Source organism: Lytechinus pictus, unplaced genomic scaffold, assembly GCF_037042905.1.
Source record: "Lytechinus pictus isolate F3 Inbred unplaced genomic scaffold, Lp3.0 scaffold_20, whole genome shotgun sequence".
Taxonomy (NCBI): Eukaryota; Metazoa; Echinodermata; class Echinoidea; order Temnopleuroida; family Toxopneustidae; genus Lytechinus; species Lytechinus pictus.
In genome coordinates this window covers 3900543-4044721 of record NW_026974141.1, presented here as the reverse complement: position 1 = coordinate 4044721, position 144179 = coordinate 3900543, and the positions used below count along the sequence as shown (strand labels likewise).

Here is a 144179-nt window from a genome sequence, read left to right as displayed (position 1 = left end):
CTTTGACCTTACATGACCTTTGACCTTGATCATGTGACCTGAAACTCGCACAGGATGTTCAGTGATACTTTATTACTATTATGTCCAAGTTTTATGAACTAGACCAACACACTTTCAAATTTATGGCTGTAATTCAACAAATACCCCAATTTGGCCAAAGTTCATTGACCCTAAATGACCTTTGACCTTGATCATGTGACCTTAAACTTGCACAGGATGTTCAGTAATACTTGATTACTATTATGTCCAAGTTTCATGAATCAGATCCATAAACTTTCAAAGTTATGATGGTAATTCAACAGATACCCCCAATTCGGCCAAAGTTCATTGACCCTAAATGACCTTTGACCTTGGTCATGTGATGTGAAACTCATGCAGGATGTTCAGTGATACTTGATTAACCTTATGTATAAGTTTCATGAACTAGGTCCATATACTTTCTAAGTTATGCTGTCATTTCAAAAACTTAACCTCAGGTTAAGATTTGGTGTTGACGCCGCCGCCGCCGTCGCCGCCGCCGTCGCCGTCGCCGCCGCCGTCGGAAAAGCGGCGCCTATAGTCTCACTCTGCTATGCAGGTGAGACAAAAATTACATTGCAAATTTATCATGAAAATAAGAAGGTCATCAGTCCAAAATGGAAGCTGTTTCGCTACCAATAAAACTTATCTAGCCAGCGCTGCCCCTCCCACCACATCAGTATACTACTGACAGAGTGGGAGGGGGAGCGCTGGCTGTGGCTAGTCAAGTGTCAGTACTACTAGTCTACTACTAGTACAGAAATGAACTTCGGACTTCTCCTGGAGATTTTCCGGTCTTTACTTCTGGTAATCATGGTAATAATTAATTGATGATTATCTAGACAGTTTAACCCCTCCCCCCCACCCCCCCCCCCCTGTATCCACGTATTAGTAATACTATAACTGTTAGGTACCTGTGTCAAGTTTTAAGCATCAATTAAATACCACACACACAGCTCACACTCTCAACCGGCAACCCCGATACTCACCAGCAGCTGCTTGCACTCGTACTCCAGCTCCGGCTGCGTTGCCGGCGTCTGGCCGGACTCGATACCGTCGGCGTATGGTGCCCGGAGCCGAGGCGGAGAAGCTGATTGAGATAGTGAGACAAAAACACCACCCTAATTTAAACCTTGGCTTAATTTGGGGGCTTAGGCTAGTTCTACGAAGTTGGGTCCTGAACCGGCATGCCCCTGGGATGAAAGAACATTCATAAGCATTCCGTATATACATGAAGAATCATTTACTTCATCAGCTAATTGGATCAGAACATGTGCTTCAAGAATCACGACGGGCGCGCGTTGATCGATCGATGATAATGCAAAAATGCGCGATAATTAGGCCGGCTGCGCCGCGCTCGCAGCCTAGCCGGCCACGTGGTATTTGCGCGGTAAACCGGCGCCAACGCAACCGGTACCGCGCGCGGGCGGCATGGCTACGTACCGGCTCATTACAGTGATAAAGATGTTTAATTTCCCGGGCCCAAGATTCCAATCTCTCTCACTCCCTCTTCATCTCTCACTTTCTTTTTACATTCATATCGAGTACAACCCCTTAACCTTATGCCCCGCCTCATAGGCGGCGGGGGGGGGGGGGGGGGCGGAGGGGTCCTGTCCCCCCTAAATTTGAGGTGGGGGCCGGGACGGACCCTCCCCCCTTAAATTTCGGTTGATAACATTTTTTTTTTATACTTGTCCAATTTTTTTACCCCTGTCCATCCCTGAATTTCATGGACCCCCCTAAATTTTTTGGCTTCCGCCGCCAATATGCCCCGCCGTACGCCCTCCCTCTCTCCAAAGTACACCTCCCGATATGATACTAATGATATGATGACGATGATGATGATGATGGTGATGATGAGGGATGATTATATGATCGTGCTGCATGATGATATATAGTGATGATGATGATGATAGTGATGATGATGATGACGATGATAGTGATGATGATGATGGTGATGATGACGATGATAGTGATGATGATAGTGATGATGATGATAGCGATGATGATGATAGTGATAATGATAATGATGATGATGATGGTGATGATAATGATGATGGTGATGAGGAAGATGATAATTTTGTTGATGATGGTGATGATATTGATGATGATGGTGATCGATATTACAATAATTATGATGATGATGACAGCTAGTGAAAATGTTGATGATAATAATGACAATGATTGTGTTGATGATGATAGTGATGAAGATTATGATAATAATTATGAAGATGATGATTATCATGTTGACTTCATATAAATTCAACACACAGCACAACACTTTAAAAAATCTGTTATCATAATTCTTATACTATGTAAGTTTATTTCTCAAATCTTTATGAGCATTGAATGTAAAAATCAAGACAGATAACCACATCGGCATGAACAAACACAACCAAAATCACATTATACAACAGGAAATCAAGAAAAAAAGAAGTAGGCTTACTCCGAAGTTCCGTGATTTTAGCGAGCTGTGTTATCACATAACCAAACGTTGTGTGGAAATACACCTACACCCCTTTAAATCTACAAATATTCTCGTCCATACAGATGATAATTTATGGGGAAAAAATCATCAGCAGGCAATTATCCCGGGCAATTATATGATAGTAGAGCGGATGAGCTCCAAAAATCACAACAATTGTGCAAATTTTGACTAAAGCATGAAACTTTCACAAGTATTAGTATATGCTATAAGATTTATTTTAAAGATGGGAGGTAAATTTATAAATCCCATTTTCGGCCGTTGCCATGGCAACGGATTAATTTCTCCAAAACAACATACATTCCCATATAAATGGTAAATAAACATGATATAGATGACCAAAATGATAATTTTCAGGCTCCCGATTGAAAACATATGAAATTTAGAAATATTCAAGATCATTAAGATAGTTCCAAATGGTCCGTTGCCATGGCAACGGCTTGTTTTTCCCCTGAAAAATAAAATTTTGATTAAAAAAAGTTGTAGAATATGATATATCTTTAATTTCCCCTAATTTTACAGTGCTTAACAAAGATATTTTGGTTGCAAAATGTGTAAATTACATCTCAAGCCATTGCCATGGCAACCAAATAACATCTAATTTACAAAAATAACATGGTTGTCAAGACAATGGATAGGTGGAAAATACAATTGGAATTGACTTAATCTGTATGCTTAAGTTTTGACCCCCTCATTTGAACAAAAAATACAAAATTGTTCTGCAGGAGTTCTTTATAAAGATAAAATATTATGTTGCTTTGGAAATGCTTGAATTAAATTTAAAAAGGAACAATTTTACAAAGGGCCCGTTGCCATGGCAACAGCTTATTTTCCTCTAGAAAGGTAAAAATATTGATAAACATGTAGAATACATGTACAGTATGATCATCATTCCATTTTCCCTAATTTAAAGGTACTAATCGATATATTTTTGTGATTAAATATATAAATATAACATCTTAAGCCATTGCCATGGCAACCAAATAACATCTAATTTTTTTTTAAAGTGGATGATAAGGTTAAAAACAGGTGAAAGATACAATGAATATTAACTTAATGTGCATTCGTAAGGTCTGACCTACTCAACTAATTTAGGGGAAACTAATACAGTCAGTGTTCTGCATGAACTAATTAAAATGATAAACATTGATGTTGCCTTGGTAATACTTGAATTCAACGATAAATATCAATGTTCCAAATGGCCTGTTGCCATAGCAACGGATCATTTACCCAAGAACAATAGCAGTTTTGATTTTAACAAAGGACTGTATAATCTAATTTTTCTTTCATTTCCCTTAACTTTAGGGTAAGAATAGATATATGTTTGCTGTTAACATGCAAATAACATATAAATCCATTGTCATGGCAACCAAATAACATCTAATTTGAAAAAAAATATAACATGGTTGACATGATAATGGACAGGTGGAAAATGCAATTTATAACAATTAACTCAAGGTTTGACCCAGTCTTTTAATTTTGAACAAAGATTACAGTGTTTCGCATTAGTTCATTAGAATGATGAAATTTGAGGTTACCTTGGTAATGCTTGAAGTTAATGATAAATATCAATGTTGCAAATGGGCCGTTGCCATGGCAACGACTCTTTTTTTCCAAGAAAAGCACCAAATTTGATCGAAAAACAGTTTAAAATCTGCATTTTGTCATAAATTTCCCCTAATTTTAGGGTGCAAAGCATAGATATGTTTGCTGTTAATTGATGTACAAATAACTTAAGCCATTGCCATGACAACCAAATAACATCTAATTTCAGTGGCTTAATTTGGTTTCTATGGGATGGTTTTAAGGGTGAAGTAGTACATTGGGACTAGTTACAAGGACAGCCAGTGGTCTGACGTGTCCAAAACCCTAAGACGGCTTCCAAAAATGGAGTTTGAAATGGCTGTTGATATATAAATGAACATATAGGTAATTTCCTATCAATCTGAGATATATGATTTTGGTGTCTAGACCATGGTTTCAATGGTCAAATAATACACTATGACAAGTTGAATGGACAGTCAGTTGTCCATTATATAAAAAAATCCAAGATGGCTTCCAAAAATGGAGTCTAAAATTGCTGTTGCTGCATTAAAAAAGTAGTTTGTTTGATATCCTGGAATATGTTTATGTCATGGTTAAATGGGTCAAATAATACATTAGGACAAGTAACAAGGACAGTCAGTGGTCAAGTTTGTCCAAAAATTCAATGTGGCTTCCAAAAATGGAATAGCTCCCTGTTACTAACAAATGGACATGTTTCGTGTAATATATGCCAAGGGCATATTATTTTGATATCTAATTCTAAACCATGGTTTTAAAAGTCAGTAAATACATCATGTACATTGGAACAAGTTACAAGGACAGTCAGTAATCCAGTGTGTCTAAACATCCAAGATGGCTTCCGACAATTGGAGTCTAATCGAATCTTTTACTTAAAAATTGACATAGTTCATTTAAAATCCACCAAGATAAAATTATTTTGGTGTTCACACTTTGGTTTCAAGGTTTAAAAATATGTTTAGACTGGTTACAATGATATCCAGTTGTCCATTTTATCCTAAAAATCCAAGAGGATTTTCAAAATGGCATCTAAAATGACTTATATCACTCAGAAATTATCTGAGTTCATACAACATCAATATGTGAGAAACATTTTTGGTGTCTACACTGTGGTATGAAGGGTCCACTGTTACATTAGGACAAGTAACAAGGATGGTTAGTTATCAATTTTGTCCAAAATCCAAGGTAGATTCTAAAATTACATCAATGGGTGCTGTTGCCATCTCTTACCTGCTTGCATTTTGAATGTAGGCACCAAAATTATTTCTCACAAGTGGATATTACATCCACTTCAAAGTAACAGTCGTCATTTTAGAACCCATTTATGGAAGCCATCTTGGATTTTCAGGCAAAATGGACAATTGTAACCAGTCCCAAAGTATAATTTGATCCTTGAAACCCTAGTGTAGACACCAAAATAATATCCCCAGGTGTATTTTTGATGTACTATGTCCATTTTTTAGTAACATTATAACCCCCATTTTTCAAGCCATCTTTGAATTTTTTGACACAATAATGACTCCTGACTGTCCTTTCAACTTGACCAAATGTACAGTATTACTTGACCCTTTAAATACTAGTGTAGACACCAAAATCATATCCCCAATGTATATTATTAATGAACTATATTATGTCCATATTGAAGTACCAACAGTCAATTTAGACCCCATTTTGGAGGCCATCTTGGATTTTTTTAACATACCAGTCCACTGACTGTCCTCGTAACTTGTTCTAATGCATTAAACCATGGTTTTATGATTATGGTTTAGACATCAAAATCATATTCCCCAGACAGATATTGAACAAACTATGTCCTAATTTATTATTTGACTCTTGAAAATATGGTTTAGACACCAGAATCACATCTCACAGGCGGATATAGAATGAGCTCTGCCAATTTTTAAGTAACAACAGTCAATTTTAGACCCCATTTTGTAAGCCATCTTGCGTTTTTTAACATACCAAACCACCGACTGTCCTTGTAACTTGTCCTAATGCATTACTTGACCCTTTAAAATATGGTTTAGACACCAAAATCATATTCCCCAGACAGATATTGAACGAACTATGTTTATTTGTAAGCAACATTAGACATTGTTTTATATCTTTTTTGGAAGCCATCTTGGAATTTTGGACATACAAGACCACCGACTGCCCGTGTAGCTTGTCCTAATGTATTATTCGCCTTTGAAATCATAGTTTAGACACCAAATTCATATCTCACAGGTGAATATAAAATGAGCTATTCCACTTTTAAGTATCAGCAGCCATTTTATAATTTTTTCGGAAGCCATATTGGATTTTCGGACATACTTGACTGTCGTTGTAACTTGTCCTAATATTATTAGACTCTTGAAACCAAGGATTTAAAGTCAAAATCACTTCCCCTAGGCCAATATGAAATGAGCTACGTCCGCTTAAGTTAGGTATCAGCAACCATTTTAGATTCAATTTTTTGAAGCCATCTTATGTTTTTGGACATTCCAGACCACTGGCTGTCCCTGTAACTTGGCCCTATGTACTATTGATCCTTAATAACCAGTGAATAAAAAACAAATTAAAGCCATTTTATCAAGTAATGGATGAGTTGTGGATTTTTAGCCTACGGCAGCCAGTGAGGGCACCATCTTGGATTTTGCTGTTACCCTGGAGTACTTATTTTATCTTTTCAACCTTTCAACCAGTAAGGGTATTTTTAAAGTCTATATATTTATCATGTAAAAATAGCAGTGAATAGATTATACTTCATGTTGATTAGATTCATAATTATGTTAATTTAAAAATTATCACAGTATTTCAAAATCTTCTTCGTCAAAATCTGTAGTGTAATTTTGAGGGGTCCAGATATGATGTATTGAGTAAAATTTATTTTCAAAAGTTGTCAGCTAGCCCAGCGAAAGAGTAAAACTTTCGAAATTTTTCCTTTTTTTTTACAAAAATAAAATTTTGTAAAAGATTTTGGGTATAGTATTCGTAAAACAATCATATTTTATCCATCTCTATTTCACTTTCTCTTTATTTTTTTCTTGGTAATGATTTTTTTTGGGGGGAGTAGGGTTGCAGAATTTCCGGGAATTTTCTTGATGGAATCTTTTCATGGGAATAAACGGGCATTTGGTGGGAATTTTTTGAATTTTCGGCAATTTTCAAGAAATGATGGGAATTTTCAAAAAGTAAAAATTTTCTGATATATGCAGAAATTAAAATGCGTACTAGCAGATGATACTTGATAATTCTTTGCCATCAAATTTCGAGCCAAGTATTATGCTAAAACAGTCAGACAAAGCAAAATTATAATGATTTCCATGTAAAAGTTGATTTACTGTATTTACATTGATTAGGAGCTCAAGACCATGTCAACTCCTCAGATAGACTTTTGATTTTGATTTATCAACGCCTATTATCCCCTTATATATTGATATGATGAACGGCCTTAAAGCACAAATCACACCAAGACGCTTTCTTCAAAATGGCAGCCTGCGAATACTTTGAATGAAATTGACCAGCCTCGAAATGAGAGTTTCGGGAATTTATTTGAGTCCAAAAAAGTCTGATATGATTTTTGTAGGTCTTATGTCGATGCCATGTATAATGAAATAAGATGGTGCTTATCATTTAGCATATTTATGTTCAGCACCCTCAAATAAGGGACTAGGAAATAAAATAAACATATTATTTTTATCAAAATTTGTACTTTTAAGGGACCATTGGCAACATTGATATTTATCATTATGTTCAAGCATTACCAAATCAACATATCGTAAGAAATCATGCATAACACTTAATGTGATTTTAAAATTAAAAGAGTAGGTCAAACCTTACGCATATTAAGTTAATTTTATTGTATTTTCCACCTGTCCATTATCTTGTCAGCCATATTATTTTAACAACAGAGATGTACGTGTATGTATAGGTATTTTTTTATCAAAGATGGTATTTTAGGGGGAATAAAATGACCCGTTGCCATGGGAACAGAACACACATTTGTAAACATTGATATCAATAAATTCAAGCATATTAAGTTAATTTTATTGTATTTTCCACCTGTCCATTATCTTGTCAGCCATGTTATTTTTGGGGTAAATTATATGTTATTTTATTGCCATGGTAATGCCTTAAGATGTTATTTATACATTAATCAACAGAGATGTACGTGTATGTTTGGCACCCTAAACTTAGTAGAATTGAATGAAAAATAAGATTCTACAAGGTATTTTTTTTATCAAAGATGGTATTTTAGGGGGAATAAAATGACCCGTTGCCATGGGAACAGAACACACATTTGTAAACATTGATATCAATAAATTCAAGCATTACCAAGGCAACATCAGTTTTTATCATGCTAATGAACTCATGCGGAACACTTACTGTATTTTTTGTTCAAAACTTAATGACTGGTCAAAGTCAAACCTTATGTAGATTAAGTAAATCTTTACTTTACATTCCACCTGTCCATTATCATTACAACTGTGTTAGTTTGTTTTAAAAATTATATCTTAATTGGTTGCCATGGCAAAGGCTGAAGATGTTATTTATTTAGTAACAGCAAGCATATATATGCTTAGCTCCCTAAAATTGGGGCAAATGAAATAAAAATAAGATTTTACAATTTTTTTGTTTATCAAACATGATACTTTTCTGGGGGGAATGAGCTGTTGCCATGGCAACGGGACATTTGAAACACTAATATTTATCATTAAATTCAAGTATTACCAAGGCAACATAATTTTATTATTCTGATGAACTCATACAGAACTCTTACTGAAATTTTTGTTCGAAATTAAATGACCGGCCAAACCTTTCGCATATTGAGTTATTTGTATTTTCCACCTGTCCAAAATCTTGTCATCCAAATCATTTTTTAGTATTAGATATTATCTGGTTGCCATGGCAATAGCTTCATATGTTATTTATACATTTTGCATCAAACATATCGATGTTTAGCACACAAAGATTAGGGTAAATGCAAGAAAAATCAGATTCTACAGTCCCTTTTTTAATCAAAACTGATACTAAATGAGCTGTTGCTATGGCAACAGGCCATTTTGAATATTAATATTTATTGTTGAATTCAAGTATTACCAAGGCAACATCAATGTTTATCATTCTAATTTAGTTCATGCAGAACACTGACTGTATTATTTTCCCCTAAATTAATTGAGTTGGTCAGACCTTACGAATGCACATTAAGTTAATATTCATTGTATCTTTCACCTGTTTTTAACCTTATCATCCACTTTAAAAAAAAATTAGATGTTATTTGGTTGCCATGGCAATGGCTTAAGATGTTATATTTATAAAATTTAGTCACAAACATATCTCAATTAGTACCTTGAAATTAGAGAAACTGGAATGATGATCTTACTGTACATGTATTTTACATTTTTATCAATATTTTCACTTTTCTAGAGGGAAATAAGATGTTGCCATGGCAACGGGTCCTTTGCAAAATTGTTTATTTTTAAATTCAATTCAAGCTTTACCAAGGCAACATTAATTCTTATCTTTATAAAGAACTCCTGCAGAACACTTTCTGTATTTTTTGTTCAAATGAGGGGGTCAAATCTTAAGCATACAGATAAAGTTAATTCCACTTGTATTTTCCACCTGTCCATTGTCTTGTCAAACATGTTATTTTTGTAAATTAGATGTTATTTGGTTGCCATGGCAATGGCTTGAGATGTAATTTACACATTTAGCAACCAAAATATCTTCGATAAGCACTGTAAAGTTAGGGGAAATTAAAGATAAATCATATTCTACAACGTTTTTTTAATCAAAATTTTTACTTTTCTGGGGAAAAACAAGCCGTTGCCATGGCAACGGACCAATTGGACCTTTCTTAAAGATCTTGAATATTTCTAAATTTCATATGTATTCAATTGGGAGCCTGAACATTATCATTTTGGTCATCTATATCATGTTTATTTACCATTTACATGGGAATGCATGTTATTTTGGAGAAATTAATCTGTTGCCATGGCAACGGCCGAAAATGGCATTTATAAATTTACCTCCCATCTTTAAAATAAATCTTACGGCATATACTAATACTTGTGAAAGTTTCATGCTTTAGTCATAATTTGCACAATTGTTCGGCTAATCCGCTCTACTATGAAGGGTCTGGCCATATAATCGCACAAACCAACCTTCAAATGACATTGCCATAGATATTTCAGCTATTGCTAAACCAATTTCCTCATACAACAGCGTTGTTATTGTTATAATGTTGTTATTTTCATTCCAGGGGCCCGTAACACAAAGCTTAGCAATGATCGTAGAACATTTTTCTACAATTGATTCCATTTACTACAATGTACAATCAATAGTGAAAATCAAGCGTACGATTAATCGCTAACCTTTGTTACGGGACCAAGATGACAAATAAACTGAACACCCAAAGGTCCGACTCCCTCACTAATGAACATTCTTTTTTACACAAACAACATAATTATACATTTATAGTACTTTTCTCTAAAGTAGAAATTTAGCCTGGTCCACCAAAGATGTAAACATCATATTAATAATACATTGGGAGATGCAATACGTGTAAGCTTCATCGCATAATTTACAACAGACAATACAATTAAATACTAAACAATATAAGGAATATCCATCACCAAGTCATTGAATAAATCAATTACGGTTGAAGCAGGATCTAGTTTGTAATATATTGGTATTCATGGTCGAAGCAAGGTATCATATATTTTGCACCCATAGAGGTTTTCACCTTACCTGCTGAAAGTAATAATTTAAATATTTTCTGCTTAACCTTATAACATATACTTACAATATACACTTCATTTGTTATCATCCTCATTTGGAGACTGCTTGCTATAAAATACGGCAAGTTTTAAAAATGCTATTCTTTTTATATTAATCAAATAATGCATTTCTCAATTCTAGAAATACAATATGCAAGACAAAAGATATCTTTCAGGTCTGCATGTAAATATAAAACTTTGCTAAACATATTTAAATCAGGACTGATACACAATACTCTGAGCTTTTAAAGCATATATCATGAAATGATACAACATGAAATAAATAAATCTTTGTCATGTAATGACAAACAAATACCTCTCTCCATTGGAATGTTTAATGGGAAATATATTTATGACAATAAACAATAGGAAACCAATTTCTTTATCACTAATCCTTTTTCAGGCATCGTTGAAATTCCATGCTGATAATTTCTAGATTTTATCAGTAAAAATTGGAGAAAAAAAATATTTTTGCTTTTGTACAAACCTGCAGGATGAAATAATACAAAACTGAGAGATAAAATGATACACCATTTTATTTGCATTTTATAGTTCTTTCTACATTGATTGACAATTATATGTTCATTTCATGGAAAGTAAACTGTATAAAAACTAATTTCAAATCCTAAATCATATAATACAATTTTCATCAGTACTGTACATATAATGAGCAATTGCACATAGCCCCTTCATTTAATGAATAATACTAATTTGAATTTCAGAACGTTACACAAGTAATACTATCCTTACATATCTACTTGATATAGGACCTAAAATTTCATTGTCCAGAAAAAAAAAGTATTTGAATTCTAAACTCTAATAGAAACAATCACAAAAAAAATATTTAATACTATTTCATTTATCATTCTTATTTATCATATTCATGATTCCAGAGTTTTTATACATTTTTTTATCAATCCCAGCTTTATTTTAGTAAATCAAGGGCAAGTCGTCCCAAAAGATGTCTTTACTGAAAATAAATAAATAATATAGGATTTGTATAGCGCATGTATCCACCTTGCCATGTGCTCAAGGCGCTCCTATATTACCCCAGCTAAGCTAGTCTACCGATTCCGGTGCGCACAGCATTTTGAGGAATTAATAATAATAATAATAATAATAATAATAGCCAATTTTTATAAAGCGCTTTTCCCAGAATGGCCCAAAGCGCGTTACAGCATATTATTACCCCGGTCATTGGATTCATTTCAATCCTGCACGAAAAGTGCACAATGTCCACTCCCTGGGGAGCATTCCTTGCATTCATCGCAGCCTCATTATGGCGCTGGCAAATTCAAACATACAATATCTTTCGCATCCTACCGGGTACCCATTTAGCACCTGGGTCGAGAGTGGCAAAGTGTGGATTAACGCCTTCCTCCCGGTACCCATTTACTTCCTCCCGGTACCCATTTACCTCACCTGGGTTGAGTGCAGCACAATGTGGATAAATTTCTTGCTGAAGGAAAACACGCCATGGCTTGGAATCGAACCCACGTCCTTCAAATTGAAAGAATCTGAATCACTAGACCACAACGCCCCCGTACAGGCAATTCTCTCTAGGACAACTATTCTTAACACTGCCAGGTAAGCCGTCCTCTTGGAAAGTTGTCCAAGGAAGTCTTTCACAAAGCTCTAAGTGTACTGGACAAATCACAACTAAGACACAACAAATCATTTGACTCTAAGTCACACGAACAGTTTGTGAAACCATCCCTGGAAGACTAGAACCTAGCATTCAAACTTATTTCAGAACAGTGTACTGTAAAATTAACTACAAACCAATCCATGAAATTTCTTAATAATTCACAACCCAAATTACAATCCACTTGATTATTTGTACAAAATATGAAAATTCCCATAATAAATATTGTTCTTTACAAAAGAAACAAAGATTAAATGCCAGAAGAAATGTTATACAGATATCCCTAGAACCAATTGTTGAATTGATATTTGCACCCAAATTAATCATATAAAAAGAAAAAATATCAGTAAAATGTGACCCGAGATTGATAGCAAGTCATTCACATAATCCTGAAATGATCAGAATTTACTTACAAACTTGTAATATAATACTAATTCATATCTTAATCAATATCAATTTCAATAAATCAGATTTATCATTACAAAATAAGTAGAAACTTCATGAAACAGATTCCTAGGGAATGTGTTTGAGATGACATTTGTGATGTATATGTGGGGATAGCATTTTGACACCATAAGACTTTTTGTGAGACAATGTCATGCCAAAAATAACTCATCTCTGTACTTATGTAAAAAGTGAAAGGAAGTTCAAATTATCATTTAATGATTGTTTTTATTATTTTTCATTTCAATTTGTTTGCTTTACTGATTTTGGGTTAATCCTAGTTGGTGAATGGTATGTAATAATGTTCATTAAGAAAGAAAACAAAATTCAAGAATTTTTTTACTCCATGAAGATGTTAACTGATCAGGAAAGTCTGGAAGAAATTCTGTACATGTTCAAATTTTTGCCAATCTAACAAAAAAAATGTCTGCTTTTATCTTTCCTTTTGCTGCAACGCTCCCAACTTTAACCAATCTCTCTTCTACATGTACTTGTGAATAAAAAAATCTTTTTTTTTTCCCCGAGCACATGTGCACATGGTCCTTCCAGCTACATCATGAATATTCATTTAATTCACACACAATACTGTCTCCTTCTTCGGTTTGTGCCAACAGATGATGGAATAGCCATCACACAAAGGATGTTGACACCGCTGACATGTGCAGCATGAAACCTTTCTTCATTCATGACAAGGACATATTAAAGATAAATGCCAGTTGTGGTAACGATCTCAAAACGACTTTTTACAGAATCCAATATAATGACCACCAAAGTGTCTGTTTGTATGAATAAAAAATACATGTATGTGCCAAAGGATTCTGGAAGAAATTGTTTAATTGCTGAGATATAAGCAAAATAAGCTCGGATTCGGGCACTTCCATCAGGTTTTTATTCCAGCAATAATGATATACACTGTCCCACGTGTGCCTATCTGTGTTGGCGATCTTCAGTGTGATCGTTTTTCAGCTTGGATTTTATGATTTCACAAAGTTCAGTTTATGTAACTGTACCAGATCTAGATCCAGAATGATATAGTAATACTTAACCTTGGTTTTACAGACTTTCTCACGAAATCAGTGTTTTACTGCAACTACTTTCATTTAGCTTTAAGATTAGACCATGAGGAACGAGACCTACAGAAATAAGATGAAGCCGGTTCAGACCATCTGGCAATGTACAGTCACTTGACCCTATTTTCTTAAGGATCAAGTGGTGGTGGGTCCTTGCTTGGAGGTAGAAGTTCATCAATAAGCCCCGGACAAAAAATATCTTTAATGAAAAATAAATAAATGTTATGCATCCAGCTCTTCACAAATCTGACAAATCAAACAGATCAGGGTTGTGAAAGTTGTAAAGACAGTGCAGCAAAGGCTTATGGGCTATTCCACGGTTACTCACGTTACATTTGGAGACACCTTGACTCATACTTGGAGCTGTAACTCCATTATTATTGATAGGAACTAAACATCTCTTTATCACAACATAGTACGCAGTCTGACTATCCTTTGTATAAAAACAAAAAACTTGGGAAATTTCATTATGCTCCTGGCAAATCTTTGAAATGTGTCGGTTACTCGTGTTACATGATTTGGACATGCATAAAATGAAAAGTGGACATAAGTGAAAAGTGTCCTCATGCAAGGCTTTTATGAAAGTTGATTATATCCATTTCAAAGAAGTATATTAGGGAGACAAATTTGTATATAATTAAAAAAATAAAGAACACATGGTTTTTACAAGGGGTGCAGATAAAGTGGTTACTCACGTTACGGTTCAGATGGGCTATATGTACAAAGACACATTGAGCTCATGTCCACCAACCTATGGAATTGCCCTTATGCATTATATATATCTGTTACCAAAAATACATAAATTTAAATGGTAAAATTGATGGAAGAGCAAATTACAACAACAAAAAATACTCTATCGATGCTGCTGCATATTACACTATTCCTGAGTGTGACTAAGTTAATGAAAAATAATAATCACTAAATTCCCTAAATTTGCAATACAGGGTGAAAATGAAAATCGTAATTACTTACTTTGAAAACTAATCAAATGACCAATTTCTTATTGATGGTAAATGATATTTGATGATTTCGATCTTACTTTGTAATTCAGAAGATCTTCTTATTCTCATGTTTTAAGTTGTGAAAATTGAAGTTGAGGGTAATTATTGGTTATCTCATAGCATAGATTGAATCTGACTGTAGTCCAAACTTGCATGGAGTGCCTATTTCCAACTCCATGTATGTAAGGGGCCGAAAATATTTACCCCCTACAATATCAATGCAGGAGGAGCTGACTCTTGCAGACCTTTGAAAAAAAAGACTAGTATGGGAAAGTACATATTATTTCTAAAATATTTCTGCAACCATTGAAAGAATGTTGCAACATACCTGAGGAACCCCCATTTCTTGTTGACCTTTAAAAAAATGTCATGGGATGACAAACATTTGTTAGCAGAGGCTTTCTGCAACACAGCAATGCTGAAACAACAGAAATATTGCCAATTTAAGGAACAATAGATTCTTGTAGATAGTTGTAAACAACAAAATGACAGCTAAGGGATAGAACATGTACATAAATTAACACAGAAAATCTCTGCATCCATTGTAGCAATGTCACAACAACAAAAAAGCTGCCAATTTTAGGATTGGTTGATTTTTAAAGACCTTTATACACAAAAAAAAAATGATAGCTATGGATTTGTACATAAATCATCGCAGAAGATTTCTGCATCTATTAAATGCAGCGATGTTGCAACAACAAAAAAAGCTGAAAATTTTTGGAATGGCGGGTTCTTGTAGACCTTATAAAAAAATGAATGCGCAGGAGAAACACATATTTTGTTGCAGAGGATCACATCTTTGTGACCAGGGTGTGAATAAATAGTTGATTTTTATAGACTTTATATAAAAAAAAGATTAATGCTCTGGAAAAGCACATATTTAGTCACATATGATCACATCTTTGCAGTCAGTGCGTTATTCAGCATGAATAAATAAAAACAGAAAATACTTTGACGAACGATCACAAGACTCTATCTACTCCTTGACGTGGGGTCATGTGTCAAACACGCTCTCGTCTTCCGACTCGCTGTTGTTGCCGCCCAGGAGGTGGAAGTTGATGGGTTCCATGCGTTTCTTGGAGTTATGTAAACGGCGACGCCCACCGACGCCACAAGTGAGTATTACACAAGCAATAAAAGGAAGAAGGGCTGCAAAAGCCAAGGTACTTGCTGCTAACATCCAACCTGTAATATCAGGATAAGAGAGAAAGCTTTAGTTCCATATCATATACAGTGAGTATCAATAAAAAGTATACACTTTGAATAAGTCCTTGGGAATTGAAAAATATACAACATGGGGATATTTTTTTCACATATATTCTTGGGATTGGATCTCATCTATCAAATAAAAGTAAAATTTCCCATATCATATACCGCATTATCCGCATACATTCGTAATTCCAAAGCTTTGTCATTCTGAAGGTTCGTTATTCCGAAGGATCGTATTTCCGAAGGTTCGTAATTCCGAAGGTTCGTTAGTCCAAAAACGAAATGAGGTTCGTAATTCTGAAGGTTCGTTAGTCCGAAAACGAAGTGAGGTTCGTAATTCCGAAGGTTCGTTAATACGAAAACAAAATGAGGTTCGTAATTCCGAAGGTTCGTTAGTCCGAAAACTAATGATTAACGAACCTTATTTCGTTTTCGGACTAACGAACCTTCGGAACAACGAACCATATTTCGTTTTCGGATTGTATACTTCGGAACATCAAACCTTATTTCGTTTTCGGATTATCAAACCTCCGGAATAATGAACCTTCAGAATAACGCCACAAATGTTCGGATTAACGAACCCTTTTACGTTTTCGGATGAACGAAAATCGAGGTATAGGCAATTTACGTGTTTCAGAATTACGAACCTTCGGAATAAAGAACCTTCGAAATTACGAACCTTCGGAATTACGAAGTGTAACCATCATATACAGTGCGTATCAATAAAAAGTCTACACTTTGAAGAAGTCCTGGGTATTGAAAAATATACAACATGGGGATATTTTTTTTCACATATATTCTTGGGTTTGGATCTCATCTATCAAATGAAAGTAAAAATTTTGACAGAATGTTACACTTGAGTGAGCACTGTCCATTTTGGTAAAGCTCGCAGAAATCGGCTATGGCGCTTGATTGAAGTGTTTTTGGCAAGGAAACAAGTTAAAAGGGTAAAAGATACCTACATATCAATCTCCATAGCTAAAGTCCATGAGCTCTTCATGATCAACGTCTACTTTTGTCCATATAACTATTTCCAAGTTCTGAGCACACAATTTCTCACGAACTTTTCAAAAGTAAGTGGTGCTCACTCAAGTGGTAAGATTTTTCATCACTTATATCGTTATTCGCTGAGATATGTGGAAAAAGCTTCATGATAATTACAAATATACCATTTTACAGCATTATCTTTGAGTGTAAACTTTTTTTGATACGCACTGTAGATTTTTGTAGTCCAGCCTACAACAGGATCTGAGATCAGACCAAGTTAAGTATTCTTATGAAATGGAAAAATGATGGACTGAAATCCACAATAAACCATTCTTATTTTACCTCACAACAAAACTAACTTTTCAGCAGTAAAAAGTTCAAACCTAGTGCAACTTAACCCTAATTCTCCCGGGGGGGGGCCCCTCGACAATTTTCGCGATATATCTGCTTCGCGAATTTTTTTTACCTCGCCGCTCACTGACTTTTTACTTTCAAGTCTCGCGCAAATTTTGAGACCAAATTTGTGACGCCCGGGTACGCGGTTACGACATTACGCAACATTATATAAGTGCATGTCAGACCCAAAATTGCTCATAAACGTGATTTCATGTACAAATCCAATGCAAATAGTGTATTTAGCCAAAATTCATAAATGTATCATTATTTCTACTTTTACTGATTAAACTTAATTAATTTTGCCTTGTTTATGATCAGAATTAAGTCTGGAACGATTTCCATTGAAAAAACAATAAAAAACCAAAAGTAAAAAAACAAAGAAATACATAAGAAATTCATAAAACAATAAAATACATAAGAAATTGATTTCCAAACCGAAGTTTTTTTTTATTGCGATTGTTAAGAAAGCTACAAAGAATATTTTTACCAAAAATTAGCATTCTAGGAGCTTTATTTAGTGAATTAGAGCAAAAAGTATGATTTATGCATAAATTAGCATAATTAATTCATATAAAATAAAATCTCAATATTTTGGAAAATTTTACCATACAGCCTTGTAGATTACATCACACACTACCAGCGTGCAAATTTTTGCGTCGCTCGCGCGATCGGCGGCCGAGATCTTAAGGGGGGGCCATAATGGCCCCCCCCCGGGAATGACAAGAATCAAAATACCCCGGGAGCTTCAGGGTTAAACCAGAACAGCTCATTCTTCGACTGAAGATGCAATTGTGTAATAAAGCCCATCTTCTCAATTTCAGTCACCATCCGTAAGACAAAAATTTGAATTATGAAGCAAGGTATAAAGGTCTTTCATGAATTTGGGATATTCAAACATAATTTAAACAGGGCTTATTCAAAAGGGACAATCATTTGACACTTGTAAAGGCCACTGCACACCTTACAACTCGACTGGTCTGCGACTGAGTGAATGGAGATGAATCACAAGGTAGTCATAAGCCTCGACACCGCACACCTTGCGATCCGACTACCATTCTGTCTGCGACTCTCGCATGCGCTTTTTGCTTTTTGCCATAGCAACTGAGAAAATGGCGCTTACCACTGCGTATGCGCGTTGTATATCATATACGCTTCGTGCAGCTCTGCTGTCTGATAGGCTGGAAGTTGGATTGACCTTGCGATCCAGACATAAGGATCCGACATGCCAAATCCTTACGATTTTCCTTGCAACTCGTCTCTGACCGGTCTGCGACTCTCAAGAGCTGTGACGTCACATCTCCCCTCACTCAGTCCAAACCAGTCGTAGACCAGTCGAGTCATATGGTGTGCGGAGGCCTCAATGCATACTTGTTAGTGAGCTTACTTACAATGAGCTAATATTTTTATCCACATCATCAGTCTAAAACTGAAAACTGAACATCTAATCCCCATTTTAAGAGGTTTTCATTTTTCAAAAAGTTTGCAGAAAAGAAACTTAAACCAAAAAAATTCTACTTGCTAAAATCAGCTGAGCTAACTCACCTATATTCCATTCAACGTGAAGAGGCAACGAAGGCGGTTTTCTCCTGCACATCGCATCGATATCATCGACCAGGAAAGGCGATGCAATGTGGAAAAAGTTTTCAACAGGGCATACCTCGTTGCAATCGAGGAACTTGAGGATGTACGGAGGCTTTGAAGTGTCATTCCTAAATAATAACTGCACCGTATGTGAACTGGAGAGAGTAAGAGAGAAAAGATGAGAGATGGAGAGAAAAGTATAGAGATGGAGAGAGAGAGAGAGAGAAGATGACAAAAATATGAAGATATAAAATGTATTGTCATAAATTCACTACCAAAAGTCACACCTATAGGCCCGTATTCTGAAGTCAGGTTTAACTTAGACCATGGTCTAACTCTGTGCTAGAATTATGGGAAGCCAAACATTTCAAAATTTTGTTTACAGTGAATGCATGTCATGTTAATTGTGCTCTTCACTAATCAATGGTGAAGGCAATTGTCATACCTTTCCTTCCCAGGCAGTTAATAATATTTTGGGAGTCAAATGAGCTGATACATTGATCCTCTACTGTTAGAGATTTATGTAACAACTGGCTTTCCATACATGTAGATAAACCACAACTTCAAACCAGAGTTTAAATCAAACCCGACTTCAAAATACGGGCTATAGATCATACAGGTTAAAAAAAATAGTGTGCTAACCGGTACCTAGGAGCTAGAGAAAAGAAAATACAAGGGGGGTGCGGAATGAATTCAGCCGTGAAATGCCCAATACAGCCTTAGAAAACTAAAAACGATCCTTAGAAATTCCCACAGTGCAATTTGTTCACTTCAACTGATCAGCAAACTATTTTGACCCTTTTTTTTTCAGGGTAAAATTTCGAATCTGAAAAAACCATACATTCTTTGCTATCAATAGAACGGGTGTGAAAGCAACTTCAGAGTATGATACAAGAAATGGAAGCATACAACTCACCCATCGTCTTCTCTGTATAATTCCACCATTATACAGGATGCCGTCGGAGGTATTACATTATTGAAAACACCGAACATTCCTAAAAATGGTGCAACGGTTGTATCGTGCTAAGGGAAAAGAAAGAAACGGAAAATGCAACCAAGTCAATATCACAATGTTTTATAGACCAGGGCCCCGTCTTACTAAGAATTACTATTGATCCAATCCATCTCAACTATCTCGAAATCCACCAATGATATAATTTTTTTCTTCTAAAAATTTGCAAAATGTCATTTGTAAACAAAGATAAGCACAGTGAATTTTCAAGAAAATTATGTATTTATGAATGGACGTCACATCTAGAAAATATGTTGAACAAACATGGTTTTTAGATGATGATGTTGCTGGCGTTCCATATATGAGGCTGATCTGATCAATCGTAACATTTTGTAAAACGTTATTACATGTCTGCTTGGGTGTATTTGAGAAATTTATTAAACCCAATGGTCTTTACATACTGGATTATTCTTGGAATTATCGTTCTCAAGATTGTAGATGGGAAAAAAAACATAGTGTCCTAATGAACCATTTCTATACAATTACAATGTACAATAACAATACGGTCAATATGGTCACTGAAGATGAACTGCTGGAAACAAAGCTATCACAAATATAATGAAGTGCATATTTTACAAAACTTTAAGCCTTCATAAAATGGTAGAATTGTAATTAATAAATTTCATGAGAAAAGAGGGTGAGGTTTTGACATCAATCATAAGCTCATTGATTTGCACATGTCCTGCATACATATCAATGTGTCATGAAACTTGCAACATTATACAGTACATGGCAAATTGATATTATCACCAGTATTCAAAATTATTTTCATTTTCATAAAAGAGGAGTCAAACCTTGGTCATAAAAATGTTGTATGATAGAGGAGAAAAAATAAGTAAAACAGAATGGTGACATTAAAAAAAAAAATCGGACAAGCAATAAGAAAGTTATGGCTGTTTTGATATCAAGATCCCTACAACTATGTATATTTCAAATTAGCAACTTGACAAGTGGCAGGGACGACTTTCCCATAGGCCATGTAATTAGTTATCAGGGATTTGTGTTTTTCTCCTAAGTACCCATTCCCCTGGGCAGTAATGAAAATATAACACAGGTAGCATATTTTTAATGTCCTCTTGAAAGGAAAATATAGTTTGAAATAAAATTTTGGAGAAAAAAGAGGAAATTTTAGCCACTTTATATATTGGGGTTGAGTAGTCCTTGCCTTACAACACTATGAAATCACTGATGCGGCCAATTTGAAGTCTCTGTAGGTCTAGTGATCTGGTGCTGCGCTAGACCCCCACTTGCATCTCATTAATGACCCTTCCAGTTTGAATTTGCAACAGACTTCTCCGGGCGATTGAAAACGTGGCCTATGAAGGTCCAAATCTTGTGTCTCTTATTGCGTCGCTTTGATGGCATTTCATGTGCTATGCAATTTGACAACTTTCAAAAATTCATAACTTTAAATTGCTTGTCTGATATTGTTCAAACTTTCATCTATCTACTTTCCTCTAAAAACAACTATTGATTTGGGTTGGATTTCCCTTCACTTTTCACAGTGGGCTTTATGTGGACTTGGCCTTAAAGGTAAATTCTAGTTTTGGTAACGATAACAAAATGAGTTCGTACAGAATCCAATGAAATGACCACCAAAGTGTCTGTTTGTATAAATAAAACGCATGTGCCAAAGGATTCTGGAAGAAATTGTGTAATTGCTGAGAAATCAGCAAATAAGCACAGGATTCGGGTAGAGCGTCGGGCCCGACGCTCAAAGCAATAATTATACACTGTCCCACGTGCGCTTATCTGTGTTGGGGAAGTTCAGTCTGAACATTTTTCAGCCTAGATTTCAAGATTTCACAAAGTTCAGTTTATGTAACTGTACCAGATCTAGATCCTCGATGATATACTGACAATTAAGCCTGGTTTTACAGACTTTCTCATGAAATCAGTGTTTACTGCAACTACTGGAATTTCTCTTTAAAGACAATAAAAAGAAGAATTCAAACTTACCGCTGAGTACATAAATATCCTACTATCAACGTTTGTTTGGTTTAAATGAGCCTTCATATTCCCAACCATCTCTGTTAATAAAACACCTAAAAGAAAAACCAAGAAAAAATGAAATAAATAAGATATTTTCCTCTAAAAATTCATAAGAGATCACTTGAACAGAAGTGTTAAATGACATAAAATCTGTGGCTATTTGATTACGGAGATGTCAACCGTTGCGGAATATTAATCAGATAAGGAATTACAATGTGAGTAACCAAACGGCTGAACCACATTTTTTCTTACGAGACAAATAATGTTAACAAACGTTTTTCACTCAGTCATTCAATTGGGAAGAAAACACTGAATTTACACCAGAACACAACCATTAATATTCCGTAAGGGTTGGCAACTCTGTGATTCACTTACGTAAATGCAATACTAATAATGATTTTGTACAACACTCCATTATTAGAACGGCATCTCTAGAGCCCTTTATAAACACATCATGACCCTGCACAATTTCCACTCCCTGGGGAGTATTTCATCCCTTAATTAACACTTCAAAACATACCTACCCGAATTAATTCTTTTTTCATCTGTTGTCATGTTGGAGTACTCTACTTCAAAGGCAAAATCCAACGTAGCTTTTAATCTGTTGAACGTCTCATCGTCTACCCAGTCTGGTAGTTTTCTTCCGTCTCTTTTCTACAAAGAATAAACAAGAGACAAAGGATGTTGCATATCATGATACAATTCAGATATGTCATGAATCCATAGAAAAGGGATGTCCCTGCTTATCACATGAAACCACAAGCTGTATAAACCTTTGACCTGTAGTCTCAGAACTCAAACTTGACCTGTTTGCAAGATTTTTCTGCTCATATCCCACAAGTGATGAATTAGATCCATTATTATTCAAATTGATCATATGAAATATAATTCACACAGATGGTTAACTGTGACCTCACAACCCCATCACCCCCCCGCCCCTCCCCACCTGCCCATATTCATGCTCCCAAACCAGAAAACCTTGGTACTGCCATTAAAGGGGAAGTTCACCCTGACAAAAAAGTTTATTGTAAAAATAGCAGAAAAAAATAATAACAAAAATATTGCCGAACAGTCAGTCGGCAAGCCCTGAAAAAGTAGCTTCTTTTATCAAAGTGATATTCATGACTAGAGGGTTTTGCACTGTTAATGAGCTTGGTGCGGACCAAAACACCTCTTTTTATTCAGCCATTGCTGCTCTAAATATTGACAAAATTTCATGTATTTGATATCTTTGTAAAGAAGAAGAATCATCTTTCAGGTCATGTGTTTGGATTTTTAAAAGGATTTGTAATATAGAGGAAACTTTTGATCTAAAACATGAAACAAAATAATTATTTTCATGCAACAAAAGTTGTTGTTTTCAAACTTGATTTCTGTTTGAGCACAAATGATTTTTAGATTATGATAAAGCTGAAGATCTAAGCTTTAATATGATATAATTTTTATAAGATGTATTTTAGATGGGTCAGCAGTCAGCTTTTTATAGGCCAAGTACATTTAGCAGCTCAAAAATAAGAATACTGCGCTCTGATTGGTCATAGAGACCACACACCCACGCAAATTCCAATGTTCCCCACACTGGGCCTCTGCAAGGTCACACTCACCATGTGGTAATCTCTTCAAATTACCCGTGCCTGTTTGTTTTGAGAACAGTATTCAGCCAATCAGAACTCTGGACTTTATGCTACTCAGAAATTTCAGAAATCTCGTCTTGCATTTTGGTGGAAAATGCTTGCTGCTGACCCATCTAAAAGATGCCACATATCAAGAGTGACATTGTAAGAAAGCATAGAGTTTGAGCTCTCTCATGATATAAATAATGTTTGTGCCTAAAACACATAATGTTGCACAATTTGCAAGTGAAAACAGAGGAAGAAAATTCTGTTTGAGGCATCTTTTCAGGTAAAAAAATTCACTTATTTATCAAAATATTTTATTCAAAAGAAATAACCAATATAAAAGAGTAACATTTAATCTATCCCATGGTACAAAAATAATCAATATTACTCAAGGAGAAAGTGGTTAAATTCTTTGAGAAGAAGTCTCACAATTCACGAGATTTTGCTTGGACATGAATCAGCCATGAGAGGACTTGGATAAATCTTGCTCATTTGCTCATTAACACAGGGGCTTGCAGACTGACTGCCGAGGGTTTGACAAAAATCCATAGAAGAATAACAAAAAGTAATCAGAATTTTAATTATTTGATTTGTAACGTCATATGTGAGCAGCTTTCCTACATATCGTATGGTAAAAAATGAAGGAAATGGTTTTAACTGCACGACGCTACCACCACCATTGTCGCCACTGCCTACATAGGCAGGCGAGACAATAAAACGCCCAGAACCGTCTCAAAACCTGAAAGATTAGGGATGATAAATTGTCATACTGTGGTATAGAAGTTGAGAATCCAAATCTCAAAGATGCAGCCCTTAAAATACCCTCAACCCCCCCCCCCCCACCCATGTATCAACTGGCAGTTTATTTCCAATTGGTCTAATGCCAATTTGTCGAATTACCAACTCGTCTACTATAATTTTGTTCTATCATCAATTCGCCTACCATCCACATGGTTTAATTACAAGGTCGTCCACTCACCATTCCGTCTAATAACCAGTTGGTCCAAATAGCCATTTAGCCCATAAACTATTTGGTCTAATTGGAAAGTGTTAAATTGGACAAAATGAATGAAAAGAAAATGGGTATTACACCAACTAGTTATTAGACGAAATGGTCATAGACGAACCGTTGATTAGACGAAGGGATTATTGGACCAAACGGTTATTGGACCAAATGGTTGTTAGACGAGATGTTGATGGACGGAATGGCATTAGACTAAATGAAGGTAGATCATGTGATGAGTCGACCAATCGGCAGTTTTACCATATCAACTCACCTCTCTTAGTAATGTATCTGCGAGAGTAGAGAAGTTTCTAAACACTACATCATCAGAAAACCCAGCATTCTTTTGAATTCTATCAAAGAAAGTCTGAAAAAAAATAATAAAATAGAATTTTATTAATGCAAGCACTGGAACACAAAATGCTACAAAATCAAGCTGCTTTTCAAAACATTCATACTTCTTTGTTTTCTTCCTTCTCCCTCCCTGTATTCTTCTTTTTCTTTGTTTTCATCTTGCTAGTCCCTCTTGTCCTCACCTTCTTTCCCTTCCTCCTCCTCCTTCTCCTTCTTCCTCTCCTCCTCCTTTATCTTCTTCTTCTCCTCCTCTTCTTATTCTTCCTCTTCTTATTCCTCCTCTCCTCCTTCTTCATCTTCTTCTTCGTCGTCTTCTTCTTCTCCTTTTCATCCTCCTTCTTGTTCTTCTTCTTCCCTCCTTTTCTTTCTCATCCTTTTCATTCCACTTCTCCTTACTTTTTCTTCTCATCATCATAAATCTGCTTATCATTGATCTTCTTCCATGTCTTCTTTGTACAGAGTTAATAATTTCATTTATTTTTATTCCCTCTATCTCCCCTCTATTCAATTCATGATGGTTTCTTTGCACTTTCCCTTGATCTAGATACGCGAACGTATCTATCACTCAAAGAGCTGAAAGATTTACAAATTTACATATAAAAGTTGTTGAATTTTCAGGTGGATATAATTATTTCGTCAATACAAGTAACTATAGTTCAATAATCCTATACTCACCTGATTATCTTTTATATATTTTTGCTTGGCTGGACAGTTCTCTACGTACTGAAAGAAATCACTCGCCGTATCACATCCTTCTAGTTTGGTTGGATGAAGCAGCTGTGGAGGAAATCATAATGAGGATTCACTTTATCGATTCCAGTTTTGCAAGGACCTCAATAACGATTTTATTCAAGGTTTCTATATAGTTTCTGGCTAATCAGTAGCAATACACAGGCAAAATTGGTAAAATGTTGTGAATTTGTTTGCTCAACATAACAGATGAGAAATGACAAGTGAAGTCTGTAATTTTGGAGTAAAGAAAAGTCCCCTTCAGGCCTTCACACAAACTGCAAACTGACAGTTCCATTTACACAACAGATATTTTAGGGAACTCTGCTCTGGTGCTACATGTATGTACCAGTACATTGAATTAGATTGAACAACATGGATATTCATTTTCTTATCCAGCATTTCACACAAAACTTTGATAGGCAATAGCTAGAGAGATTATAGCGATGTCTACATATGAGCTACTGTTATCAAAGCTGTGTGAAGTCATGTTTAAATCTGAAGACAATATAAAAAAAATCACTGATGTCTGTTTCATAAAATACTCTCATCAAATCTTTTTGAAGTTATATTGTAGAAAATATTAAATTCACTATATTGTCTTTAATTTTCTTCTATAAAATTTACTGCATGAGGCACATGACTGAATACATTATTCTAAGTGATGAAAAGAGTGAAGTGAAGGGACAGAAACAGTAATACCTTAGTCACATTCCTCTAAAGGCGACTGCACACCTTACGATTGGTCTGCGACTCAATTTTGGAATAAAACGTAGTAGAATTTGATGCTAATATTGAGACTTGGAATATTTTACTGTGTAATGTTCAAAATCATCGTACAAATATCTATGTTCAAATCTGTGATTATGCTATCATCCTTCTTAGAATAAAAGCAAATTTAATATCTAGTCGTAATGATGTCATAACAGTCGTAAGGTGTGAGTAAAGTCTTTCGTAACGATGGTAATAATAGTCTTTGTGCAGTCGAAAATAGCTGTTTTATCTAATTTTATTCAAACCACCATATGTAGCTGTGCGCACCAGAATCAGTAGACTAGCTTAGCCGGGGTAATATAGGAGCGCCTTGAGCACTTTTTTTTCAGCAAGGTGGAATTACGTGCGCCATACAAATCCTATATTATTATTATCAATCCTATGTTATGTAGCTGGTAGTTAAAAGAGCTGTTTTAACTACCAGCTACATACGGGTGGTTTGAATAAAATTAGATGCTCCTTTTTGTTATTTTCCAGTGCTCTTTTGATCATTTTGGGGGCTAAATCGCCCCCAGCCCCGGTGTAATTTTGCTCCCTGAAAGACACAACTCTTGACAAGGTGCCTCAGACAGATCCAGACTGATACTTACATAGTCCTGCCCCGTATTTACTGTGGTAAAGACAGGCACTGGTGGCCACAGAGTAGACGACTCCCTTCCCTCCGAAGCAACAGGAAAGAATCCCTGCAGGTTGGACTGTGCCGACATGATGGTCCGTTCTTTCGAGGTGCTCCGAACGTAGAACTGCTTCGGCCGGTAGGTACCATCAAACAATTTCAGGTCCGTCACGTATCGTTTCCTTAACCATTGTCCAAGGTCGTAATGTTGGGCCATTCCGTTCTGTCCAAATAATAAAACATAAATATATTGTCTTGAAAAATTAGATTTTATCTTCTTTTTTTTATATTTATATCCCCTTTGAGTGAACAACATAATTTTTTTTTCATCATATTTTCGTTTTCGTCTTTGTAATAGACTACCATATTCTTTATTTCTAACTTTTCTCCCCTTAATAGTGTAATTGTCTTTCATTGCATCATTGAGAAAAGGAAATAATTACTACTGTTGTGATGATGATGAAGATGATGGTGATGATGATGAAGAAAATGATGATGATGATAATGATGGAGATGATGATAATGGAGATGATGATGGTGATGATGATGATGATAATGACAACAACAATAATAATTATAAAAATAATGATACCATATAAATAAAACAATAATGCTAATAAGAATAACAATACTTCTAATTATAATGATACTAATAATGATGACAATAATAATTACGATAATAATAATAATTAAATTGATTATAACAGTATTCAAAACACTGGCTCTAATCAGGTGGGAGAAACACAAATGAAATATAGACAAAAACTTAATTTTTCATTGAAGCCATCAATACAATTGAAATATGAATTTTCTGTCTTTACTGACTACCCAAATTAATAATATATTTTTTTAACAAGATGGATATATCTCCTAAGTATTGTACAATGACTCACATAACACTTTGAAAAGCCAGAACAAAATGTCAGGTTTCCTCAATCTTCTGTTCTGAGTCTTTCAAATACATATAACATACCTCGTAAAAGCAAATACAATACACTGATTTATAGCTTTGGACTTTAAAAAAATATATTCATGATTCAAATTTTTCCAGATTATCCATTTGACAGAGTAACAGTCTGTTACACTTGTATTGGGCCCCGTCTTACAAAGAGTTACGATTGATCCAATCAATCTCAACTATATGGAAATCTATCAATGTCATAATTTTTTCTTCAGAAGATATGCACAATATACTTTGTGAACAAAGAGAAGCACGTGTAATTTTCAAGAAAACAATGAATTTATGAATATCCATATCTAAAAAATAACATGAATAAACATGCATTTTAGATGTTGACGTTGCTGGCTTTCCATAGTTGTGGTTGATCGGATCAATCGCAACTCTTTGAAAGATGGGGCCCAGGACATTTTAACCAATGTATGCTGAATACATATATGGCAAGCCATATTCACCAAATTATTTTATTTCTTGATATTGTGACGGAATCGCTGGGCGGGGTGGTTGGGTGGTCCGCCGGCAGCTCGCTCTTGTCAGGATGCCTGCCGCCGGCGGGTGTCTTTGCCACGTCGATTTCCAAACTTTTAGTCGCGGATCCGTTTGGCAGAGATATACTGCCGCAGTTGACACTTGCACACGCCTCGATCCTGTCAGTACCACCACCAGGCAACCTCCAGACGGCTACACTCTTTGTTGTCAGCTCCAACAGCTCACCCGACCATATGCATCTAGCTTGTGTAGTTAAGCTCTCTCGACCATATGCATCTGATTCCTGTAGTTAAGCTATCTCGACCATAGGTATGGGTTTCTCCGTAGTCAAGCTCCCACGACCATACCTATGGACTCTGGTAATTTCCTCGTCTGCTTACGACCAGTTATTACGTCTGTTCAGTACAGCGACCACGTCTGCTCCGTACTGCAACCACGTCTGATTCCGTACTGCAACCAGGTCTGTTCAGTACAGCAACCATGCACGTCTGATACCGTACTGCAACACCGTCTGTTCAGTACTGCAACCACGTCTGTTCAGTACCGGAAACTACGTCTGGTTCTTCGACCATATGTATGGGTCCTTCTGCAGTCAGGCTCTCACGACCACACCCATTGGCTCTGCTCTACTTGTAGTTTTCCTGTTGTCTGCTCCAGACCTCCGACCGTCTGCTTCAGACCAGCAACCATCCGCTTCAGACCAACCCGTCTGCTCCGGACCACCAGCCGTCTACTCCAGACTCCGAACCGTCCGCCTCCAGACCAACCAGACTACCAAAAGAGCAAGCCCTGGTATAGTCTCTTGCTGGCGTGCAAAAGACCCAACACACAAGGAAATCTAACCACAGTCGTCGCCTAGGACTAGACATCCATCCTAGGTTTCTCCGTGGAAAGACATGCGAACGATCATATAAATCATTTCGATCGCATCCACCAACTTTATTTATTGGATAGCGAATCCAAATCAATTTGCATACTTTACGTGCAATGCACCCCGTGGGCGCCGTATTTCAACAAATTATCGGCAAAACCTCACGAATTTGCAAACTTAACGTACTTGTGCATTAACTATACAATATCTGTTACAGTTACATGTAACCTCTGTTACAATCTTAGAACAGCTATTACTTTGCTCTCCGAAATCGGATATGCATGAATGACATATCAAATTAAAGCATTTATTTAGATCAAGCTAGTGATAACCAAATTAACCAGTGAAACATCTTCAGGAAATTGTTATTCCACAAAAACCGTTCAAAACATGCATAACTTTCATGTTGCTATCTACGTCATTATTAGTGTAGAAACATGCATGTAATATCGCCAGCTACGACAAAAACATTATTAATCAACCAAAAATAATTTTCTACACACGAAATAAAACCCATTTCGTGACACAACTCCCTTATTTTTCAAAGCTCGGCCCCCGAGCGTCATTTAACAACATCAAAAACTGTAGCACGTTAACAAAACGTATCCATGTGTATCAAACTATCCATAGAGTCCTAAAAAACAATGTTCAGGTTTAACAAAACACAATAGCTTTAGTCCAAAGAAAACTCCTAAGCAATGCGGCATGAAAAATAATGTCCAAGGTACATGGTGACATGCCTTCTTATAGTGTCATTGTATTAACAACATAACTCTAAAGAACACAAGAGATACTGTTCAAGACGACTCTTTCTTTTTGAGTTCCTCCGTCACTACTTCTAACAGTTCTCCTTCCTTAGTGATGTAACGCTCCGTGGTACGAACAAAGCTAGGTGACATCTGGTGGAATCTGGAATATGTCGGTTGACTTGTTCAGGGTCACCTTCTCTTCTGATCCGCCGGTTCTTATTTCTTGTAAGATTGCCTGAATTCTCTGGTGGGGGTTGTCAGTCTGCGTCTCAGCATCCCTACCAGTGCATTCTATCCAGTCACTGGTAGACGGCATCTCCGACACCACTTTCCAAGAAGTGTATCTCAAATCAAGGGGTGAAGGCGACCTCTGATCATAGTCCAGCTCCTCCTCTGGTTCAGGGGTAGAATTCCGACCATGTCGTGGAGATACTTCTGATCGGTCAGGTTCAGGAGACTTTGGACAGTCTGGAACAGATGATTTAGGCATGTCCTTTTGTGTTGTCCTGGACCTCCGTCTTGGTGATCGGGAACGGGAATGACGAGCCGAACTAGCACGTTCTGACCGACGTGGTGAGCGAGAGTCAGAGCGACGTGGTGACCTCATAAGAGATCGACTCATTCGCGGTTCCCTATCTTCCCGGTCTGGCGGCACAGGGTCTATTCGAACAAGAGGTCTAGAAGCCATGGAACACGTGCATGCTTCATCTTGATTAGGCCTGTGGCCAAGTTTCTTGGCCGTGTAGATAGGACGTATGTCCTTGTCTCCTTCTGGCCAGTCAGCCATCTCCTGTGAGCTCCGGTAAGTGATGGTTTCAACCAGTTGTACCTGTCCCTGAATGTCGTCAATTCTAGGCAGCGGGTAGGTATCCTTAATCGTCTCCGCATTGAGTTGACGGTAGTCAACACACAATCTTTGGCTGCCATCTTCATTAACTTTCTTTTTGACCAGTACGATTTTTGATGCCCATGGACTGGTCACTGGCTCAATCAGGCCCTGAGCTAGTAGATGCTTTACTTGCTCGTCTATTTCTTTCCTCTGCGTCATGGGATGTCTCCTCTGGGCTTGACGTATTGGTTTTGCAGTACCAGTATCTATGCCATGTTGGACAAAACTTGTCTGTCCAAGATCCGAAGGTCCTGTAGAGAAAACATCTGCATTCTCAACCATCAGTTCTTTTATTAAGTCATGACATTGGGCTGGCACTTCTTCAGTACTGCGACCAAAGAGGTCCTTCAAATGATCTGGTATGTCTTTGCTGGTATTGGTCTCATTTGGCTCGGCAAGGTTGCACATTTCCATGCTCACTTCTTCCAGCCCTGACAATGAAGCAATGGCAGTGCCTGCCTGTATAGTCCTTGGTTCCTTTGTTGGGTTGAACACCCGAACAGGTAGTACATCTTCATCTGCCTTCACAACAGATCTGGCGACGATGAGTCCTTTCTTGATTAGTTCTGTTGGATTTGCAGGTGGTTCTACTAATCCATCACCTAGTGACACTTTTCTGCCTGTAACTCTACCTGCTAATACCATCTCGTGTCCTGGGGGAATCGAATAATCTCCTCCCGCTACTATCCTCCTGCAGAATGATTCTCCGTTACTATCTAGGCATGGAATTATGCCATAGTTGGTCCTCAATTCCATCTTTTGGCAGTCTAATACAGCATTGATTTTGACTAGGAAATCTAGCCCTAAAATGCCCTCATTCTTTAGACTAGCCACTGTAGCCATTGTAGTGACGACTATATCTCCAATCTGCACTTCCAGCATTGACTTTCCTCTGATTCTCAATTGAGATCCATCTGCTTGTAGTACAACACTTGTCACTGGTAGTAATTCTGGTTTTCTGATTTCCTCTATCTGGTCAAACACTTTCTCCCCAATGAGAGTGTTGGTAGCTCCAGTGTCGACCAGTAATTTTAATTCTTGTCCATTTACTCTGCCTTGAAGGTAAAGCCCTTTTCTCTTGATATCTAGAGTCGCTCCGACTCTGGTTTGTTCCTCTTTTTCTTGTTCTTTTGTTCCTCTTTTCTCCTGTCCATCTAGAGTCGCTCCGACTCTTGTTTGTTCATCTGTTCCTCTTTTCTCTTGTCCATCTAGAGTCGTTCCGACTCTGATTTGTTCATCTTTCTCTTTTATTTCGCTCATCATTTCCCTTTCGGATACTTGAGAAGCTGCTGTTCCTCCTTTCATTTTCTTTGGATATGGGCAGTTCTTCCTCCAATGCCCCAATCCATTGCAGTTGAAACATCTTTGTTCCTCTTGTTCATCAATCTTTGATTTATTTGGTTCCTCTCTTTTTCTTTGTGGCTCTACGCCATCTTTTCTTGATTCCTGATACTTGGTCCTGATTTGTGTTTCCTTTGTCCTGTCTCTTTCATCCAAGGCGTCTATGACAGCCTTTACTATCTTGTCGATAGTTGGATTCCTTGATTGATGTTCCCGCACTGCTACAACCTCACACTCTTGCTCTTCCAGAGCTCGGCTGTACCTTGTAGCCCGCTTTACTTCGTTCCTCTGACCCTCCATTCTCAGAAAGGCCTCTGTGTTTAAAGCAGCTTCCACAGCATCATCCAATGTGCGAGGTTGAGCACGGAATAATCCTTCTCTTATTTCTGGTGTTACTACGGCATCTAGGAAATGCCCTCGGGCAAGCCGATCCTGCCCCTTTTCGTCGAATTCGGGATACGCCAATCCACACAGCTCCCGTATTCTTTGTCCTAACTCCTGGAGACTTTCCTTTGGTTGGCGACGACGTTGCCTCAACTCCGCCAGGTATACCTCAGCTTTGCCTCCTAGGCCAAACCTGTTTCTGAGCCTGTATACCAACTCGTCGTATGTCAACACCACTCCAGGTTGTTGGGTCAACAACTTCACAGCAGGGCCCCTCAGACTTGCAGCAAGAAACTGAACTGCTTCCCTTTTTGTCCATCCGTTTACTCCAGCACAGGCCTCAAAGTGATGCAGATAATCTTCGACAGGTGTGCGTCCATCAAATCTGTCCGGTACCAGATGTGGTCGTCTGTCAATCATAGCATCAAAATTTGCGATCCCTGCATCCTGAATATGTGGGGAAAACTGTGTAAATTGAACACCGGGTCTTGCAGTAGACGGTTGTCTCATCTGCTCTCTGGGCGTTGAGCTGAATCCAGCCTGCTGTGCCCCTTCCATCTGTGAGTCATACCTTGGTCCTCTGTCCGCTTGTCCACTCACAGTTGGGGGAAATTCCTGTCCACTTGATTCTTGTCTTATGGACAATCTTAACTGCTCCATCATTTGGTCAATTTCTATCATGCTCCTCTCCAAGTGCGCCATCATTTCTCCTGGCGTCGGTCGATACTGCATATTTCCTTGTTGTGCCATTGTCACTGGATCCCACTTCTGACACCACTTGTGACGGAATCGCTGGGCGGGGTGGTTGGGTGGTCCGCCGGCAGCTCGCTCTTGTCAGGATGCCTGCCGCCGGCGGGTGTCTTTGCCACGTCGATTTCCAAACTTTTAGTCGCGGATCCGTTTGGCAGAGATATACTGCCGCAGTTGACACTTGCACACGCCTCGATCCTGTCAGTACCACCACCAGGCAACCTCCAGACGGCTACACTCTTTGTTGTCAGCTCCAACAGCTCACCCGACCATTTGCATCTAGCTTGTGTAGTTAAGCTCTCTCGACCATATGCATCTGATTCCTGTAGTTAAGCTATCTCGACCATAGGTATGGGTTTCTCCGTAGTCAAGCTCCCACGACCATACCTATGGACTCTGGTAATTTCCTCGTCTGCTTACGACCAGTTATTACGTCTGTTCAGTACAGCGACCACGTCTGCTCCGTACTGCAACCACGTCTGATTCCGTACTGCAACCAGGTCTGTTCAGTACAGCAACCATGCACGTCTGATACCGTACTGCAACACCGTCTGTTCAGTACTGCAACCACGTCTGTTCAGTACCGGAAACTACGTCTGGTTCTTCGACCATATGTATGGGTCCTTCTGCAGTCAGGCTCTCACGACCACACCCATTGGCTCTGCTCTACTTGTAGTTTTCCTGTTGTCTGCTCCAGACCTCCGACCGTCTGCTTCAGACCAGCAACCATCCGCTTCAGACCAACCCGTCTGCTCCGGACCACCAGCCGTCTACTCCAGACTCCGAACCGTCCGCCTCCAGACCAACCAGACTACCAAAAGAGCAAGCCCTGGTATAGTCTCTTGCTGGCGTGCAAAAGACCCAACACACAAGGAAATCTAACCACAGTCGTCGCCTAGGACTAGACATCCATCCTAGGTTTCTCCGTGGAAAGACATGCGAACGATCATATAAATCATTTCGATCGCATCCACCAACTTTATTTATTGGATAGCGAATCCAAATCAATTTGCATACTTTACGTGCAATGCACCCCGTGGGCGCCGTATTTCAACAAATTATCGGCAAAACCTCACGAATTTGCAAACTTAACGTACTTGTGCATTAACTATACAATATCTGTTACAGTTAACCTCTGTTACAATCTTAGAACAGCTATTACTTTGCTCTCCGAAATCGGATATGCATGAATGACATATCAAATTAAAGCATTTATTTAGATCAAGCTAGTGATAACCAAATTAACCAGTGAAACATCTTCAGGAAATTGTTATTCCACAAAAACCGTTCAAAACATGCATAACTTTCATGTTGCTATCTACGTCATTATTAGTGTAGAAACATGCATGTAATATCGCCAGCTACGACAAAAACATTATTAATCAACCAAAAATAATTTTCTACACACGAAATAAAACCCATTTCGTGACAATATCAATAATTGCCACTTCTGTGTGTATTTGAGTTTTGTCAGACTCGTATCATTCAGATATGATTATTTAGGTCTGGGACCGACCTTTACCGTCACCATCCGAAATACGTGACCAGGGCACAACCCTCGAACCTCTGCATCAATTTGTAACTTGCCAACATTGCTTGGATTACAGGCGCAAACCACATCGCTCAGTTAAAAATGCGATATGATATTCTTGACATCAGATTTCTTTTTTACCAAGAATTCAATTACTTGATATCATGAATTAAAATCAATGATATCAAATAATATTATTTCAATTTAAAAAGGCTTGAAATAGATATGTGGGCATTTGCAGACTAAAATGTCCTGAGCTGGTGGGTGTTTCATAAAGCTGTTTGTAAGTTACAAGCGACTTTGCAAATGACTGGTGAGCGTTTCTAGTGGTCAATTGTATACACCAAATGTTCATTGATGTTGATTTAGCGCATAAGAAAGGATCACCACTCACCAGTCATTGCACGTTCATGTAACTCGCAAACAAATTCATGAAACATCTACCAGGTGTGACATTCCTTTATTGCTTTTATGAGCACTCCTGGGAAGTTCACTAAACTACAAAATATTACTCATCATGAAGAATTACCTCAGTAAGCTGTCCAAAACCAAGGGGCCATGTGTCTTCCGTGTAATTATCGTTTGGATATGCTTTTACAGGAGATCTATCACCGTGACGATACAACTGAAAGAATAGATGAAACATACAGGTATAAGGTTTAATCTTATGTGATGATACAACATATCTCATATCAATATGTAATCAATACTTAATCAATACTTCTACAGGAAGTGAGGAAGTATTACAGGAAATTATACGTTCACCAAACAACTGTCTTTAGAAAGTATTACTCATTCTTCATCTAGCTCAAACTTCGGACACACAATCATTATATGGCTTTTTTTTTGTGGCTACATTCCTCCTTCTCACTAAATGGTCCACTCCCCCAATTTACAGTAAAGTTATGATGTACAGATCGTTTTGGTCAAGTACCTACCGGTACTCATGGTTGACCAACAGCTGGATGTCTTGACCAGACTAACATTATAAAAAGGGTTCATTTCTGAAATCCATTCAGATTGGATTCAGACTGGCTTTGTCTGTCATCCAATTATCATCTTCGAGAAATGCATGAAATATGAACTGTATTGTTTATTCTTCATTTTTTTAATACACTGGTTGAAAGTGAAAGTGCAATCAATCAAACAGCAATTACAATGATATCTGCAGAGCGGGTTTTCATTCTGTTTTGCCTTGAAATCAGCCAATTCTAAATCCAATCTTTCCTTGTTCACATATTTAATAATCTTTGTATCAAGTCCCAACTGTAAAACAGGGGCTACTTTTTTTTTATACATTTTAGTAGGCAGGACTTGAAAGTACACAGTACGTGATGTAAGTGATTTTAAATTCCTTTTTTCCTATAAATGAACCAATATGCTTACTTACAAATACTGCATGCATGCAGTAGAATACTGATTCATATGCAAAAAAATCAAATTTTTGAGCGCTCTGGTGAATACAAAAATTATTCCCAAGTTACTAATACTAATGAAAAATAAATTGCAACTGTATGGAAATTAGTAATTTTGGTCACAAAAGTGATATTTTAATGATTTTTAAAGTGTGTGCTCTGTACAACATTGCCATACCATATGGCATAGTCCTACCTGTAGATTCCCCACAGGCAGGATGGTTGCAGTGAACAAGTGCTTACATGTAGACAATGAATTGAAAGAGTGTTCATTTCCAAAACAATGCACTCAACAGTAATTTTTATTCACCACAAAAGTAATTCCCGGAATCGATAATCAATTTGAAGCAGATTTACACAAAAGATTTTCTTTTCTTTAAATTACTATTAGATAGTAGATCTTCTAGTAGTAGGCCTAGATCTAAGTAAACAATATCCGTTACCATATTTTTATGACATTAATATTCAACATTAATTGTACCACAGTGATGACCGTCATGTCATGATTTTCATTTTTTTTTAATTGAAATTGATTGTATAATTTTTGTTTGGTCCAAAATTGTCCAACATTTGGCCTTGGGCACTTTACTTTAGCTCTATATTAGTTACTTATTATTATTATTATTATTATTATTATTATTATTATTATTATTTATTTATTTCTGCATGTCATGACAATGTACATAGTGTGACCATCACAAAATTGATTACATTAAATTTTACATAATACTAATGTACATGTATAATTATGATGATTAACATAACATTAACATAACTGATTATAACAAGGTTGCAGACATGCAGTGGTATGACAAAATAAGCAGATGCTTGAGCTGTTGTCAGACCTTTGGATATATGAAATACATACATGAATATAAAAACAATACTGAAAAGTCAAAACTAACGATTACACAAAGAGGGGAAAGAAAAAAACAAAAAACTAACAAACAAACAAAGAAAACCAAATAACAAATTATTATGTTCCACAACTATTTACAAATATTTACAAGGAGTGTGTGAGGCGTAATAATAATTGAAATTATATCAATATTTAAGTTTAAAATGTACAGTACAACAAAATTACATCTTAGAGACAAGCATGCGTTTTACCGCACTTTTGAAGGAATGCACTGATAATATATTCCTAGTACTAGTAGGTATCGAATTCCAAACATCAGGTCCATAATGTCTGATAGATTTGTGAGCCAACAGTGTGCGAGGGTTATACAAATGCATATTAGATGCTTGTCTTGTGTGGTAGGTATGGATAGCACTATTTTGTTGAAACATATTGGAAAAGCAGGTAGGTAACATTTTGGCATTAAACCGATACATAAAAAGGGAAGTTTGAAGAAAATGGACATCATCAACAGTAAGACATTGCAGCTTTATAAAGAGAGGGCGTGTATGATCACGGTAACCAACTCCAGCACAAATGCGAATTGCTTTCTTTTGCAACAAAAGAATTGGGTTTGTGACACTCGTTGATGTTGCCCATAGAATATTGCAATATGACACATAAGGTAGAATAAGAGTATTGTACAACATGTAAAGTATTTTATAAGGTACAAGGTACTTAACTTTATACAGTATACCTATATTTCGAGAAATTGGTTTACTGATGTGTTTCATGTGATCATTCCAGTTAAGTTGATCATTAATATAGACCCCAAGGAACCTCGTAGATGTCTGTCTTTCAAGCAAAGCATTGTCAAGTTTCAATCTTAAATCATGGTCAGGACAGGACTTCCTGCCTTTAAAGTGTACATAATTAGTCTTTTTAACATTCAGTGATAACATATTACTTCTAAACCAATTAGATAGTTTCGGAAGTTCAACATTAATGGTGTTTTCTAAGATATCAATATCACGGTGTGATAGGAAAACACTTGTGTCATCAGCAAATAATATATAATTCAATGTGTTTGATACCAAACAAATATCATTAATATAAATCAGAAATAATAATGGACCCAATATAGAACCTTGCGGTACACCGCACCTCATAACTGATATACCAGAATTAGAATAGTTATAGCATGTGTATTGTCTTCTATTTGAAAGATAACTAGTAAACCAATTTAGGGCAACGCCCCTTACTCCATAATGTTGGAGTTTATAAAGCAGTATTGAGTGGTCAAGGGTGTCAAATGCCTTGCTCAGGTCCATAAATACACCAATAACGTGCTCACGATTAGCCAGAGAACTAGATACATAATGATAAAATTTCAACAACGCAAGGTCCGTTGAGTGAGACCTGCGAAATCCAAATTGGTTGGGATTAAGAAGGTGGTTTTTGTCAAGAAAGGCAATCAATCTGTTATAAACAATTTTTTCTAGTATTTTTGAGCAACTAGGCAAAATTGAGATTGGTCTATAATTACTTATAATGGTCATGCTTTCCCTTTTATGAACAGGAATAACCTTGGCTAGTTTAAGAGAGGAAGGGAATACACCAGTTGAAATGGACAGATTACAGATATGTAGTAAAGGTAATGTTGTAAATCGGATCAAAAATCAGATCGGCAGTTAAGCTTCTAAAATCGAAACCGAATCGAAAATCGAATCGGCGATGTTTAAAAACAAAGGAATACATCAAAATGTTGTTAGCGGTCGCGCGCATCTTCCTGACAAAGTCACGAAGACGAATGCATTGGAATGGAAGTCGCCAACATGCGCGATCGTTTGGAACATGTTTTAAAGCCAGGGGTTTTGAGGTGTTATTGCTTTAAAATAAACCGAGTGATTTTTATTAGAAAGATAAACGAAAGACGCATCTTCCGAGATCTTCCGAGCAAAGGCGCAAAGGAAAACAAAATGAAAATATTTCTCATAGATCACAGGTTAATAAACGATCGGCGGGACATCTTTTAGAAGTATTTTTAGGTGCTAGCGATTTAGAATTATTGGAATGATCTCTTACGACGCATCATCTTAAAGTCACAAGTGCAATTAAAATGAAGTAGAAGATGCAAGCACGCACGATGATTTGAAATATGTTATTAAAATATTTTGGGTAGCTAGCGTTTTCAAATCAATTTAAAGTTCACGGCGGGGTCCGCTATCACCACGAGGTTGAAGAGAAGATGTCTATCATCATAAAGGGGGTAAGAGAGTAGCGCAGTGAGCTCCGTCGGTAATACGACCTTTCAAAGTTCACGGCGGCTTCCGCTATCACCACGAGGTTGAAAATAAAATGAATATCATAAACGATGTAAGAGAGTAACGCAATAAGCTCCGTCAATAGTACATTATTTAAAAGTTTATGGCGGGGTCTGCTATCACCACGAGGTTGAAGAGAAGATGTCTATCATCATAAACTAGGGGGTAAGAGTGTAGCGCAGTGAGCTCCGTCGGTAATACGACCTTTCAAAGTTCACGGCGGCTTCCGCTATCACCACGAGGTTGAAAATAAAATGAATATCATCATAAACGATGTAAGAGAGTAACGCAATAAGCTCCGTCAATAGTACAGTCTTTAAAAGTTTATGGCGGGGTCCGCTATCACCACGAGGTTGAAGAGAAGATTTATATCATTATAAACGATGTAAGAGAGTAACGCAATAAGCTCCATCAGTAGCACGATCTTTAAAGGTTCACGGCGGGGTCCGCTATCACCACGAGGTTGAAGAGAAGATGTCTATCATCATAAAGGGGTTAAGAGAGTAGCGCAGTGAGCTCCGTCGGTAATACGACCTTTCAAAGTTCACGGCGGCATCCGCTATCACCACGAGGTTGAAGAGAAGATGTCTATCATCATAAAGGGGGTAAGAGAGTAGCGCAGTGAGCTCCGTCGGTAATACAACCTTTCAAAGTTCACGGCGGCATCCGCTATCACCACGAGGTTGAAAATAAAATGTATATCATCATAAACGATGTAAGAGAGTAACGCAATGAGCTCCGTCAATAGTACGATCTTTAAAAGTTCACGCCGGCGTCCGCTATTACCACGAGGTTGAAAATAAAATGTATATCATCATAAACGATGTAAGAGAGTAGCGCACAGATGTCCGTCGATAATACAACCTTTAAAAGTTCACGGCGGGGTCCGCTATCAACTCGAGGTTGAAGAGAAGATGTATATCATCATAAACGATGTGAGAGAGTAGCGCAGTGATCTCCGTCAGTAATACGACCTTTAAAAATTCACGGCGGCATCCGCTATCACCATGAGTTGGAAGAGAAGATATCTATCCTCTTAAACATCGCCATAGATAATAGCTAGCACCTCAAAAACAATCTTGAAATATGTTCTGAACGATCACGCACTGTAACCAGATCTACGCCGATTTTTTATTTTCGATTTTTTTTCCTTCAAGGGGCATGATCGAAGATCGGCAAGTGATTGCCGATTGAGGTGAAATTGAATGGAATCGGTTGCCGATTGCAAAATCGGTTACAAGCTTAAGTAAAGGAGTAAGGACTGAGCCAATTATTTGTTTTAACAATGCTGAACTTATTTCATCATGCCCAGATGACCTACTATTTTTAAGAGACTAAATAATGTTTAATATCTCAAGATGATCAGCTGGCTTAAGGAATATAGATGATTCGGACCTGTCTTGTAAATATTCTTTGTAATTAACTTCTTCAGGAGTTATTTTCTTCGCTTGGTCAGGCCCAATGTTCACAAAGTAGCTGTTAAATTCATTTGCAATGTCATTATCAGAAGTAAGCTCTTTATCCTTATGGACACATTTTTGGGCAGGTTCTGACTTATTTTTCTTACATAATATATCTCTAACAACATTCCATGTCAAGGGCATGTTACCTCTAGCATTCTCAAACTGTCTAGAATAGTGCAAACTCCGTGATGACCGTATAATAGAAGTCAGCTTATTTCGATATTTTTTGTATTTTTCAACGTGCTCTTGTGAAGGTTTCTTTACACTCTTTTTGTATAAGACATTTCTTATTTTGATTGATTGTAGTATACCTTTTGTAATCCATGGCCGTTTACCTGTGCTTCTATTATTTATTCTAACAAGTGGAATAGTCTCATCCAAATGGTGATGAAAAATTTTACTAAATGATTCATAAGCCTGTTCAACACCATGACATTCCAATACATCCGACCAACTTTCTTCCATCCCTCAAGCTAGAAATATTGCTTTCAGTAATTTTGCGCTTTAGTATAACTTTAGCCTTATTGCATTTGTTGGAATGAATATCATAAAGCATGCAGAAGATTGGAAGATGATCAGAAATCTCACTAAAAAATAAACCTGATTGGGAACAGCCTTTGGTAGTTTTCACAAAAATGTTATCAAGAAGTGTTGATGACCTGTCAGTTATTCTTGTTGGCTTATTAATCATTGCACAGAGAGCATTAGAATCAAGAATATTTTGGAAACGGAGAGTGTTTGCATTTTCTATCAACAGATCAATATTGAAGTCACCCATCATGCAAACTGATTTATCAGATGCATTTATATCAGTCAATAATAACTCAATACCTGTGAGAAAATTATCAATGTCAGCTTGAGGGGGTCTATACACTATACATACAATCATGTTTTTATCAGAGGGTAAGTCTATTTCAATACACAAAATTTCAGCACTTTGATTCTGGAGGGAAAGATCTTCCCTGAGTTTAAAAGAGATCTTATTAGACACATAAAAGAGAATACCCCCACCACGGCCAATTGATCTATCTTTCCTTACTATCTGGTAACCATCAATCAGAAATAATGGTGGTGATTGAGCACTCAACCACGTCTCGGTAACACCTATTATAGAGCAATTAAATTTTAGAGATGATAGCAACATATTTAGGTTTTCAAAACTTTTAGACAGACTTCTTGCATTGCAGTGCAAGAAGCTTAAGTAATGAGATTGTTGCTTTCCAGCAGCTGGGTTAAACTCATTCGGAATATAGTACCTACAGTCAATATCTTGCTGTAAATGATAATCATCCAACATCATTTAAACATGAAAATAGTAGTAAACACCTCACACTGAATAGGCTTAGCAATGCTAATGAAATCAAGTACAGACATGATATAACAAAAGACATAAATGGAAAACAAGAAAAACTGTCTACTTATTAACATATATACAACTAAGTTTAGAGTGAAGAACATGGCAAACGATAGACACGAGGCCATGCCCACTCCTGCAACAAAGTTCAGTTACTACAGGAAAAAAATAAATGAAAAAGAGGAAGATCACGGCAACCTCTCCTGTGACAAGTATCAATAAAGCTGTATGTGTGTGTGAGAGAGAGAGAGAGAGAGAGGGGGAGGGAGGGGGAGAGAGGGGGAGTTGGAGAGAGGGGGTTGGAGAGTTTCTCTGATCAGGACAATGGTTCATTTCTTTTGCTGGTTTTTCTTAGAAGATGATAATGGGCTCAAAATCTGCTGTGTGGTTTTAGTCCCATGGGTAAATAAATCTTCCTCTCCATCCAACTTAGACCTTAGTATTACTAATTAGAGTGCTCTTTTCTTTTGTGAGGTAAATTGCAGTTGCAAGTACATGCTGCAGGTAGTGCAGCTGGTGATTATAAATTCAAATATGCACATCATAGAAAAATGATTTTTCTCCATTTAAATAGCGTGCATTAGAAATCGCACACGCAGATAAGTGAAAGAGCCTCGCCTCGGGACTCGGCCCGGGTTCGAGGAGTAGGTACCGGTACCGTACCTTTGGCTTTAGCTTTACTGACTAGGCCCCCTACTGACTTTAAAATTAAATATTGGCTTGCCGAAAAAAAAAGATCTGTAGACTAGCCCAATCATTTACTTAGAAATTAAGCTTTCATCTAACATCTCACCAAATGTACAAGTTTTATTGTCCTTTCACAGGAACCACATGGTACGATTGATGAGAAACAGGCGAAAAATAGTAATAACATGCTCCACATCCTCAGAAATTGTGATGCCGTGGAAGCTGCCATCTTGGAGCGAGTGTAAATTTCGTAGTCTTGACAAATCACAGCAAACCGTACCGTGGAAGGAAAAGTGACGTTCACCCTTTGCGTTCACCAATACTCCGGCAATATATGATTTAACTTAAATGTCACCAAAAGAAAATTATTTGAAGTAAAGTTTTTGATAGTGTTATAATTTTCGGAATAAACAAACAAAATCTATTTTCCTATTTAAAGTTATACTGACGCCTGGAAACGAGACAACAGAAATGGGGGTGGGGCATCCTTTAGTGCATAGCGCATGCAAGATCAATGATGAACGTTGGAGCCCGGTGTTCGAATAAAAAATATTGAAAATTGAAAGAGAGAATGAATAGAGAAAGGAAATGCAGAGAAGGGAGGAAAGAAAAGAAGAGAAATGAAAGAAAGAAAGAATTAAAAGTTCAAGTTCATTTCCATCATAACATAAACAACAATGACATAAACGCATACAAAATAAAAAGCAAATATTATTACGAATCGACTACAGACAAATTATTTTAAAAATATACAATAGTAAAAGCTTATTTGGAAATGAGGGGATGATGGGGATCCACTAAGAATGAATAAGCAAAAACAGCTTGTAGAGCGTGGATGCCCTAGAAGAGATAATTAGAAAAATAAATTATGAAGCTAGGAGAGCAAAAATAAAACTTAAAAGGAACGAACGAAAAAAAGACAACCAACCAATCTTTTTAGCCGATATTTTAAAGTACTTTCAAAATGTAAAAATGGATTTAAGGCATATGACCTGCGTTGTCATGGTCCGGGGTCAATACTTTCAGATAACGATATCAACAATGATAAACTATAGGTGTATTAAAGGTTAGTGTAACTTTTTAATTGATTTTTATAGAAACATGTTTTTTAACACTGGGGGTATTACCATTACAAGGTGGATATACCATACAAATGCATTTTCAAAATGGGCTCTAAACAACATGAACTCATCTATCGATGAATATCTATAATAAACAAATATTTTGTGATATATGTTTTTTTTACTTATAGTTTAAATAAATATTTCATTTTCATTAGATCGGATGTACTATCGACTCTCATGTTAACCTTGTATACAGCTATTACCCTTCGGCCTTTCCATGCAAACTATGAAAGGGAAAAAAATCCAATAAATAATCACATAAAACAAATGGCACCTGCGATATCAGAGCTGGAAATATTAAAAGTTGCCTATATAAATATAATTCAGACTGCACTTTTCATGTTAAGATTGAAGAATAAGATATTGATTGCCTTTTCAATTCAATTCAATGTTTACAGGCAATTATTGTCAAATTTATTCATTTTATAACACAAGAAGCTCGGAAAATTACCATTTAATAAATTTCCGTACTATGTTAACATCTAAATCAGTAAGACACAGGGGTCCCAATGTCTGGCACTCACTTTCCAGTGAGATCAAACAATCTTCATTCTTATCGACATTTAAAAGGAAATTAAAAAATCTAATTCTAGCGAAATATTAGTCGGAAGAAAGACAAATTTTGGTTATGTAGGGGGAGGGTAGTTAAGGATTTCTCTTGGGCAAGTTACATTATAATTGTGTTTTCTTTGTATGTATTCCGCAATCGTATTCTGTAATTGGGATAACCCCTTTCTTACAACATCAAGTTTTAGAATTTCAAATTATATACCTTTTCACTATATTATTATTGATTCAATTATTATGTTTTTATTGTTTGAATGTACATATTTTGTATTGTTTTTATCATGAGAAATAAAATCTATTAATGCAAGCAAAAGAACTTCCTGATTCTCGGGGTGGAAAGAGTTTTGGTGAAATGTTAAAAAAAACGTCAGAAACCTCCCATCGTCAACTAAAAATCTTCGTAGTTCGTACTGTTAAAATCTCATCAACCCAAACAAAATTATGGCTCTCATGCCTTCTCAAAAGTAGCTCCTATCTTCTGGTATGGGCTTGCTAACCAACTTAGATTGGAAGCTCTGACAGCTTCGATAGAGCCCTAAAAACTCATTTATTTCTTATAACATAACATAAATTTTTATAGCGCAGATTTTAGATGAATATATTCAGCTGCACTATAGTTCAGAGCTCTAATTGTAACTTAAATATATGTGTACACAGAAATTTCTTATTATTAAAGAGATATGTTTTCAATTTCGATTTGAAGATAGTAAGCAATGGCGAACCTCTTATGTCAATTGGTAGACTATTCCAAAGTATAGGCGGATCTAAATTTAAAAAAATAAATAAATAAAGGGCGGGGGAGAAAGAAAAAAAAGGAAAAATAAGGGAAAAAAGTGGGGGGAAAAGAAGAGGAGGAATTAGAGTGAATAGAATAAGATGAGGGGGAGAGTTGGAAAAAAAATCTTTCACGTCACTATTTAAAATTTTGCCTGTCAGATGATTTACAAATCTTGCTCAATATGCTATGGAGCTTTAAATATCCAAGTCAATATATATATACAAAACAAATTACAACTCGGAAATCGAACTTTCATTACTTTGTTTGATTTTTAAAAAGTGCTCTGTAAATGTCAGTTTATGGTCTGAATATTAACATATTTCCCGGGGGGGGGGGGGCAGTTAAATGTATTGCTTTACACACGCGTGGCCAAATTATTTCCAAACACCCCCTAAATGAGTTTTTCTCTGTGTGCAAAATGAAATCCATCCATAATTTACCCCCTAGACAAGTTTTTCGCGGGCTTTATTTACATTTTGGCCCCTAAACAAGTTGTTGCCAGAATATGACCCCGGGTAATAAAAAGCTTTGGGGAAAAACCTACCCTGAACACGTTTGGCTAGTCTTAAATAAACTTTGAAAAAAAATACTCTAAATACGTTTCACCCTGCGATTGGCCATCGACCAGTCTTTCAAAACTACCCCCAGAGCGCTCGCCCCGGGGGTGGGCCACTTACATTGACGGGTGGATACCATGCGCGACCCCCCTCCAAAAAAAAATAAAAGCTAGGATGTCTTTGTCAAGATAGGGCACGTTATACGTAACGTAATAATTAGGGTGTCAAAAACACTAAAATAATGAAAAAATTGTTTCTATTTCGCTAGGAAAGCTACGTGTTTAGGGTCAAATTTATGAGGGTAAAAAAACTAAAAAAATAAAGGATGTACTTTTTGCCCCGTCAGTCAACACTATACGTGCTTTATAGAGTCCGACTTGCGCGAGGTGCCGGGGCGAGGTGTGGGAGGTGGGGCCGTACTAAACCCAGCGATGTACATGTAGGTAAAGGTAAATCCGACGTCCGTAACATGTAACAATTTATTAAAATATCGCTGTACTTGTTTAGGGGTTCTTCTAAGGACATACTTGCCAATGGTATCGTTTTGTTTCCAATACTTGTCAAGGGTAGGATTTCACACACCATATAGAAAATACTTGTTTAGGGTGCTTTTCGAGACCCCATGGCCCGCGCATGGTATCCACTCGTCAATGGAAGTGCCCCCCCCCCCCCCGGGCGCTCGCAAAATTTGATTTGTCAGGTACCTATTAAGTTTGTGTATTCCATAAAGTTCTCAAAATATCAGGTCTGATTGTAAAAACGTATGAGCTAGCGCTGCACGCTCGCATTTTGATTGGTGAATTATGCATATCTCACTATTAATTCGATAACAAACTATAAAAATCCCCATTTCATGACAGTCTACCAAAAAATTCGGCTCGCGATTTGCGCTCGCATTAATTGTTAAAAAATATTAACTCATGCATCCTATTCATAATCACAAAAGTGCTTGAAATGTCCAGTTTTCACTCTGTCTCAGGCCATAACATTAACAGATTCCGCGCTCTCATTAGGTTTATTAGATTATTAATTCAATAATTAAATTGTCCCTTTTTTCAGAATGGAATATCGACAAGTTTTATCTTGCGCTTAGGAAGATGAATAGGAAAAAAGGTCATCATTTTCATATGATATCCTTAATGTCGCGGCCAGTGGCGTACCTGGCATATTTCGTCAGGGGGCAAGGGACAAGGATGAGCAGAGGGGGGGGGGGGGGGGGGGGGTAGTAGGCATAGACGTATATAGGCACAATTTTTTCAAGGGGGGGCTGATAATCATTGCCCGAATATAAACTTCACAGTTTTTAATTTTCGTGCGAGCGAAGCGAGCGAACATTTTTAAAATTATTATTTAGCCTTTTTACATGATGTGAAACGTGCAGAAATTATACATTCGGTCATAAAATTACCAATACACGAGGATATTTGGGCACCTCGCAGTCCTCGATCGTTGCCCTGCATTTTGCAGCCCACGTACCCCTCCCATACACGTTTGGATGTGTAGGTCTGGCAGTGGCACTGAAGGTGGGAAAGGCTTTACCCAGGGGGTGCCCAATAAAACAGTCTGGATCTTGCTACTACTGATATTTGCTATCGCCGGGTGATTTTTTGTGTATCATTCCAGAAATGAAATGTTTTGGATCGTGATCGATATATTTCTAATCAAGTGGTAATTGCAATGTTTATATCAAAATACTTCTTTTATTCCTCTTTAAAGGTGTTTACATTATGTCCCCAATTCTGCTCATTTGGAGACGTTATAAAAAAGGTATTTGACATTGAAATCAGTTAAAAATATAAAAATAATAATTGCAGCGCGAAGCACGAGCTGATTTTTTTCTAAGAATTTAGACCTAAAACAATACATTTAAGTTGTGCATTTAATTATGAATAGGATGGGTATCTTCCTTAATAAATTATGCGAGCGCGAAGCGCGAGAATTTTTTTTTGCTATTCCTAACTGGACACTAGACATTCTAAGCAGTTACAGGATGGGTTTCTAAACAGTCGTGTGGGCGCGAAGCGTGAGCTAAAACTTTTGATATTCCGACTTAAAAACTGGACATTCTAAGCACTTTTAGTAACCATGAACAAAGTAGTTTCTAACTGAATAATTAATTAATGCGAGCGCGAAGAGCGAGCTGAAAATTTGAGAGATTCCCCCCTGAAAAGTGGACATTCTAAGCACTTTGTTTTTAAACTATGAACAAGATCGTAGTTAAAAACAATTAATTGGTGAGCTAAAAATTTTTGATATTTCGACCCGAAAACTTTACATTCTGAACACTTCATTTAATTATGAACAGGATGGAATTTATGCGAGTGCGGACAGCGAAAATTTTGATATCTCATGATTCTCATCAAATTCAAATCAAAAGAAGGTGTCTTTTTCGTCTCTGGTACCCTCAACTCGAATATTGACTAGCTGTGATTAAAAAAAATATTTTTCTAAAGAAATTATGAGCGCCCCAAAAATGGGAAAAGAAATGAAGTTGAAATAATTCCTCTTACCGCGCGAAGCGCGAAAGCTCAAAACGTTTTATAAAAATAGAGAACAGAAATGATAGGCCTACAATTGTTCCTACCTTGGTCACATCAGATTTGATTGTAAAAAGTTTATCCACATTCAATTTTGTTAACTCAAGTCGCAAAACAGGGTAGAAAACGGGTATATAAAGGAAAGAAATAGGCCCTATTCCTTCCCGCGAATGGCATTGAAGATCTGAATTTTAGAAATTTCTCGGAAACTTTAACCTGTTCTAATTTTTATATTTCCTTGATTATACTCGATTAAGAAGAAAAACGAGCTAGAAATGTGAAAGGGATTTTGCAAGCTAGAAGAGGAACTTTTCCTTTCCCATGCTCGCGAAGTACGGAAACCTCTGTAATTTATTTTGTAAGAAAAAGAATTGTGTAATTTCCTTCATATTAAGCGCTTCCTTTTTTAAAAGAAACTTCAGTGATAATCAAAATGTCAAATCAATGGCGCAAAACAAGACAGGAGATGGATGTGCAGCGATATAGAATAAAGTTTAGTATCGTACATATACTTTTGCATATCAGAGCACGGCACGAATTTAATGCCCCTCCCCTTTTAAGCAGATGCTTTGCCAAAAATTACTTGCTGAAAAAATAGCATATCAGGATTCGGGGAGTGATGGTATATTGTTTACCAGCTCTGAACAGAAGAGCAAAAATTTTGTGTCAATGCAATATATAAAAAAAACACTTTTCATACTCTTTGCACCTATGTATACTTAAAACTTTTGGCAAGAATATACGATTCCCACAGCCGGGAAGGGTAAAAATGGAGTAGAAAAAAACTGTGGGAAACAAAAGGGAATGGCAAGTTTTATAGTTTTCCCGCGCGCAGCGCGAAAGCAAAATTTTCTATGAAAAGAGAAGCTCGTCTCGTTTAGGTTTTCATTCTTTTGACCTCAAAAAGAAAGAAAAACAACAACAAAGCTGTACCTTTAATTCTTCCCTTTCCTTCTTTCGTTTGTTCTTTTTCTCCTTTCCCCTTCTTATTGGGGGAGTTTTTTTTTTTTTTTTTTTTTGGGGGGGGGGGGACGACCGCCCCCACCGCCCCCTGGCTACGCGCCTGCACCCATGATACCCACTTTAACAGCCCCCCTCCACACACACACACCGACATGACTGGCTCAAGGGCCTTGGACTGGCTCTCCATATCCCTCTACGTTCGATTCAATCGCAAGAAGGCGAATTCTCTGAAGTTAGCGATTAGTTACTGTTTTCGTTAAAGATAATACACATATTTTCATTATTATGTTTATTAAAAGTATGATTTTTTTTAAAATATTATATAAATATAATTAGTTCAAAATTATTTTTAATTATTCAAATAATGATCTAAAAATATTTTTTGTTTTCAAATTTGTCAACAGTGTGATCGGGTCGATCGGCAGTGTAATGAATATTTTGGTCGAAGGTTCCATTTCAGGTGACTGAGGAGTTGATTTCAGCACGATGCGAAAGGAAGGACACTCAATTTCAGGGTTAGAATTGCACAAAAATGCACGAAGATGATGAAAGTAATAGACGAAGTCGGTGGATCAGATGAAGGAGAACTAGAGGATGGTGAAATTGAAGAGGAAGAAGGTCAAATTCTGCCTCCAGATCTAGATGAACTGAGCAGTGTTGTCGATGTTGTTCAGTTGCCGTCGCCTTCGAGTCCGACATCGGTAAAAAAAGCAAATCTTCCGGAGAAGTCAAATGAGAATAAAAAGGTTACTGGCGATATTGACGGAAGAAAGGAGAAGCGGACCCCAAAATTAAATGCAAGTCGTAGAAGAGAGTCTTTACCTAAAAGTTACAGGTTAAAGGAAACAAGGACTACAAAGCGCAAGAAATCACGGAGTCCAGAAAATGATGGACGCGAGCGGAAACGGAGTGGATCGTCGAGTTCCAGCGGGAAGAGTCGGGCACAGAGACGGGCAAGTGAGGCGGTGAAGCGCGCCAGCAAAAGACGAGATCGCGACCGAGAATCACCGGCGGGGTCGGGGAGGAGATCCAGCCGAAGTGAGTTGAACTCTAATTATAAACATGTTAATTGGAAAATTAAGCCTAACAAGTTAGGCCTACCAGTGCAGTGCAGCACTGTATAACAGTAGAGGCGCACGGCCAATATGGGAGACTCTCTCCAATAGGGGAGACAATCTCCCACATTGGAGACTTGCTTTGCAAAAGGACAAAAGAAACAACACCAACAAAAGCATGATTTTTTCCACCCAAAATTTTGTCTCACTGAGGTCAGAAGCCCATTTGTTTTGTGTGTGATTGACAACAAATTCCTTATCAAAACAAAAGTAGACGGTGAATTTTTTAAGTAGACGGTGAAAAGGGGTAATTTTTCATGAGGAATCTGCTTATCACATTTTTATTTGCCGCCAAGGTAATCCTTTTGCAGCAAATGTAAACAAAGGAAATTGCTCTTCAAAACTGGAGACTGTCTCTGAAATTGGATACCCAAATTCTTTACAAAAGTCTCTGATATTGGAGATAATCTCCCACAATGGAGACAGTCTCCAATATTGGCCGTGCGCCTCTACTGTATAATGTCAGTTTGTCTAAAAGACTAAATTTAAAAAAAAACTAGGCCTAGATCGAGATCTAGGCCTAGGTCCTAATTCTAATTTCTAAATTAAAAAAAAAATCCCCTCAAACAAATTCTATCTAGGCCTAAAGGAAAGCCAAAAAATAAAAGGCTCAATCCCCACAAACAATGAAATTAAATTAATTGAAACTCATAAGACATAAAATTATTATTGTTGAGACAATCTGTGAGTGTGAGTGCAAACATATCACATAAAACTAGGCAGTAGGGCCTAGGCCTACCGGTATTGTGAGCGACACTGGCTAGGAATTATGAAGCAATAAAAAAGCAATGCCCCCACGTCCTTTGCCTTGGTCTGGCTTAACTGTTGTTAAGTTCCAACATTTCCAAGTTCCAAATTTACAAAAGGCATTTTCTCACAATTGCATCCCATGAAAATATTATGCAAGCCAATGTAAAGATGTGTAGAGTGAAGGTAATTATTGCTTTAAAATAAAAAAGATCTATCTCCTTCCTTTACCAGATTTGTCTCGAAGATCAAGGTCAAGGTCACCGGTGATCAGACATCAGAGATCATATCGGCACTTGACCCATGAGCCTGAGCTTGCTGAATATGAACGTCTTCTTCGAGATCATCGCAGCATCCAGAACAAGATCAGAGAAGAAAAGAGACGGCTCTCTGGTGGTTCCCATAGCAACAAGTCTACACATGGATATGATAAAGGGCAGACTTCACAATCAAAAAGTCGTGGAAGATCAAAAGACAAATCAGCAGTGAAAATTACCAAGAAAGTATGTCATCTTCAATCTTAAAAAGTAAAACTAAGCTGACAATGGTCAGCTCAGTTTTACTTTTTACGATTGATGATAAGATTGTATTTGTATTCAGAGGTAACTTTTAAGGATCTGTTTATGATCACCTTTCAAAAATTTATCATGATCTAAAACTTAAAAGGGAAATGTATTGACGGTACTGAGGTACTGCAATTTCTAAACTTTTTCAATTTAGGGCAGGCATGAAAGTTGCAGAGTTCCACTAGAAATTAAAAAAAATCATATGACACTTGATTACATACATTTTAGAAGCTCACATTGAGATGAAAGTCTTTTTACAGGCTATTTGACAGAAATAGGAAATGAGAAATTGGAAAAGAGGCAATAAGAACAATAGTTGTTAGGGTAAAATGGTTGTAGAGAAAAAATGGCATTAGGTGACTTGTCCTTGCAGAAGAGTTTTCAATCAAACACATCTTTGAAATTAAGCGCAAATTCTTCATTTTTGTCCAATCAGAATTAACCGATGGAAGCTGAATGATTTTGCTATAACATGATTTCCTGCCCACATATGGGCTCGGGCGCCAATGGGTTGAACATTTGGGACTTGTTGGATTTGATTCTCCCAGTTTCATTCAATAGCGTATCCAGCACCAACTATGACAAAGAAATGTATGGGCCTATGCACAAGCATAATGGAGTCACTATTGTCCCCTCACAATTGGGCCCATGAAATGCTTTGTAGCATCTGATGCTGGATTCGCGCCTGTCATTTGAATACAACTTTTCTGTAACAGGCTCCAGATGGCAATGACTTACACAGTTTTCCACACTAACCCTTTTTTCTACTGGTCCAACCAACCCAGTTTTTCCATTTTTTACTGGTCCAAACCTAAAATTTACTGGTCCTCAAAAATAAAGAAAAACATAAATAAAGACTTGTTTATTTTGCTGTCATTTCTCAATTTTGGAAAGCCATTTTTTAAGATGCCAAAGCCATTTTTATTATTTACTAAAGAGGAAAAAATATCATTTGTATTAATAGTTTGATATATTTTTTACTGGTCATGTAAGACCAGTAAATCTGGCTATTTCTGAAAAGTTACTGGCCCGACAGCAATTTTTACTGGTCTGGGACCGTCGGACCAGTGCCAGTGTTGCGCGCTGACTTAGATCCCTTTTCCACCTTTATTTCAGAAACCAGATGAAGATAACGAAGATGAAGAGATGATGCTCCTTCAACTCAGAAAAGTTGCCCTGGCGTCACTGGCAAAAGAAGAGAAAGGGAAAGAGAAGACGGACAAGACTGATACAGGTACAGAACGGTTCTGTGACACTTGCTCTGGCAACAATTGCTCCGATATAAATTCCACACACTAATGGAATGACCGAATTCAACCCTGGGTTGAATTATACCCTACCCTAAACCAGGGACTCAGTTTTATAATTATGAGGGGAGCAACAAAAAGCTCTCTTAAAACTTTTAAGGGGAGCATTAGCGGAGCACTACAAAAAGCTCTTCTTTGACATACAAGGGGAGCTCTCTTGTCCAATTTCAAAATGGATGGAGGAACGTACACTAAGTTACAACCCACAACCAATCAAGCAATCAGATATAGATCTATGCAATATTTATCTCATTGAACTTTTTAATGTCATTCTTGCAAGTGTGTTTAATTGCTTACAATATAATTGCGCGTTATTTACAAAACCTTGACAGCGAATGAAGTTTTCAAGGATGACTGGAACAGTTTGATCATTGACTGACACTCTTGTTAAGCAATTGCTGAGGTGAGTGATAAATCGCTCTACCAAAAATGGATTAAGGAGAGCGGTAGCGAGTGATCACTCTCACTCCCCTTAAAAATGAGTCCCTGCTAAACCTAACATAAAACCCTATTGCAACCCTAACCCCACATCTTATACAAAATGAAGATGGAGCAATTGTCACAGAAGCGAATGCCGTGTCACCGTACAGAAGTGCATGGGTAGAGAGAAACAATGAAGAAAGGAATGCAAGTGACAAAGAGAGGAGATATTCAGGCTGAAGGCGATAAGAATAATTAAATAGAATGAATATGCAGGCTTGAAAACATAATGGTAATGGAAGATAGAAAATCTTTAAAAAATGTATATATTCTATCCAAATGTGATTGAAATATTGTGATTTAATAAGGTTATTGATATTATATCTGAAATAAATGACGAAGTGTCATAAATATGCATCAAATTTTCATTTATACCCTATTGAATTGATTTTCTTTTCGTATTGGATTTAACCCTCCATGATTTTAAGAAATTATTTGTTGGATGGAAATGTGCTACAAATATCCCCACCTCCATTTGATTCCTCTGCTGCTATAACCCCCACCCCCCCCCCAAAAAAAACAATAATTGAAAAAAAAAACCGCATCAATCAACTAGGCTTGGGTTTTCCCCCAAATTTTAGCAAATGAAATATTTAGTCAAGCATTTGTGATAATTTTTTGTTGAATTTATTCTTAAATCCACTAGGTGATGTGCAGATTTCAGTTGGGAAAAATGGTGACGTCATCAAACCGGAAATTCCAGTTGTTGAGAAACAGGTTGGTTGAAAAAGAAACATAAACAAATACACAACATTTACAATTGATTGCAATTCATTTTTGCGCATGATTTTCCGTAGATTTATAATAACATCAAATAGTACAATTGATTGTTTTTTTATGTTTGAGGGCCTTGGGTATGTAAATACAGTAGGGGTAGTTGTTACATGTACATCCCTGCTCTCGTACTCAGTTATCAATTTAAAAATATTATCTCGTTTTTGTAACAAGAGGGGAAATGGAAATCATTGATACAGCCATTCGGAACGGGTCATTTAATTTCATTTAATTTACTTTGTTTTCTATTAATTGAGAAGATATCAAGATACCAACAAAATAGTGTTAAAAAAAAACTATGGTCAATAATGGCATTATGATAAATCTGAGGGATAGACTTAACCCTATGTAGCGTGGGCTGTTTCGAAGCCCAGAGGAGGGGGGGGGGGGTGCAAAAACAGCCCCCCCCCCCACAGATCTCGGCCATTGATTTTGTTTTCTTGAAAAGCTGGGAACCCTGGCAAATTCATTAGCTATTGCCATACATGAAGGCCTGTCCCCATAGAAAGCACCCTCTAGACATTTTACATGTAAAAGCTTGATTGCATGTCATACTCTGATTGGAGACCACTTTGACATCACTTTTTTATTCCACAGAGTGGAAGTTCACTCCAAGCTAATAATAACAATTCTTCGGAAGCTACCATTTCGTCAGCAACGGGGGAGCAAGACACGTCTGTTCCTGAGGGACAGTTTGACAACTATGAAGAAGTAGAAATGGAAGTGGATGATGAAGAGGAAGAAAAAGAAAATGTGCCCAGTAAGATAATTCTTTTATTTATATCAAAGGAAATGTTGGTTTTAGTGTATTTGCCCCTTTAATGCCCTAAAGAGCACTGGAAAACGTATGCGGAGCCCCTGAAATTCCTATAGGATCTAATGTAAATCGTAATACAATATTGCAAAATTGGGAAGGTGAGCTCGAAAAGTGGTTCCAAATCATGGACACAATTGTAATAATTAGATTATTCCAGGATAATTTGAAGAAATTCTCCAAAGATATGCCATTGACATCAAATAATACACAAAAATCCCATGGAGCTGCAATTTTTTTTTTAATGTGACATGTTTAGTTTCCATGAATTAAGTGAGCAATAAGGTTAAAGTTTGTTTTATTTCAACTCACTGACATTGAGAAGAAAAGATGTTTTGATATCAAATTTATACCTTTAAAGGACAAGTCCACCGCAACAAAAATTGATTTGAATAAAAAGAGAATAATCCAACAGGCATAACACTGAAAATTTCATCAAAATCGGATGTAAAATAATGAAGTTTTGAGATTTTAAAGTTTCGCTTAATTTCACAAAACAGTTATATGCACATCCTGGTCGGTATGCAAATGAGGATACTGATGATGTCATCCACTCACTATTTCTTTTGTATTTTATTATATGAGATATGAAATATTCTAATTTTCTCCTCATTGTCAAGTGAAACAGTGAATAATTCCTCCCTGAACATGTGGAATTAGCATTGTTTAATACTTAAAAAAAAAAGCTGTCTTAGAGTTCAAATACAATTCTGACAATGAAAACACTTTTGTATGCTAGTCACTAGCGTACCTATGGGGGGGGCGGGTAGGGGGGCAGGGCAGAGGGGCAGTCTGCCCCCCCCTAACGAGCCACCACCCATGCATGTATCCCTGCCCCTCCTGACGAGCTTGAAAGACCTTTTTGCCCCCCCTGACGAAAATCCTGGAAAATCCTAGGTACGCCACTGATGCTAGTGAAACAAAAATATCTTTGAAATCATATACTCCCTAAAATGTGAATAAAAAAGGTGGAGGAGAATATAGTCTGAATTGAGTTACTGCCTGGCAGCCTCACACATTTGACTCAGATTTGCTGGCGTGATGTATTCCAACCGATACACTGGGGCATTGAGCATCAGCTGTGTGGTGACACAGTGTCTTCTGCCCTAAGGGAGCCCCATGTAAGGTCCAAGGCTTTCTGTTACATCACCCCCTGTCTCCAGGGGCACCCCTCTCGGATGCTATTGCCCTTCTCTCAGACCTTCCCTGGGGTGAAGTAGGTAATTAGATACCTGTATGTAACCCCATGTGTAAGCATCCCCTCCATCAGGGCTAGGGTAATAGTTCGATTATATACCACCATTGTTGATGTGTGGATGATATACAGTGAATAAAATGTATAAGTCTGATATATCTTTTAAATGGTATGCATTTGTCAGTTCGGATGAGTGATAAGGTTGATTTTGTGTTTTTCAACGTAATTGATGAAGGAATTTTACGAAATGCTCTGAGAACGTGTAAAATGGCTTATATTTTGATTTGTGCATATATAATGAGCTCATTTGCATATTGAAATAAATTTGAAACCGTGTGTGTTTATATACTAAAGTAACATGTGGTATACATGCTTGGTTGAATTTCAATGGAGTTTTAACAGTTGCAATCAGTGTACATGGAGGTTCGGGGGAATTTAGATCTTTGCATATTTAATGAGCTAATTTGCATATGAATCACATGGAACACTGTCCAGACGTACCACACATGGGTACTAGATTTTGATCAAATTTCTCACAATGCCCAAATGCTGAAATGATGTGGCCTCTTTAATTCATTATTGCGCTGTAAACTTCAGATTATCAATGTAATTGAAATGATTATTTACATATATATTCGTCTCATTTGCATATTAACTGTGAGATGAGGAAGTGGGCTCATGCACCAGTATAATGCACAATGGGTCAATTCTTATCATGTTGTTAACTTGTTTGTAGATCTTGGAAAAGTGAACATCTGTCTCGGCGTATTTGTGTTTGAATTATAAAACAAAGCTCAAACATGGTCACCAGGGGAGCGTTTCATCAACATTTTCATCCGACAAGTTGTCAGATCTGACATCTTTCTCTGATGTTGATTGGCTGAGAGGTGCTGTTACTATGGTAACTGTCGGATAAAATGGGACTTGTCGGATAAAACGTCCGACAAGTCCTTTCATGAAACGCCCCCCAGGTTCTTCTACTATTTTTTTAATTAAAGGTCAAGTCCACCCCAGGAAAATGCTGACTTGAATAGAGAAAAATCAAACTTACATAGTGCTGAAAATTTCATCAAAATCGGATGTAACATAAGAAAGTTAAGGCATTTGAAAGTTTCGCTTATTTTTCACAAAACAGTGATATGCACAACTAGGTGAGTCAGTCGATGATGTCCATCACGCACTATTTCTTTTGTTTTGTATTGCTTGAATTATACAATATATAATTTTTTTATAGATTTAACAATATGGACCAACTTGACTGAACCATATAGTATTAAACAATGCTAATTCCACATGTTCAGGGAAGAATTAATCATTTTATCAATTGACAATGAGGAGAAAATTAGAATATAACTGTTTTGTGAAATTAAGCAAAACTTTAAAATGTCATAACTTTTTTAATTTACATCTGATTTTGATGAAATTTTCAGTGTTATGCTTGTTGAATTTTTCTGTTTATTCAAATCAACTTTTTGTTGGGGTAGACTTGTCCTTTAAGAATGTTTTGAAATGGCTAGTGAAATTAAATTATGCTGTTAAGTGCTCTCTATTTTGAAAATAATTTTGCTGATTATTTCTTCTTTGGATTATTAGAACCTGGAACTCAAGGAGCAGGCAATTCAGTTAAGGTAACTTTTTTCTTTCATCTAATTTTCTTATTTTTATTTTTATATTAATTTTGTCTCAGTTTATCACTCCACTCCAACACATTCCCTTAAGCTCCCAACATGGACAGATTTAAGAATAGTGTTAATTCATATTTAATTAGCCTAATGTGAAACCTTGTACTTTTAATTTAATTATGGTTTACCATATTACGTGGCAGTCACGGGCCACTTTTCATCATTTTATGATGGCAACATCAGGCCCAAAGAACAATCTAAAAACTAAAAAATATTTTAATTAATTTAGACCTTTGACCCCTCCATTTGTGTCATGAAGTTGTTCCCAAATTACAGTGAAGTAATGTAGAACCTTTCAACAAAGCTCACAAGTTATGACCCATTTTGATCATGAATTTTGCTCCTTGATAAAGGAAGATGTTTGCTGTTGAATCGATTTCATTAGACTACCTATCTGTAGTTACAATGAATATCCATCCTGTTAGGAGAATTGTGTAATAGACAACCTGTCTAAACACAGCACCTATCCATCTTGGTCATGAATTTTATCTTTGAGAAAGAAGTGTATTTTTTTTCTGAAACCATTGCAGATATACAAAGGCATGATATTCTCTAGACTAGTATCGGAATTCTGATTTTTTTTAATACCGGTAATTTTTTTTTCTTTTACGTGCAAATCCTTTGCCCAAGAACAGTCTCATGCTCTTTTTTAAGTCGAATGATGAAACTATCATGCAGACTCGCCTTGAAAATCACTTTTAATTTCTTTAATATGCAAGAGCCTGCAACCCTGACCGGAGCGCCTCGGACTTCGGCGGTGACTTAGCGACCCTTGGCTATTTTTTTTTTTTTTTTCCTGAGGGGAATATCATGCCTGTATAGATATGATTTTATAGTGACCATAAATTAAATTAAAATGATGATTTTGAGTGGATAGAACAGCTATCAAAATTGCGATAATGTCAAAATTTAAACAAAGTTGCCAATTTGCATGTTTACTCTGATTTTGTTGCCATTGCATTGCCAATTTAAAGTGTGCAATGATTAGCTCAAATACAACAGCTTTTCTTCAGGAATATCTCCACATACTGGACTGCTGTTTCCTATTCTGCCAATCTTCTTACAGGATCCTATTGCAGCCTTAGATGTGGTGGTCAAAGATGAGGACGATGATGAGGAGAATCTTCTGAGGGCTCAACTCTTGAAATCTATGCTTACCAAGAGAGCAGCTAAAGCACAGTCTGAAAAGGTATAGTATAGCAAAAGACCAGGATGATTACCAATTGCGCCCCCCTTTGCCACCCCAAATTGCCTCCTGAATATTCTCTCATCCTAATTCTTTGTATCTACCATCTTCTACAAAAATTGCCTTAAAGGGAAGGTCTAGGCTGGAGATATTTCTGTCTCAATAAATATAGTAAAATTCACGGAGCAAAAGGCTGAAAATTTGATCAAAATCAAATAACAAATTATTGAATTTTAAAGATTTACATTATTCCGGTGAAACAGTTCTCGGCATGTCCTTATGAATATTCATTAGGTGGGCTGATGATGTCATATCCCCACTTGTTCTTTTGTATTTTATTATATGAAATTAGGTTTATTCAAAATTTTTCTACCAAGAACTAAAACAATTGGATTGACAACTGATAAAGTGCATTAGTTATTTATTGCCGCAACTTATTTCATCATAATGGAGACACATCATTTACACCTGTATGAAAAAATGAAACATATATGATTTCATGTAATAACATAACAAAAAGGAAAGGGGGGATGTGACATCATCAGCCCACCTGATGAAAATTCATGATGATGTGCATATAACTGTTTTCACAAAATATTTATAAGTTTTGAAATTCAATATCTTCGTTATTTTTTATCCGATTTTGATGAAATTTTCACCATTTTGCTCTGTGAATTTTAATCTATTTGTTTAGATATAAATATTTTCAGGCTGGGCCATCCCTTTAAATCAGCTATAACTATTTTCACAAATTGATGTTGTACAATGGCCAGTGTGAGGGAAATTCATGTTAATTTACTAGGGTGTTTAAGGTTAAGGCCCTGACCTTGATGGTATTGAAATAATTAAAGCCCCGGACTTGGATAACACAAAGACCGTAATTCATGCCCTGGGTCTCTGTTTTCAATTTTCAGACAATCCATGAATTTACAGATATACTTGTTCTTTTGTTTGCTTTACTATTTTGTATTGTTATCTTTTTTATGATTTTATTCGCACACACAGATCAACTCCAGTACCGGCAGCACTCCATGCAAACCTTTATCACCGGCCACACCCCCGCTTTCCTCAGCCCCCTCCCCACCCCCATCCTCTACCCCTCCCCACCGTACCTCCACCCCGCCCCCTAATGCCTCGACTCCGCCCACTTTGTCCAGGTCGTCCTCTCCTGTCCCCGCAAGGCTTCAGCAACAGGGTTCCTCATTGGCCAGCCAGGTGCCTAGCCGAGCAAAGCCACCAGTGGTAAGTGAGGTACTTGATTCAGATAATAAGCCTATTTTTTTTATTCCTTTGTATTTGATAATGTGGGATCATAATTATGTTATTTTTTTCATCGACATCTGTAAAGAATCTCTCCCTGTATAATAATAATAATTTTAGTTGGATTTATAATGCGCTTTTTGCCAGAGGATACAAAGCGCTGCTATTATTACCTCGGCTTTAGCTCGAGCTACCATCACCGGCGCTCAGTGCATGCAAGGAATTACTCCTGCCGGGTACCCATTCACCTCACCTGGGTCGAGTGCAGCACAGTGTGGATAAATTTCTTGCTGAAGGAAAATACGCCATGGCTACGATTCGAACACACGACCGTCTGTTTCAAAGGCGAGAGTCAGAACCACTAGACCACGACGCACCCACAATATGAGATTAGTCACTGTGATGATCGCTGACGATTTTACTCATGAGTCGTCATAATCATTTTTCCCAATCTTTCTTGTGATATCATAAGTACCTCTTAGAGGATCATCTTCAAACTTCATAATGTGAGTGATGATGATCTGGGGCCTGTAACACAAAGCATAGCAATGATCGTTCAATATTTTTCTATGATTGACTGCAACGACTACAATGTACAATCAATTGTGAAAATCAAGTGTGTGATTAATCGCTAACTTTTGTGTTACGTAGCCCTGATCAGATTTTGGGGGTCACAACTTCAAAGGTCAAGAATTTCTCTGCACGCATGAACATATCTTGTTCCAGCAATAACCAGATAGCCGTTCAAACTTGTCTCATGCATGCGTGTTATCTGATTAGATTATGGGGTCATAAGGTCAAATATGAAGGGTTGCAGAGGCCTTTAATTGATCAATTTTAGAAGTTGGATGTATAATTATTTTTACTGTAAGAATCCATCTCTCTTTTCAAAAGATAAGTTAAAGGTAAATGCTAGTTTTGGTAACGATATCAAAATGAGTTCGTACAGAATCCAATGAAATGACCACCAAAGTGTCTGTTTGTATAAATAAAATGCATGTGCCAAAGGATTCTGGAAGAAATTGTGTAATTGCTGAGAAATCAGCAAATAAGCACAGGATTCGGGTAGAGCGTCGGGCCCGACGCTCAAAGCAATAATTATACACAGTCCCACGTGCGCTTATCTGTGTTGGGGAAGTTCAGTCTGAACATTTTTCAGCGTAGATTTCAAGATTTCACAAAGTTCAGTTTATGTAACTGTACCAGATCTAGATCCTCGATGATATACTGACAATTAAGCCTGGTTTTAAAGACTTTCTCATGAAATCAGTGTTTACTGCAACTACTGGAATTTCTCTTTAAAGTGTTATTAATTGTTTCTTGCTCTTGTGTGAAAAACAATGTCACAAAAGAAATTGATTTGACAAAAAAATGGTTGAAATTTTTCCCCTCTCAGGTTCCAGTCCATCTTCCTGTCGTAATCAACCTTGAAGAGGACAGTGATGAGAGCGAAGAAGAGTCCTCGTCAAGCTCTGTTCCGTTCATGGGACAGCTAGATTCATTCCTCAAAGAATTCAGGATGTCTTCCAATACTCGGGTAAGAGTCTATCTTAAAATAATTTTGTAACAACCATTTGATTTCCCTATTACATTCAATTTTGGATTGTCATCCTCTTATTTTATTAATTTATTTTTGTATAAAAATAATTTTGTTTATCATTATTGACACTTTTAGCTTTGATTTTCTTTTGAAAAAGTTACGGATTATCATTGCCTATTTATTTTATGTTCAGAAAATTGTGTATTTTTTTATATATATTTTTCTAATCCTTTTCTAGAATGTTTACTTTGTTATCATTCACTGGTGTTTTTTGGGATTTGTAGTTCTATTTTCACCTGGTATATTGTTTTAAGGGATCGTCCAGGCTGGAGATATTTATATCTCAATAAATAGAGTAAAATTCACAAAGCAAAATGCTGAAAATTTGATCAAAATCGGATAACAAATAAGAAAGTTATTGAATGTTAAAAATTTGCATTATTCCGGTGAAACAGTTCTAGGCATGTCTTTAGAATATTCATTAGGTGGGCTGATGATGTCATATCCCCACTTGTTCTTTTGTATTCTATTATATGAAATAAGTTTATTCAAAATTCATTACTTTGTAGGCCTACTTTCGGTATTCTGTATGCATTCATGACTACATATCCCCCCCCAAAAAAAAAAACCTCAAGTTTATTTTTTCAGTTCTTTTATAAATTCTGTTTTCTTGGTTTAATTTCATCAGAGTACTAAGACTACTGCACAAACAGCAAAAGGGAAACAACACGCTCAGTCATCCTCCAAGGTGGCCCCGATTCCTAAGACCCCAGAAGCCATCAAGGCTGCCCCAACACCGCGCCGCCAAGAATACCACCGTCTCAGAGAGGAGATCGCTCGCCGGGAGCATAGAACGTTATCCTCAAAGCCTCAAGGATCTGTTGGAAGATCTGAACTGCATGACAGAAAGACACCTAAGCATGCAGGTGTCGAAAGACACAAAGGCTCGGGGAGTGGACGGGATGAGGCATCCGGGCGTGGCACGACTAGTCTACCGGTAGATGGTGGGGAGCTTGAGCTCGGGAGGCAGCAGATGCAGGTTAGGATAACGGCTCAAAATGAGAGACAGGTTGTAAAGGGCATGGTTGCGGCCAACGCTGACCAAGGGACGCAGGAGACTGCTGCGGGCAGTAGAAACACCGAGGCGATACCTTTACAGGTCACCGTCAACCCCACCTCTCGTCTCAAGGGTGAGTCGAATCCCACCAGGACTGTGCAGAGCACACTAGCAGCAGCATTGTCCAGGGAACTTAGTGCCATTAGAGCATTGACCGGTACACATGTTACCGTAGAAACGCAACCTCCACCATCAATGAATGCGGGAAGCATGAAGGAAGACAACACAAGCAGTGAAGTTGCAAGGAAGAATCTGGAGTTGAAAATTGCGGAGAAGGAAAAGCAGAGAGAGCAGCTGGCAAAGGTGATGATGGAGAGAGAGAAGCAAGAAGAGATGCAGAGGAAGAAGATGGAGGAGATGAAGGCCAGGAGGAAGCAGGTCTTAGAATGGGAGAGGAAGAGGAAGGAGTATAGGTGAGTTTGCCTATATTTATCTTTTTAATATACACCTTGGAAGATTTCAAATTCGATGTTGACCTTTTTGGTGTTGGTGTTGTGCCAATTTTTCTATCTGCACATTACCAAAATGAAAATTTGTCTGGTCAAGGATAACTCTCACTTGGTCTTGAGCCACCAATTCTGTGATTTGGACCAATTTTGTAAACTCAATTAAGGTTTTGGAGCTGTGGACGGCAATCATAATTATGCTTCCAACACCAACACTGAACTTGAAATCACCCATGTTTCTGTGTCCGAAAAGTTGAAAAATAACCAATAAAAGATATATGTACGAAATTATAACTGGGGGGAAATTGTTCCAGTGAAAAGATGCTAGAAAATTAGGCGATTTAAAAAGTTGTAGTGGAATCGGTTGCAATTGGTCAAGTTATGAAACTCTGAAATCAAATTCGCTGCTTTTATTCGCAGGTGTGCATTTTATATGAGTTGTCACTAAATGATTGTGACTGTGTAACTCTTTCCATTACAGTTTACTCTTGAAGAAAGATAAAGGCCTAATCATCAACCAGGAACAACAGATTACAAGAAGACGTAAGAACATCAACGTAGCCAAGGTACAGTTGGAACGGCTCAGGGAACAAGTCGCTGCAATGGAGAAAGCACTTAGTATGAATCAGGCCCAAATGATCAAGCATGCTAAACAGGTTAGAAACTGAATGTGTTCATATTATGAGTTGATCTTTGTGCAAATGTTAGAAATGAGTTAACCCTAAAAGAACCGGGTTATTTGGACCCATCTCACACCCGGGGAGGGGCGGATTCTGCCCCCCCTGAGATCTCGGCCTTCAATCGCGCGAGCACCGTGAAAATTTGCACAGTTGCAGTGTGCGATATAATCTACAAGGCTGTATGGTGAATTTTTTTTAAATAATAAGATTTTTCATTTAATGAATTAATTATGCTAATTTATTCATGAAATAAAACATCTGCTCTAATCAACTATTATACTACCTAAAAACTTTTAATTTTTTATTCACAGACTCTTTGAAGGATCCTGATCAAATGCACTTAAAGGGGAATCCAGCCTTGGCCATAAAATGTTTTGTTGGGAAGGAGAAAAATAAATTAAACAGAATGATGAAAGTTTGAAAGAAATCGGACAAGCGATAAGAAAGTTATAGCTGCTTTAAAATTGAGATCACTAATACTATGTAGATTTCAAATTGGCAACTGGGTAAGTAAATTATGACAAGGGGCAAGGACAACTTTCCCATAGGCCATGTACTTTATTATCAGGGATTTGTGGTTTTCTCCTAAGTACCCATTCCCGTGGGGCAGTAATCTAAATATAACCCAGGTAGTACATTGTTTTATGTCCTCATGAAAGAAAAATATAATTTGAAATAAAACTTTTGGGAAAAATGACATTTTAGCCATAATATGTATTGGAGTACATGGAAGAGTAGTCCTTGCCTTACATCACTATAGGGCCGTCTGCACCATCCCGAGTTTTCAAATTAGCGCGCTATTTCTGATCCGGCAAATTATCCCGATCTGAAAAATCTCGAGATAGTTGGCGGTGCAGACGCAATTATCGCGCTAGTTCGTAGGATTAATCTCGAGATTGCAATCCCAAGTCAACTCGGGTTTATTTGCAAAATAGCGCGCTATTTTACGAATTATCCCGCTAATTCGTCGGTGCAGACGCACTCGAGATTGGACTCGGGGTAATTTATTCATGACGTCAGTCCATAATGCAATTCGCGTTCCACTTCCGCCTTGGTCAAAACATAAACACGTGCGAAAGTCAACTTTATACATGCGAATAGCGTTCATAAGCAACGATGGTGTCCCACCAGTGAATGGATTTTGGGAGAGACCAGACCGTAGGGGGAGGCGCTCATCGACGATGGTCATATTCAAAAACAACACTGACAGCAGTGTTGTCTTATTCCTTCGAAAAATGTGAGCAAATAGCATTTCTTTCCTCCTTCTCTCCCTCTCTCTCTCTCTGTCGTTGCCTCCTACTCCGCCATCATATTTAACGAAGAATACATCACTTCTTCACTCGCTGAGCTGAGACTTTTGTTGCATAACACCGGTTGAATTCGGCGAAAGTGCTAGTGAAAGGAGTACATTGCTTGCATATCGCGGGAAGTTATTCAAAAGCGCGGGCCGTTGAAACTCAAAGATCCGAAAGTGCGCATGCTCGTAATATCGGGCTTGTTGCCTCGCTCGAGCAGGAATCGCTCTTCGTGGGATGGTGCAGACGGGGTTTCTTGAATCTCGAGATTAATCGCGAAGAGAGCTGATCGGGCTAAAATCTCGAGATTGAGCAAACTCGGGATGGTGCAGCACCGCCTTATGACATCCCATATGCGACCAATTTGAAGTCTCCATGGGTAAAGTGATTACCAATATTTACAACATTTAAAAATTCATAACTTTCTTGTTGTTTGTCCAATATTGTTCAAACTTTCACCTACCATCTTGTCTGATTTTTCATTTCCTTATAAAAACAAGTTTTTATTTGGGTTGGATTCCCCTTTAAAAAAAAATTTGGTATCGCAATTTTTATTTTTGGACATAAGAGTAATCAAGTATCACTGAACATCCTGTGCGAGTTTCAGGTCACATGATCAAGGTCATATACTGCTATATTGAATCGTGTGATGCAGGTGAGACTGTCAGAGGCGCTCCACTTGTTGATGTATCACTAAAACACTCTATATAGATGATAATGTACTATCTCTTGTGATATCGTGTCACTATGGCCCCAGTGACACTGCTTAGTGCTTGATCACAGGGCAGAATTTTACACTTGATTCCATTGATAATTATGTGCAATCAAGCATACTAATCTATTGTACAATCAATCCCTAACCCTTGTGTAACAGGCCCCTGTATGTACATTCAATCTCAATTCCACCTTCACCCACAGAAAACGGCTTTGGAAGCGAGGATGGCCCAGCGCCTTGAATTAGACAACCAGGCCCGCTCCCATCTTGCCAAATTGAGGGGCGTGGCCATCTCTAACATTAGCCAATCGGAGTACCAGTCCCACCTCTCGAGGCCCGGTACCCAAGAAGTGCCTGCTCTACTCGGAGATAAGAGGAGAAACGATGGATCGGAATCTAGTGATATAGTAAGTGATCATCTTGCATGTTTATATGTTCTGTTATTCCTCCATACTGCATCCCATACAGATATAGAATTCTTCTAAAGTCTATATACATTGAATTAAACACACAAAAATGTATATTGGATCACACACAGATCTAGAATGAACTTATTTCTGAAACTCTGCAAATCCTTTTTGCTTTTTTTTCTTATATAGGGGAAGATCCTACCTTTGCAATGCACCTTTAACTTTGATATTAATAAGGTGTTTGTTCTGATACCCATTTCTCTTCAGGATACAAAGAAAGCAAAGACAGCTGGCCAGACTGCTGACCTGAAGAAACTCCAGGATATGGAGCGCCACCTAGCGGACAAGATTCGCGAGTTCCGAGAGGCCGAGGCGAAGAAAGCCCTCGTAGGTGTCACAGCAAAGTCTGTCGTCCCAGAAAACAAAGCTAAACTCGTCCGGCAACTCTCTTCTTCAAAACCCTCTGCAAAGATTTACACCAAAGATGTGATCAAGCTTAGTGCTGAGGCAACAGCCGCTTTAGATAATGAGGTCCCAGAGGTGAAAGTTGAAGGGTCAAATGCCAAAGGTCAAGAGAGGAGGAAATCATGGTTGGATGCGAATCCGACCCTTACGCCAAATATCAAGAGCCGCTCTAAGCCTTCTACACCCAACACCCCAAGCGTGGCTGCACTTGGTAAGATGAAAGCAAAGTTCAAGTCAGAAGGTCAGAGGTCAGGTCAAAAGTCGGCTCAAAGTTCACTGTCTGACACGTCCTTGGAGAGTGACCTTCTGCAGTGGATTGAGTCATCAGAGAGGACCGGTAGCCCGGTTCCTGACTCCGTGGACACTCCTAAGAACTTGCCGCTGTTTGGTCAAAAGGCACTGAAGTCAGGGTACATGAGTCGCATTAGGAAAGAGCAGAAGGAATCAGAGAAGCAGGGCCCAGACTTTCTCTCCTTGAGCTTCAATCAAAGACTGCCCTCTATGGAAGCAGTAGGGTCAGGATGCTTCCATGTAGACTGGTGTAAAGATACAAATAAGGATGAACATGCAAGTATAGAAGCTGTAGAACCAATGAAGAATGAAGGAGAGAATGTGTCTCCAGTCAAGGTTGATTCTAGAGGTCTTATGGCTTACAGAAGTTCCTTACTGCCTTTCAAAGCTTTCAGGTAACCAGTTGTAAATAAGGAGAGTGTTTCGTGAAGCAACTAGTAATTTCACAGACAATTCTGCTCAAGCAAATCAGATAAGGGTTTTCAGAGTTAGAACAGTTTATCAGTTATTTTTCTCTTGCAATTGACTTCATGAAATGCTTCTCTATATTTTTCAATATCATTGGTATATCTTAGTCCTGTGCCATTTATCTTTAAACAATTTAGAAAAGAATTTTGATAAAGTACTTTTCATTTGTGGTTTGTTTGTGTTTTTGTTTTGTTTTTCAGTCCACTTATTCATTCCACTTTTGTTTTTCACATTTTAGGCTTAGCCCCCTGTTCCGCTACAAGGCAGGTTATTCCGTCCAATCACCCAGCTTCACTAATAAGCTTGATGCCAGCAGGCCACTCTGTCAGTACGAGCTGAAAGGAACATGCAATGATGATGACTGTGTTTGGTGAGTGCAGTTGGGAGGGGGTAGATAGTGGGGGGGGGGGGGGTTGTCGCAGTGAGTCCAGTCACCCAGCATAAGCTTGATGCCAGCCAACCACTTTGTCAGTATGAGCTAAAAGAAACATGCAGTGATGATGACTGTGTTTGGTAGGTATAGTAGGGGAGGGGTGGATAGCTTGGGAGATGGTTGGTAGCAGTGTATCCAGTCATCAAGTCTTTACCAATAAACTTGATATCAGCAGACCACTTGTAAGTATGAGCTGGAAAGTACATGCAATTATGATGACTGTATCTGGTGAGTCCAGTAGGGGAGGGATAGAGAGTGAGGGAGAGGGCGGGTAGAGTCTTCACTAATATCCTCAAATTCAGCAAGCAAAGGGGAGGGGCAAGGAGGAGGAGGTGGGATGAGGATTAAGGGGGGAGAGTAATTGGGAAGGGGAGAAAGGAAATGGAAGAAGAGAAAGGAGTAAGGAGGGAGACAGTGGAGGGATGGGAAAGAGGTTTATTGTGGCAATGCCTCGCCCTTGATCTATTTATTGAAACATATCCAGCTGGATATATGACTACAAGAATTTATTTAAAAAAAACATCAGTTTAGTCAAATGTACATCCTTATCTTTTATTTCTATCTGATTTTCAGGCAACATGAGAGAGACTATACCATGTCATCGAGGGAGATGCTGACCGATCTCCTTTCCTACAACGCTGTCAGCAAGGCCCATGACAAGGATGACATCACAATGAAGAACATCCCAGCGAGCCCGATTCGGCATAAACCAGCTTCCACCGAGAAAGACAAACTCAATACCTGCATAGAGAAGGTTCTTGGTGGAAACGAAGAAGGTAACTGTAGGAACATTAGTGCACAAATAATGCACGTAAGCGCGTGCATGCAGGGCCAAATAATGAACCATGTGCGAGAAGAGCCAATTGATATACCGCACCAAGGTCCCAGGACCGGGTACGGTATATCCATTTGGCGAGTCGAGCACAGAGTGCATTATTTAGGTCCTCTATGCACAAGAATGCATGCATTGTTTGTTTTATACAACGCCCTCCCCCCCTCCCCAATGTTACTGAGTTGCCCCGAATGCTATATTTGATCTAAATTCTAGATAATTCCAGACCTCACACTATCCTGTACTCTGACGTCAGAGTGCAGGATAGTGCATTTTGAATGCCATAGTGCATTTCGCTGAATATCATGTGATCTGATTTGGACCAATCAGATTACAGAACATTTTTGGAAGTTGTATAGTTTGGACAGGCATCTGTGGCAGTTGCATGTCTTTCAGGCATTTATAAGGTCATCCCTTCTTGGAAGGCTGTCTTACTTAGGCTACAAAAAACAAGTTTTCTGATTCAAATCATGGATTTGAGGGATATACAGCTCAATGTACGAGTATGTTTGTGCACTTTTTCACTTAATTATGGTTGAGAATACAAATCTATGATTAAGATAAAAATGCCTTTGAAATGTGAATTTGTTACAACCCTGTTATCAAAATAACTTGGAATGCTACACAGATCAGAGGTTTTGTTATGTCATGCAGCACTGCAGTTGTAAGCATTCATAAAATTAATTACAGAAATCGTTGTTCTTTAATACACAGATTTTTAGAATTAGCTTTAGAAGATGTTACACTACATGGTCTTTATTTGTCCACTTCTTCATTGCTGTAAATAGCCTTGAAATTTGTAAAGAATATGTACAGACTAACCTTGAGAGTCACAACATGAAAACAATGTGAAAAGTTATTTTATTTGTTGTTGCTTACTTGTCTACAGGTGTTGTTTCTCGCCTTATCTCTTGCCCCCGTAAATGGCGCCCAAGGCCCCGCCCCCGCACCCAGCGTCTCTCCTCGGGCGACTCCGACGCCCTCACGGAAATCCTCCCCCTCATTCCTCCAAAGTATTCCAAATCGTCCGCTCAGACGATGATTAGAAAGGAAGCCATTCAAAGCGTGGAGGAAGAGGCAAGGTATTTTGGTGGTAGCCATGGTGACAACCTCCTGGACCTCGGTAGGTTACGGGTTCATGACCTAGAAGCTGCCGTTCTGGAGAAGCCTTCGGATGTAGGACTGTGGCTCAGGCTGGCAAGGAGTCTGCTGCAGGAGTCTAGGTGAGTTCTTGTCTGGGTTCTTCAGGAATCTGTGGTTGCCAAACCATTGCAAACACAAGTGCTTGCAAGCATAAGCAACTGATGGCAACATTGATAAGAATTGGGATTTCTCGCAAACTTTTATGAACCCTTGTAAATTGCACCTGACGCCTTAAGAATATTTTGATATGTCAACAATATATAGTCATCTAGGAATACTGTGCAATTTGGATCAAGATATCCCAATAATCCTCGCTAAACTAGTAGACAGACCCTGGCCCCGTCTTACAAAGAGGTACGATTGATTGGAAATCCATCAAGGTCACAATTTTTTCTATAGGAAATTTGCACAATGTCCTTTGTAAACAAAGGGAAGCACAGTGAATTTTCAAGAAAACAACGAATGCATGAATATACATCATAGTTAGAAAATATTTTGAACAAACATGAATAATACATGTTGACGTTTCTGGCCGTCCATAGTTGCGATTGATCGGATCAATCGTAACTCTTTGTAAGATGGGGCCCAGGACCAAAATATCATGATCAGGCATGAAAGAATGAAGTAGTATGGCAGTGGGAACCTAACATGACATACACTGAGGACCACCATAGCAATTTGAATTATACATGGGCTGTATAAAAACTCTATACAGCTATCTATCACCTTGAACCTGCTGTCTACTGAATCATGTAAGTTCTATCCGCTTTGCACAAGGACCACTGGGTTGCAGTAGGCATTTTGTTCAAATATTATGATCTCAAACCATGTATTTTTTTATTTATTTTTTATTTCCAGTGTGGACAGAGCATTGAATGCCCTATCTAGAGGCCTAGAACTGAACTACAATTCAGCCCCTCTCTGGATCCAGTACCTCACAGTCTACAAAGAGAGGGCTGAGAGAGGAGACTATGTGGAGATGTGCCTCAAGGCTACTGAGTTGGCCCCTTGCTATTCAACATGGTGGATGGTAGGTTCTTAAAACATTTTCCGCTTTATTGCAATTCTATCCTGCTGTTACAATTATTTCACCTGAAAGATGTTCACTGATTGAAATCCAATTCATTTGTTTCACTTTTCTAAAAATACAGTAATACTATTAGATTTCAAAGATAACTTGGTATAACACCAAAAAAGTATGTCCAACAGATTAATTTAACATAAAACAGGAAGAAATATTTATCCTGATAGTACGTCTTAGAGATGAAGACCGTTGTCCTTATTACAGAAGGACAGGTAATGTAGCAAAGATGTGAATTTTCAAAGACATATCTCTCATTCTGACTACCAATGTACCACTCAATATTTCACTAATACAAGATTTGTTTTATTTTAATTCATTTTGACTATGTATATTTTATTCCTCTATAGTTATTAGAGGCAGAATATTCAGTACTAACCAAACTAGAAATCTGCAAGAAAATCCTCCAGTTCCTGAAGGAGTCCCAAACCACTACCACCAAGACATCTGAAAAGTTAGAAAAGGCTGAAAGCTCTTTCAGGGAAGAGACGCAGGATATGGACTGTGATACAAGCACCGAGCACGCAAGGACTCTGCAATACCCAAAGAACACAACTACCTGTAGTGAACTGTCACAGGAAGGTGATAGAACTGCCAATGTGAACGTGTCAGGCGAAACTGTCAAAGCTGCTGAAGGTGTCGCAGGAGAAAGGACGTTTAAAAGTGAAGGAAGATCTAGTGGGGAGGATAATATTGATGAAGGAGAGAGAAAGATGGATATGAAAACAATGAATACTTCCAGTGATGTTAAAGTTAGAGAGAATTCGGACAATGTGAGCGGCCCCGTGGCGAGCAGGGAAGAGATATCCCATCAGGCTTTGGAGATCCTGTTGTATCAATCCCAGCTTCATCTCAATATGGGCCATAAAGATGATGCTATCAAGAGCCTAAAGGTAACTAATTTAAATGTTCAAAAGATAGTCTGTTTCTTTTTCATTCCTCTCTGAATGAATTTACTAAAAGTGATGTCTTAAGCTCAGCAGACATATTCTAAGAATACTGGGATAGTTAGCTATCAATTGTGTGTGGGGGGGAATGAGTTGAATACTAATTGTAATTTAATTTCACTTTCACAAAGGTAATGCTATCAAGAATTCAAAGTTCCACCAAGAGTTGAAGAGATGGCAATAGGTCCAGTCTTTTCAAAGTGCATTGATAAAAATGAGCTCATAAATTATAATGTGTCATTCTCAACAAAGGAACTTTATAGAGTTAAATCTGCATTAGTCAACCTTATTAAGCCTTGTAATCACCCATAAATTGAAGTATAATTTTTAGACCAATATTTGCAAAACTTGTTTATCCATTTGAAGTCATATTAGTCTCCTTAGTTGAACAGGATTCAAGAGGTTCCTGTGGTCTCAAGAGATTTGATCTGGGAGTTACCAGAATTTGCAATTCATAACATATTGTGCTTGTCAGGGTCCGTTTGTAGAACAGTTCATAAAAACTGGGGCCCGTCTTACGAAGAGTTAAGATTGATCCAATCAATCGTATCTCTATGGAAATCCATCAGTGTCAAAATTTTTCAAAAGGAAATTTGCAAAATGTCCTTTGAAAACAAAGGAGAACACACCAAATTGTTAAGAAATCTAGGAATTTATGAATATACATCATATCTAGAAAAAATTTGGAACACACATGCATTTCATATGTTGGCTTTGCTGGCTTTCCATAGTTGCGATTGATCAGATCAATCACAACTCTTTGTAAGACGGGCCGTAGCTATCCTGGGTAAAACAAGAATTACTATTCTCTTTTTTTATTATTGGTATTTTTTATTCTGTAAATTCTTACCATTACATTGTTATTTTCTTATTCTTAGTGTTCTCTCAGTATACCTGATCAAGAAGTTGACAAAGATGTTTGCTGCTCTGTTTTGGTACCCTTTGACCTCTTCCTTGGTTGGCTCAGCCTTATGAATATTCATGCGACTGGTAGTCTTCCATCTAGTCTCTTTGACCCTTCCGCTAGGCTTCCAAGTAAAATTGTCAAAAAGGTAAAGAATTTTTGCTTAAAATTTGAGATTTTTTAAAAAGTTATTGACTATTCTTTTCAATGTAAATGAATTTATGGCTTTCAACCCAGGAAATGTTTAATTGTTCTTATTTCATATTGACTGTGCCATGGACCCGTGATGGCCTGGTTGTACAGTCGCTGACAGGCAATCAGCAGATGAGAGGTTCAAATCCTGCTGGTTCCTAGATTTTTTCTGACTTATTAAACAGATCAATCAATGTGATCTTATTTACTGGGTGGAAAGCCATTAATTGTATTTACAATGTAGTGAAACTTCCCCAGCAAGCTTTTAACATTCCAAATTCTATTCATGTTATGCCCTCCTTCTTGAAGGGCTTACTTCTTTGAGAATGCACCTGTTTAGCTACCTACCAATGTTAATAAAATATCTTTTATATTATTTTTTATAGTAATGTGGGTGTGTACAGTATATATTGGGGTGTTTAATAGCATCTTCACACTGGTCACAAACACAGCTACAGTACCGGGACTGTCCCGAGACAGTAGCGATGTTGCCTTCAGTGTGAATTCTCGGACCTGCAATAAACTACCCGGGATAACCTCGCCTCGCAATAACTCCGCAACAAACTATCGCCAGGCAAGCCATAGTAATATCAGTGGGACAGCCCCGCGACTGTCATGGTGTGCCTTCATTGTGAATGCACACACCGCTACAACACCGGGATAAACCACTTGTGATATGTTAACTGTAATGTGTTGGTATCGTGGTCTAGTGGTTATGACTCATGTCTTTATATCTGAAGGGCATGGGTTCGATTCCCCGCCCACTTTCTGGCATATCAGATTCAGGTAACTCACAGGGACACAAGCCTACACATGTTTTGTTACGGAGGTCATAAAAATAACCTACCTGCTGCAGTGTGAATGGATACATGAAATTTATCCCGGGACCGTGCCGGGATAACCTTTCTACATGTACTGTGAATCCATTTATAGCGGGTTTATAGCGGTGTCGCCGTCCCGTGACAGCACCAGGATAAATTTGAAAACCAATGTGAAGACGTTAAAAGAGGGAAAAGAAACATCTCATGGCTCAACGTGATTCAAGGCCTTAACTAATTTTCTCAAGTGTGATGTAATATACATAGAGATATGCCCTACAGATAAGTAGCCTTGTCTGAAAATATAATAACTGCACAGTGATATAGACAGTCTGCCACTTGTTCCCATATTTTAAAGTCTTGATCAAATGGTATATGTTTCACTTTTTATTTCTGATCAAAGAATTGTCTTTCTCTCAAACTTTCTAGGAACTGTTCTCCATTCCATGGAAGGTCAATGCTGGTGACCTTAAAAAGCAGGAGGTAGATGAGCTATGGGAGGGGGCAACCAAGGCTTGTACGGAGGGCAGGCCCCCATCAGAACAATTGGATTCTAACATCCTAGAGCTATATAATTTAGAGATTGAGGAACAACTAGGCAGGTATGACTATACCCCATTCTAAGATGATCAAACCTTCGTGATGATTTATGGAGAGATATGTTGCCCTCACTGATCTTTTTCCGCCTTTCCTCCTTCTGATTCATATAACTCTGACTATCTTCTAATTCATCTTCTCTTTCTCTCTCGATTAATGAGATTTGTTTGTCTGTTATACTTTATATTGCAGGCACCATTTATATTACTGAATATGTTTTTGTAAGAATATTATAGGTAAAAGACAGTAGTTGCAGCAAACAATTATTTCACGAGAAAGTCTTTTATTTCAATCAAGGTTAATTGTTGAATTATTATCATACATCTAGATCTGGTTCACTAATGTAAACTCATCTTTGTAAAATCATGAAATCTTAGCCCCAAATCGATAACTCTGATGATCTGATGGAGCGTTGTGGCCCAGTGGATAAGTCTTCTGACTTTGAAACAGAGGGTCGTGGGTTCGAATCCCAGCCATGGCGTAATTTCCTTCAGCAAAAAATTTATCCACATTGTGCTGCACTCGACCCAGGTGAGGTGAATGGGTACCCGGCAGGATTAATTCTTTGAATGCATGAGCGCTGAAAGGCAGCTCGAGCTAAAGCCGGGGTAATAATAATAATAACAACGCGCCTCGGAATAGAATATTTCTAGATAGATGGCGCTATATAAATGCCTATTATTATTATCACTATAACACAGAAAAGCATATTTGGGACAGTGTATTAATATTGCTTCGAAAAATACCTGACATTTGATGGAATTCCGTGCTTAGTTTGCTATTTTCTTAGCAATCATGCATTTTCTTCCAGCGCTATTTGGCACATACTTTTTATTTATAAATACAAACACTTTTGTGGTTATTTCATTTGATTCTGTTCGAACTCATTTTGAGATCGTTACCACAACTGGTATTTATCTTTAATCCGCCAGTGAGCTCCTGTGATGATCGTTGAAGTGAACACCATTGATATTATTTTTATTGTTATTATTATGATATGATACATATTGCCAATATAGAATATTATTTTCTCCTTCACCCAGTGGTGACTGGGTTGATCAGCTCTAAACTTTACAGGGGTCAGTGCAGGCCATCTAAAGAAGGCAAGGAGCTTTACTGTCTCTGTATAGAAGGAAACTGCAGAAGAAACCAATTTATTTTGTTCCTTAAAATTGTTTGTTTTTCTGATTTTTTAATTCAATCAGCGGTGACTGGGTCGATCAGCTCTGTGGATTTGGCATGGGCCAGTGTAGACCATCTAAAGAAGGCGAGGAGCTCTACTTTCACTCTATAGAAGGAACTGTGCAGAAGAAACTAATATATTTTGTTGCTTGAAATGTTATATTATTTTCTGATCTTCCTATCTGTTCAGAGGTGTTTGGGTCCATCAGCTATGTAAACGTGACATGGGCTAGTGTAGACCATCTAAAGAAGGCATGGAGCTACATTGTCACTGTATAAAAACAACTGTGCAGAAGAACCTCATATTTTTTTTGCTTGAAATATATATTGTTTACTGATCTTCTTATCTGTTCAGTGGTGACTGGGTAGATCAGCTCTGTAAACTTGACATCGGTTAATGCAGGCCATCTAAAGAAGGCGAGGAGCTATACTATCACTGTATAGAAGAAACTGTGAAGAAGAAACTAATATTTTGTTTGCTTGATGTGTTATATTGTTTTCTGATCTTCTTATATGTTCAGTGGTGACTGGGTAGATCGGCTCTGTATACTTGACGTCGGACAGTGCAGACCTTATAAAGAAGGCAAGGAGCTCTACTATCACTGTATAGAAGGAACTGTGCTGAAGAAATTAATATATTTTGTTGCTTGAAATGTTATATTGTTTTCTGATCTTATCTGTTCAGTGGTGACTGGGTAGATCAGCTCTGTAAACTTGACATGGGTCAATGCAGGCCATCTAAAGAAGGCGAGGAACTATACTGCCGCTGTATTGAGGCGCTTCATAGGAGAGAGATGAAGCCTTCGGATGTTTTAATGGTAAGTTATCGATATGGATAGCATGAGCATAGACCTCAACTAATAAATATAGCAGTAGCATCTGCATTTTCACCCTTCCAGAAGTTGAGTAATTGCCAAAGTCAGCATATTTTCGCAAATGAAAAGTGACTGCAGGCAACTTCCTTAAAAGATAACAACTCACAAATAAAATGCAAGTCCTGCAATGGATTTGCAAAGCTTCCAAACCTTTAGCGCGTGATTAAACTAGTTGCATACAAAAAGCGACTCAAAGAGACTCCAGCAAACAATTTGTGAAGCTTCCGAACTTTTAAGCACACATTTTGCTCACGTTATGAGCAATTTTGCCCAATAAAATGTGATTGCTATTCTTCCACACATTTTGACATTTGCTTCCTTGCAAAACCTTGGCAAAACGTTTGTGAGCCCTTTGAAAACCAGGCTTTACACTATGGAAAAAATATTGAAGAGAATGGATGAGATAGATTAGCTTTAGCCATCAGCCTGTCAAAGATTATTTTCTGTTCTACCATCTTCAATCCAAATTAGGAACAGTCTTGTCCCTCCAAACATCATTACTTAATTTCTTTACCTTTTCATTTTTAGCATGTGGAGATGGGCGTGAGTCAACTCCCTTTCTCATGTCGCTTGCACTTCATGGAAGCTCAGTTTCGTCGTCTTTTCTGGATCGATGACCCTAGGTCATCTCTTCGCCAGTGTATCATCAACTTCTACCAGCCAGAGTCTGGTGAGACCGTATCGGACGACGATCTGCTTCAGCTTTATAGGTAAGTTCTGACTCTCGTATTTGGAGAGAATTGGGATTGGGGTAGGTGGATAGGTCTGTACAGAGTCATTGTGTAAGGTCAAAGGGCGTTCATTAAAATCTAACTAAGTTTATAGATGCATGTAGTGTGTATTGTTATAATGATAATGTTGATGGTGATGGTAGCGATGATGATGATGATGATGATGATTATGACGATGAGGAAGATGGTGGTGATGATGATGATTGTGATGATGATGATGGTGATGATGATGGTGATGATGATGATGGTGATGAAAATGATGATGATGAGGATGATGATGATGATGAAAATGGAAATGATGGTTATGAGAATTAAGATATTGATATTGTTGATAACAATTATAATTATAATGATTATAGTCTTTGATGAGTATTCTTCACTTTTTAGGGATTACTCTCCACCCTCTCAGGAGTATTTCCATACCCTGAGGAGTATTCTACACTCCCGGAAGAGTAATTTTCACTCTATGAGTAGTCATCTCCACTCTCTTGGGAATATTATCCACTCTTGGAGGAGTATTCTCCATTCACTGAGGAAATTTCTCCACTCCCTAAAGAATATTTTCAACTCTGAGGAATATTCTCCTCTCCCTGAGGAGTATTTTCCTCTGAGAAGTTCCCACCTCTTTTCTCTTATGAGTATTCCAGACAGTCGGTGTTTGGGACTCTCACAATAATTATTATATCTTGATTTTTATCTTATACCAAATAAATGTTAATATGATTCTGAATCTAGGGCAATCCACCATGTTATGAAGTAATGACAGTTGATCCATATTTTAGTCAGCAAACTCAGTGTTTCTGATGATACAAACAAGTCTATCCACTTATGAATTTGAAAGTCAAAAGGGGCCTAAGCTTTCGATCCTAGCAGAATCTTCGTCGGAGGCAAAATGACACTTATGAATTTAAATCTTATGTTGATATTTATTACTATCCTACAGACATCGATTGAAGCTACCCATGCCTCTGGACTTCAAACCGCCACCCTCATCCCCAGGATCTCCCGCCCAGCTCAGAGAGGACAATAAGACCTACATGTGGCTCTGTTACATCATGCTAACCAACTTCATCCTGGGGGAGAGGTCGGCATGTGAAGCCTTTGAGAGTGCTCTCGTCATGGTTCAAGGAAGGAAAGATTTGGAGTTGATTTGGATTGAGTGAGTATTGGAAAAAATATTAATATGTCACATACATTTTAAATTTTCAAATGAAATAGGAGTATTCTTATTTTGGGGGAAAGAAAATTGTTTTTTTATCTGCTTTTTTGCTTTTTGCCTTTTTTTTGGTGAAATTTTTTTTGTAGTATTGAATAGGAAATTCATGATTCTTTTTTTGTCTGGAAATTTTTCATTAATTTGTTTTCTATTTGGTTGTCGGGTTTGGGAGGTATTCTCTTTAATGCCATCTGGTCCTAAGGCAAGGATTTGAACATGCATGAAATTTTGCATTTGCATGTCAAAATGATATTCTTTCAAATATTGATTAACTTATAAAAATACTAATAGTATTTTCAGTCAAAATTGTGAGATGTATAATACATATTTATCAAAATGTATTTTCAGTGAAGATTTTTAGTTAGTGTGAAATATATATATATTTTTTCAAATGTATTCTTAGTAAAAATCAATAATATCCACTACCTTTTATAATGCTGTTGCACTCTTTCATCCCTTAGGTATTTACGCTTTGTCGCTAGCAACGCGAAATCACCATCCCTGGACTCCATTCCCTCGCTAGCAAAGCTTGTCCACCGATGTTTGCTCTCCACGGCAACGCAATACCCCCTCCCGTTCTCGAGGTCAGGGGAGACGTGGAACGATTTCTCCTTTCATAATCGGGTGATTGCGTTGTATATGGAACAAGTACACAATGGAGAGCGAATGGAGGAATATGAAAAGCTTCAACTGCAGATGCCGGATAATGTTATTCTTGCATACAGGTAAGTTTGTGTGTTTGTTTGCTTTTATTTTTGCATTAAAAACAATGCAATATCAAATGTGACATAATTATATGCAATATACAAAATAATCCATAACATGAACAATAATGAATACAAAATGATGATGTGAGCATAAACTTGACTTTTTAATAATAATAAAATACTTAATGACCGCAGGAGACCGCCATCGGGAGCGGTTAAGCTTGATATTGATGGCGGCCTCATAAAATTTTGATAAAAGTTTGATAAATGTTTGGCACTTGAGGTGAGATGAATTGGCGGGTACTCGGGAGAGAGAGAGTTTATCTGTTTATTTCTCCTCACTTTCAATTTCATGGTGTCTGTATACTTTTCAGGGACTCTATGTAAATAGTATACAAATAATGAATGTTTATGAGTGCAATGGACAGAATACTTCATGAGGTGAAAGATGAAAATGATCCATTCAACGAGAAGTAGCCGAGTTGAATGGATTATTATTTCATCTCTCACTGAATAAGGCATTGTTTCCATTGCACGAATGAAAAGCATTCATTATTTGGTTTATATGACACCTAAATATAGATCCTTGTCGTTTGAAATTCATTGAATTTTGATGCAAAATATGCTCATGCAGGGTAAGCTCGGTTTGTTGATTGTCGTGTACATACAATAAATGGGCTGCTAACACGAGTGTAATTACTTGTGCCTGGAGTCTCAGTGCGAGAGTGCAATTGACAAAATCATATGGATACAAAATTGCACGATGAATGGATCCAGAATTGCACGGTTGATGACGTCATTGTAAAATGGGCTGAATGATTGATATCAAACAAGCAATCAAATGACAAGGATCTTTCTAGGTGTCATATACTAATACTATAATCAATGTAGTTGAAAGTGCTACGTGATTGTAAAGAATGATTATCAGCTGACTTCATACTCTTGTTTGAACGTTCCCCAGGGAATGAAGAAAGAGTTTAAATTGTGTTTGGGCAAGCCAGAATCCTATGAAAATGTTCCCCAGGGAGTGGAGAAAGTATATATATTGTATGAGGATGAGACAATTTAGTGGCGATGCTGCCCTGGGAGCGGAGAAAGTATTAAATTGTCTGCGGACAACCCGAATCTTGTAATGTAATAGTATGTCTGTAAACCTATAAGAGATTTTGTTTCGATTTATTCAGTGTTAAATAAAGCGGAATATCATTATTATACATATTAATATTGATATTCATTTTTCCACACAGAGCATGTCAGTATGCAGTTGAAAGTGGTTTCTCTCAGCTTGGTCTTCAGATAGCCTACTCAGCCCTCCATAGATCTCCGGACAGCATCGTCTTCTGGAAAATGTACAGTATTTCTTTCCTCATATCTTCTTTCAGATTTCAAAATTCAAATTCAAAAATGAAATCTATATTTATAGTTTAAACATAAGGATGATAGATAGATAATTAAAGATAAATGGATTTTTTTCAAATTATCGAGTCTCACAGTTGTAAATATAAATGAATTATATAAATATACTATATACATAAATGCAAAGAATCACAAGACATTAATCATTAAAGAAGTCATATTAGTAGCGCGCAAATTCAATCTAAAATAGTGCCGACACGGTCGATATACACCCACAATTGATACAGCACTCATGAAGCAAGAATGCAAAAGTCCCATATTTTGTAATTGAGCCAGGATCTATTAAAGTCTGTTATTGGTAGCCAAACATATTAAATATATATTTTGTTACAATTAATGTTCTCTCTTATATCATACAGTTTTAATATAGGAAAATATATGTAGATGTCATTCTGAGGCAATAGAATTTCCATTGATTGCCAAATTTATAAAGTATTGAAAATTATTTATATATATGTCATTTAAATTTGCATTTTGCAAACTTGAGTATATACTACAAAGTTAAAACATAATTTCAGTTAAAAACGTATTCAAAATACAGGTCTTATTGTTAAGTTTATTTCCATATTTATAAAGATCAAGTACATGTAGTAATAAGAACCTTTCAAATAAACCACTTGACATTAAGGACCATAATGAATGTGAAAACTTGCACAAGTTAAGCTTCATTTAACTCATTTCCACAAAAACATCAGATTAAAATAGAACACAAAATTTGAAGCTATTTTCCCCAGTATACATAGTATGCCCATTTTGTTGTAGTTATATCAAGTTTCTGCATATAGTCGTTAATTGGTTAGAGCCCTCTATTGTTCATTTCAGAGTAATTTCATTGGCCCTTCAAAGTCAACGGTACAAAGAGGTGAGGGGTAACACATGCAAAGATATTATGAAAGTGCAAACAAGTTAAGTTCGAATTAGATTGAAAATATTACTTTATCTTCAACTTAGCTTGCAAGTTTGCGACCCACTGTATAGCCACTTTTCATGTTACATTGATTTATTTTGCTCAACCCTTCATTTGTTGTATTGTTCTTATGGCCCGACTTCAGGGACCCGTAACAAAGCTTAGCAATGATCGTAGAACATTTTTCTACGATTGATTCCTTTGGCTACAATGTACAATCAATCGTAAAAATCAAGCGTACGATTAATTGCTAACCTTTGTGTTACGGGACCCTGAAGTCAGGATTAACTTAGACCATGGTCTAAGTCTGTGCTGAAATCATGGGGAGCCGAAAACTAAAAAAATCTCCTTATATTGTATATTTCTTATATTTGCTATATTGTTTCCCTTTGCTTTCATAATGAAGACAATATTTCAGTTATCATTCTGAGACAGTTGTAAATGATTTGAGTGTCATAAAAGTTAATAAATTGAGCATGTACTGATAGAGATTTGTGCCCCAATTGGCTTTCCATATTTAAACTACAACTTAAACCAGGGTTTAATTTAAACCTGAGTTCAGAATATGGGCCTTGATCTGCAAACTTAAAACTACTTTACTGGTTATTCATTTGATTTCATTGCATACCAAGCATCGAGAAGATTTTCTACTTCTAACTTGAACTTTGAATTAATAACGATGAAGACTGTAGTTATTTTGAAAATATCAAACATTCTATCCTGGGCTCCGTAATACAAAGAATAGCAATCAATCGCTAAATGAACTGACCAATCAATATCAATGTTTCACGCGAATTTGGTTTAAAATACTGACCAGGGACCAATCAGTGCCGCTGCGGTTCTTTCAAATTTGCAATCGTTTGCAATCCATCGCAAACCTTTGTGTTACGGAGCCCAGGGGGCCGTTTCATAAAGCTGTTCGTACGTTAAGAGCGACTTTAAGAACGACTGGTGATCCTTTCTTGGGGTAAATAATATACACAAAAACCTTCATTGGCGAGGGTTTTTCGCGTTAGAAAGGATCACCTGTCGTTCTTAAAGTCGCTCTTAACTTACGAACAGCTTTAAAGGAGAATGAAACCCTTGAAACTAGCTGAATCCATATCAAAGAGAGAAATCAAAGAAACATATTGTTGAAAGTTTGAGGAAGATTGAATGAATAATAAGAAAGTTATGAGCATTTGAATATTGAGATCACTAGTGCCATGTAGATCCTCACATCGGCAATGCGACCAAGATCTGTGATATCACACACGTACAACTCCCTCATTACTTTAGTACTTATTTCACTTATATTCTCATTTTTTATAGAGTCTACCACAAGGTTAAGTGTTTTCTTTATGAGATGACAAGTACAGAGGTTTCACAACATTATATCATTGATGAATCGTTTGTCATATGATTAGAATGAGCAAAATGAGATGTTTTGGGGTATATTTTCAGTGTCCGAATGGGAGAGTTGTACGTGTGTGACATCACAGATCTTGGTCGCATTGCCAATGGGAGGATCTCCATAGCATTAGTGATCTCGACATTCAAATGCTCATAACTCTTCTATTGCTAGTCCTATTTTACTCAAAGTTTTGTTGATCTTATTCTTTGATTTTTCTGCTTTCACAAAAGCTAACTTGCTCCAAGAGTTTCATTCTCCTTTAAGAAACACCCACCTGGTGTAAACAAATTCTCTGTTTTTTAATTGCATCGCATTTTAATTGTATCTTCCTGTCTGTGTTGCAATTGGATGATGTTTTGGTCAGTATCCCCACATGTTGATTATCTAAAAAAGATACTTTTGTATTGAAATAATAATGATAAAACTGGTGGAGTATGACGGTATTTGATTATCGATTAATTACTGAAATTTATGATATTTTAGATTTCACATTTTAGCTCTTCATAGCATTTTTGTGATGAATATGATATGGGATTCTCTACAAGATCTTTGAATTTGTGCTGACACATTTTCTTTTCTCTTTTTTCTCCCTCTTTTCACTCTCTTCCATTCATTTCTGTTTTGCTATGCTTGCTTTTGCACCATTTCTTCCTTTTATATGATTTCTTTCACAAACATAATATTTTCTTTTGTTCTCTCTTGACCTTTCTATCCGTTATTTTATCTTTTCCTTTTCTCTTCTTTGACATTTTTCAAGTTTATTCTTCCTTTTTCTTATTCTCCTCACTCCACTTCTCTTCTTTTCTTCCTCCTCCTTCTTGTTTTCCTCTTTCTTTTCCTCATCCCCATTTTCCCCTTCTTCTTTCTCCTTCCTCTTCTAACTTTGTTTCTTCTTCATGTTTGCCTTTCTCTTCTCCTTTTTATTATTTTCCTTCTCCTGTTTCACCTACACTGAAATTTTGCTCAAATTATATTTAATTTGATGCTTATTTCATTCTACCTGTTATGTCCATATAAATTTCTTTCATTTTTCCTTCCTGCTTTGTTCATTTAATCTCCATTAAATGTTTTCCTTCTATCATTTATCCTTTTGTTGTCTTTTTATTTCCTTTTTTATTTCTTCCACCCTGCATGAAACATTTTTTTCTAATATTTTGCCTTTGATCTGTCCATCTCGTCCCCATCTTCCATAAATTCTTTCACTTTTCTATTTGTGTGGTCATTCTATTTTATCATTCTTCATTATTTTCTTTTCTTTTATCATTTGTCCGTTTTTGCCTACCATTTGTGTATTGTGTTTCTCAATGCAATGAAGGCACATTCCCTGTACGAGCAAGCCGTTCTCTACAATCACACAGTCTCTTCATTGTGGAAAGACGTAATATAACTTATTTTTTTCTTATCACAAAATGATTTTCTTAATCCTTGCAAATTTTCTAAATCCTTGCCAATTTTCTAAACAGATTTTGCAAAAAATCACACTTTTGTGATGGCATATCATCTTTAAATCTTTAAACTCATAAAACAGATAATTAAAGTTTGCCCTTTTTAATATTTAGATTAAAGTAAATGTGAAAAATGTGAAAAATAAGGAATTGATAATGATCAAAGTTGTTTGTTTAACTTAAATAATTTTTGTAATCCTTGCAAATTTGCTAACTCCTTGCCAATTTTCTAAACAAATTTTTCAAAAAATCACAATTTTGTGATGGAATATCATTTTTAAACTCATAAAGCAGGTGATTAAAGTTTGCCTTTCTTAATATATAGATTATAGTAAATGTGAAAAGTAAGGAATTGATATGAAGTTGATTGATATTGATCAAAGTTGTTTGTTTAACTAAAATATTAATAATTCAGTAGCATATTCTGTGCAATAGCGGTTTCATAGTATTCCATGAAACAGTATTCTTTCTTGGAAATGACTGGTCCAGAACTAAACAAAAAAAGACATTATTTCTGAGTATTCCCAAATTCATGTATGATTTTTTAACACACTGCCTAATAACACTATTTGATATTTCTTAACATGTAAAAAAAAAAAATTAAAAGTGGTATTTATATATTTATGTTTATAAGTCTGTGAAGAGGAAAGGAGGTCACTTCTTTGGATACTCTTCCCTATGAAATTTCTTCAATTTCAATTTCATTTTTAAAATATTTTTTAATTACTAAATTAGTTGAAAAATATCATTCATTCCATGCAAGGAAAAATGGATGTACAATGTATTTGGTTTAAGCTTGATAATTTTACTTTTTAGATTAAAAATTAAGCCTCGTTATCATCATTAATACATTCACTAACTTAATTTGACTTCAGTTAACACACCTCATTGTTAAGACCATACCATAGCGTTTTATAAGACCCTCATTTTTTAGGGCTATGCTTTCCGTTCCCTGTCCCCTCTTTAACATGAGCAGTTCATATCGTTCGTGATCGCTCACGACGACGAGGCGACAATCCGCGATCTACTCCAGCGGTGCCAAGAGATCGGTTTTCAGCAATCAGACGTTCTTCCCGGAGCACCGATAACGTGACACAATTGCAGGTAATTGAAACAACCTGACTCAGAAAATCCATGTAAGTACTGACTATGTTGTCCAATATTTTGTAGGAATAGCTTGATCATATTTTTGATGAAATATCACTGAGTTTTGGCAATTTATTGGGAGGATTTTACATGCATGTGTTCATGTAATGTAAGCCCCATTAAATTTTTTTTCACTGTAATTTTTATTATTTATACTACAGAGAATTTATCAACTAAAAGATTAGAATTGTAGGGGTGTTGTGGCTCAGTGGATAAGTCTTTGGACTTTGAACCACAAGGTCCGGGGTACAAATCCCACCGCAGCACTAGCGTCCTTTGGCAAGGCGTTTATCTACATTTGCCACTCTTGACCCAGGTGAAGTGAATGGGTACCCGGTAGGAAGGAATTCTTTGAATGCTCGATGTGCCCGATCAGGTTAGCCGTGCTAAAGCAGGGGTAATAGTACGCAACGCTTAGAAACATTTGTATTGAGCGCTATATATATGTTGCATATTATTATTATTATTAATTGGACCCAATTAGTCTCCCATGGTTTATTGAATGTATAAAATTAAGCTAATGAAATGAATAGAATTTTAAAAGGATAATGTCAACTCTCCTTTGTTTTCCTTTAAAACTGTAACTGCAATGTGAAAAAAATAAAAAGAAAAGAGTAGCTTTTATTTTCATTCATTTTGTGTATGAAAAACTTTATGCTGCATTATTTTAAAGCACTTAGAGACTTATGATGAAGAGAGAGTTTGGTGCTGAATAAACATGAAGGGGTATCAAGATTAGAAATACTGTTATGCCAAGAAGTGAAAATTTCACAATAGTTAGTCTCAAAATACTCCTCCTAAAAATGATGATGATGATGATGATAAGGATTATGATAATGAAAAAATGAACATCGCAAAATATCAGTCTTTATTCCATTCTTACACTCGAAGATGGAGAGGCAAGTGGTCACCTGTATTTTTTTCCTTTGTCTTTCTGGTTTACAGCAACTGAGAGCCAAACGCTCAGGAAGACGTCTCTGTAGGTTATAGCCAACTGGGATATTAGGCGATGCTGATCTTGTTGTTGCTGCCTCTTGCTTCTTGGGTGCCCCAAGACTTGTATGTGATTGGACGAAAGGATTACTATAGCCAACCAATCACCAAGTTGGAATTATCGGTAGTGTAAGTATGAGTGTTGTAAAAATCATCCCCTGATATAGCATCTTGCTCATTTACTTTCAATTTAAACCCTGAAAAGACCCTTGTTTTGTTGAAGTAAAAATGAATTTTTATCATTCCTCTATATTGGAAAACTTGGTTTCTAGCTTAAGCCTACTTGACAATCATTGTTTGTAAATTGGCAGTCACCAAAAATATGCATAACATGTGCTGCAAAACATAATCAAGTAATATATTTCTGTAAACATTTAAGCCATTTTATTGGTGACATTGAAGTCATTTTATTGGTGATTTTAAAGAAATAATTGCCCGATGTTGAGACAGAAGAATTCATCCTGATACTTTTTATTACTGATAATAATTTTTTGTGCTTTGCCTACATGTATGTTTTTATTTTTTATTTAATCAAATGAACAAGATGCATAACTCTTTGTTTTTCTTTTTAGCAACCCCTTCCACCTATGTTTTATGTTAATTTGTATCTCCTTTCTTTTCCAACTCAGTAGCTCAACTCTTCTTTCAAAATGATGTTTCGTTTAATAGTTCACATGCTTTAAATCCCTCAAAACTGTTCTGTTCTTCAATGACAATTGCATGGCCATCTCTTCTGTTTATATTTACAGAAGCTTTAAAGTGCCATCGACTTATAGTGATGGCAAGCTAATTTTCCATAGCTATGCTTGAACTTGAATCTCAGAATGGATTTTATTATCAAAATGCCATGTTTACCCCAAATATGAGTCAAGTAAAACAGTACAATTTTATCAAAATTCGGTGAGAAAATAGGAAAGTGTTTGCATAGGTTAATGAAACAGGGATAAAGTCATATTCTGGGATGTATCTGAATTAACAATCCAATTATGATATGAGCTCTCTTTTTTTTGTATCCTCAGTGGATTCATTGGTATAGTAATGATAAAGTCACTGTTTTGTGTTTTAAACAGAGCAAATTCTAAAGACTGATTTTTATATTAACTTTCCATTTTTTCTGTTTTGCCTGCTTGATATTAGTCCGTTGATTCAGCTTCTTGATGGTCGTGACCTTGACCATTTTCCATCCTTTTCCCTTTTATATGGCGGCTTTGGGCTTGTATTCTATCTTTAAACCATGGACTGCCTTACTTTTGTTTGTGTTAAATGTCACTGTACATCTTATTTCCTTTTTTCTTTCATTGTGAGGAAAATCCCATCATATACTTGTTGTACAAGTTTGGCCGTTGCTACTGTTCGGTTTGTGTTGTATAGCAAAGGAAATACTGAAACTCTCACAAAGTGTAATATGATGGCCATTTTCACATGAAATGTCCCTGATGTTGACATTGAAATGTATTGTTGCAATTCATTTTGTCAATAATTATGAGGGACTAGACCTTTGAAAATGAGGTCAATAACTTTTCATGCTCTACAGATAGGCCTACATGTATCTTTCTATAAACATGCTATTTTTTGCAAGCAATTATACTTGTTGCCAAGACAGGCAAAAGCTTTAGCAATTTTACATTATTGACAGAAGCAATGTTTTTGGCCAGTATGATAAAGAATATGTTGATTTTGCATATATTTTGTTGCAAAGATCTGATGTTACTGTGAGAAATGTCTAGTGCATTATAATTAAAGTGATATTGTTCCCACCTTATTATTAATACCTGAGCTTACTAACTCTGCATACTCATGTTGCAGTGTATACTATGGTTTGTAGTGCAGTATCAAGCAATGCTGAACAATTTTGTATGTTAATTATTGTTCATGAATCGTATTCTGTTGGGCTGTTTTCATGAAACTGTTCGTCAAGTAAATTATGCTCAACATTACAAATGACTGGAGTATGGCAAGCCAAATGTGTGTCTTAATGATGTTGAAATACTTAGATTGAAATCATCAATTGAAATCTCAACAGTGAAATTAACTTATATATATTTTGGCCTTAATATAAAGGAAATTATTTGAAGAAATCCAGTTATATTTTGTTAATATGTCACTCGTGATTAACTTACGTATGCCACTTTATATTTCAGTTGTTTGTAAAATTGTGCATAACTTTATGAATGACTTCTTGAAGTACCCCCCAATGTTTGTATCTTATCTGCAAATATTAATATCAATATGAAAGAAAGATGTTTATATTGAATATGAAAGAAAATATAAATCACAATTCCAGATTTCAAGGTAAATTGATGCTGTATTATATTCATATTATACAGAACAGAAATGATTTTTTTAAATCTTACAAATATATTGGTTATTTACATATAGACTTAGGTCATTCTTAAGCTTTCAGTAAAAAAAATGACCAATTAAATAGTTGGTCAAGAGTAAGATATGCATTGTGTTCCAAATTTCTCCTTTGTTTGTTGTGGTTTTGTTTTCATATGAACACATTGCCCTTTGTCAATCTTCATATTCTCCCCAAACAAAGTATTTTAAAGATATAATTAATATGAAACCATGAAGCCCTGGGTCGACGAGGAGAAAGGAACTCTTGCAAGAATGCTGTCCGGGATCTCTTATTGTGGTCTTGTGAAGATTCCTTGAATCCTGTATTGGTGACGAAGAGGGAACATATACTATTGCCTGAAAAGATTGGAACCAACCCGCTCTAAATATGCAGCCGATTGTGTACACCAAAGATGTCTGACTTGATCCGCTTTTACTGGATAGAAGACTAGACCATTACAGGATCATGAATGGATTGGATTATGAAGTCAAAGGCTGGATTCAAGACTATCAGATGACTGGATATCAATTGGAATATTGCTGACCACTTTGGGGAAAATTTGAAGCTTCATCACTGGAAAATAATTTAATTCAAAATTTAATTTTGCTTAATTTGGCCACTTTTTCTAGTATTGATTTAAGCTCGATAGTAGTAAAAAAAAGAATCTTGATAAATGAATATTACAATCATAATTTGATGAATGTAAATTTCATTTGAACTTATTCTTGAGAAGTTACATATTATCTTTAAAGATATATCTTCTGATTATTTTTCTCTAAATGTAATGTTCTTGCTGCATATTCAATTTTATTTCCTCGCAGTTTGGACAATTGTGAAATAAATTCATTATCAGCAAAATAATTCAAATGAAATATGCAAAATTAGCAATTGCTATATGATTTGAGGTTATCCCAAAAATGTCAATGAAATACAAAATATCTCTTCAAAAACTTCTTTCTGAGCAACATCAATTTTGAGTGTTTTTCTTCTTTGGAGTAAGCAAATTTGATGAATTCACACAATGCAGTAGTATTTTGAATGTCATTGTGAAATTTTTTGGAATATGTGAGAAATTATATGGTTTGTATGAAAAATTGATATTTGAAGAAATATGGAATTCAATTTGAATCCCTTTCCCTTATTTGGTGAATTTCTGTCAGAAAAACAAATCATGAATAAGAAGAATTTCAAATGCAACCTTTTTAAAAAGTTATTACTTTTGAAGATTTAAGCCAGAAAAGGGTTAGATGTCTGACTAGCTATGAGTCCCTTTCTTATTTTTCTTTGTCCTTCCAAAAATGGATATATATATAAAAATTTATTCATGTTTTTCATACCCTCTGTTTGCTGCTTAAAAGATGGGTTAAAGGGCTGCCCAGAAATTTGTCAATTAATACCCTTTAACAAAACACATGTGAATGATTTAATCCAAGTATTTCATTTTCCCCTAGATTAGTAGTATATTTCAAGGGGGCTCTTTCATAAAAAGTTTTTTAAAGATATTTTCATTGACTAATTTGCTATCAGCCAATCAGATGCTTTGGTTTGCAGTAGCTTATAACATCTGTCAGTGAAAATCACTTACCAAAACTTTTCATGAAACTTTCCCCAGGCGAGACACTATTACAACACAAGGGCCCGTATTTTGAAGTTGGGTTTAACTTAAACTCGGGTTTAAAGTTATGGTTTAAGTATGGATAGCCAATTGTTACATAAATCACAGTAGAGATATCATATTTCAGCTCATTTGGCTCTCAAATCATTCATAATTGTCTATGAAGTATAAATTGATGATTGTCTTCACCATTGAAGAATCAGGAAAGAGCACAGTAAATATAAGATACATACAACTTAATAAAAAAATTTGACACTTTTGGCTTCCCATAATTTTAGCACAGAGTTAGACCATGGTCTAAGTTAAACCAACTTCAGAATACGGGCCATTGTGTTTTAAATGTCTCGCAAACTTTAAAAGTCATATGTTGTTAAATTTTTATGGTGCTATGTAGAACAGAGTACTACTTAGAAATTACAATTCAATTAGAAAGAAATATATCAATACATTTGTTTAAGCTGGGAAGCTTAAGAACCATTACATTGATGCTTTTAAAATTTAGATATATTCTGTGCAAATCCATTTGAATTACTTGATATTTTTTATCTTTAGATTTAAGTAATTGAGTGGATTTGATGACTTGAGAAATTGAACAGTTTCTTATACATGCTTTTATTGAGAACAGACCAGTTTTATTTCACTTGTGATGTTTTATGCATGATGTATGTACTATGATATGATTTCGGGAAAATTATATTTCTTTGAGTTTTAAGATGAAAAAAATATTGCTGTAGCATTTTATCTGTTGCGTCTTGTAATGAATTACTGATTTACATTGGAACTTAGTTTAACTTTATGTGGATCCATCACTGATGGAGCGATGGAGTTTTGAACAGCAAACATATTGTTCAGGAGGGGATGGGGTAATTATTGTGTCAACCCCCTCCCCCCTGAATATAGCGACATTAAAATCTCCACCCGTAGGGTCTATGGAACAACCACAATTAACATGGAGAAAAAACCCCATCTTTTTATATTGGAATTATAACCAATATGGAAATTAATGACCTCAGACATGAGACATTATTTTGCTGTGCATAAAAGCAATGTCTTTAATGGTCATTCTGACGTCAGTGCCTAAGATTGGTCAAAGAGACAAGAACCCATATAACTAATTTTTGTCATGAAAGTGATTATCTTGAATTGTCGTATCATAATTTCTATGCAATTCATTATCTAACATTTGTATCAAATCTCTGTAACCGTAGTTCCAATGTAATTATGTATGAAATTGTGATTTAATGGTCATTGCATTGTTTGGTTTCCAATAGAGAACAGAAAGAAGGCTACTGGATATTTTGTTTCTTATCCTGTTAGAGATTGAGTATAAGGAAAATTTGTGTTTTAGCATAATCAGCTAGTCTCCAACAGGGTAAAGAACATTGATTTGATTTGGTTGTTTGAGCAATTGATTGATTGATTGATTTATTGAATGATCAATTAATGAATGATTTATTGATTGTCGATTGGTTGATTGATTGATTGATTGATTTATTGACTGATCAATCCATTGATTGATTGATCAATTGATGAATGAATGATTGATTGATTGATTGGTTGGTTGGTTGATTGGTTGATTGGTACATTGTTTAATTGATTGATTGATTGGTTGGTTGATTGATTGATTGGCTTATTCATAGATTGAATGAATGGTTGGTTGGTTGATTAATTGATTGATTGATTGATCAATTGATGAATGATTGATCGATTGGTACATTGGTTGATTGATTGATTGGTTGATTGATTGATTGATTATTGATAGATTGATTGATAGGCTTATTGATTGATTAGTTGGGCAATGTTGATTGATTGGTTGATTATTTGGTTGGCCAATATTGATTGATCTCATTGAATGATTGGTAGAGAGATTGCCTATTGATATGATTGTCTATTTGATTTGATTTCTGACTGATCAAATGAATATATTGATTGGATTCTTACCATTCAATTACAAATCATTTGATTAGTTCATTTGTTGATTGTGATGAGATATATGACAATGTGTTGATTAATTGATTCGGTTGGTTCATTGATTGATTAATAGATTGACTTATTTGTTCGAATCACTGGATGATCGATTGATATGAAGAGAGCGAGTATACACGTGGCAATTAAGCTCCAAAAAAATGAAAATGGGGCACTTAATTTCTTATGGAGACAACAGAAGAGCCTTCTTAGACTTAAATTGCAAAATAAAATACATATGTCCCTATACTGTGGTGGTCTTAAGAGAGAGTTACCCTGACAAAAAGTAGCAGAAAAATATTGGTGCTGAAGGTTTAACGAGGAATTAGATCCATCAAATATTTGAAAATTTATTTTACTTGTATATTTCTTATTTGTGTTGTAATATGTGAGCAGCTTTCCATATAGTATGAATCTAAACTTGAAAAAATCAATAAAATACTGAAACTTGTGGTTTTTATTGTACCTTTAGTAATGCAAGAGAAAATATATTTCACGCCTGCTCCTTCATGCAAGATGAACCATAAAAACTTAAGAATTGAACATTATGCATTTTATACATGTTATCATGGACAGAAATCCCAGGGGGGACGGCGCCCCCCCCCCCCCGTACCAAAAATAGTAGGGGGGGGGGCACAATATCAAATGTCCCCCTTCTATTTTTGTTTTTTATGATGGAGAAAAATACATCACTTCACAATCGAAATAATGCATGTATTTTGGACTAACTGACCTTACATTTTGGGTGAAAACCTTTACTTTAGTTTTTTGTTTGCTAGTCGATTTCCCAGACCCTCGGCCCCCCGCTATACCTTTGGAGACAGATTTCCGCCCATGCATGTTATATGCCTATTACATAACAAATGGAGCAGCTGATCATAATGACGTCATAAATCAAAACCTTAAAATTCTCATAACTGTCTAATTAGATCTTTGATGGGCTTTCCTCAAACCTTCAGTTCACCAATATACTTTTTGTCTGGGTGAACCTCCCCTTCAAGAATGCCAAATTCGCCCATGGATGGAGCGAGCCGATCGAGGTAACAAAAAGGAGATTTCCCTGATAATTGACAAACAAAAATTCTTATGAACAATGAATAAGTCGTGAAAAGAGGTTGACTGATTTTACGATGTGTGACTCAGAAACAGCTGGGGAAACAAACATGATTTGACATTGAACATAATTTGCAATCACGACATCACATCTATGACGTCATCGATGTTATTGAAAACTGGAAAATGGCAACGTCTGCGACATCCCGAAGAGATCAGGTACGTTTTCTCTCATTTAAGTGAACTTAGTTAATAATGCAAAATTATGAGATTATCATAAGAATTAGAAGATAACAACACTGAACGTTTTGAATTATATGATGTCTACTTTGTCTTGAAATTCGTCTCCAAATTCCGGAAGCTTATTCCGCAATTCCAGCTCGGTCCCACCAACTACGTTTTTTGTTGCTTAAAATTTAGACAAGGGGGCGCGGCGCGGCGAGAGGCCTAAGGCTAACGTCTTTAACGAGGCCGTAACTAACTGTGTAGTGTACCGGAACGTTATGGGAGCAGCGGAGGTCATGGGCCTGGACCCCCAGATCATGTTAGCTGGGATCAGGAGGCTCCTAGAGAGTAAAAATCATTTACTAACGTATGCTTACTCTCCACAAAGGCAAAGCCAGGGACACTCATGCCATGGGATCAATGCATCTCGCGTGCGAAGGATTCATATGCACATGGTGCACGCGAATTTTTCACACCCTTTTTACTAAAATAACTATGCCATTCCTTTTAAATTAATGTTTCTAATTGTGCTATGACACTTACCGAACCATATGGATCGTTTCTTGTCTTCTCTTTGGTGTGTTTTTAAGAAAAAAAATGCATTTTCTCGTGATCTTCACGTAGATACCGCAGGGTCATTGTGGTTGTAAACTTTTGCTTAAAGAGGGCGCGCGATATTATTCACAAGATGTTTGTTTACGGTTCTGCAGCTTGTACTGCTAGCTGCATTTTAGACGCTCAGCATTATTTTCCTCTTTCTGTTTTTTTTTTTGCTGTCAAGCGGTATTTTACTATTTTCTATTGTAGCGCCATCAGCGATGATGAAATGTAAAGAGTCGCCTTGAAATGAAGAAAAATTATGTCACATTAATTCGTTAGTTTGTTTCCTATTTTTTTTCACTTTTTTCTTCTTCCTCAGTGATCAAAGGTGAATACCTTTTTTTGATATCTGTTCTAAAAGCTGGACATTTTAAATATTTTGTTCAATTAAGTAAATAAATCAACAGGATAGTAATCAAAATGCGATAGAGCTGCCCGAGCTGAAAATTCTGATACAAGGACTTGAAAATAAAACATTCTGAGCACTTTTTATAACCATGATGAGGAGACCTATATATATATATATATATATATAAAATGCTTGATTTATTTACGCCTATATATATATATATATATATATATATTTATATATATATATATATGTATATGAAATAAGCTAACACGAAAAAAATACGTTTTGGGGACTGTTAAATAAGAATTCATGAGTGGGATAGGTAACTATCTATTCTATTCTTGTTCGTTTTCTATTATTATTTGTTTGTTGTGTTTATTTTTCTTGAAGCACCAAAAGGTGGACATGTCCGCTAAGATATATTAACGAAGTCACCATTATTATCACAAGCTAACGGATCAATTAAAATGCGAGCGTGAAACGTGAGCTTCTTTTTTTCTTAATTCAGTCTTAACGATACTTTTTCATCATATTTTAAAGGTGAATCTCATGATTCAAAATGATAAATGCTTGTCGCACGGGCAGAAATAGCGGGACCAATACGGGGACCAATAGTTATTTTCAATATTCCGAACTGCATTCTGGACGTTGTATAAGCGCCTTTGTATAACAATTAAAAGGGTAGGTCTATTTACCTTACAAATTATGCGAGCGCTGAACTTTTGGACATTTAAACCTCAACAAATGGACATTTTTAAAATATGAACAACATCATAAATGTCACTTACAAAAATGATGCCAGCGCCAAGCTCGCGCTTAGAGTTTTTGATATTGATGACAGGACTGTATCTAAATGAAAAATAATGCAAGGGCATTTGCGCTTAAGATTTAAATTTGGGATTTGAAAAGTCCGACAGATTACCTATACTTTTAAAAGAGGAATGACCTCCAGAATTCAAGCGCGAAGCGCCAGTAGATTTATGTTGAAGTTTAGACCTAGAACAGGGACGTTGAACCTTTATAATCATGAAAAAGATGGTATTTTTATAAATAAAACATGGGAGTCTAATTTTGTTTTAGTGTTAATATTCAGATCTTCAAACTTGACATTTTCCTATCCCCTTCATTATCCCCTCTCCTTCTCCCTTTCCCCATTTTCGTTCTCCCTTCTTTTCTTCTCTCCCTTTCCCTTCCCTTTTTCGCTTTTCCTTTCCCTTAATTCTTTTCTTTCCTTTCTCCCTCCCCTACTCTTTTCTCGCTCTTTCCATTTTTCTTTCCCTCTCCCTTCCCCTCTTCCTTTCTTTTGTTTTCTTTCTATTTTATGGTCTCCTTTTCCCTCTCTCTCCTCTACCTTTCCCCCTCCCTTTTCCTTTCCCTTTCCCTCTCCTTTTTTGTGCAAACATTAACACGAACATCTTGCTTCCTACACACACACACAAACGCCCGCAATCTAACACACGTAATGCGAAACAATCGGGACATTATCATTTTGTTCATACATATATATGTATATTTTCTCAATGAACATTTTCATCTATTTAAAGCTTTGAAAATTATCAAACAATGATTCCATAGGTGAAATCTCAATGATCATTAGAAAGGTACTTTACCCATTTTCATTTTATGTCATTGTGATTATTCCATACTAAGGCAACATATTTTGGATATAAAAATACGTGAAGGATATGTTCCTCTTCTGTTTTATACTTTAACAGAAAACATTTTGTTCAACCAAATTATGATTTGTATTTCCAAGTTCCATGTAATATTTTCATTGGAAAATCTCTTAAAGGTCAAGTGCACCCCAGAAAAAATTGTTCGAATAAATAGAGAACTATGTTGATTTTTGGTACAATTTCCTATTATGCGCCGACGACTTGAATCGAGAATGTTCGATAGGAAAATTTCGCATTTCGATTGTTGTTTGCGTAATTTCCACCGCAGTACGAAGGATGACTAAGGACGGACCGAGCGAAGTATCCTGGTTGAGATTTGGAGGTAAGCGATAAAAACACTTTAATAAATAATTTATAATTGCTTTTTCAAATAAACTTGATCATACGATCAAGATTAACATAGTGGACAAATATTGAAAGGTTTGGCGTAGTTTAGTCCCTCACATTCGTGTGATGAATGAAAACGTCAAAATGCACTATGAAATCACATGTGTTGTGCGAGGTTAGTATACTAACCTCGCATGTTGTGTGAGTGAGCCAGGGAATGCGTCCCATTCAATTCATGTCACATGTGCGTGTACTGCGAAAAAAAACAAATTGCTCCCGGGATTTCTACTTTCCTTCTAAAAATATCCAGCCCTAAATCATGTAAATGGGATACAACTTTATTTCCAACATTTATACGACATTGATTTCATTTTCAAACAAAAATTCATAAAAAAACGAAAAATATGAAAAAACGGGGAAAACTTGCTGCGATGTTTACGTCACCATCTTGTTTCTTTTTGTTCTTCGCCAAGCTATGCCTATGAGATGCATATGGAGGATTTTTTAATACTCTCAATTGCCGTCTATGTCCCACAGGGGTTAGTAAACAGAAACTGTCCCCATGTACAAGGACAATTCCAATTTATCAAGACACCATTTATCTTGGTTTATGAGGATATCCTTGTTTTCTGGGATAGTCCCAATTTTTGGACCAGCACCTGTACTGCTTACCTTGCTTCTAAATCCATAAAACATACATAGACTAGAACTTCTAGATCTAATTGATAATCTTGGAAATATGCCAGTTTGGGCCATTTTTCATTTGATGAATTTGTGATTCTAAAAAAAAGGGCATCACATTGTTACCTCGGGTGTGAAAGATCTTCTTCATCTTGTTCACCTGTGAAATACATTGTGCGTTCTCACTTATAGGTCTTTATTGGAGATCTGCCAGATGACTTTCTTCGAATCGGAGGAGGTCCCACAGGGCAGCAACAACAGCAAATAACATCAGACGAGCAGACTGCGAGGGCGCTACAGTATGGGGGACAGGCTCAGCAAGGATATGGCTCTTTCGTTGGTCGACTTAGTATTACAATTTCACAGGTAATATACTTAATTTATGGAGAGAAAATTAATTCAATTCGGAAAGAGTTCCTTTTGCGACAGCCACCCTAACCCTACTTCTTATCCTAGCCCTACTCCTAACCCTAACATATTTATTTTCACTTTGAGTGGCTCTTGCAAAAGGAACTCTTCCCTTTAATTTAAATCAGTACTGATTTGTTATTTCATTTCAAACATCTGTTGCAGTTAACAGAGTACTAAAGTTTGAAATGAAAAGTGAAAATTCATCTGGTAAAAATAAGTCTACATGAATTCAAGAAATACAAAACTTCAAGCTCTCTTGTAACATAGATAAAGACAGGTCAGATATTATGTGATTGAGCATGAAAGTGAGAAAATATCACTGAAATTGTTTAGCATAAAGAGAAGTCAGTGAAAATAAACTATGAAAGCAAAGAAAGAAAGGTAAAAGAATGAATAAATGTTGCCAGTTTCAGGAGGGAAAGTGTGTAAATTTCATTGTTTAATATTAAGGTACAGTAGATATGATTTTAATTCGTTTTATTTCAGGCAAGATTAGCAAAGAATTATGGCATGACGAGGATGGATCCGTACTGCAGGGTGAGGGCGGGGCATTCGGTCTTTGAAACACCGACTGATGTGAATGGATCCAAGAACCCCAGATGGAACAAAACCATTCAGTGCAACCTGGGCCAGGGCATTGATTCCGTTCACATAGAGCTATTTGACGAGGTAAATATAGCTTCACATTATTTGAAGAGAATGGGAATATATTCTTTAATGTATTTTCATGTACTTTTATTTTCTTGTAAAGAGTAATTGTGCCCTCGTTTATACTTTTTTTCTTCAAATTAACCAGTTTAGAATAGAATTTTATTTCGAATTGAATTTCGAATTGATAACTTTATTATCCCCTGACGGGAAATTTGTCTTTCACTGGTGCATTACAAATTTATACAAAATAATGCTTACAAGGAAATGAAGTTTACAAATGAGATGACAAATATGAATAAATCAACAAGTCAGCAGGAATAATAAATTTAATTTAAACAGGGTTTACATGGTCAATGTCTTGTAAGTTGTAACAGTAATTAATATTTTCGAATAGAGATTAAAGTATAAAGAATCAAGAATTTGGGCATACATTCATTCGATGGCTATTTGTCAAATTGATCAGTATCTTTGTGCAGTAGCGTTGAAAAAGTGGATCGAGTTTGGGGTAAAAGATTGTCTCGTCCTTGCTCGAGCAGATCTCGGTACGTAAAGGCGGAAACCCGGCCTATTGTAGTTAAAATTATGACGGAGTGGATGGGTGGGGTCATTCATGACTCTTTTGACTTTAGCCACTACTCTTTCCTCATATAGAATCTAAATTATTGCATCCAATTATACGTTGGGCTATTCTCGTTCTGTCTAGCTCTTTTATATCTGCATGTGTTGCACTACAGAAAAAGCAGATGATGTTGTATGTAGCAACACTTTCAATCAGTTATCTGTAAAAGAGAATTAGTATAGTTTTATCTATGTGCATTTTTCAAGGGCTTCTTGAATCTTTTCTTTTGTAATTAGTTTAGAAATACTAAGAAGGGTACTTTTGTTTCTAGAATAGAGTATAAAAACCTGCACAGGCACAGATGTACTATTCTTGATTCTTTAATTGATGTAATGAAGGGATTCCTCTCCAGTTGATCTTAACTAACGGGCTTTTCACACGGTACCAAAATCGTAATTTGAATGATGATTCAAGTGAAAAATAATTTGAGGAATTTTTGGCACGTGTGAAACCAAACTAGAATCACGAACGCTAATCACAGTCACAAATTCAAATTCTACTATGGAGGTGAATTCCAGTTAAGTTTCACTCAAATTACGGTACAAATTTTATGTCTGAAAGGGTTGACCTCCAAAACATATTTTGAGGGGCGGAGCTTACGTGACCTTTCAAGCACTTCCGTAGATAATGAAATTGTCATGCAAGGACACAATTCCACCTTCGCTCAGGAATTCAAATTCAAATCACAGTTTTCGAGTGAACGTGTGAATGGTACAATGATTCTAAAGACGAATTGCAATCATCATCACAATGATGACTCAAGATTCTCGTGTGAAAGGCCCTAATTTATATTTATTCATCTCATCTCTCTGTCTTTCTTTATTTGCATTTTTCCTCGGTGTCCTTTCCCTCTTTCTCTCCCCCCCCCCCCGATATCTCTTGTTCTATCTTTCTCCCTCATTCTCTCTTTCTTTATTTGTAATTTTTCTCTGTGTCCTTTCTTCCCCCCCCCCCCCGATATCTCATGTCCTCTCTTTCTCTCTCTCTGTCTTTTTTATTTGCAATTTTTCTCTTCATTTCCTCCTCTCTTTTTCCCCCTCCCCTTCCCTAATAATCCTGTTCTCTCTCTCCCTCTGCCACTCCCAAACATGCTCTACTGAACAGAAAGCCTTTACCACCGATAATAAGATTGCATGGGCACTGATCACCATCCCACCCGCTGTGATGAATGGAGAAACCAAGGACGATTGGTTTCCATTAACAGGGAAGCAAGGAGAGGACAAAGAAGGAATGATCAACTTAATATTCTCTTATACAGTGAGTAGTGTTTCAAACAAAACATACATCAGGGCCCCATCTTACAAAGAGATACGATTGATCCAATCAATCATAACTCTATGGAAATCCAAAAGTGTCCTAACTTTCTACAGGAAATTTGTAAAATGTCCTTTGTAAACAAAGGAGAACATATACCAAATTGTCAAGAAATCGATGAATTTTTCAGTATACATCATATCTAGAATTTTTTTTTGTGGAACAAACATGCATTTTATATGTTGACGTTGCTGGCCATCCATAGTTGCGATTGATTGGATCGATCGCAACTCTTTGTAAGAAGGGCCCTAGAGCTGCCAAATAATACTGATTTTCTGTATTTAGTAATGAAGAATGAGAACACTGATGGTTTCATGCAAAATACTGTTTTCTAACGTTACAGTTTTATGTGTTGTCCTATGGTATTTCTCTGAAAAAACTGATTTCCTCACCAAAATACTGATTTTCAGCTTTAAAAATACTGAAATGTTCGTGTTCAGGGGCCCGTTGCAGAAAGAGTTGCGTTTAAACGCAAGTCAAAAAATCAATCGCAAGTCCAAAATGCGCTCTGTTGATTGGTTGAAAATGAAGTTGCGCATGATTTTTAGATATGCGTTTGATTGCAACTCTTTCTGCAACGGGCCCCAGGTCGGCAGCTTTGATACATCTTTTAAATCATATAAAGAAACGAAAGAATGTGGACTTGTGACAATGTCTGGGCAGCTGGGCCTGTTACAAAAGTACCTTTGCCATTATTGAAACGAGGCTCAACAGCCAATCAAAATCAGGGACTCAATGGAACGTACCAATTGGATAGCACAGCTACCATAATGGTAACGCTTATGCGATAGGGCCCTAAGACTCGCCTACCCATTTGCATAAATTGCTTGATGAGATAATGTAAGACTTTGTACATTTGCTATCTTCACCCATTGTAACAGCAGAACATGAAAATGTAAAACACAGTAGAAAATAGACATTAAAATTAAACCTACAGAGAATGGGGGTTCAGGAAAAGGTGTGAACATTAATTATGTGATTATTTGGCATATGTAGTTATGAATGAACTTTGTAGTTTGGCTTTAAATGCAATAACGTTCGTGCTGGAATGATATTGGGAGGGAGGGAATTCCATATCCAAGGACCAGTTGATTTAAACGCATAAAGAGATGACCGACTGACTGCTACTGGATAATGGAATTTAGGGACGGAACAAGTATTGTATTTATGGTAATTTTTATCATATTGAAATAGAGTTAGTAAGTATATTATGAGGTGCTAACTCCTCATTCAATTTTAAAGCCAATTTTCATAATTTCTCTTATTTGACTTTACTCTATAGATTTAGTAAAGTAGATTTGATTCCAGGAGTAAGTATCATTTCAGACTTAATCATTTCTAGTTCTTATTAAAATGTTACACGAGTCTGATCATTTCAGATATTTATGCCAGTAAATTTTAGTGTTTGTTTAATAGTGTAGCATTCCATCAAAAATTTATACTTTATATTTTTCTCCATCTTAGCAAGTGCCAGTGATGCCGATGATGTACCAAGCTCCACAGCAGGTCATTTACGGAGGTCAAGTTCCAGTCGTCATGCCAACGACATATGGATATACACCTGTTGCTGCTCCAGTTGCCGGTAAATACTATGACTTCATTTTATTCTCATTGGTGCAATTGTCTTTTATCTCATTGAGTTTGGAAGTAAAACGTTTGTTGTAATATTTGAGTTCTATCCACATGCAAAGTATGCTCATTCGCCATTCCCTGAGAAGTATCTCACTTTGCAGAGCAAAATGAATGGGGAGAAAGAATTGTATGAAACCACCCCCTCAAAAAAAAAAAAAAAAAAAAAAAAGCCTCAGTATTTTTCCTTGCCAGCTAGGCATGAATTTGACTATTATAATTCTCACTGCTGAGCAAAGTACATTAGATTCCTTAGTACTCATTTAATACCTTGGTAATAATAAAAATGGTGCCTATTATAGTGCACAGGTTCGACTTTCGGTGCTCATGGAGCTATAAAAAAGGCCCAGCTATTATCATTACCCTGGCTAAGCTAGGCAACCGATTAAGGCGCACACAGCTTTTTGAAGAATTACTTCCTGCCGGTACCCATTTACATCACTTGGGTCGAGTGCAGCACACAGTGGATGAATTCCTTGCTGAAGGAAATTATGCCATGGCTGGGATTTGAACCCACGACCCTCTGTTTAAAAGTCCGGAGACTAATCCACTGTACCACAACGCTCCACATATCGTGTGGTATAGTCTGGAAAATGTATATTTCTCAACAGATATAAGTGCCATGGGACATTCAAGCTTGAATGATTAGCTGTATTAACTTTTGTTGAGGGTGGTCAGGAGGAACAAAGATATTTAATGAACGGAAGAACTTTTTACAGGTAAAATGCAACCAGTTAAGCTGTACCAAGGCATATTGTTTTCATTTTCTATTGACCAAAGTGCATGTATTGTTTCTGATATTAGAATTTTGTAATTGATACACCCTGGCCCGTATTCTGAAGTCAGGTTTAACTTAGACCATGGTCTAACTCTGTGTTAAAATCACGGGAAGCCAAAAGTGTCAAAATTTTTATTAAGTTGTATGTTTCTTATGGTTACTGTGCTCTTTCCTGATTCATCGATGGTGAAGACAATCATCTATTTATACTTCCTAGACAATTATGAATGATTTGAGAGCCAAATGAGCTGAAATATGATATCTCTACCATCAGTAATTTATGTAACTATTGACTATCCATACTTAAACCACAACTTTAAACTAGAGTTTAAGTTAAACCCGACTTCAGAATACGGGCCAAAGTGTTTGTAGTTGAAGTAATCCAAGTGTTAAGTCTGGTTTAATCTCCGACTAGTAGTGTGGCCAGATTCACCTCACACTCACAGATATCATCCTACATGTAACTCCCTTCCTCCACTTTACTCTACTCATGGAACTCCTCCCTCAACCCAACTCTCCTACTCTCTTCCACCACTTGCTTCTGTGTCTTCTTCGGTCACCTTTCCCCTCTGCCTAGCCACCTCGAACTCAATACAAGCAGCCTTCTCAAAACATAATGAACTTCCCTTGTAATTTGCAATCTATTAACCTGTCCAGGGGACAATTCCATAAAATATGTACGTCTGACCCCTAATATGTGAGACGTTCATGAAATTGTCTGTCTCTGATTTCTTGTTCTTTTGACAGTCTTTGATGTTCTCAAAGGACCATGACTTGGTTAGTTTATAAAACTTGGTTAGTTTATAAAGTGAAGTAAGACTTGAGAAAAATGGGGGTCGACGTACAAAAAGGTTGATCATTTTATGGAATTGCCCAAGAAGAATGATAGAAATCTTAATTATTACTTAAAAACACTTTCCCGTTCTTTTCCTTTTTCAAAATCTTTTTACAGCGTACCCTCCCCAGCAACCGCCACACGCACAGCAAGTGCCGCAGCCCTCTCAGCCTCCCCAGATCACACAGGCCGACCTCCAGGCTCTGCAGGAGATGTTCCCCGGGACGGACTCAGAGGTCATACGATCCGTGCTCGAGGCCAACGGGGGCAATAAGGACGCAACGATCGACTCATTGCTGCAGATGACATGAGGAGAGAAATCTTTCATTCATTTATATATCAAAATGATTTCTAGATCTGTTTTATCGAAAAACCAGTTTAGTAATTTATTAAGATTTATACACATCTCTTCCTTCAGAATGTTATGAGCTATTGCATTCACTTGCTTATTACTATTGGGCAAGAGTTTGTATACATTGCTTGTTCCTATGTCAGTCATGCCTGAGGCAATCTTCCAGGTTTGTTAGTATAACATTCTGTTTAAACTGTACATGTACATAGAGAATCATTTCTTTATTGGAAGGTATAGTTATAGAATCTGAGTATATTACCAAAATAGGCCCTTTGAAGAGTTACAATCGAATGTAATTTACAGAAATGATTTACATTACCTGGACCCCTTCTCACAAAGTGCAGAGATACATCCAATCAGACTTGACTATTGAGAGCCCGTGAAGCCAACTCCCAGTCTACATCTTATCTGTTTGAAGCACTCTACAGTCAGGGACGGATCCAGGAATTTCCAGAAGGGGGGGGGGGCACATTTTTACAAGGAGAAATTTGACAAGCAAAAAAAAATTAAGGATATTTTGTCCCGGAAAAAATTTGACAAGGAAAACAAAAAGGGGTTTTTAACCTAAAATTAAGGATATTTCGTGCCCGAAAAAATTTGCCAAGCAAAAAAAAAGGAAAAAAAAGGTCTTCAATTTAAAAAGGGGGGGAGGGGGCACACTTCTGTTTTAACAACATTTTTACATTACAAATTTTTATTTTGCTTCTCAAAACGGGTGGGGGGGGCACGGCCGGCTTTGCCCCCCCCCCCCCCTTGATCCGCCAGTGTCTACAGTATTAATGAATCTAAGTTGTCTTTATTGAGCAGTCTGTGTTCATACATTGTGTACATTTCATGGATGAAGAAATCAAGGGATTTTTACAGTTAAGATTGATTGGAACAATTGTAACTGTGCCCTGATGAACTCTGCACAAGTTTTTTCATATATTTTTCATATCTTCACCATATCACTCTTATGAAAATTTTGCGGTAATGAAAATGTGTTTTTAGCCCCGTGCATGTATATTCACTGTGAAAAAGTTGGTTGATAATGATATGAACCAATTTACCTTAAGTGAACCAGCAAAATCATTAAACTGTATAAAGTACAAGATATCCATTCCAGATTTTAAAGGAGAATGAAACTCTTGGAGCAAGTTAGCTTTTGTGAAAGCAGAAAAATCAAAGAATAACATCAACAAAAGTTTGAGTAAAATAGGACTAGCAATAGAAGAGTTATGAGCATTTGAATGTCGAGATCACTAATGCTATGGAGATCCTCCCATTGGCAATGCGACCAAGATCTATGATGTCATAGATGAACAACTCTCCCCTTTTGGACACTGAAAATATACCCCAAAACATATCTTTTTGCTCATTCTAATCATATGACAAACGATTCATCAATGATATAATATTGTGAAACCTCTGTATTTGTCCTCTCATAAAAAGAACATCTCACCTTGTGATAGACTCTATAAAAGTGAGAATATAAGTGAAATAAGTACTAAAGTAATGAGGGAGTTGTACGTGTGTGACATCACAGATCTTGGTCGCATTGCCAATGGGAGGATCTACATGGCATTAGTGATCTCAATATTCAAATGCTCATAACTTTTTTATTATTCATTCAATCTTCCTCAAACTTTCAACAATATGTTTCTTTGATTTTTCTCTTTGATATGGATTCAGCTGATTTCAAGGGTTTCATTCTCCTTTAAATATGATATTGAACATAAACAGTTCTTCATGTATATTGTGTTATATATTATCATGTAGTTTCTATTTGTTGGGAAAAAATATCATGTTGGCCATCGGTATAGGCGAATAGACCTATATAATCGAATGAAAGTCAGACATGTGGAGATGAATATTTATACTTCAAACTGCTTGCAATGGAACATTTTAGAATTTATAGAAATCATATAGTGTATGGCTCTACTTGGTATTTTGTGGGTGAAGAAAAGACATTGATTAAATGTTAGAGGTAATATTCTCACTATTCAAATATCTCTATGGAATCTATGATTCAACCAAGAGACTGGATGATTGTGTATTGATATATTGTGGTGTAGTCCATGTATTCAATTTATGATTGCTTAGAATTTACAGGACTTGGTGGTAAAATTGATGATCCCGTCGTTTATTCTGCATCTTGCCATTTTTTATATAAAAATTTGGCAAAGCTTTGTATAAGTTATAATTCTCAGCCTGCTACCTTTTAAGGAACTGTTATTTTGATGTGACATGAATTGATTTCATCTTTTTCACATCTTAATTTCTATATCCCGTTTCATTATCCCCGAGCTCCTCTGCATCAGTTGTAGATACTGAGTCTGTTTATGTAGGGGAGAATAATCTGTTAATCCAAACCTGAAGTAAACTTTAAGCAATAATATTGTTAAACAGATTTAAATTTTATAATTACATGTACTGCAAATTTGATCTGAAATGAGTCATTAAATGTCATCTACTTCCAATTTACCTTATCCTGGTTTTGTAAGTGTCATCCTAGGTCACAACCGTTATAGTAAAGCAACTCAGTAAGTTATAGACCCAGATCTAATCTGAAAAAGTAATGAATGTCTTGGTGATTGAGCAGTTAATACATTTATATGGATTTAATTTCTGGAGTATGATATTTAAACTATGAGTTCGAATCATAGAAGTATTGTAATCTACATCATGATATTTTTTTCTTTCAAACCAGAATGGAGTTTGATACTGTCAGTTGATATAAAATAAGGCAAATATTTTTCGTTAGTAAATGCCAAAATAAGGTGGGTTTATTTTATCGCCATAAGCAGAAAATGAAACCAAAAAGCAACAAAATAGTTATACAACATTAGTACTTTACTATTAGATTGAATTTGGTCCAAGATATTTGACCAGTATAGCAGAGTTATGTGCACTTTGGTCTTATAGACAAGCAAAGAAAAAAACGAAAAACAAAAAAAGGACCAAGTACTGATCCCTGTGGAACTTACTTTCAATAAGTCATGTTAATGTGACATATTAAACCAGATGTCAAGCATAATGCATTTGCTTTTACACAATTTTTAGGTTCCAAGCAGAAGATTTTATAGTTTCATTCTACGATTATCTTTGAACATGCTCAGAATTGTTGGGTAATGAAAATGTCTTTCAATTTTTATGTAATAGAAATTCAAGAAACCAAATTTTGATAATTGCTTTAAAGATGAAATCATCAGTTATGCATAATTTTGTAAAGCTGATTTATGGCATTCTATTAGTCTTTTCCCTTGTGACAAAAACTTGATTTAGAAATATATTGACATGTTGTAATATAGAGTATATATTTGTAGATTTTGAATAATGAAATTGGGATAACCAGAACAAGGAATCAAATGGATACTAGTTATCAGGTAAAAGGTATACATTAACAGACTCAATAATTATTTTTTTAAATCATTGGTTAACCTTTTTGTCACCTATAGATACAAAGTAGCTTGTTCTAATGTAAATCCTTTTGAAAAGTAATGTACCAGCACTTGATTGGACAATCGGGTTTTATTTTCTGTCCTTCATTGGAGAACTTTTTTATGCAATTTAAGTATCCAAGTCTATAGTAAGTGGCATAATGCAAAGCAAGAAGATGTTTTATGATAGAATAATTAGGGGTAATAATTAAGAGGAAATAGTCAAGCAAATTCCAAGAACCTTGATGATTATCAGTCTTGGTTTGTTATTGATGAATCAGGCCAAAGATTTATGAAAAAGAGAGTATTCTGTAATAATTGACCAATTGTACATGATGATGTGCATTGTACAGTGTAATATTCAGCAAATAGACTTTGTATGGATTTATGAAGTGTTATTCCATGTTGATGAAATTTATTTTGTAAAATAGGTGTTGTTTTTTTCATTATTATCCAGGCAAACATAGTTTATTATCCAGTGTCAAATAAAATCCCATTTGCATAAGAAATTCAAATATATAATGTCCTTTATGAAAGGACAGGAATGTTTTTTTTATGTGGCGAAATTGCTTATTTGTTATTTTACAAGTGAAGATATTTTGTTGTTGGATATTTAACAAATATATCAAATCATTTATCCAAGTTCATATGTCTCCAAAGAACAATTTTTTGCCAACATTGCCTCCATTATTGTTTTATGATCGTGTTATTGGTTATAAAAGGGATTTCAAATCCCTAAAATCATCAGATCCCTAAATTGGCACCACACTTGATTAAACGGTCATTGAAAACATATTATATATATGCATATATGCAGTACATATGTTCTTATTGTTACAAGATAATATTTACAATCAATTGCAAATATTCGGTTGCAATTTTACAATTGATAGGTCAATTTTAGCTGTAGCAATTGAGATTACACTCGATTGTTTCAAGGAGCAGATTGGCAATCGAATGCAAATTTGTAATTAATTGCAAGTGTTACAATTTATTTGGGGACCCAATATAGACTTGCTATTGATCGCAAGTTTCTTGCAGCGCCCCATAAGTCATTCTTAAGTCTTTGAGAAACACTCCCCCTCTTCCCGAAGTATTATCATCTACCGCAGTCTAATGAACAATATACACACTGTCATCGGCCATATTGTTTACCTGGGGTCTGTCTTACAAAGAGTTACGATTGATCCAATCAATCGTAACTCTATGGAAATCCATCAGTGTCATAACTTTTTCTACAGGATACTGGCACAATGTCCTTTGTAAACAAAGAGAAGCACAGTGATTTTTTAAGCAAACAATGCATGAATAATATACATCATAGTTAAAAAATATTTTGAATAAACATGCATAATAGATGTTGATGTTGCTGGCTTTCCATAGTTGCGATTGATCGGATCAATCGGAACTCTTTGTAAGACGGGGCCCAGGATTGTTGTACACAGTGGTTGGCCTATTCAAAGTTTCGTTTCTAATCAAGCTATAGATTCATAGCATGGATGTAGTCATGGCCGGCTCTTCAGAGTCACGGCACCACTACAAGGAAAAATATTCTCCCATAGACTTTGATGACCTGACTTGGGCCGAGGCCGGCAAAATTTCTCCCTGAGGCCGGCTTTGACTACATCCCTGCATGTACAGCGTAGGTTAGCCCCTTGTGTAACAACATACATTGCAACTTCCATTCAATACTATCTCATAAAATTATTAATGGAATATTTCATTATGCAGTAAGTTAATCAATATTCAACCCAATTACCTATACCTAACATGCTCCTACCCAAAACGGACCTAATGAAATTACGATTAGGGTTGCTGTATAAGCTTTAAATACAATCAATACTCGATAAATCCCTGACCACGTCATGATGACATGGCATACATTTATGGCTTATGATAGACAGGAAATTAACTAAAGTTGAATTAACAAATTGAATATCCTCCCCTTTGATGTGGTAGAGAGCTCATCACTTGATTCATTGTTGATATTTTAGTCTATTAATTTGTACGGAAGAGTCCTTGGCCGTCCATGTTCTAATGCTGTATATACCGGGGCATTTTCACATATGTTCCAGTCCAAATTCTTCATCAGACATCAAGTAGAGGTGGCTAATACGTTTTTTATCTTTAAATGCCATCATCCATGGTATTGTCCAAGGTACTAGTCAAACACCACTCCCTTATTTTGACACCCAATATACCCCCAAACACCCAAACATTAGGCTACTGCATTCCTTTGACCACCAAGCACCCTCATCATACACCCCAAAATGCCCGATTCCCACCCTTTCAACCCGAAACAATCCCCCAAATGCCCTCAAACAATTCATTTAGTTTAAATCAAATTGATATGCTTATCATGGAAGCTTTTCACCAGTGAACTCTCAGTAACATCACCATCTTCATATCTTGTAAATTCACAATCCTGTTACATTCATTAACTCATATATTAGCAATGTACATCTATATCACGCATGAATATGAGTCGTATCGTTCTAATTTGTAGTATAATATATGTTATTTGCATAACTTCATTAAGTGGTCAGTGATTTATTAAATATTGCTTTCATTAAATACCAATTGATGCTACATGGAAACCTTGTGCTCGGAACAAGCATGATTGATTGGAAATTGGATTGAATTACTTAAATCACATGGAAATAGACGTAGTTGTCACGTATACTTTTTAGCATTCAAATCTTATGGAGTGTTGCACGAAACTTGCGATCAATTACAAGTCTATTTTTGGTCCATTAATCAATATGCCTTGCAATTAATTGTAAATTTGCGATTGATTTTAAATATGCTTCTTACGACAAGGATCGTGATCTGATTGGCTACAGCTAGAATTGATCTACTATTGTAAAATTGAAACAGAATATCTGCAATGCAACTGATATCAAATATTTTCTTGCAACTCACCCTTTTTTATTATTTAGTACACTACAGCTATGATATGCATATATACCTTGTGTATTGTGATGGATGGTGCATTAGTTTCATGAGGGAAAACATGCTATTATCCCTATTATATAAATAGTATGTCAAATGATGTTTAAAATACAAATTTTGATATGAAAAATGAATAATAATGAAGAATGAATGAAATATAAGAAATGTATATTAACAAATGATATCATAAATGTATTCTCTTTGCATTGCATGAATTGAATTTAATACGAAAATACCAAAATGGTGGTAAGTACTGAGTGAATGATAGTATTGGATGTCGGCATGGCATTTCTGTTCTTTTCATTTTATACTGGGAAATTGATATTATCTGCATTTTTAAGGCATTGATTAGGTTTCTTTTACCTGGAACCATCTTTTATTTAACCTGATATTCCTATAATCAATTATCAGAATAAAATGACAAGACTACTTTTTTTTGTTATTTATATGCTATATAAAGTTTTGTTGATATCTCTATAATAATGATAACAATAGTTGAATTTATAAAGCGCTTTTTGCCCGAGCACTGCTATCATTACCCCGGCTTAAGCTGCGCTGTCGTTATTATAGCGCTATAAGCATTCGAGGAATTTCTTCCTATACTGGGTACCCATTCACTTCACCTGGGTTGAGTGCAGCACAATGCGGGTAGATAAATCGCTGAAGGAAAACAGACGATGACTTGGAATCGAACCCACGACCCTCGGATTGAAAGGTGTCATGACCACTAGACCACGACGCCCGAACAATCTATTGATTAGTGGGTAGAAGGCGGAATGAGAGAGAAATATATAGGAGAAAGGAGACAGAGACAGATGAAAATATAAATGGAGACAGAGAGTATAATCCTAAAGAAAAAGAAACAAAGGAGAGAAGAAAAATTAAGAAGATGGCGAGATTTAAAGGGGACGTTCACCCTGACAAAAAGTTGATTGTAAAAATAGCAGAAAACATAGTAACAAATATTGCCAAAGGTTTGAGAAAAATCCACCAAAGAATTAAAAAAAAGTTTTTCATTATTTGATTTGTGACGTCATATGCGAGCAGCTTTTCTACATAGCGTATGGTGAAAATCAATCAAATGTCATTTTCTCAGAAAATTAAAAATGTTTATTACTGTACCTTCAGTATGTCTATAGATAAATTATTTCACACCTGTTCCTAAGAAGAAAACAAAAAATAAGTCACCACGAACCATTAAAAAATGGGCATTTATGCATTTTATAAAACATAACGTATGGAGCAGCTGCTCGTTCATGACGTCACAGATCCAAAACTTTACATTCTAGTAACTTTCTTAATCTTTAATGGATTTCCTCAAACCTTCAACATATTTTTAATCATTTACAACAAACTTTTCTTCAGGGTGAACTTCCCCTTTAACAAAGAGAGGAGAAAGGGAGCTTGAGATGTGAAGAAAGGAATGCGAGGAAAAGGAGATAGAGACGACAAAGGAAAAATAAGAGGGGAAAGAAGTTGAAGAATAATTTATTTTTCTTTTCTAATTTCTTTATAAAAAAAAGAACAGGAAGATGAGAGGGAGTGAGAAAGAAGAGTGATGGGCCATAATAATTGGAGTAAAAAGAGGTAAGGGTGAAATATGATATCATTTCCTAAATATTATGTCAAAATCTAACAAATGTTTGTATAAAAGTATGAAAGAAGGGGAAAAAATGTGAATGATGTTTGCATCCGCCGTTAAGATGAGGGCGTGGCATGCTTCCTTCTCAATGGAAAATCAATTTCTTAAAGAAAAAAAAAGTAATTGAATATACCGAAATTGAGAATGCAACCATAAAACTCTAAGATTATGCAAAGATATGATACAGATACTTTAACGGTCAGCCACTATGGCTGATTAACCTCGACGTAAAACGTTTCATCTGTCATTGGTTATGATATCAGTTTGGCGTTAATGCGGCGGAACGCTGCTTTGCGAGTTCCTACGGGAGTTCCCTCAAGAGAAATAGAAACAAAAAAGACTGAAGAAAAAATATCATACTACCGTCTCCTTCATGTCCTTGGCTGTCTAAGCAAGCAATTATTTTTATTGGGTTGGATGCGAAGCATTCTAAATTTGTCTTCCAAAATTGATCATGCAAATAGGAAAAGCGTACAAATCCTCTCTCTCTCTCTCTCTCTCTCTTTGTATCTAGACATCTTCACTCTGTCATTCGCACTGGTGGATCCAGGGGGGGGGGGGGGCACAGCCGGCCCGTTCCCCTCTTTTGAGAGGCACAATTAGAATTTGTAATTTAAAAATGCTGTAAAAACAGAAATGTGCCCCCACATTTGGATGTGAAGACCTAGTTTTTCTTGTCAATTTTTTTTCGTAGAAAAAAATCCCCTAATTGTGTGGTTAAAACCTAATTTTTGTTTGCATGTCAGATTTTTTCCGTGGACGAAATCACATTAATTTTTTGTTAATACCCTTTATTCCTTTTTTTTTTGTTTTGCTTGTCAAATTTTTCCTCGGGAAAATGTGCCCCCCCCCCTTTTCGAAAAATCCTGGATCCGCCCCTGGTCATTCGATTATTGAAGAATAGGCCTAAATAGCAACATCGCTTAATGGAGGTTAGAAAAGCGACATGCACACAGCGCAGCACTAAATTCTCGCTCTTCTCTGCTTTCCATCAAACTAAAAATAACGTGACATTAATCAATAGAAAATCATAATTTTCGAGACGTTACTTAGCAATGACATGGTTTCACCCACAAACCTGGCTGTATGGTGCATTTTCTGTTGCTTCAATCACGTGACCAGGTACATTATATTTCGAAGCGGGTGATGAAATAAAATAATAACTGCGATCGTTGTCATTTTGTCCATCGTGATTTTATATAGTCGGCGCTTCACTGCACAGTCGTGGTCATTGACGCTTCGGATGAACAGCTAGTCGATTTCAGCATAGCCCTAGCTTTCAAATAAATCTTCATGTCTGTTTTGGATGCAGGAAAGAGACGGTACGTCCACTTGATTTATATCTCATCACTTATTATATAAGAACAATTTGATTGCGGATACCATGCGTTGTTCTATATTTTTTTTAATAAACATTTATTTTGTACTTTATGCCTTTTGCCTTTCGACTTTTGACGAAAAGAAATTATTCAAATGGGCCTAGACCACTTTGAATTGAAATTCCTTGTTTTATACAATGGATAGTATATAGTTTTGAGGAGTTTTTATTACAAATATCAAATTTTGTGATAGATTTTGACATAATATTCAGAAAATAATATCATATTTCACACTTCTCTCTTTCCTTTTCTATCCTTTTTTTTCTTGATAGTAATTTTTTTGGGGGGAGGACAAGCGCCCCCAAGCCCCCCCCCCCCCCCCCTCTGTACGCCAATGGTTTTGGACTTGAGAAATTCAAGAATAATTTTTATTTGCTCTCCAAAAAACCTGCCGTATAATCTAAGTTGTGTTTGGGAAATTTCAGGAATACAAGGTTTAATTTAAATAATTGTTAAGTTCCTCAACCAGTTAACTATGTGTTCGGAAGAGATTACTGTCAAAATCATTTTAATCTCATTTTACACTCATTTCGAACTCATTTTACTCTCGTATTTATTGAACTTATGGACATGCCTACTTGAACGCCCCCCCCCCCATTTGTAAGATGTGGTTGAACTAGCTAAAGGCCTATTATCACAGCACTAAAATATATAACGAGAAATATCATGGGAGAAAAAATGAATACTACCAAGAAATTTATTGATGTGTTACAAAACCATTTGTAGTAATAAAAAATGACTAAAATTCCATTTTTTTGCCATCTTCAGTGGCGTAACTACGGGGGGGGGGGGGCATGGGGGGGCACGTGCCCCCCCCCCAATCGACTGGCAAAAAAAAAAAAAAACGGGGAAAAGGAGAAAAAGAGGGAAAAAGGAAGAGAAACGTAGTGGGGAAAGAATATATTATTGTTCATTATAATGTTATATTGTGTTACATTACATAAGAAGAATTTTTTCATAACTTTATGAAACATTATTTGCTTCATTGTGTCTTCATTGTTCCTGGTGCTCGCATAGACTGTTTAACAAGATATATAATCCTGTTATACTAAAACCTCCCGTTTTCAAATCAATATACAACACATATATTTTTCCTCGCAATTCGAGTTATTATTGTTTTATGTAGTGACATGTTCTTCTTTTTCATGACTACTTAAAGTGATTGCCCTATTTTAAGGTCTTAATATAAAACATGCTAACGTTCGCATTAGTGGATTGGTGAGATTTCTGCTCTTCACGAACTCCTAAAATCAGTCCTTAAAATGACAATTTTTCTGATCTGAATATCAAAAATTTTCAGCTCGCGCTTCGCGATCGCATCATTTGGTTAGTGAAATACGTAGGGTCTTAGTGAATTCCTACAAACAAGCCTTAGAATGCCCCTCTTCAGGTCTGAATTTCCTAAATTTTCAGCTCGCGCTTCGCGCTCGCAGTATTTGATTAGTGAGATGCGTATGATAATCATGATTACAATGACTTCAAAAAGTGCTTCATGATCTGTGTTTAGATGTAATTCTAATTTCTAACAAAATCAGCAAGCGCTTGGCACTCGCATTAGATGACTATGGTGAGATATGTATACTCTTAAAGGATTCCTAAAAAACATAGTCCTTAAAGGAGAATGAAACCCTTGAAACCAGCTGAATCCATATCAAAGAGAAAAATCAAAGAAACATATTGTTGAAAGTTTGAGGAAGATTGAATGAATAATAAGAAAGTTATGAGCATTTGAATATTGAGATCACTAGTGCCATGTAGATCCTCCCATCGGCAATGCGACCAAGATCTGTGATATCACACACGTACAACTCCCTCATTACTTTAGTACTTATTTCACGTATATTCTCACTTTTATAGAGTCTATCACAAGGTGAGGTGTTCTCTTTATGAGATGACAAGTACAGAGGTTTCACAACATTATATCATTGATGAATCGTTTGTCATATGATTAGAATGAGCAAAAAGATATGTTTTGGGGTATATTTTCAGTGTCCAAATGGGAGAGTTGTACGTGTGTGACATCACAGATCTTGGTCGCATTGCCGATGGGAGGATCTCCATAGCATTAGTGATCTCGACATTCAAATGCTCATAACTCTTTTATTGCTAGTCCTATTTTACTCAAAGTTTTGTTGATCTTATTCTTTGATTTTTCTGCTTTCACAAAAGCTAACTTGCTCCAAGAGTTTCATTCTCCTTTAAAATATCAATGTTTGAGGTCAATATATACAAAATTTTCAGCTTGCGCTTCGCGCTCGCATTATTTGGTTAGTGAAATACGTGCGGTCTTAGGGAATTCCTACAAACAAGCCTTAGAATGCATCTCTTCAGGTCTGAATATCCTAAATTTTCAGCTAGCGCTTCGCACTTGCAGTATTTGATAATTAAGATGCGTATGATAATCATGATTACAATGACTACAAAAGGTGCTTCATGATCTGTGTTAAGATGTAATTCTATCAAAATCAGCAAAGGATGGCACTAGCATTAGATGACTATGGTGAGATATTTATACTCTTAATGGATTCTGAAATATAGTCCTTAAAATTTCCCTGTTTAGGGTCAATATATACAAAAAAATTTAGCTCGCGCTTCGCGCTCGCATTGTTTGTTTAGCGAGACAGTTATGTATCATGATTACAAAAAAAATTGCTTATAATGTCCGTTTTTAGCTCTGAATATCAAAAATTTTCAGCTCGCGCTTCGCGCTCGCACTATTTAATCAGTGAGATACATATCCGTTTAATGGCACTGCATGTCCTTAAATTATATCTATTAGGTCAGTACTGATACCTGAAAACTGAGCGCGCTTCGCGCGCTCCCTAAGTGACTCGAACTTTTTGCTGGTGCCCCCCCAATGCCGTGACCCACGGTACGCCACTGGCCATCTTGATGCCTCCATAGAAGCTCTCATAAAAACAAATATGTTTAAAAAGGCCTTCAGAATATAAAAAATACCGACGACAACGACCTTTTTGGAATGCAGATACCCATGGCCCTGGGAAGCGTGGGTGCTGGGGCAGCACCCCAGGTATTCTGATTTTTTTTTTTTTAATTCTCGGGACCAATTTGATTTTCATGTTGTAGTTAAAACCTTTTTTTAAGGGGCGGGGGCTCAAATTTACATCAGCACCCCCAGTAAAAAAAATATAAAATCGTTCCCAGGGCCCTGCAGATACCCCTTCATAATAATAATAATGATATAATAATAATGATAATAATAATAATAATGATAATAATGATAATATTACAACGTTGCTTGTATAGCGCATATCACTTTACCCATGGACGTCTCTATGCGCTTAATAGGAAAATAGACAAAGAAGAGAGAGGATTAAAGCTATTATGTAGACTGCATATTCAATTCTTCATTATATAGAGTAACACTTATTAGATACATGTCTCGAGGCCATGAAATCGCATTTCCACGACAGTTTCGCGTGACAATTTTTATGAACTTTCTAGGCGTCATCCTTTCCACGATGCATACCCATTGCATAATCCTTTTGGCAAATTTCAAATTCGTCTACTGCCAACTCGTCCACTCACCACATGTTCTACTTTCATTTCGTCTAAATGCCAGTCCGTCCATCAACATTTCGTCTAACAACAATTTGGTCCAATCATCATTTTGTCTAATCACCATTTTCTCTATGACCATTTCGTCTCATAACAAGTTGGTCTAATATCCAATTAATTTTCATTCTTATTGCACAATATTAACACTTGATCCAATAAGACCAAATGGCATATGGACTGAATGGCTATTGGACCAACTGGTAATTAGACGAAATGGAGAGTGGACAAATTGGCAATTAGACTATGAAGGTAGTGGACGAACCGATGGTAGACCAAATGATAGTAGACGAGTTGGTAATTGGACGAATTGGCATTAGACGAATAGGAAATTCTTCAGTGCACTGATTAATGAAGTCATCCTGTAAAACATGCGCAAATCCGATCCGAGCAGGGGGGGGGGGGGTGGTAGCAATATTAATAATGAACTCCCATAGATATTTCGTGGTATCGCAAGCCCAACCATCCAAGGACATATATAATGGCAGATATAATACCATGCTGTCCATTAAAATTTCACGTTAGTTACCTGTATCCTAATTACCACGATAGGGCATAAAAAGCCGACTACTATATTATATTGATTATTAAAACGGAAATTGGGTATTATAATAAATCTAGGTCAATACAATGGCTGGAATAAATGATTATTAACAAGCTGGATTAACTGTTATTAGCCACGATTTTCAAGGCAGAAACGAAAAAAAAAAAGCCGCATGCGCAGGCTGACTAGCACCATAGGCCTATACTAAAAATAAAAGAGGTAGGCCTATTTATTTTCATCCTCAGAAGTTTGACCGCTTGCTCATAAAAAATATGATTATTTCTATATAATTTAATAAGATTTTGAATTTCGGTATTTAATCCTATCAGCAGTAGGGAAGGACATGAGGATCTAACCCCATAATCATATTTGATAAGTCAACTTCCGAGTAATTGAATAAACGCCCCGATACAACTGCCCACTGTAGTCCTTTCCCCTTACTTTATTGATTAATTTCGAGTACTATGATTTTGTTATATTGTTTAGTACCCACTAAATAATATGATCAGCTAGAACAGTACGTGCTTCCTCTCTTCAAAACTAATCACCCTAAAATAAAAATTTTAAATTCCAGGAATATCTATTTAAAAAAAATTGTTTTTTAAATAATTATACCAATGTTTTTCACTCAACTGTTTTGTGTTTTGTGTGAAGGAGGCAGAATGTGTCTGCACGGACAATGAATCATGGTTGCATCACAATTTTACAATTTAATTTGTAACTTAATTTTGCAAGGGAGTAGAGCAATTAAGGGAGCCCCCCCCAAAAAAAATAGGGACGTAGACACTAACAAGAATAAAAAAATCCTTATTGGCCCGTGTAAACGTCATAAATGTATCCTTGAAAAATCCTTGAATTATTTTACAATCTAGAATGATTAACAAACTCAAAAACTCTTGAAAATGCCCTCCTGGGCATCGTCTTGCAAAGAGTTGCGATTGATCCAATCAGTCGTAACTCTATGGAAACCCATCAGTGTCATATTTTTTTCTACAGGATATTTGCACAATGTCATTAGTAAACAAAGAGAAGCACAGTGAATTTTAAAGAAATCAATGAATGCATGAAAATACATCGTAGTTAGAAAATATTTTGATCAAAAATGCATAATAGATGGTGACGTCGCTGGCCGTCCATAGTTGTGATTGATCGGATCAATCGCAACTCTTTGTAAGACGGGGCCCTGAAATTACCACAGTGTCACACAGAGTGTTCACAGTGTAGAGCAGATATGAAAAACCATCCTCACACTGTCGTATTTGAACAATGTGAATCTCTTCAACTCACCGTCTACTATGTGTGTGAACACACTGTGAACATATACGGGCGTGACAGTGTGAAAAATCATATTCGCACGGTGAAGTTAGAGCACTTTGTATATAGATTCACATTTTAACATAGACCGCTAAATGAACACAGACCGGTTTGGTTGATTTGATTTCAATTCATTTCTGCATTCACTTCAGAGATATACAATGTATACAGAGGTAATAAGCAAATCAAAAATACTGTGCCTGTGGTCGTAACATAAGGAATTAATATGAGTAACAAACATATTGTCCATTTAACGAAATTATAATTTAGAGGAATGCAGGAGACCGCCATCGTGAGCGATTAGGTTTGATAATGGTGGCGGTCGTGTGCATGGTCTAGTGGTTAGAGTATTGAACGCATAATCGTGAGGATATGAGTTCGAATCCCCGCTCTGCCACTGTCTCCACTTCGATATTCAAGACCCGAGAGTAATCTCTGTCACATATAAGGTCATCTTCTATGCCTGGTTATCTTAGACGTAAAATCTCTCGCATGCGATTGGTTATACCAGCTTGGCGTTATGCCGGCAGAAAGCTGTCCTGCCGAGTTCTTACTAGCCTATAATCTAGGCGGAGGCTGCAGTTATTGTCTTTCTTGTTATGCTGAACGCAAGCGATACGTCTGATGTGGCAAAGACTACGAATTCTGATGCTTCGCATCCACAATCATACACTTTTCGTAGTATTTGCCACATCGGACGTATCGCTTGCGTTCAGCATAACTGCAGCTTTCTCCTAGATTATAGGCTAAGTTCCTACGCGAGTTACCATAAAACAGAAACACACTGGGAATACTCAAAGTAGAGGCGTCCACAGTGTGAAATACAATACGTAGTTAGATTTGAACGATTCACCGTGTGAAAAAAACAACTTGACACTGTATTCAATCTGAAAGGGTGAATTCCTGAAAACCTGGAGAATTAGAAACACCTTGGCCCCGTCTTACAAAGTGTTGTGATTGATCCAATCAATCGCAACTATGGAAAGCCAGTCGACATATAAAATGCATGTTTGTTTTAAAAAATTCTAGATATGAATGTATATCCATAAATTAATTGATTTCTTATCAATTTGGTGTGTTCTCCTTCGTTTACAAAGTACATTTTGCAGATTTCCTGTAGAAAAAATATGACACTTATCGAGTTCCATAGAGTTACGATTGATTGGATCAATCGTAAGTCTTTGTAGGACGGGGCCCAGTAACACAAAGCTTAGCAACGATCGTAGAACATTTATCTACGAATGATTGCATTGACTACAATGTACAATCAGTCGTAAAAATCAAGCGTACGATCAATCGCTAACCTTTGTGTTGCGGGACCCAGGTAATCATCAGTATGTTCATATCTACCAAAGATCGTTCATTATTTTACATAGAGACCCGGGGAGTGTTTCATCAAAATTTTACCAGATTTTGATTGGCTGAGAAACATCTTCACTATGGTAACTGTCGGATAAAACAGGACTTGTCGGATAAAACGTCCGACAAGTCCTTTCACGAAACGCTTCCTGTTTACTGTCTAAAACGGCATCAGGGGCAGATCCAGAGTATTTGAAGGGGGAGGGGCAAAGTAATTTAAAGATTGTTTGATTGTTTTAATGAAAAGAAAGCCCTTGGGCCTGTATTGTGAACTCGGGTTTAAATTAAACCCTGGTTTAAACATGTTAAAGTTGTAGTTTAACTATGGAGAGCCAATTGATACACAAATCTTTATAATTGCATGTTCAATTTATCAACTCTCATGACACTCAAATCATTTATATCTGTCTCAGAAATGATAACTGAAATATTTTCTTCATAATGAAAGCTAAGGGAAACAAAAAAAATATGATAAATTTAAATCATAAGGAGAATTCTTGAGCTTTTGGCTCCCCATAAATTTAGCACAGAGTTAGACCATGGTCTAAGTTAAACCTGACTTCAGAATACGGGCCCTAGTATATAAGGTTTTCGCGACCCATCACTCATTTTTAAAAATGCTCCCTTTAAAAAAAATCTTCTCCCGTTATTTTCCACACTTATCCTCTTTGAAGAAATCAATTGAAAGACGAGATCGAAACTTCCTTTTCGACCCCCTCCCACGACAACCTGTAATCCTGACTAACATAATATTGTAAGAAGATCAGTATAAATCCACTATAGATTTTATTATTAAAGGAAAGTAAGGCCAGAAATTTGAGGGGCTGCATTTGAGACGATGCTCTATTTCAAGTGAGCGACCAAGCCACCCCCCCCAAAAAAAAGTATTGACTCTTTTATGAATTTCGAGTTTATACAATTAAAAACGCTAAACAAGTAACTTAATAATAATGCTGAAATTACCCCCCCCCCCAAAAAAAAAAAAAAATGAGTATACGGTAGTTTTAATGGAAATTTTCTAGGATACCCCGCGCTGACCGGGAAGGGGTCGGACCTTTGGGTCAGACTCATACAAAAATGTAACTTAATCAAAATAAAACGAGAGCTGAATCATCATCCCCATATCAAATATTAACCAAACCTTCTGTCACCATCACTATCGGCATCCTCATGGGAATAAATTTTCGAAATGACGGTTTTACAATTTTTATAATCTTCGGTAGGGCATATCATTAATTTATTGTGCGTTAAGTTTAATGATGCGGAGATTTAGCTCTTTCCCAGTAAACGAAAGAGAGGTAATAATATATAAATCACTTGTAAATGTGTCATGTCTTCTATCTCTCTTCTCCCTTTCCCCACTCCTCTCTCTCTCTCTCTCTCTCTCTTCCCCGTGACTTTGTTTCTCACACATACACATATACTCACACCCTCACACATACTCTCTCTCTCTCTCTCTCTCTCTCTCTCTCTATATATATATATATAGTGTAGTAGGTTTCACGGTACACCATGTATCTTTCTTGGGCAGATATTGGTCCTGAAAAGGACCACCCAATCTCGAAGTTTTATATATATATATATATATATATATATATATATATATATATATATAAAACGAGAGAGGCGTGTGAATATAATATGTACCAATCGCTTTGATCATTTAGCTCTTTCCCGGTAAACGAAAGAGAGGTGATAATATATTATACAGATATTGCCTATCTAGAGTTTGAATATAACATTTCCTCTCCACGACTGAGTTATATTTTTCCCAAGGGATTATATTTTGCCCGAAGCGCGCAGCGCTGATGGACAATTTTCTCCCGAGGGAAAAATATAGCTTCGGAGGGGAGTTGAAATGTTATCTATTAAAACGATAGACCAGGCAATGTCTGTTATATTATATAGTCTATGTGGATTCGCCATCAGAGATTGCATTCATCATCTGGCTCCAACCCGAAATTCTTGCTACAGCTCTGATCCATGTACGTCATAATCGATTTTTCTTTAAATACATCAAGCGCGTTATTCATGCAATCGACGCATTAACACTAGCGCGTACATCAAATAAATTACCTGATTACGCAACTTGCAAGCAGCGAGTGACGTCGCCTTAGCGAATATAACGCCGCTATTGACAATACAACGCAGTTATATTCACTGAGGTGACGTCAAAACCTAGAATATAACAAATGCGATCCGCGCATGATGGTCACGTGATGGCGTATTGACCTATCACTGATTCGAATCTGCATGACCTATGTAAAATAGATCACTTGTAAATGTGTCATGTCTTCTATCTCTCATCTCCGAAAGCTGTACAACATAGTGTATACATGCATGTACTTTTCTTCATCCTTGATTTTACTCTACTTTTCACAAACATATATATAAATATATATATATATATATATTCTCTCTCCCCCACTTCTTTTTCTCCTGAATTCTCCCCTTTTCAGAAAACTATTACCAAGTTTAAAAAAATCATATTGACTATAATTGTGTTTTTTACACTTCGATAGCGGAATATTATCACTTCACGTCTTCTGAGAATAGTGCAATATAGCCAGTTGTATAATAATTATCACCACTTATGACTTTAGGCGAAGATATGAGTATTATTGCCTGACAATATTAAGCACGATACATTGATATCGTGCATGCATTATTGCACTCTTGGGAATAACTCAATACAATGAAGTGTAAAATGAAGGATATGATATACGAAATAAAATGTCTAAGTAGTTTTCAAGTGCAAATTGATATTTGAGATCGTGTGATTCGTTTCTCGCATGCTTGGCTAATTGGTTGAAGCAAGATGTTATTCTTCGAAATAATCACCTCTATATTGGAATATTTCTCTCTTCATTTTTAGTAATTTTGCATTTGTATTTTTATTTTTATAAGTGTTCTTGACAGGGGGAATATTACTTGCAAGTATATCAATGGTTAATTTAAAAAGAAATCAGTAAAATAAAATACATGAAGTGCTTTTCGTGAAGCTAACTAACTTTTTATTAAAAGAAATTTATGATACTCAAAAAAATAATAGAGAGAGGGAGACTTGAAAAATCAGACTGTTAACCAGTCTACTCAAGTTCTACTAAAAGAATGTTATATTCCAGACTGATTATTTATCCTTGTAAAAATCATTATTCAACGAAAAAACGCAAGCTTTTAATTGCTTATCAAAAGACATCATTCCTTCGTTTCCAATACCGTTTCTCCGTTTTCAATCGGCTTTTCAATAAGTTTTAAAATTTTCCACCTCAGGGCCCCGCAAGACCGGAAATCTCTCCCCAAAGGTAGGGGACCAGGGGCTGGAAAATTCGACCCAAAAAAAAACAGGTTATCACCCCAAATGTAAGGTCATTTCGACCAAAATACATGTTTTATTTCGATTTTGAATGATGTATTTCTTTCCGTCACGAAAGACCAAAAATAGTAGGGGACATTTGATATTGCGTCCCCCTACTATTTTGGGTAAAGGGGAGTCGGGGGACGCGTCCCCCTGGCATTTCCGCCCATGGGCCCAGTACACAAAGATTAGCGAATGATCGCTAATTTGAAAGAACAATTCTGATTGGTTCCTAGCAGAGGCGTCGATCCTGGGGGGGGGGGGGGGCAGGGGGGGCGATCGCCCCACCAATGAAAATGTTGGGGGGCAAACATATCATTTTGCCCCCCCCCCCCAATAATTCCGGATATGCATTAAAAAAAAACAAGATTGTAATGTTGATTTTTATGAGGATTATTGTGTGAATCTTTATGTATGAAATTTCATGGTTTTGCTTGTTTTGAAACATAATATCATTCATGTCAGTGAGGTAATGTAACAAGATAGACTATAATGAATGTGATTATAGCAAGTATCATAACACGACATGAATAAATGACCAATGAAAAGTCTATCCCTCGGCTTTTTTTTTACATACACGTTAAACGGTAATGATACGAAATTGACCTGTATGCATGTGATGGTCTATAAAACTCATTGTGATTATAATGAGTATTTACTTTTAGGCTGTTTCTAATAATCACTTTATATTGACTGAAAGTTTTAAATATAACCATGGACCTGTTACATATTGTGATGGGCCCATGATTGAATAAATGTGTAGAGGAGGGTCTTTATATCCTTTTGGGGAACCACATTGCTGATAAAAATATAAGGAATCATGCTTTATGAACCAACAAGTTATTTTTCAAAATTGAAAAGGATATTATCAATCCCTCAATAAATCTTAGTTGATGACAAAACCTCTTGTATCACAAATGAAATAATCAAAATAATACAAATTCACCCAAGATGTTTTACACATCACTGTCTTTACAACAGATTAAAAACATGAAAAGAGGAAATAAATACCCTTGCTGTCAACCTGATAATGATAATTGATACTATATGATAACTGTTTTATGAATTTTATCGTTGTATGAAACCCTCATGGTTTTGCTGGTTTTGTAACATATTAATCACCAGGTTAGTTTGGATTATGTAACCAGATAGAGTACTAGGACTGTGGTATTTCCTTTAAGGCAATGGAATATTCAGTTTATATTGACTGAAAGTTGGAAATATAATCATGGACCCATTACCTTTGTGTGACTGATTTCATGAATGAATGTGTAGAGGAGGAAGGGTCTTTATCCTTTTGGAGGAACCACATTGCTGATAAGAATCTATGGAATCATGCCTAATGTGTCAAAATGTTTTGTTTTAGAGTAGAAAACGATATTAATTGGATAATAAATAAAGTGTATAGAAACATTTTTTTTTCTTAAAAGCTCATCTGTACTGTAGGCAAATAGTCTTAAGAATACTTGAGTTATTTTATAAATACTTGTAGCCTCCATACTCTTGTTGTATTCGAATCAATATTATTCCTAAAAGGAGGTGGTGTGCAGAAAACACCAAAAAGGCCGAAAGTCATAATTTTTATGTCTGTTTTTTAAACTGATATCAATCACATAAATTTACAAAATATGAGAGAATATGACCCTACATCAGAGAAAGAGGGGTAAACACTGAATTTAACTTTCGTACGATACAATGTTACTGTATCCATTATCTTACCACTCATTTCAAACAACAAAAACCATGTAAAATTTAGTTTAATGATGAGTCTGACTAAAACATGTATGATACAAATACATATACATTCGCACAATTTTCGAACTACGGCTATAAAATTAGGGGTCCGTTTCATGAGACTTGTTACAATGGCAAATTTAAAATAACAGTCATAAACTTCTGAAGTCCTTCTGTCAGTCGGATTGGCTTATAATAATTTGTTACAGAAATCTTGTATTTGTTATTGTGTCAGGTCTTTGAAAAACTTAATGAAATGAATCATTTGAGAATTTGCATTTAAAAGGGATTCCCCTCTTTATCTATTAACTTCATGAATAACTTTTTTTTTTTTTTTTTAGTCCGAGATGGAAATAGATTATATTCCTTTTTGCAACCTTCGAGAATAAAGAAGAAATATAGGCCTTTATATTCTTTCCAATCTTAGGCCCTCTTAAAGGATTGAGTCTATAGGTACTAGTGATCTTATATTTGGGGCTTTTCTTTTTTTTCGGATTCATTTCATAAACTGATCCGGAAATAGGGAGGTGGATTGGCTGCTCGCTGCTCGTCACTCGGCTCCATGCGTTGTAGGGCGTCCACCTGTCTGTGTGTTTTGTTGTGTGTAAGTGAGTTTGTCATGTTTTTGTCGTATTGTGTTTGTGTCGTTATTGTTTGTGTACAAAAAAATAAATCTTCCGCAGGTGTTTCCTCTTTAGTATTATTCTCTTACTATGCGTATGACGCAGGGTAATGTCACTTTTATTTCCATGAACTGTCGCGGTCTAAGAGATAACCGCAAAAGGCAAGATGTTTTATTTTACTTGAAATCAAAGAAATATGATATTTGTTGTATTCAAGATACACATTTTGTTCCTGAAATAGAGAATGAAATCCGCAGGGAATGGGAAGGTAAATGTTTCTTTTCTTTTAACACATCCAACTCCAGAGGGGTAGCGATTCTTTTTAAGAAAACCCTCCCTGTTGATATAAATAGATTTAAAGTAGATAACATCGGTAATTTTGTCGTTTTAGATATGTTACTGTATGAACATAATATTACTCTCGTATCGTTGTATGGCCCGAATTTAGATAATCCAATATTTTTTTCAGAGATCCAACAAACCATAATAGACTTTGATAATCCACATACGGTAATTTGTGGAGACTGGAAGTTAGTTCAAGATTTTACCTTTGATACCTATAACTACTTGCATGTAAATAACCCACGAGCAAAACAGCAAGTGGACAATATGAAAACCGATTTGGATTTATGCGACCCTTGGAGAGTTTGTTTCCCAGACAAAAGATATTATACATGGCGACAATCCACCCCCTTTAAACAGAGTAGATTAGACTTCTTTTTAATTTCTTCGGAACTCCTTTCACTTGTTCAGAAAGTTCGCATTTTTTCAGGTTATCGCACAGATCATTCTTTAGTTTGTCTAAGTCTCAACTTGAATAAGATAAAAAGAGGTCCTGGTTTTTGGAAATTCAACAATTCTCTATTGAAAAGTGATGAATTTGTTTCTAATATTAAAAAAGTAATAAAAGATACGACTATATTTTATGCGAGAGACGAAGTAAAATTTGATGAAAATGATCGAATAGTAGGTGATTGTGAATTCACTATAAACGATCAGTTATTTTTCGAAACTTTAATGATGATAATACGAGGAGAAGCAATATCACATGCCTCCTTTGTAAAAAAACAAAATATAAACAGAGAAAAAGACTTAGAAAAGAAAATTGAAGAGCTGGAAAGAAAACTGGTGATCACCGACGATAAAATATCTATTTTGGATCGAATTGATAAAGCAAAATCAGAACTGGAAACATTCCGTTTAAAAACAAATGAAGGAATTGCGATTCGATCTCGGATTAAGTGGATGGAGTTTGGTGAAAAGCCTTCTAAATTCTTTTTAAATTTAGAAAAACAAAATTGCATTAATAAAGAAATACGTCAGTTATCCACTGAAAATGGTGATAATTTAGAAATGCAAAGTGACATAATCAATGAAATATTTAATTTTTACTCTAATCTTTATGCGGAAAAAGAAACCAACGTAAGCAACTTGGAATTATTATTAAATTTTCCTGGTATTCCTAAGTTGTCCCCTAAAATGTCTTCCTTATTGGAGGGTCCTTTAAATGTTGATGAGGTCCTTTCCGTTTTAAAGCTCATGAAAAATAGTAAATCGCCCGGACAGGATGGTTTTACCGTAGAATTTTATCGTTATTTTTGGGAAGATATTAAACATTTTTTGGTTAGATCATTAAATTATGCGTATTTTTCAGGACATATGTCTAATTCACAAAAAATGGGAATAATTACTTTAATTCCGAAAGGAAACAAACCCAGACACTTGTTAAGAAATTGGCGACCTATCTCCCTATTAAATGTTGTCTATAAAATAGCGTCCAGTTGTATAGCAAACAGACTCAAAGGTGTTCTGTCTTTTTTAATTCATCAAAACCAAACTGGTTTTTTGAATGGTCGCTTCATAGGTGAAAACATTCGTTTATTGTATGACACATTACTTTACAGTGAATTACATGATATAGCTGGCATGCTTTTGGTTGTTGATTTTGAAAAAGCTTTCGATTCTGTATCACATAATTTTCTTTTCAATGTCCTGGAATTTTTTCGCTTCGGTCCATCCATTAAAAGCTGGATAAAATTGTTATATGCAGACGCAACCTCTTGTGTGTTAGTTAACGGACATTGTACAAATAGGTTTAATATAGGAAGAGGGTGTCGTCAAGGAGATCCTTTATCTCCCTATCTTTTTTTGTTAGTCAGTGAGATTCTTGGTATTTTAATTCGACACTCAGACAAACTAGAGGGAATGCATATTAATGGGAAAACACTTAAAGTGTTACAATATGCAGATGATACCCTTTTGACACTCAATGGTTCAGAACAAGATTTAAAATGTGCTCTTGATACACTTGATGAATTTGAAAAAATATCCAACCTCAAAATTAACATAACTCAAACCCAGGTGATATGGATTGGGAAGAATAGAACTTTCAAAAAAGAGATTTTACACGAGTACAAACTGAACTGGATTTCGGAAGGATATTTTAGGTACCTAGGTATAGACTTTTCAGTTGAACTATCAAAAATGGTCGATTACAATTATCAAGAAAAGTTTAAAGAAATAAAACGTCAGATGGCGGTATGGCGAAAAAGATCTTTGACTCCCTTAGGGAGGGTAACCATTGTTAAATCTATATTTATACCGAAATTGAATTACTTGTTTTTATCTTTTCCAGAACCAAAATTAGAAATTATGAATGATATTCACCGATGTTTTTACGACTTTATATGGGAAGGCAAACCTGATAAAATAAGTAGGAAACAAATGTGTCAACCGTATAGTGAGGGTGGTGTTAGGATGACTGATATTTTTATCCATTCCAAATCATTAAAAATTTCATGGATAAGAAGGTTCATTTCTTGTTCTGAAAATTTTACTTTTCACATGTTTCAATCATTTTTGCCTGCAGCATATACATCTTTTCAATTATTCATGGGGGCTGAGCATTATAAATCACTTGCTATATCAATGAATAACCCATTTTGGGCACAGGTATTGTTGGCCTTTTCAGATCTTTCCCGCCTTATTGTTGATGACGTTGCATGTCAAGCCCTTTGGAATAATCCAAAAATTAAAATGAATAATAATGTAATATTTTTCAGGTCTTGGTGTGCTAATGGGGTGCGTTTTGTTAATGATATTTTGGGAACAGATGGAAAATTTCTCTCATATTTTGATTTTCAACGCAAATACAATGTACACGTCAATTTTCTTCAATATCATGGCCTGTGCAGCGCCATTCGATATGGTTTCAATAAACATGTAATACCAAAAGCTATGGAACCTATTATTCCAGAAGCACTATTTTTGATAATTAAAGTAAAAAAAGGTTGTGCACACATTTACAATATTTTTTTGAAGTATAAGTTGAAAGATTGTAAAAGTCTCATCAAATGGAAACAGACGTTTGACTTTGACAACACGATATGGAGGTTCTACTATCAAATACCTTTTTATTCAACTGCAGATGTCAACATGAGATGGTTTCAGTTCAAAATAGTGAATAGAATTATTTATATGAAAGAAGCTTTGTTACGATTTAAATTTGTTACAGATAACTTATGTACCTTTTGTTATAATTATGAAGAAACTATTATGCATATTTTTTGTTCTTGTGCCCATACAAACGAAATATGGTCTCAACTCGAAATTTGGTTTTCTCGTAACAATTTGAATATCAAAATTTCAAACCAGAATAAACTATTCGGTTTTTACGGAAACAACAATGGTGCTCTTAATTATATTTTTATAATCGTTAGAAAAGAAATTTTTGCAGCAAAATGCAAACACTGTCTTCCAGTTTTCGACCATATTTTGTCTGAAATAAAATCTTATTATGGTATGGAAAAGTATATATATAAAACAAATCTGAAAGAGAAGAAATTCATAAAAAGGTGGTCATCTTTTACTTTATTACATTAGGTATATCAGATATCATTCTAAAATACACACATATATATATATATATATATATATATTTTGTATGGATTTTTTCTTTCCTTTGCACTTTGATTTTGCTTTTTGTATACAAATGTTACGACAATTTCATGGAATATTGTATTGTACATATTCAACTTGTGTGTCATATACTGTGTTAATTATTTAATCATGTATTGTCAAAAAATATGTATTATAGTGATTTCAATAAAGGACCCCTGTGGAAGGGTTAAAAAAAAAAAAAAAAAGATTGTAATGTTCAGCAAGCGAGATTGAGATAAACAACTCGTTCTTTATTTAAAATCGTGCTCAAAATGTCCGCTTTTCAGATTGGAATATAAAAATTTTCAGCTCGCGCTTCGCGCTCGCATCATTTCTGTAGCAAAAACCCATACTTTTCATGATTAAATTGGTGAATGTAAATGTCCCATTTTCAGTTCTAAGCCTCAAAAGAACTGCTTCAATTTGCAATCATCTTTTCTTGGATATATAGCTTGTTCTTTATCAAAAACGTCCAGTAAACTGTCATTTTTTCAGATCGAAATATCAAAATGTTCAGCTCGCGCTTCGCGCTCGCATCTATTCTCTTTTAGATACAAATCTTAATCATTGGTACCAAAAATGCTTAGAATATCAAGTTTTCAGCTCAGAATATAAAGAAATTTGAGCTCACTCTCGGCACTCGTACTATCTGTGTAGTGAGATACGTGTCTGCATGTGTCTCATGAGTCATACATATATATATAGATATATACATATATATATATATATAAGTGTGTGTGTGTGTGTGTGTGTATATATAATATATATATATATATGTATGTGTGTGTGTGTGTGTGTGTGTGTGTGTGGGTGGGTGTTTTGTACGATCGAGCGCCTTTTGAACGTTAATGATTTCGCCCCCCCAATCTGAAAAATGGATCGACGCCCCTGGTTCCTAGTCTGTCTCCTGAGCAAAATGCGCATGCAACGATGATCTTGATTGGCCATTTCATTTAGCGATTGATCGCCAGCCTTTGTGTTACGGGGTCCTGATGTGTTCATATCTACGAGAGATCAACATTTAAGAAATTGTAAAAGAGAGAGAGAGAGAGAACTTTTTTTTTAATCTGAGAAAGGGGGGTATTGACTGCACTCCGAAGTAATAATTATGAGTGAAAGTAGGGGCGGATCCAGGGTATTTTAATGGGGGAAGGTGATCTATATAGGTAGCTTAATTTCTATTCTGAATGAAAAAAAATAGTTCAGGAATTTTCATAGTAAGCTCCCACACGATTTGATTAGATCTCAAGTTGTACGTATGATCAAAGTTTCCACAACTAAAAAGTCTCTTTTCAATGCTTTTCTTTTTCTTCTTCCTTTAATTTTCCCATATTTTCATCTTTAAAAAATCACTGGAAAGATCAAGGGGCAGTTTTCCCATGCCCCCTACACGCCGTTAAAAATGGCTAAGTATCAGTATAAGTATCAAAGTGTTCCCCCTCAGAAAAAAAAACAGTTATGAAATTTATGGTTAGGGGATCTTTTGCACGATGTAAATCTACATGAAGCACTTACAGGAGTCCCCCCATGGTTTTGCTTTAATACTAGCAAGATTACTCAGGCCATACACTTGAGGCAACTATAATCAGCCATACTTTTTTCAGCTATATCCTAATTACAATATCACCTTCTAAGGATACTTAAAGGTAATTTCCATGACAGTTTCATAGCAACCCATAGCAACGGCATCGCAAAGTTGCAGGTCTTCGCCAAAAAGCTTCTAATTATACATTTCCAGTAATTATTGGGAGTAATGATCCAAATCGGTGAATGCCGTGATTCGATATAGGCCTAGACAGTTACACATGCCGTATAAGGCAAAGCGCAAGTCGTGTTTTGACCGTGCATTTGCATGATTATGGCACCCTTGTTGAAACAAAGGCATTTTCAAAGGACATTCAACAGTTTATTTTATAACAATCCAACAAAGACCATGAAAGGATATAACAGCCGTCTTCTATTTCGTTTTGAAAATAAATAAAAACAGGGGAAATGGTTGATGGTAAAAAATCTGATGAGACGAACCTACAAAAATAAAAATTTGACAAAGATATATCTTGCAATCATAGTCAATAAAGTAGAAATTCGATCGAAAGCCTTTTTTTCTCCTGTTCCTTTTTACAGAACAAACAGAATATGAATGTAGCAACAACCGTCAGCGTGAACAACAGCGCGAACGAATCCGTCGACCCGGAAAACATCATCCCCCGCATCGCCCTCAGCGGCTGGCTTGGCATCGTGGGCGTTGTTGGATTCTTCGGAAACCTCCTCATCGTCAGCGTGGTCGTCATTTACCCGAAACTCCGCACGATCACCAATGTTTATGTGACAAGCTTGGCGATGGCGGACATGATGACGTGTCTCACGATCCCGTTCACGATTGTCGGCGTGGTGTCGACCACGGGTTGGCCGTTGTCGGACGCGGCCTGCGTTCTCGTCGCCGTCGTCTCATTCGTTTGCACGGGATCCAGTGTTTGGCATTTGGCCATCATCGGATTCAACCGCATGGTCCTGATTACGATGACGTCATCAAGATATCGAAAGGTATTTTGTAAAATTTCATTCCTTTTTGGGGGAGAGAAAGCTTTTTTTAATGCAAAATGAATAAAACATCATATGAAATAAAAACTTCTAAACAGGTAGATAGGTTTCCCAAAACCAACAAGGAATAAGGTAAAAGATACATTATTTGGGGAGGGGGCAGTGGGATTCATCTATTCCAACTGTAAAACAGTGTATTTGTTGATATTATATTATTTGGGGCATATCTGGGGTGATTTAATGACACACCATGGTAAGGGGGCGAGTCGGCTAATTTATAGTAGGCCTACATGGGGGCGGAGCAGAAGGGTACGTGGCTCCACCCGAATGATCATTCTAAAATATGAGAGAAATTAAAGGAAAACAAGAGTTTTAAAAAGGTGTCATTCGTCACCTCACATGCCCACATCATCTCTCATATTGCTCTAGGCCAGATTGTAAAGAGAAAATGTTTACTTTGGGATATACAACTTCACCTTAGGCTTCCAGTGCTCGCTTGGACCGAGTCACATCCCTTATCATTTTAATGTGTTACTTTGACGAGGAATGAACATTGAGCTTTGGGATTCTGGGCCCATTTCCTGATAATCAATAATTTTGTATCGTGATTATTTGGTTTTTTAATGCACGTGATTAAGTGAATCATCCGCCAAATTTAGCCAGTCAAAAATTTTACTTCGTAACTATTTTGATCCTGATACTGACATTACAGATCTTTTCAAAGTCGCACGTGTTGATTTTTCTGCTTGTCACATGGTTTATCCCACTGAGCGTGATCCTGGTGCCTTATCTTGGGGGTTTCACCCGTCTAGGATATTCCGATGGACCGCACACCTGTTCAGACATTGAAGAAAACGAAGATGGTGAGCATTATAACAAATATTCATAATCCCAAAGATTCCATGACAAAACAAGACCCCATACACCTTCCTGAATAGAGTCGATCTTCTAAGCAAAGTTGACTAATCAAAAGTCCTTTGTTGTTAATTTATTTTAGATTGCTCGCCAGCTCTGAAAGATCAATACCGTGCTAAACATATTACTTTTAATATAATGATAACGTAATTATAACCCCTCTCCTCCCCCCTCAAAAAAGGTTCAGAGATTAACCTACAACGAAGAAAAGTTAAAAGCAAATACGTTTTCATGAATAAAAATATACCATAAGACCACCCTCCTTGATCACCACCTTAAATAAATGAATGATTCAAATTCGTTATCGCCAATTAACCTTTTGCCTTTTCGGATCCCTATTTTGACCTTGGAGCCGGAGATAACTGTCGCATTCTTGCTAGTTTTTCTTGAATGCTTTTTTGTAACAGGCTCGGAGAATCTAATCCACACCTACCTGCAGGCAACGTTCTTGACGTGTTTCCCACTCGCCCTCGTTCTCTTCTTCTACTTCCACATCTTCATCTTCATTCGCAAGCATGAAAGGAACAAGAACACATGGAAGACCAATTCATTAACCAGAGAAAGTGTCCCTCCATCGTTTTGGCAAAAATTGGCAGCCGACACTGCGGGGACAAGTCAGTCCATGACTCCGATAGGATCGAACGATGCTGCAGTACCAGGAGCCAGTTCTGTCAAGGAGACCGCACAGACGCTCTCTACGTCAGGAAATAATAAGGTTCGTGCTCTCTGTGGTATTGCGGAGAATACTAACAGTGAAAAACTTAGTCTGTGTGATAGGAAACAAATAATCCAGTTCTAATGAAAGTAATAACTTCTGCCATTAAACTTCAATTGCATTATTTTTAAATTTGAGGATCAGTTTTTAATGCCTACTTAGGGGAATAAAATAATGAATACCGTTTGTTCATTTCTGAAACATAAATTCTGCGCCTATAGCTTTTGTAGGTCTACACCAAAACAGCACGTTAGTGATGCCACATCCAAGACAAAAATCATAGGACGATCTGGCCTATCAGTTTGCTATTTTAACTTGTTAATTCAAACAGGCAAACTTAAGCTCTTCTTCTATATTTACACTTTAGGTCCATCCCACCGCTGCCACCAAAAACAACAGTCGAAACTCGCTTGAGTACAAGATCACCAAGAATGCCTTCTACGTGGTCCTTGGTTTCCTCCTGTGTGTGATTCCCTACGGTATTTGTATCCTAGGTGGGTACGGACCAGGTGGTACGCCGTTGGCGTTGGCCTTTCTTCTCTTCAACAGTTGCCTTAACCCCCTTATCTATGGAACCAAGCATCCGCAGTTCAGATCTTCTCTGGGAAAGCTGTGTAGAGGGCGCTTCACCGGACCGCTCTTCACGTCGCATGCCGTTGGTCCTGTCGATCACTGACATTACTGATATCAATTTATGCAGTCGATGGGCTTAAAGTGATCATTTCACTTTGTTCTTATTTAAAAAATTCTCCTTTTGGTTCCTGAAAATGGGCTAAACATTAGGCTTATAGTGTAAAAATACCATCCCAAAAGTTTCAAAGTATTATATTTACAGGATCAATTTTAAAACCTTGGAGATGTAAACCAAAGTTTGAAATGATTGGGAGTTGGTTTCAATGACTATGTGTATACAGGGAATCTGTGCACCACAACACATTAATTCTAGATGAACACAGCATGACCTACATACATTGTGTACAAGGTATACACTGAATGTACAGTGCAGTTAATAGTGTGTGTATAGGAGATACACACAACAGAAGGCAGTCAAAATAGCCAACGGACTTTTTGAATTGGAGAAAACTGGTCATAAGCTGAACCCGTCTACTAGACGGTTCTCAAATCAGGCTAATAAATTGCTACTTGTATCTAAATTAGAGTTTTTCATCCTATATTGTGGTCTGTTTCAGGGTTTTTGAGGACAAATACAGGCACTCATACGCACGTTTCAACTCAGTTTGAGAATTTTTTTAATCAGCTGCTCACAAAGTTAAACGATCCCTTTAAAGACTGATGAATATTGGATAAATGACCTGATATTCTTCTGTCCAATGGCTGAACTTTTCGTATGTGTCGATTGTGAAAGTTCCAAACAGTATGGATGCATGACCCCACTACATCACATCTTATCAAATGCACATGAAGATAAGAGGAAACTAGATGCTCATCCCCTTCCCCCCGCGCGCACACGTGCACACACCCTCACGAATAAACACAATGGCCCGTATTCTGAACTCGGGTTTGAATTAAACATTGGTTCAAAATTGTGGTATAATTATGGAGAGCAAATTGGGGCACAAATCCCTAACAGAACACGATCAATTTATTAACTCACATGATACCCAAATTGTTCATAATTGTCTGGGAATGATAACTGAAGTGTTTTTCCTACCTATGAAAGCAAAATAAAACAAAATAGTAAACATAAAAAATATACATACAAACATAATTTTTTAATTTTTGGCTCCCCATAATTCTAGCAGAGTTAGACTGCGGTCTAACTTAAACCTGACTTCAGTATATGGGCCTATGAATTAAGTAACTGCCTTTTACGCATTTTCATACGCATAACCGACGTGCCTGTTGATATAAAGTAGTTTTTCGTAATAGTTTTGTTATATGATGCAGAATATTGTGAGATATATGCACTCATGGTGTAATTGCAAATCAATAATAAAAACAATTGATAAAAAAAACTAATAATGCTGCCCAATATCGTTTTTGTGTTTGAAATCTTGCATGTATTATGTTGCAAAAAATAACATAAATTAATTAAAAAGTAAAAAAAAATCAACCATTAAAAACAAAATATCCCTTGCTGGAAAGAACACAGGGGTCCGTATTCTGAACTCGAGTTTAAAACCCTGGTTTTAGGTTGTGGTTTAAATATGGAGAGCCAATTGGAGCACAAACCCACTTCATTAACTAAACTGACACTCAAATTGTTCATAATTGTCTGGGAATGATAACTAAAGTATTTTTTATTCATTATGAAAGCAAAGGAAACAAAAAAGTAAACAGGAAAAATACAATATAAACAGATTTTGTGAAATTTTGGCTCCCCATAATTTTAGCACTGAGTGAGACCGTGGTCTAAGTTAAACGGGCCATTGTCTCATCAGTGTAATTCTCGGAACCCTCTGTAAAACAGCGTTGATATTTTAACGCTGAGTAGAGCAATATCCATCCGTCTTTTTACTGATCATTCTTTGTTATCGAAAATATATCATTATTATTTTTAATTGACGGAAAATAAACACAATACAATGCAATAACAGTGTGTTCGCATAGTGGACTTTGTGAAAATATCATTCACATTGCTGGAAGGCCTAAATTCAATAGTGTGGAGATGTTTTTTACACTGTGGACACCTTGATAGTTTGACGGTTCACACATGAGTGTTCACATGGTCGACTCTGTGATTCACACTGTTGAAATGCTGAAATTTAACAGTGTTAGGGTGATGTCACTTGTGTTCCACACTGTGGACACAATGTCTGTGGTACACACTGTGTAGCACTGTGAAGGTGATGGCACATTGTGTTGCACACTGTGAAAACACTGTGGAACACTCTGAAGGTGGTGTTACACTGTGTTCTTCACTGTGAAAACACTGTGGAACACTGTAAAGGTGGTGTCACATTGTGTTGCACACTGTGAAAACACTGTGGAACACTGTGAAGGTGGTGTTACACTGTGTTCTTCACTGTGAAAACACTGTGGAACACTGTAAAGGTGGTGTCACATTGTGTTGCACACTGTGAAAACACTGTGGAACACTGTGAAGGTGGTGTTACACTGTGTTCCTCACTGTAAAAACACTGTGGAAATGACTTGATTTGACTGTGGAACACTGTGAAGGTGGTGTTACATTGGGTTCCCCACTATGAAACACTGTGGAACACTGTTTAGGTGGTGTTTCATTGTGTTCCACACTGTGAAAACACTGTGAAGGTGGTGTTAAATTGTGTTCCTCACTGTGAAAACACTGTGGAACACTGTGAAGGTGGTGTTGCATTGTGTTCCACACTGTGAAAACACTGTGGAACACTGTGAAGGTGGTGTTACATTGTGTTCCTAAACTGTGAAAACACTGTGGAACACTGAAGGTGGTGTTAGATTGTGTTCCTCGCTGTGAACACACTGTGGAAGACTGTGAAGGTGGCGTTAAATGTGTTCCACACTGTGAAAACACTGTGGAACACTGTGAAGGTGGTGTTACACTGTGTTCTTCACTGTGAAAACACTGTGGAACACTGTAAAGGTGGTGTCACATTGTGTTGCACACTGTGAAAACACTGTGGAACACTGTGAAGGTGGTGTTACACTGTGTTCCTCACTGTAAAAACACTGTGGAAATGACTTGATTTGACTGTGGAACACTGTGAAGGTGGTGTTACATTGGGTTCCCCACTATGAAACATTGTGGAACACCGTTTAGGTGGTGTTTCATTGTGTTCCACACTGTGAAAACACTGTGAAGGTGGTGTTAAATTGTGTTCCTCACTGTGAAAACACTGTGGAACACTGTGAAGGTGGTGTTGCATTGTGTTCCACACTGTGAAAACACTGTGGAACACTGTGAAGGTGGTGTTACATTGTGTTCCTAAACTGTGAAAACACTGTGGAACACTGAAGGTGGTGTTAGATTGTGTTCCTCGCTGTGAACACACTGTGGAAGACTGTGAAGGTGGCGTTAAATGTGTTCCACACTGTGAAAACACTGTGGAACACTGTGAAGGTGGTGTTGCATTGTGTTCCACACTGTGAGAACACTGTGGAACACTGTCAAGGTGATGTCACTTAGTGTTCCACACTGTGAAGGTGGTGCTACATTGTGTTCCTCACTGTGAAAACAGTGTGGAACACTGTGAAGGCGGTGTTGCATTGTGTTCCACACTGTGAAAACACTGGAACACTGTGAAGGCGGTGTTGCATTGTGTTCCACACTGTGAAAACACTGTGAAGGTGGTGCTACATTGTGTTCCTCACTGTGAAAACACTGTGGAACACTGTCAAGGTGATGTCACTTAGTGTTCCACACTGTGAATGTAGTGTTACATTGTGTTCCTTACTGTCAAAACACTATGTGTAGGTGGTGTTGCATTGTGTTCCACACTGTGAAAACATTGTGAAGGTGGTGTTATGTTGTGTTCCTCACTGTGAAAACACTGTGGAACACTGTGTAGGTGGTGTTGCATTGTGTTCCACACTGTGAAAACACTGTGGAACACTGTGAAGGTCATGTCACATTGTGCTCCACACTGTAAATAATGTCATTTGGCAATGCACATATCCATGTTTGTCACTCTCAACCCAGGTGTTAAATGTTAAGGATGTGAACGTCATTGTGATCGGCATGCATGCACTGATAATAAATGTTGCCTGGCCAGGATACTCCCTAGGGAGTGGATACGGTGCATTGTATGTGTGGAACAGTAATGGATCCTATAACCAGGGTAATAAAGTGCTTTGAAATTCAAAGTTTGAAGCGCTATTCAAAATACAGTAACTTATAAATATTACTGTTATTATGATCATTGTGATTTTTTAAATTATTTTATTATCATTATTATCATTATTGATATCATTGTTATTATTATAATTATTATTACTATTGTAATTATTATCATTATCATCATCATTATTGTTATTATAATTATCATTATCACTGTTGTTGTTATTATTATTTTGATTTATTATTAGCATTATTGTTATTATTAACACAAAAATAAGAAACAAAGCAGTGCAACTGAAGAAATCGCAATCAGTGGTGAATCCAAATGGGGCACATGGATTGCCATAAGAAATATTTTAGGGAAATGTGATGTGCATAGGCCTACGCAAATGAGGGCCCATTTTCGCTTGTCAAATTTTTCCTGACATAAATCACCGTTACATTAATTGTCCTTCCGGGAGGCGCGGGGTGGAGCTTGTTGTTATTTTTCTGTAAAAAAAAATGCCCTTCTTGGAAAATCCTGGACCCTCCAACTCTCATCTTAACCCTTGCATCCTTCATCTTTCTGGAATCCGCTCCATCTCGACCCCCTATCCCTTTCTCTCCCCCTCTCCCTGCTTCTTTCTCTTTCTCCTTCTTTTTCCCCTTCCCTTTCTAACCTTCCTTCTTTTTACTTCTCTCTTTCTTTCCTTCTCCTCTTCTCTCGTTTCCCTCTCTCCTTTTCCCCGCTTTCTCTCCTTCTATTTTTATTCTCTTCCTTCCCCCCTCTTCCTCCCTCTTTTTTCTTCTCTTCTCCCCCTCTCTTTTTTCCTCTCTTCCTCTCTCTTTTTCTTCTCTTCATCGCCATTTTCCTTTCTTTTTTCTTCTCTTTCCTCCCTCCTCTTCCTCCTTTTAGTGGGGCCTCAGCCCCCCATGGATCCACGCCGGGGAGCTCTTGCACCCCGCCCCTCCATTTTTCACGACCAAGAAAAAAAAGAAAGGAAAACAAAATAAAGGAAACGGATAATGTTGAAATATGATATCATTATGTCAAACTCTATCCTAAACTTCGATTTTTGTAGTAAAATTATGTCGAGATTTTTATCGCTCGCTCGCAACTTCCTTTTCCGCCATACGCCATATTCCCATATCGAGCCGACTCATTGCGTCACTAATACTTCTTTATATTTTGTAATTTAAAGATAGTTCAGTTTTTCTTTTGCAAAGTTAACTCTCCCCCCCCCCTCTCCCAGAGAAAGGACGAAGTAAACATGCCCCGAAGAATTTAAGCACAATAATGAGCCTCGTTTCGCTTTCCCCCGATCGGCTTCTCAAAGTTGATTTTTTTGTCTCACCTGCATAGCAGTGTGAGACTATAGGCGCCGCTTTTCCGACGGCGGCGGCGACGTCAACACCAAATCTTAACCGGAGGTTAAGTTTTTGAAATGACAGCATAACTTAGAAAGTATATAGACCTAGTTCATGAAACTTGGCCCTAAGATTAATCAAGTATTACTGAACATCCTGCATGAGTTTCAGGTCACATGATCAAGGTCAAAGGTCATGTAAGGTCAATGAACTTTGGCCACGTTGGGGGTATTTGTTGAATTACCATCATATCTCTGTAAGTGTATTGGTCTAGTTCATTTGGTCTAGTTCATTAAACGTGGAAATAAGAGCAACCAAGTATCACTGAACATCTTGTGCGAGTTATAGTAGTTTCCAAAGACAGCACTGCTGCTATATTGAATCGCGTGATGCAGGTGAGACCGCCAGAGGCATTCCACTTGTTTTTCTTTGAAAGGGTAGTCCCAACAGTCACTTCTTATCTTTATTCTTATAAAACAACGTAAATGTGTAATAATCTCATTCATGCCCTGTGTTTAATGCGACCGCGAAGCGCAAGTTAAAATGTTTGAAAATTTTATGTATTTTGTCCTAAAACGTGATAATTTTTAGCATAAATTTCTACATGCGTTGTGGCCTGATCGAAGAGGGACCTGTTAAGGACTTTTTGCAGTTAGCAAGAAAGACGATACATATTTCAACGATTAATATAATGCGAGCGCGAAAGTTTTTGACATTCCTTCCTAAAGATGGACATTCTTAACACTTTTTGTAAGCGTGGAGGGGAGAGGCATATAACTAAACAACTCAAGTTCAAGTTCAGTTTATTTATTTCTAATTAAAAATCACAATATAAAAATTCATGAATCTAAAAATTCATAAAAATACATAATTGAGCTAATGTAAACCATATTCATGTACATGTATTACAAAAGTCTTCCACATGAAATATGTGTGTATACATTAAAGGAGAATGAAACCCTTGAAACCAGCTGAATCCATATCAAAGAGAAAAATCAAAGAAACATATTGTTGAAAGTTTGAGGAAGATTGAATGAATAATAAGAAAGTTATGAGCATTCGAATATTGAGATCACTAGTGCCATGTAGATCCTCCCAACGGCAATGCGACCAAGATCTGTGATATCACACACGTACAACTCCCTCATTACTTTAATACTTATTTCACTTATATTCTCACTTTTATAGAGTCTATCACAAGGTGAGGTGTTCTCTTTATGAGAGGACAAGTACAGAGGTTTCACAACATTATATCATTGATGAATCGTTTGTCATATGATTAGAATGAGCAAAAAGAGATGTTTTGGGGTATATTTTCAGTGTCCAAATGGGAGAGTTGTACGTGTGTGACATCATAGATCTTGGTCGCATTGCCAATGGGAGGATCTCCATAGCATTAGTGATCTCGACATTCAAATGCTCATAACTCTTTTATTGCTAGTCCTATTTTACTCAAAGTTTTGTTGATCTTATTCTTTGATTTTTCTGCTTTCACAAAAGCTAACTTGCTCCAAGAGTTTCATTCTCCTTTAAGTTAACATCGGGGGAAATAGGGAAACTATAAAAACCCCAGAATAGAGTTTGTCTAGATAACCTCCCCTAAAGATGTAATATAATTGACATAGTAAGATACCAGATAACTAACAAAAACAAACAAACCCTACGCAAAAAAGTAAAATGTGGAAAATAAATCTACACAACTTGAAAATTGATTAAAGGTCAAGTCCATCTCAGAAAACTGATGATTTGAATCAAAAGAGAAAAATCATACAAGCATAATGCTGAAAATTTCATCAAAATCGGATGTAAAATAAGAAAGTTATGACATTTTAAAGTCTCGCTTATTTTTCACAAAATAGTTATATGAACGAGTCAGTTACATGCAAATGAGAGAGTCGATGATGTCGCTCACTCACTATTTCTTTTGCTTTTTATTGTCTGAATAATACAATATTTCAATTTTTACAGATTTGACGGTAATGATCAAATTAACTGAACCATAAAATGTTAAACAATTGTAATTCCACATTTTCAGGGAGAAATAAAACTCTGTTTCACATGACAATGTGGAGAAAATTAGAATATTTCATATAATAAAATACAAAAGAAATAGTTTTTGGTTGGTTTGGTTTATTCACGATAAAAAAGATATATAAATATAATCAAGATATACATTGTAAGATCAAATAAGTAGAACAGAATCATAACATAAATAATGAATATAATAACACATATAAAACTTATACATATTGTAGGGATGACTCGTTTCAGATGGGCTAAAAATAACATAGCCCATCTGTTTTCCCCCGAGGTCCCTGGAAATAAATATCTTAGATTAACATTACAATTTAAATGACAACTTCAAATTAATACAAAGAGATATAAAAGTTAAGATGCATGAACTTTCAGTGCAAGCTAAGATACCCCCCCCCCCATGAAATCATCATTACACAGTTCTAGTTATTTCTAGGATTTCTTTTTTATAGGTTGAAAAGTTGTTTAATTTTTGTATGTTAAGAGGTAGATTGTTGTATAATGTACCACAACGATATATGAATGTACGCTTACAATTTTCAGTCTTTGGTTTAGGCATTATAACTTGATTTCCTTTTCTTGTGGGGTACCTCGATGTCTTAAAAATCATTTTATCTTTTAAATAGGCAGGAGACGTATCATGACACATTTTATATAATAAACAATAAGTATGGAAAGTTTGACGTTGTTGAAGAGTATTCCATTCCAGAGTATCATGAATTTCATGCACTGGCCTGTGCTCTGACAATTTAGTTTTTAGAATAATCCTACCTGCACTGTTTTGCAGTTTTTGCAACATACCCAAACAAGTTTTAGTTGCAGATGACCAGATAATGTCGGCATAATCAAAGTGTGGCATAATTACAGCCTTGTATAAAAGATTTAGAGTTGAATCATTTAAAAAAGAACCGAGTCTACCAAGAAAACTAATCATCTTACTGACCTTTTTACAAAGGCTCAAAACATGATCATTCCATTTTAACTCAGAATCAACGGTAATACCAAGATATTTAATGGATTTAACCTGCTCGATACGGATATCGTGAATTCTTAGATTTAATTCGTCGTGCTTTCGAATCATACGTTTAGTACCAATTAACATACAAACTGTTTTTGTAGAATTTATTTTTAATCTATTGTGCCTCATCCAATTTTGCAGGGAATTTAATTCATGTTGTAGAGTATTTTGAACCAAAATGGGATCTTTTTTGGTATAATAAACAACAGTGTCGTCTGCGTAAAGATGTACTGATGATTTATCGAAACATAGAGGTAAATCGTTTA

The 144179-nt window shown here is 36.5% G+C and overlaps 5 protein-coding genes across 8 annotated transcripts in view; 3 read left to right on the top strand and 2 right to left on the bottom strand.

Annotated features, from left to right (window-relative positions):
- Positions 1 to 1421, bottom strand: part of LOC129282875 (ufm1-specific protease 1-like) — an 8852-nt gene extending 7431 nt beyond the window's left edge. The window contains exon 1 of the mRNA XM_064114852.1: positions 1008 to 1421. Within this exon, the coding sequence (XP_063970922.1) occupies positions 1008 to 1251 (244 nt within the window). The 5' untranslated portion in view covers positions 1252 to 1421. The remainder of the gene's footprint in view (positions 1 to 1007) is intronic.
- A 10527-nt stretch (positions 1422 to 11948) lies between these two features.
- LOC135157837 (prostatic acid phosphatase-like) lies at positions 11949 to 43542 on the bottom strand. Its single transcript, XM_064114832.1, has 10 exons — positions 43412 to 43542; positions 35754 to 35849; positions 27237 to 27485; positions 25819 to 25920; positions 25064 to 25156; positions 22692 to 22821; positions 22135 to 22220; positions 20080 to 20186; positions 19125 to 19318; positions 11949 to 16175 (listed from the first exon to the last, which is right to left on the bottom strand). Exons 1-10 carry the CDS (start codon positions 43532 to 43534, stop codon positions 15985 to 15987), a joined length of 1371 nt encoding a protein of 456 aa, XP_063970902.1. The 5' UTR covers positions 43535 to 43542; the 3' UTR covers positions 11949 to 15984.
- Positions 43543 to 50259: 6717 nt separating this feature from the next.
- Positions 50260 to 92025, top strand: LOC129282519 (zinc finger C3H1 domain-containing protein-like). 4 transcript variants are annotated; one of them, XM_064114665.1, is made up of 29 exons: positions 50260 to 50869; positions 51928 to 52196; positions 53376 to 53493; positions 54693 to 54763; positions 55418 to 55580; positions 58423 to 58457; positions 59578 to 59700; positions 60703 to 60939; positions 62354 to 62494; positions 63186 to 64027; positions 64542 to 64716; positions 66954 to 67157; positions 67428 to 68311; positions 68623 to 68754; positions 69391 to 69593; positions 70539 to 70872; positions 71651 to 71822; positions 72224 to 72766; positions 73699 to 73872; positions 75164 to 75336; positions 77199 to 77331; positions 77917 to 78098; positions 79063 to 79278; positions 79797 to 80060; positions 81290 to 81391; positions 82281 to 82320; positions 85074 to 85136; positions 86180 to 86307; positions 87295 to 92025. In XM_064114665.1, the coding sequence occupies exons 1-28, from the start codon at positions 50374 to 50376 to the stop codon at positions 86294 to 86296; spliced, it is 6606 nt and encodes a 2201-aa protein (XP_063970735.1). In that variant the 5' UTR covers positions 50260 to 50373; the 3' UTR covers positions 86297 to 86307; positions 87295 to 92025. The 4 variants fall into 4 exon arrangements, with proteins under 4 accessions (XP_063970735.1, XP_063970736.1, XP_063970737.1 ...); XM_064114666.1 differs by having other exon boundaries at positions 86180 to 86339; XM_064114667.1 differs by lacking the exons at positions 77199 to 77331; positions 77917 to 78098; positions 79063 to 79278; ... (4 more) ...; positions 86180 to 86307; positions 87295 to 92025 and adding an exon at positions 76869 to 76946.
- Positions 92026 to 94190: 2165 nt separating this feature from the next.
- On the top strand, positions 94191 to 105920 carry LOC135157824 (toll-interacting protein B-like). The gene is made up of 6 exons (XM_064114783.1): positions 94191 to 94535; positions 98370 to 98543; positions 99075 to 99257; positions 100963 to 101115; positions 102637 to 102754; positions 104532 to 105920. The coding sequence occupies exons 1-6, from the start codon at positions 94503 to 94505 to the stop codon at positions 104723 to 104725; spliced, it is 855 nt and encodes a 284-aa protein (XP_063970853.1). The 5' UTR covers positions 94191 to 94502; the 3' UTR covers positions 104726 to 105920.
- A 26812-nt stretch (positions 105921 to 132732) lies between these two features.
- On the top strand, positions 132733 to 136744 carry LOC135157821 (G-protein coupled receptor moody-like). Its single transcript, XM_064114776.1, has 4 exons — positions 132733 to 133149; positions 133859 to 134009; positions 134469 to 134776; positions 135144 to 136744. The coding sequence occupies exons 1-4, from the start codon at positions 132742 to 132744 to the stop codon at positions 135450 to 135452; spliced, it is 1176 nt and encodes a 391-aa protein (XP_063970846.1). The 5' UTR covers positions 132733 to 132741; the 3' UTR covers positions 135453 to 136744.
- Positions 136745 to 144179: the final 7435 nt, after the last annotated feature.

Coding starts and splice junctions, on each gene's coding strand:
- LOC135157821 (XM_064114776.1), top strand. CDS start 132,742: ATGAATGTAGCAACAACCGTCAGCGTGAACAACAGCGCGAACGAATCC. Junction 133,150..133,858: donor CGTCATCAAGATATCGAAAG/GTATTTTGTAAA, acceptor CTGACATTACAG/ATCTTTTCAAAGTCGCACGT. Junction 134,010..134,468: donor CATTGAAGAAAACGAAGATG/GTGAGCATTATA, acceptor TTTTTGTAACAG/GCTCGGAGAATCTAATCCAC.
- LOC135157824 (XM_064114783.1), top strand. CDS start 94,503: ATGGCAACGTCTGCGACATCCCGAAGAGATCAG. Junction 94,536..98,369: donor CGACATCCCGAAGAGATCAG/GTACGTTTTCTC, acceptor TCTCACTTATAG/GTCTTTATTGGAGATCTGCC. Junction 102,755..104,531: donor TGTTGCTGCTCCAGTTGCCG/GTAAATACTATG, acceptor ATCTTTTTACAG/CGTACCCTCCCCAGCAACCG.
- LOC129282519 (XM_064114665.1), top strand. CDS start 50,374: ATGATGAAAGTAATAGACGAAGTCGGTGGATCAGATGAAGGAGAACTA. Junction 54,764..55,417: donor TTCCAGTTGTTGAGAAACAG/GTTGGTTGAAAA, acceptor TTTATTCCACAG/AGTGGAAGTTCACTCCAAGC. Junction 70,873..71,650: donor AGTCTGCTGCAGGAGTCTAG/GTGAGTTCTTGT, acceptor TTTTATTTCCAG/TGTGGACAGAGCATTGAATG.
- LOC135157837 (XM_064114832.1), bottom strand. CDS start 43,534: ATGGCAGCTTCCACGGCATCACAATTTCTGAGGATGTGGAGCATGTTA. Junction 35,850..43,411: donor CAATAAAACTTGTACATTTG/GTGAGATGTTAG, acceptor CTATTCTTTCAG/TTGTATCGTCACGGTGATAG. Junction 27,486..35,753: donor GTTTTGGACAGCTTACTGAG/GTAATTCTTCAT, acceptor TTATTTGGACAG/AACGGAATGGCCCAACATTA.